Source organism: Centropristis striata, chromosome 20 (genome assembly GCF_030273125.1).
Source record: "Centropristis striata isolate RG_2023a ecotype Rhode Island chromosome 20, C.striata_1.0, whole genome shotgun sequence".
In the NCBI taxonomy this organism is placed as follows: Eukaryota; Metazoa; Chordata; class Actinopteri; order Perciformes; family Serranidae; genus Centropristis; species Centropristis striata.
In genome coordinates, this window is record NC_081536.1 from 3,024,284 (window position 1) to 3,146,179 (window position 121,896).

At 36.4% G+C, this 121,896-nt stretch overlaps 4 protein-coding genes across 4 annotated transcripts in view; 3 read left to right on the forward strand and 1 right to left on the reverse strand.

The window, feature by feature from the left end:
* The window catches only part of tmem254 (transmembrane protein 254), a 13,328-nt gene extending 246 nt beyond the window's left edge, over positions 1 to 13,082 (reverse strand). The window contains exons 1-4 of the mRNA XM_059323891.1: positions 12,936 to 13,082; positions 5,735 to 5,838; positions 3,927 to 3,986; positions 1 to 536 (exon numbers count right to left, since the gene is read on the reverse strand). The exon at positions 1 to 536 is cut by the window's left edge and continues 246 nt beyond it. Of these exons, the coding sequence (XP_059179874.1) occupies positions 416 to 536; positions 3,927 to 3,986; positions 5,735 to 5,838; positions 12,936 to 13,022 (372 nt within the window). The 5' untranslated portion in view covers positions 13,023 to 13,082 and the 3' untranslated portion in view covers positions 1 to 415. The remainder of the gene's footprint in view (positions 537 to 3,926; positions 3,987 to 5,734; positions 5,839 to 12,935) is intronic.
* Positions 13,083 to 21,401: 8,319 nt separating this feature from the next.
* mxtx1 (mix-type homeobox gene 1) lies at positions 21,402 to 25,036 on the forward strand. Its single transcript, XM_059359931.1, has 3 exons — positions 21,402 to 21,423; positions 23,046 to 23,230; positions 24,123 to 25,036. Exons 1-3 carry the CDS (start codon positions 21,402 to 21,404, stop codon positions 24,807 to 24,809), a joined length of 894 nt encoding a protein of 297 aa, XP_059215914.1. The 3' UTR covers positions 24,810 to 25,036.
* A 24,835-nt stretch (positions 25,037 to 49,871) lies between these two features.
* On the forward strand, positions 49,872 to 89,346 carry LOC131958640 (rho-related GTP-binding protein RhoQ). The gene is made up of 5 exons (XM_059323778.1): positions 49,872 to 50,480; positions 50,802 to 50,860; positions 77,515 to 77,679; positions 82,466 to 82,561; positions 86,714 to 89,346. The coding sequence occupies exons 1-5, from the start codon at positions 50,339 to 50,341 to the stop codon at positions 86,873 to 86,875; spliced, it is 624 nt and encodes a 207-aa protein (XP_059179761.1). The 5' UTR covers positions 49,872 to 50,338; the 3' UTR covers positions 86,876 to 89,346.
* Positions 89,347 to 102,557: 13,211 nt separating this feature from the next.
* socs5b (suppressor of cytokine signaling 5b) lies at positions 102,558 to 115,880 on the forward strand. Its single transcript, XM_059323777.1, has 2 exons — positions 102,558 to 102,843; positions 112,723 to 115,880. Exon 2 carries the CDS (start codon positions 112,742 to 112,744, stop codon positions 114,431 to 114,433), a length of 1,692 nt encoding a protein of 563 aa, XP_059179760.1. The 5' UTR covers positions 102,558 to 102,843; positions 112,723 to 112,741; the 3' UTR covers positions 114,434 to 115,880.
* The last annotated feature ends 6,016 nt before the right edge of the window (positions 115,881 to 121,896 follow it).

The following is a 121,896-nucleotide window of genomic DNA, read 5'->3' on the forward strand; positions in this document are numbered from 1 at the left end:
TACAAAAATTATTTCATAAAAAGGTTCCCATTGTATATTGCACTGCATATTCAGCTCGGGAGCAGATTCATTAAGCGAAGTCTGGTGCTGAATTAATCTCTGTTTATATTGCTGTGAGTAAAAACCTCTATAGTTTATTAATAGAACATTAAATTTAGATGAAAGTAGGATAAACTAGGGATGAAAAAGTAGTGTCTATATCAAAGATGTGTCTTCACTTCAATACTTTCAGTTAAAAGAAACATTATAAAAGGCTCAGGTAGCTTCCTCCACTTTCCCTCAGCAGGATTTCCTATCAAAGAGAAAGACAGAAGAAGAAGAAGAAGAAGAAGAAGAAGAGGCACAAGGAAGCGATTGATTTTTTCCTCCGGATTCAGCTTATGCTGTGTTGTTCTGTGGGCTTCTCCTGCTGCAGTCAGTGCTGTTTGGGGCGCTCGGGGTCGTACTTGACGAGCAGGCCGAGGGAGGCGAAGCCAAACAGAAAGGTCTGGAAGACCCAGAGGCAGCGAGTGGCCGTGTTGTGGATACCTTTGTTACTGCAGAGAAGAAAGAAAGAAAGAAAGAAGAACGAAAAGTCAAGACAGCAGCTGCATCACTGTGTCCTAATTCAAACAGCCGGCACTTCATTTATTGTATGAGACCTTTAAACCTCAATTCCAATAGAGAAATGGGCGAATAAGCAACAAAAATAATGCGTAAATGCACATAATGTAATTTTCTGCCACTAAGGGGTCTCTCAATCAAAAATAATAATTGGAAAAAATGGAGTTTGCATGTGAAAAGGCTGCCTTTCCCCCCTTTTCACCTGGTTCTATTCTCATCACTGTTTTGGTATCTTTTTAATCCTTAGTTCAGTACAATGTTTAACTTTATTTGAAAATGATTAATTGATTTGTACTTTACTGAAGCCAAATTATGTTCAGAGGTCTCCTCCTCTCCAAAATAAAACTGACTTAGTGATCAAAACCAGTAAAAACATTGAAAATAGCAGTTTCACGTCAATAATCTGTGTTTTTTCGATGCTGTTTGGTGGACAGAGAAAGTTGGGTGAACTCAAAATCTCAAGGCAACAAACTTAGATAAAATTTTAAGTTGGATAATTAAACTAAATATTTTAAGTTTTGTTTTTGAGTTTGCTCAACTCTGAATTCAGATTTTTGTCAACTCAACTGTAAGTTGTACTAACTTATAATTTTACATTGTAATAACTTTTAATCCTTACTTCTGCTAACTTCTGCAATGTGCTGAATTGGCACGATTGTAACGCCGCTATGAAATGTCAGCTAATGTTGCGACCACAATTTTGAGTTAGCATTGATACGCTAATGGCTACTCTTGTAGCTGTAACAAGCAGCGCCGCTAGCATCAGTTAGCCGCTAGCGTCAGTTAGCCGCTAGCATCAGTTAGTCTCTAGCATCAGTTAGCAGCTAGCATCAGTTAGCCGCTAGCTTTCGCTAATGACCGAATTTCACCGCTTTCCCGCATTTCCCAACAAAGAAATAAGAGTTATCAGAACTATTGTCCCTTGTTGTGAACCCCAACTTAAAGATATAAGTAACAACAACTCACCAACTTGTTTTTGAGCAGACAACTGGCTTCCTTTGTTGTGCTAACTTACATTATTGCCCTAAATGTCAGTAATTTATATTTCCAAGTTTTACCAACTTAAATCACTGTTTTAGCCCAAAAAAATACAAGTTGGCTTTTTTTGCAGTGTGGTGGGGCTGCGAGCCAAGCTGTCGCTAAAAATGACCAAAATCTTAAAAACTGTATCATTAAAATGTGGCTGTTATGGCCACTGACTTCCTCTGGCTTCTTTCTGGAGGAAAGGTGTTTTTTCCTTATCAACCTTCCAGACCCAGTCAGTTCGTTTACATGCACAGTTTAATTGAGGTATGCTTAAAAATCGATTTTGGCGTCTAATCAGACTTCTGTCCTGGTCCCAGTTTATATGCAAAAATGTAATAACTGAGGGGAACGTGTCCTCCTCCTCAACACTGGGTGGTGATATGCGACAAAAATCAAATATGCACATAATGTAATTTTCTGCCACTAAAGGGTCTCTCAATCAAAAATAATAATTGGAAAAAATGGAGTTTGGTGACATTGTGCATGTGAAAAGGCCTTTCCCCCCTTTCACCTGGTTCTATTCTCATCATTGTTTTGGTCTTTTTAATCCTTAGTTCAGTACAATGTTTAACTTTATTTGAAAATGATTAACTGATTTGTATAAATGACACATGCCTGTAGTTATTTATGGGTTTATAGAAGTGGTGGGACAGTCTGTGCCGACGCTTTGGAGCGTGTCGAGAAATCCAGGAAGTCTTTTATGAAACGCGTATCGAGGCTTGTTTCTTTATTTTCTTTTTAACGTCACTAATGAGGTTTGAAGCCTCGCTGGTTCAGAGAATGGTTTGAGTGTTGGCGTGATATATAAACCTATATAAAGCTCAATGGACCCCTGCAAAATTGAGTCCAATCACAGTTGCAAAAATATTCTTTCTTAATAAAAGTGAAGTCATCATCATCACCCCAGTATTCATCAGCACAATCACGGTCTAATCTTTGGAAAACACTGCAACAGTTTTAACATAAACATCTCATGTCCTATTGGATTTATTCAAACATTGATTGAAATCATACTGACACGTTGTTGTTTTTTTTACATTAATAGACTTTTACCATTACCCATAAATTAATCAAAAACAGATTAAATGAATGAATGAATGAATGAACCAAATGAAATCTTGGGCTATTATGTCCTTTAAAAATCTGTTAAAAATCTTCACCATGCCATATTGGTATCAGTTTTTTCAGCGTTACCTCACCTATATGGCCTTATAATTAATTTCAATAATTGATTTGAGTAGGAATCTGATTTGAACCAGATTCGCCTGCAGTCTGAACGTGTCCTATAGTTTAGTGTTTTGCTGCTGACTGTGATTATGGAGTTAATTCAGCTGCTCATCAGCTTCATCAGGTTGATTGTATGCAGGTCTGTCTGATTAGTTCCTGCTGGGCACTTCCAATGTGAAGGACAACAGGTAAGATCGTTCTGACGTAGATGACATTTGTGTTATATTTGAGCTGCTGATAGAACTAGATGGAACCCTCTTATATGTTGGATTTGACACCTTTGTTCACATTTGAAACATTTAAAATTCTTTATTGAGCATGATAGTGTTTTGAAAGTAAAAAAAGATTCAAAATCATATTTTCTGTTGGACTAAAGGACTAAAAAAAGACACAAAATGACTAAAAAAGACACAAAATGATTAAAAAAAAGACACAAAATTAAAAAAAAAAGACACCAAAAGACACAAAATGACAAAAAAATACAAAATAACCAAAAAAAAAGACACAAAACGACCAAAAAGACACAAAATTACCCAAAAAAAGACACAAAAGGACTAAAAAATAAACAAAATGACTAAAAAAAAAAAGACACAAAATGACCAAAAAAGACACAAAATGACAAAAAAACACACCAAAAGACACAAAATGACAAAAAAAGACAAAATTACCCCGAAAAAAGACACAAAAGGACTAAAAAAATAAACAAAATGACTAAAAAATAGACACAATGATTGAAAAGACACAAAATGACAAAAAAGACACCAAAAGACACAAAAAGACACAAAATGACCAAAAAAAGACAAAATAACCCCCAAAAAAAGACACAAAACGACCAAAAAAAGACACAAAATTACCCCCCAAAGAACACACAAAATGACAAAAAAAAAGACACAAAATGACTAAAAAAAGACACAAAATTACAACAGACACGAAAAGACATGAAAATGATTCAAAAATGGACAAAATAGCCCTATAAGACTCCATAGAGTTCAGGTGAACATGCTTGTAAAAATGGGATTCCATCTCCATCTAGTGGACAGTCACGTTTCTTAATTTTTAATCATTCTTACCCACACATCCTCCAGGCCAGATAGGCCTCATAGACATGGATGGCCCAGGCAGCCCACCACCTGGAACACAACACACATATTATTCTACCTGTGTTGTCTTATTAGATAATGACAGTCTAGTTCTAAATCCACTAGTTTAGTCTGAGAACATGATGAAACAACACACCCAGCTGTCATCACATCAAAGAGTCACATGACAAGCTCAGAACAGATTAAACATCCAGCCACAAAACACTGAATGATGTCACATGACGACAGCAAAACATCATGTTGTGATTGGTGTGTTAATACGCTAATTAGCCGTTAAAGTCACATGAGTCTTGTAGCAGTGGGAGTGTTGGTAACGATGTGTGAATGAGGGAAAAACATGAAGGCTGATTGTTGATGAAATAGTGTATTTCAGCCCTGTGAAGGTACTTTACACATTATTAGTCACTGATGCTTCTCTGCTGAAAAGGAAATCATGTGATTGCTGTTTATTCTAATGAGGCTAATTCTCAATAGTTTTATTGGAGCGTGTGACAACTGTCAAAACTGCAGGAACAGTCCTCACAATTTAGTGTATGTCTATTTAATCTAAAGCAGTTATTTTTATCATTTTGGAAGTCAGCTCTGTCTCCACTGTGTTAAAGTGTTCATGTGTTAATGTGTTTTAATCTTTTTTGGTAATTCTGTGTCTTTTTTGGTAATTTTGTGTCCTTTTTTTGGTAATTTTGTGTCTTTTTTTGGTCATTTTGTTTCCTTTTTTGGTCATTTTTGGTCATTTTGTGTCTTTTTTGGGTCATTTTGTGTTTTTTTTTTTGTCATTTTGTGTCTTTTTTTTTTGGTCATTTTGTGTCTTTTTTTGGTCATTTTGTTTCCTTTTTTGGTCATTTTGTGTCTTTTTTTGGTCATTTTGTTTCCTTTTTTGGTCATTTTGTGTCTTTTTTTGGTCATTTTGTTTCCTTTTTTGGTCATTTTGTTTCCTTTTTTGTCATTTTGTGTCTTTTTTTGGTCATTTTGTGCCTTTTTTTTGGTCATTTTGTGTCTTTTTTGGTCATTTTGTTTCCTTTTTTGGTCATTTTGTGTCTTTTTTGGTCATTTTGTGTCTTTTTTTGGGTCATTTTGTTTCCTTTTTTGGTCATTTTGTGTCTTTTTCTGGTAATTTAGTGCCTTTTTTGGTAATTTAGTGCCTTTTTGGTCATTTAGTGTCTTTTTGGTCATTTTCTGTCCTTTTTTGGTCATTTTGTGTCTTTTTTGGTCATTTTGTTTCCTTTTTTTGGTCATTTTGTGTCTTCTTTTTTGGTCATTTTGTGTCTTCTTTTTTGGTCATTTTGTTTCCTTTTTTGGTCATTTTGTGTCTTTTTTTGGTCATTTTGTGTCTTTTTGTGGTCATTTTGTGTCTTTTTTGGTAATTTAGTGTTTTTTTGGTCATTTTGTGTCTTTTTTTGGTCATTTTGTGTCTTTTTTGGGTCATTTTGTGTCTTTTTTTGGTGATTTTGTGTCTTTTTTTGGTCATTTTGTGTCTTTTTTGGTCATTTTGTGTCTTTTTTTGGTAATTTTGTGTCTTTTTTTGGTCATTTAGTGCCTTATTTGTAATTTTGTGTCTTTTTTTGGTCATTTTGTGTGTTTTTTGGGTCAGTTTGTTTCTTTTTTGGGTGATCTGAACTGTGCGTGTGAGATTCTGTTCAGTGAGTGGGGGTCGCGGACAACATGCATGTTAAATTGGGGGTCACGACTCAAAAAGGTTGAGAACTACTGATCTAAAGAAGTAATTAACAATATAATAACACGTCTTGTACCTACTGTGTTCACTTCTAACCACTTACCCTTTGTACATGATGCCATCATAGTTATCCAGAAGGTGGTTGCAGAAAGTGCCGAACAGACCGAGATGCTCCAACGGGAGAAGTTCTGGTGCAAACACCATGCACTGCAAAACACAAATGGAGCAATTCAGCAATTACCCATACACACTATGGACACATAAATAGTCATTAAAAATATATTAATGAAATGTATCTTGACCTAAAGATTGAGTTTCAGTGTATTTTTGTTTTTGCAGAAACATAATCTCACAAAGCTAACATTTTATTCTAATGATTGGGTTGATATACAGTCATGGAAAAAAATATAAGACCATTGTTGTAATGCCTGGTACTAATAAAGGTTCTTTTTTTTTTTTAAACAACAAAAATAGCTGATAAGATTTTAATTTAAGAGCTGATATCTAGACATTTTTTCTAGCCATGACTTTATTGATAATAACCAAAATCATTACCAAGAAAATCATGGAAAATGTCTAGATATCAGCTCTGTAATTAAACTCTTATGAGCTATTTTTGTTGTTATCATTATATTTGTCCAAACAAATGTACCTTTAGTTAATTGGGTGTAATACAGTTTAAATGCTGCTTACATAAATGCATCATATTAATCCAATAATATGGTTGGAATATATTATATATAGAGTAGATATAGATAATAATCTGAGTGGGTCCATTCTGCATAACAAGATATTTTTTGATACTTTAAGTACTTTATGATGCTGATACTTTTGTATTTTTACTTATGCAGGAATTTTACTTGTAGTGGAGTAATTCTACAGTGTGGTATTAGTACTTTTACTTAAGTAAAGGATCAGAATACTTCTTCCATCACTGATATATACATACTTTATGTTTTTAAAAAGGAATAATTTCAAAGCATTCCATGTCACGTCACAAAGAGGTTTTTGTTTACATTTTAGTTTTTAATTCAAATTTTATAGATATGTTTTATATATATATTTGACACTAATAAATGAGTTCTGTGTACTTTTTGGCTGAATTGCACTATTCAGCGTTATGCAAATTGTTGTTTTTGCCACTGGGAATGTTGTTATCTTCACCTCCTACAAATAGGTTTTTATTAAAGTTCAATATCTTCGGACATATAACTCCAGACAGAACACAGAACTGTGTGAAACAGAGCTAAATGACTGAAAGGCACAAACTGATGCTGAAAAATTAGGTGTAAAATTAATGGTTTTAGCGCCCCAGGCAGTACACTCCACGTTATAAACACGCCATTTTCCATATTTGTTAAATGTGAAGAACTTTATACACAAAATGCCCACATCTAGGCCTATTTTAACACACATTTTCATGGTCCTATTAGGGGTGTGCCATATCGTATCGTTCACGATAATATTGTTATTTTTTTTTATGGTTAAAAAAAAAATGCATATCATGATATTGGCAACGTTCCTACTTCTTGATGTAGTGGTTAAAGTTGTTTTAATCACAAAAAAAAACTACTTCCTGCCTGTCGCTAAACACATGCAGCTTTCAAAATAAGAGCACAGTGTGTTAACAGAATCCACCACAGAACTTACAAGAAGACTGTCAAAATAAGATGCCTTAAATAAAACATACAAGAACTTTTATTCTTCTTTACAAAATGTCATTAAAATATGCCCCCGGAACCCCTAAATGGTTATTTTTATTATTTGCTCATACTCAAGAGTTAATTTTTTTTGTATTTGGCAACTGTTGAGATTTGCACTTCAAACTACATTTTAGAGTTTTATTTATTTATACAGATTTTTAAAAAAATCATATTTTCTATATATTTTTAAGTACTTGGTAATATCGTCAAGAATATCGTTATCGCAAAAATAGCTTGAAATATCGTGATATTCTTTTAGGGCCATATCGCCCAGCCCTAGGTCCTATATCACCATTTTTGGCATCTCAATATTGCAGCAAATTGCAACCTCGGCTTGCCATACTTACCATATATTTTATTTATTTATTTATTTATTACCATATTTCTATAGCACCTTTCAAAACCAGGGTTACAAGGTGCTTTACAAAGTACATTATCATGGAGGCAATACAACAGTTAAAACAAAAATAACAGAACGTCATAAAAAAAAAAAACAGTGAACAAGCAAAAATAATACGACACAAAATTAAAACATGTGTAAGAACGTTAGAAATCATTGCACAAATGCCAGTCTGTACAAGTGGGTTTTTAAAAGTTTTTTAAAATGATACACAGACTCAGCTGCTCTGATATATATTCTGAAAATGTTCGAGCTCCTGAAATTTGGTGCAAAATCCATCAAATTCTGTATTTGTAACTTAGGTTGACCCTCTATTTTGCACTTGTTCCATTTTCAAGAGCCAGTTATGAAATATATGACTTCTTATTGCTTCTTTCATGGCTCCTCAGGAGTTAAATGCCTCGAGATATTAAACCCTAAAAATTGCTTCCTGTCTAAGAGTTTTGATTTTATTTTTTGGATGTGGAAATTACAAAATCCTCTGGGGGAAAATGTATTTCTCAAAATTCAGAAAGAATATTATACAGGTTGTATTTTTTGGTGTCTAATAGCATATACACCATGTTTAATTCAATCTAAGTCTTGGGCTATTTTGTCCATTTTTGAATCATTTTCATGTATTTTCGTGTCTGTTGTAATTTTGTGTCTTTCTTTAGTCATTTTGTGGCTTTTTTAAAATCATTTTGTGGCTTTTTTTTAGTCATTTTGTTTATTTTTTAGTCCTTTTGTTTATTTTTTAGTCCTTTTCTTTATTTTTTAGTCCTTTTCTTTATTTTTTAGTCCTTTTGTGTCATGTTTTTTGGGGTAATTGTCTTTTTTGTCAATTTGTGTCTTTTGGTGTCCTTTTCTGGTCATTTTGTGTCTTTTGTCATTTTGTGTCTTTTTTTGGTAATTTTGTCTTTATTACGTCATTTTCAAAATTCAGAAAGAATATTATACAGGTTGTATTTTTTGGTGTCTAATAGCATATACATCATGTTTAATTCAACCTAAAAAATTAAATAAAGAGACAGAATGACCCTGTTTTAGCATATTTAGAACTCTCACATATTACATTTTCCACACTGATTTAGCCTAAAGACACATTGCTCTAAATTCCAAGGAGCCTAACATTAAGTCAGAAGACTATTTGTGTTGATTATGAATGAATAGAGTTAACCAAAAAAAGCATGATTGGTTCTTAGTTTAAAAGTTGACTCTTTATGCTGCTAAAATTAAATTTGATCTGGAGGAGAATCAGTTCTGCCGTGTCTGGTTTTATGCTGGATCTGTATCTAAGTTTTGTCATGTGAATTTGAATGAGTCGGGTTGTTGTTTGACTAAATATGACTCCATATCTTTATGTTGCTATCAGAATCAAGATCTTTTTAATGTGCTTCAGCTTACAAGCTGATAACAGAAAAACCCTTTTTTCAACAGATGATAAGGAGAAGTTATCTTTCAAACATTTTGATCAGTTATTCATTTGAAAAGGAGCAATTTTCCACAATATAATAATTGACCCAAACTACTGTAGATCAATGAATATAACAATATAATCAAATCTAAGGTATTTCAAAGAAGTAAAAAAAATAACCTTGTTAGTTATACAGTCATGGAATAAATTATTAGACCACCCTTGTTTTCTTCAATTTCTTGTTAATTTTAATGCCTGGTACAACTAAAGGTACATTTGTTTGGACAAATATTATGAAAACAACAAAAATAGATCATAAGAGTTTAATTTTAGAGCTGATATCTAACCATTTTGCATGATTTTCTTGATAATAACCAAAATCATTATCAATAAACCATGGAAAAATAAATATTCAACTATTTATTTTTATTTATTTACAAGATTAACACTAACTTTATAACTATGTTATGTCAGAACTACTTATTTCTGTATTTAATTTATTTATTGTAATGTCTTAACACTTTTTTCTTGTATGATGCTCAGGATGTATATTGTGATGTCTCTTGCTTCAAATTCTGTCAGGAAATGTTGTGTAAAATTATTAAAATGGTTAAATAAAAAGTTTAAAAAAAATAAAAATAAACCATGGAAAATGGCTAGACATCAGCTCTAAAATTAAACTCTTATCAGCTATTTTTGTTGTTATCATTATATTTGTCCAAACAAATATACCTGTAGTTGTACCAGGCATTAAAATGAACACGAAATTGAAGAAAACTATTTTATTTTAATCATTTTTCCATGACTTTACATTCGTACATTTGGCCAATAGTATGTATTCTTTCTGTAAAGTGTATTGCCTTGAAGTGCAACATTTAAAACTGGATTTTGCCAAATGACACACTTGTAGCCACTCACATGGACTCACACAACAGACTACAAATCAAATACAAATGACTAAAAACAGACAAAATGGCCAAAAAGACACAAAAGGACCAGAAAAAGACACAAAATGACAAAAAAAAGACAATTACCCCCAAAAATGACACAAAAGGACAAAAAAAGAAACAAAAGGACTAAAAAAAGACACAAAATGACCAAAAAAGACACAAAATGACTAAAAAAAAGACACAAAATGACTAAAAAATAAACAAAATGACTAAAAAAAGCCACAAAATGGCCAAAAAAAGACACAAAATTACAACAGACACGAAAAAAATTGAAGAAAACAACTGTGGTCTAATAATTTTCCCATGACTTTACATTAGTACATTTGTCCAATAGTATGTCTTCTTTCTGTGAAGTGTATTGGCTTGAAGTGCGACATTTAAAACTGGATTTTGCCAAATTAAACACCTGTATCCACCAAGGTTATAATAGTTTTGGATTTTTCATCAGTTTTAGTTTTAATTTCGTTGTCAATTTTTGTTTTCAAATTCAGTTAGTTTTAATTAGTTTTTAGAGTGAGTTTTCTAGTTTTGATTAGTTTTATTTTTTGGAAAATGCTTAGTTTTAGTTTAGTTTTTATTAGTTTTAGTTTTTTGTAATGGGGTATTTTTTGGGTGCCAGATTCAATAAGGTCACAATAAATGTTTCCTTTATTTCCTTTGTCTGATCCATCTCAGCCCCAATAAATTTACTAAGTCATAAAACCAGATAGATGAAATAGATTTCATATCAACCAAAAAGGTTTACGTATGAAAAAAGTTGTCAAAGACGAAAACTAAGGACATTTTCACTATAATTTTAGTTAGTTTTGTAACCACAAAATACAGTTTCAGTTAGTTACCGTTTTTTTAAAAACTTGTTTTTATTTTTATTTCAGTTAACGAAAATGTTTTTTCAATTCTAGTTTTCGTTATTTCGTTATTTCGTTAGTTTTCGTTAACTATAATAACCTTGGTATCCACTCACATGGACTCACACAACAGACTACAAATCCCAGTGAGATCTGAATGACATGTGACATAGTGTAGCATTGTGTCATGCTGCTATTGTCCTCTTATGTCCACCTGTTAACTACAGGTATGTGTGTGACTGGTGCATGGGAACACAAAGAGATATTGTTGGATGGGCCCCTCTGCCCACAGGCTGCAGGTTATTTCGGTTTTGGATGTCAGACACACACCTAAAGGCATGATATTTAACTATAAATGATGATTGCATAACTCATTTTCTGTTTATAATCTTGTATATGTGTCATTTTTTACGACAGTAAGGTCCATTTCTGTATACTGCCCTACAAAGTCTAACTGCAGTAACTACACAAAGGGTAAAACTGAGAAAAACTGCTTTTCTACGTGTATTGATGTCATTTTTTGACCCCAAAAACGCAGTTACTGCACTCTGGTTTTGCTATAAAAGGTTCTAATAGTAATGCAAAGCGTTTAACAACTCTATTTAAAGATTTGTGTATTTTAGACTTAATATTATAAAGTAATGTTATATTTTAGTCTTAATATAATTGTATCTCACTTTTTTACTTCACCACTGTCTAGATGATAATTTCCATTTCAAATAAACTTATAATTTCTATTATCTTTATGTTTAAATTAGTATATATATCCAAAGCAGGCCGTGTTAAGTGCAATTACTGCTTGGTTTTGAGTTGGATTTTGTGGTTTTTAGATCATTATTTCTCTGAAATTAAGCAACATTCAAATCTAAATCTTTGTCACAAGATAAAAAAGACATCAAGGGGTTTATTTTTAGTTATAACTCAACCAAAAATGTAGTTACTGCAGTTAGGCTTTGTAGGGCAGTATACGTGACACTACTGTGTACGTGGCAAGCGATTTGCAACCATTTCTATGTAGATTTGCACCATCTCCATTCAAAATGTTACTTATTGACGCAAGTTACGCTCCTACCGAGCACAGCGGATAACAATACCTAAAAAAAAGTTACATTTCACAAATATTATTAGTCTATTTGTCACTTCGGCATACATGTTTTAGACCCAGCATTATATAAGCTGCAGTGAAATCCAAATATCTACTGACTGCCAGACAGCTGGAGGTGTTAAAGTCAGGAAGTTTTTACCATGTAAACTGTGAGCGCTTGCCAGAAAAAAAATGAATAATTAACCATCGTTATCTGTAATTTGAACAGAGTTTGGCGTGTTGCTGTGTGTTTATAACGTTAATGGATAAGAGATTAGAGCAAACATTAGAGTGGACAACTAACTAAACTCGGACTTCGAGCTTTTTTTTTTTTTTTCGACCTGTGCTGTTACAGAGGATTGAATGATTCCCGATAAGATAAGTTATCAATACAACGATTACTTGACAATGACCAAGAAATCTACTTTACCAACATAACATTTTAATATTAAAAAAAAATTAAAAAATATTAGACCATTTTTTTCTTCAATTTCTTGTTCATTTAATGCCATTTGCATGGTTTTCTTATTACTGATTTTGGTTATTATCAAGTAAATCATGGGAAAACGTCCAGATATCAGCTCTTAAATTAAACTTTTTGGACCTATTTTTGTTGTTATCATTATGTTTGTACCTTTTAGTTATACCAGGCATTAAAATGAACAAGGAATTGAAGAAAACAATGGTCTAATAATTTTTCCATGGCTGTATTGTATAAAAAAAAACCCAGTGTTAAATTGGAATATGATAAACTATTGCGTGGTAAATTCTGTTTATTAGATTTCTTTCTTTTATTTTGAAAATATTAAACGACCCGGAGGACTTTTTACGCAACACAACACGGTGGCAGTTAGTGAGAAATGACGTTAAAAAACGTCTTTATTCTATCAAACTTCGATTGTAACTGATTTTATTGGACTTACAGTGTAAAATCCCATCGCCAGTGTCACGGCGACGATCCAAAATGTGCTGGTTCTTTTAAAATAATCGCATCCATCACTTTTAGCCATAGCTGCTGCTGTCGCTCTGCGCTGGTCCCGCTGTCAAATACGACCGTGTAGCAACAGAGGAGAGAGGAGAAGTGACGGCTGGCCGGGCTGGCGGATTTTTTATTTTCATGGGGGAGTACAACATAAATGGAAATGTATGATTAAAAAAAATACAATAAATTACCCTTTGTGTGAAACTATCAGATATTCTTGACATTGAATTATATTACTGCTATATATACATTTAAAACGTATAGCCTATAAATGTGTAACTTAATATCTATTCACTACAATGTTGCCCCCTTGTGGCTTCTTTGTTATTCTTCTACCCTCTGTGTCTATCTGTGTGGACAAGAAGGAAAATAGGTTTAACTCTATGGAGTCTTATAGGGCTATTTTGTCCATTTTTGAATCCTTTTAATGTCTTTTCGTGTCTTTGTAAGTCATGTTTGTGTCTTTTTTGGTCATTTGTGTCTTTTTTGTGTCTTTTAGTTATTTTGTGTCTTTTTTAGTCATTTTGTGTCTTCTACTGTGTTTTTTTTTGTCATTTTGTCTTCTCATTTTGTGTCTTTTTGGTCATTGTGTGTCTTTTTTTGGTAATTTTGTGTCTTTTTTGGTAATTTTGTGTCTTTTTTAGTTATTTTGTGTCTTCTACTGTGTGTTTTTTGGTCATTTTGTCTTCTCATTTTGTGTCTTTTTAGTCATTTTGTGTCTTTTTTCAGTCATTTTGTGTCTTTTTTTGGTCATTTTGTGTCTTTTTTAGTTCTTTTGTGTCTTTTTTAGTCATTTTGTGTCTTCTACTGTGGTTTTTTTTGGTAATTTTGTCTTCTCATTTTGTGTCTTTTTGGTCATTTTGTGTCTTTTTTTAGTCATTTTGTGTCTTTTTTTGTAATTTTGTCCTTTTTTTGGGCCATTTTGTGTCTTTTTTAGTCCTTTAGTCCAACATAAAATGTGATTTTGAATCTATCTTTTACTTTCAAAACACTATCATGCTCAATAAAGAGTTTCAAATGTTGCAAATGTAAACAAAAGTTGCAAACATAACATATAATAACATATAAGAGGGTTATATCCAGTTCTATCATTTTATACAAAATATATTTGATTATTATTTTTACCTATTTATTTGCAAATGCATTTCTTATATTTATAGTTTACTCTGCTGTTTATAATTTATTGTTATTTTGTTATCCACTTTGCTGCTGTAACTCTGGAAATCTCCCCGTTGTGGGACTATGAAAGGAAATCTTAATCTTAAAGTGAGCTATACAGCAAATTAACTTTTTCATACTTTATGAAATAATACGTCATTTACAAAAGGTGATTATTGCATAAATACTTCTGCATATGCTTCATTTTGTCCCCTTTTAGCCTCCCAAAGCTGTTAATTGTCAGATATCTTATGATTTAAAGCAGAAATTATATCGGGGCAATGTATGTCCAATGATTTATTCATCCATTTATTAGAAATATAATAATGACAGCAGACTTTAAACTCCTGGGCTGGTTTTCAGTGTTTTGACTACTTCCAAACAAATAATGACTATAATGGTATTTTGAAGAATATATTGGATTTGGAGAAGATTCACATAATAAAGTTATGAAATTTATAATAATGTGCATTTTTTTTTACTGTCAGAAGCCTGTTTACTAAGTTTATACCTTTTTTTACAGATTTATTTTCTAATATTTGATCATGTTTTACCTCCTGCTATACATAATCCAACTATAATTCACCAAATGGCATGAATAATGGAAGAATAACAACATTTGTAGTAAATAGTAGTAGTAAAAATGATTTAAAGGGACTCTCCCACCTTGTAATTATGAGCCAGAACTGACAAATTAGCTAAATTATTTCATAACTTGTATTTTTAAATGCATGCATTTTAAGTGCACCTCAGTCAAACTGCAGGACTACTTATAAATTGTGATAAAAGTTGTTTTATTTATTTATTTATTTATTTACTTATTTATTTATCCCCATGACTTACAGCCATATACCTGCAGCCGGCAATTTTCCTGTTTTGAGGGATTATGCTTTGCAATTAACATGAAGAGATAAGATGATGAGATGATGGTTTGCTTATTTCAAATATGCAGATCTCTGAAGTGAACAAAGCTCTCACTAGTGATTTTGCATTAGCTGAATGGCCTATATTGTTAACCAGGGCTTAGTTATCATTAATCATCTGATCATTGTATGTAAACTCAAATAGGCCAAGTAGTTATCCTGCTGAGACGCTTTATTGATCAGATTCTTCCGCATATAATCTAATTTATTAATATCTAATACATAATAAAATGTATAATAGACGTTTTATTAAGTGAACATCATATGACAATTCATTCTAAATGAGTTTTTGCAGCTTCTACAGTTGGCAATGTGTTGCATATATAAGGTCTGATAGGATTTAGATAAAGCACAGAGAGAGTTGCTGGGACTTTCAGGAGCCGTCTCCACACATGGAGACATTGATTCTGCAGGTTTTTCAGATAAAGATGAAAAGAAAAGCTTGTTTTGTTGCATTAGATAACTTCTGTAGACTTCAAGCAGCATTGTTTTCTAATGCACGCACAAATACTGAAAATCTGTTGCTGCACTTTGTACTATTTGACCTTAAAGATTCAGTACGTCAGTGTTTACATTTTCTTTTGACGTGCAGCTCATTACATGTAACCGACAGGAAAGGGGTCAAAGGTCAAGACTATGTGAATAAGCAGATGCACTGCAAAAAAAAGCCAACTTGTATTTTTTGGCCTAAAACAGTGATTTAAGTTGGTAAAACTTGGAAATATAAATTATTGACATTTAGGGCAATAATGTAAGTTAGCACAACAAAGGAAGCCAGTTGTCTGCTCAAAAACAAGTTGCTGAGTTGTTGTTATTTATATATTTAAGTTGGGGTTCACAACAAGGGACAATAGTTCTGATAACTCTTATTTCTTTGTTGTGAAATTCGGTCATTAGCGAAAGCTAGCGGCTAACTGATGCTAGCGGCCAACCGATGCTAGTGGCCAACTGATGCTAGCGGCTAACTGATGCTATCAGCTAACTGATGCTGGCGGCTAACTGATGCTAGCGGCGCTGCTTGTTGCAGCTACAAGAGTAGCCATTAGCGTATCAATGCTAACTCAAAATTGTGGTCACAACATTAGCTGACATTCATAGCGGCGTTACAATCGTGCCAGAGAAATTCAGAGTTGAGCAAACTCAAAAACAAAACTTAAAATATTTTTGTTTAATTGTCCAACTTAAAATTTTATCGAAGTTTGTTGCCTTGAAATATTGAGTTCACCCAACTTTTCTTTATTGCAGTTTAATGTATTTATTCATTTTTGTTCATACCACTACATGCAACAACTTATTTAACCTTATTTAACCTATTTAACATGCTAAAATATATTTTCTCCAATGTGCAATATCTGTAGAATGCAAAGTACTTATACTTGCAAAGTACTTAAATGCCAAATAGCAGGACTGTATATATATATATAATGTGTATAGAATGTATGTACAGTCATGGTAAAAATTATTAGACCATTTTTTTCTTCAATTTCTTGTTCATTTTAATGCCTGGTACAACTAATGATAACAACAAAATAGGTCCTAAAAGTTGAATTAAAGAGCTGATATCTAGCCATTTTTTAATAGGTTTTCTTATTACTGATTTTGGTTATTATCAAAAAAAAAAACATGGGAAAACGTCCAGATATCAACTCTTAAATTAAACTTTTAGGACCTATTTTTGTTGTTATCATTATATTTGTACCTTTAGTTATACCAGGCGTTAAAATGAACAAGAAATTGAAGAAAACAATGGTCTAATAATTTTTTCCATGGCTGTATTTAAACATTACATGCAACAACTAATTTAACCTATTTAACATTCAAAACAATATTTTCTTCAATGTGCAATATCTATAAAATGCAAAGTACTTTCAGGAAAACAAACTCAAAAATATAGATATTAATAATAAATGCCAAATAGCAGAAATGTATGTGTATAATGTGCATAGAATGTATGTTTATGTCTTATTTTATATTCTTTTTTTTTGTTTTTTATATCTATGTGTCTATATCTTGAGCTGCTGTGATGACTAAATTTCCCCACTGCGGGATAAATTAAGTCATATCTTATCTAATCTTATCTTACATGGCAAGTGTACATATATTTAGTTTTAACCCTCTGGAGTCTCCAAAAGCTCCAAATCCAGACTTCTTCATGACATCCAGACTAGAAAACAAAGCAGCGTGGAGCCCTACTGTAAATTTACCTCTAAAGTTCTGGCTGTAAACTCCATGAGGCCAGTTTCAGTTTGATGATGATATACCAAGTAAAACTGGAGACAAGCTCAAATAGATTTAGTATCAAATGATAGAACTGGATGGAACCCTCTTATATGTTAGATTTGACTCCTTTGTTCACATTTGCAACATTTCAAATTCTTTATTCAGCATGATAATGTTTTGAAAGTAAAAAATAGATTCAAAATCACATTTTATTTTGGACTAAAAAAGACACAAAAAGACACAAAATGACAAAAAAAAAGACAAAATGACCAAAATGAGACACAAAATGACAAAAAAAGACATAAAATGACTTTAAAAAAAAGACACAAAATTAGCAAAAAAAGACAAAATGACTGAAAAAAAAGACACAAAATTACCAAAAAGACACAAAATGAGAAGACAAAATTACCAAAAAAAAAACCCACAGAAGAAGACACAAAATGACTAAAAAAAAGACACAAAATAACTAAAAAAGACACAAAACTACCAAAAAAAGACACAAAATGACCAAAAAAAAGACACAAAATGAGAAGACAAAATGACCCAAAAAAAACACAGAAGACACAAAAAGACCAAAAAAAGACACAAAATAACTAAAAAAAGACACAAAATGACAAAAAAGACGCAAAAAGACAAAATGACTAAAAAGACACAAAATGACCAAAAAAGACACAAAATAACTAAAAAAAAAGACACAAAATAACTAAAAAAGACACAAAATGACAAAAAAAGACATAAAAAGACAAAATGTTTAAAAAAGACACAAAATAACTAAAAAAGACACAAAATGACAAAGACACAAAATGACTAAAAAAAAGACACAAAATGTCTAAAAAAAAAGTCACAAAATAACTAAAAGACACAAAATGACTTACAAAGACACCAAAAGACATGAAATAAATAAAAAAAAGGATAAAAAAATGGACAAAATAGCCCTATAAGACTCCATAGAGCAAAAAAAACAAAAAACTTCACTTAATAACGTTGTTTTCCAGCAGCATGACAGCACCGAAGACAGACTTGACATCCTAGAGGTTAAAGGTCACGGCATGGACAGGGCAGGACATGTTAGCCCGTTTGACACGCTGCCACTCAGTGTGACGCCTCGACTATTCACTGCTGGGGAACTGTCCACTTCATCACTGAATAATTAGCCTCTAGTGATAACAGAGCTGCTCCGCATATGAAAAGACAGCAGGAGCCGCTGATAGGCTTCAGCTCTGCTTCACTAAGGCTGAGAGATAATATTTCTGAGACTGTTGGTGATTGATCAGTGTGAACAGTTTGTAAAGCTGCCAGTGTTTGTGATCAGATGACTGCTGCCGGGGGGTTGAAGCTCAACGACCGTGTTGGTTTAACTTGTGTACATTAACCCTTTATCAGGCAGAGAACTATATTTGGTAACTTCAGGTAATATTTAGAGAAAAAAAGTAGCAAATTTACTAGATTAAAGTGGCAAATCTACAAGAAAAAAAGTCGCAGATTTAAGAGATTTAAAGTGGCAAATCTGCGCGAAAAAAGTCGCAGATTTACGAGAAAAAAGCAACTTTTTTCTTGCAGATTCACCACTTTAAATCTCATAAATCTGCAAATTTTTTCTCATAGATTTGCCACTTCAATCTCCTAAACTTTTTCTCAAAATATTATTTCCGTATGTTTTTTTTTTTTTACACATTCTGGCTGTATGTAATATCCTCCAATATCGCACTTTTACTTCAGAAAGTTTTGAATGCAGGACTTTTACTTGTAGTGGAGTAATTTCACAGTGTGGAATTAGTACTTTTACTGAAACGCCTAAAACGCCTGTAAAACCTCTGGGCGATTTTAAAATAAGCTCATAAAACATGTTTAGTTTTTCTGGAAATTCAACAGAAGTGTCAACTCTTCTACTAAATAATAGATTTATTAGCCTCTGTAGCAGATAGAAATGAAATTCAAAAAGTATTTGAGAGCTTATACAAATACTACAAAACAACGTATCCGCTTTCCAGCTTTTTTTTTTATGGATGAGAAAGACACACAAAAAAGGCTTGTTTGGGTTCAGTGGTGGTTCTTCACAGGGGCCAAACTAATAAAATGATCAATTTATAACGATGAACGACTGAACCTTACCTTACCTATTTTTTGTTCAAACAATATCTCATTGTAAACAAAAGGAACCCAGAATGTTACATTGAATAATAGTTTAATTGTGCAATAAAAGCTTGTGTATATTTAAAAAAAAAAAAAAAAGATAATTCTCACTGTACTGCACTTTCAAAATAAAAAAACTAATTGTGCAGAAAAATGAGAAATGTCATTGTTGTACAAAAACAATTGTTATTGTTAGTAAGTCTCATTATTACAATCAATGTTTTTGTATCTTCCAAATATACTTCAATGAGATTTTAAAATAAGCTAAAATAAAGGTTTTGAATGCTTTAATATCATCTTTTCTGTTTTTTAATGTGTCACTGTTTGGGTTCTATATTACTGGAACAGTTAGATTGTATAAATTATATATTGATTGTAATTCAATGATTGTAAATATTGCTTTCTTTTATTGTTATTTGTTTTTCTTCTCTTTTAAAATGAATAACAGAATTATAATCATTTATTGTAAATATTGCTTTCTTTTATTATTTTTTATTTTATTTTATTTTATTATTATTAGTTTTTCTTTTCTTTTAAAATGAATAACAGAATTATAATAATTTATTGTAAATATTGCTTTCTTTTGTTATTAGTTTTTCTTTTCTTTTAAAATGAATAACAGTATTATAATCATTTATTGTAAATATTGCTTTCTTTTATTGTTATTAGTTTTTCTTTTCTTTTAAAATGAATAACAGAATCATAATAATTTATTGTAAATATTGCTTTCCTTATCTTATCTTTTTTTCTGGTGCTTGCTTTGGCAATATATACATTGTTACGTCAATAAAGCCAATTGAATTGAATTGAATTGAACTGAATATTATTATTTGAAATGTCACAAAGACATAAAGAGTCCCATGTGACAGTAATCTCTGGTTAAGTGGTTTCGATGAGGCTGAGAATCATAAAGACTAATTGTGCAATAAAAGCTTGTGTATATTTAAAAAAAAAAAAAAAAAAAAGATAATTCTCACTGTACTGCACTTTTAAAATAAAAAAAAGTAATTGTGCATAAAAATGAGAAATGTCATTGTTGTACAAAAACAATTGTTATTGTTAGTAAGTCTCATTATTACAATCACTGTTTTTGTATCTTCCAAATATACAGTACAGGCCAAAAGTTTGGACACACCTTCTCATTCAATGCGTTTCCTTTATTTTCATGACTATTTACATTGTAGATTCATCAAAATGTGGAATTATGTACTTAACAAAAAAGTGTGAAATAACTGAAAACATGTCTTATATTCTAGTAAGCAAAGGGTGGTTACTTTGAGGAATCTAAAATACAAGACATGTTTTCAGTTATTTCACACTTTTTTGTTAAGTACATAATTCCATATGTGTTCATTCATAGTTTTGATGCCTTCAGTGAGAATCTACAATGTAAATAGTCATGAAAATAAAGAAAAACGCATTGAATGAGAAGGTGTGTCCAAACTTTTGGCCTGTACTGTATACTTCAATGAGATTTTAAAATAAGCTAAAATAAAGGTTTTGAATGCTTTAATATCATCTTTGCTGTTTTTTAATGTGCCCCTCTGATTAAACAGTGAGATTGGTCTAGAACCGCCACTGTTTGGATTTTATATTATTAATTGAAATGTCACATAAACATAAAGAGTCCCATGTGACAGTAATCTCTGGTTAAGTGGTATCGATGAGGCTGAGAATCACAAAGACTTGTTCTTTTGTCTCCCTGAGCTCCTTTTTTTGGCCATTTTTGCCATTGACCTTGCCACCACTTTGATAGGGACGAGGTGATAACGGGCTCTCAGTCCTTCTGTTCAGTCAAATGACACCCACCCACCCAGCCAGCACCCCCAGGTGATCAATATAAAAGGTGCCCTGACACACCAGGAGGCAGTCAGAGACTCAGTGAAGGAACACAGTGACACAGTGAACTCTGTCACAGCAGAAGTCCATTTACAATCCATCTGATTCCTGATTTCATTCATTGAACTGCAGCCATGTGGAAAGACTCCAGCAATGGTAAGAAATAATGCTTTGTGAGCTATGAATTGAGGACATATACACTGTAATAAATGATTCTATAGTCATTTCATTTTACTTAATATATTTGATAAAATGTATTAAATATAAATGAGTCCTTGATTTTGAGGCAGTTGTTTAAGTAACTTTAATATAAAAATGTTTGAGATAGAATCTACTTATTTTAATCACATTAAATATAATCTTTATGTGTATGTAATTCTAAAGAGAATTTTGAATGAATCCAACACAATAGAATTAAAACACTAAATTACTTAAAAAAGACACAAAATGACACAAAAATACACAAAATTACTATAAAAAAGACACAAAATGATTAGAAAAAGACATAAAATTACCAAAAAAAGACACAAAATTACCAAAAAAGACACAAAATTACCAAAAAAGACACAAAATTACCAAAAAAAGACACAAAATTATTTTTAAAAAAAAGACACAAAATTACCCCAAAAATGTATGTAATTCTAAATCAAGAGAATTTTGAATGAATCCAACACAATAGAATTAGTCTGTTTTTAATTGACAGACACTTCCTGTTAAGTTATTAACTCAACTTGTAACGTAGTTAGATTTGATTAATAATATTGCAATCTGTTGCCTCAATTTTATTGAGTAGCTATTGTTTATCTTTTTTTTAGGTTTCTTAAGTTTAAGTTTTCCCAGTTTTTTTAGCTTTGGTCATTTTAAATAGTATTATAATCAATTATTTTTCTTGTCTATTATCTGTATTTGGAATTTCTATTTCTGTACTGTTTGTAAATGTACTCATCGTTAATGTAAATGAGGGAAACCTCAGTGCCTTAGGAGTTTAAATAAAGTGTTATAACTATTATTATTAATAATTTTTTTCACTGTATCCCAACTTTTTTTGGGCTGTTTTCTGCACAGGGATAGCTAGTAATGCCATAGGAGCTTCAAATTCATTTCAGGTTGTGCAAACTTTTGCACTCATTGCACTCAGTAATAATAGATAACCATCAATGATAATGATCTGTGTAGGATTGAGTACAGCATCAATGTAGAAAGAAATACTAAGCTCTTTATTCCTACATACAACACAATCCTTGTTTTGCTTTATTTACAAACTCGAATTTTACTATATATATATATATTGGTTTATATAATACAGTGCAGGACCATACAAGCAGAAAATAAAATAAAAGCCAGTTAATTATATATATAAATGCACATTAAACATTCTGCATCCATGCATTGATATAGTGTTGACTATTGTTTAGTTACAGCTTTAGGAAGCCAGTATAGTCACTAAACTGTATTCAGAGCACAACAATAAGAGAATATAATAGAATAGAATAGAACTTTATTGTCAATGTACAAGACAACAAAATTTTGTTTGGAGCAGTCCTCCTCCAGTTGCACAGTACAAAATATTGATATTTATATCAATATAGAAAAATACTTAAAACAAAACACAACATTATCAACGCTGTCAGCAATATGTGTATAAATAAAATATATATCTAAGTGACAATGTTTTAAAAAGTCCAAGTCCTTAAGTGCAATAGTGCAATAGTGCAATTAGAAATAAAAACTACTATGAATCCTGTCTGATGTGGAACCTCCTCCCTCCTCTTCCTCAGACGATGCCCGGCCCGGCGCCTCCAGCGGCGGCTCCTCTCGCAGCGCCAGCCGCAGGAAGAGAACCAGCTTCTCCAAAGAGCACGTGGAGCTCCTGAGGGCCACCTTCGAGACGGACCCGTACCCCGGCATCAGCCTCCGGGAGTCCCTGTCCCAGTCCACCGGCCTACCAGAGTCACGCATCCAGGTACTAGATCCAACTGGGCCTGTTTAGAGTCAGTGAAATTGTGACGTCAGATAGGAATTATCTCCACTTGAGGGATTGGAAACTGGTGTTATTCCCAGATTAAAAGCACACATAAACACACAAAAAAAAGAGCTGTATAGCTGTGCTGCACTGTTTCTTTCTTATCATAAAAAGCCTTTGTTTTCAAATGCATCCTGCATAGAATTGCAGATTCCGCTATCACTCTATCACTTTATTTCTTTATCTTTAAAGACGACACAAGCTGTTTTTATCAGGATCTTGTTTGAGCTGACTGATACACTGTACAACATGGCTCTGGCAGCTGACTGCTGCTAGATCTGGTGCCTGTTGGCCCAGAAAATGATTAACCAGGGCCGGTTCTAGCCCATTGGCTGCCCTAGGCGATATTGAGATTTTGCGCCCCCACCTTGATATGAAAGTTTAATGTGAGTTTTAAATGAATGGCACTTTACCGTGTTGGTAATTTTGTGTCTTTTTTTAATAAGTTTGTGTCTTTTTTTAAATAATTTTGTGTCTTTTTTTGGTCATTTTGTGTCTTTTTTTGGTAATTTTGTATCTCTTTTAAAATAATGTGTCTTTTTTAGTAATTTTGTGTATTTTTTGGTCATTTTGTGTCTTTTTTAAAATAATTTTGTGTCTTTTTTTTGTAATTTTGTGTCTTTTTTGGTCATTTTGTGTCTTTTTTTTAGTAATTTTGTGTCTTTTTTTGGTCATTTTGATACTGCCTCCAGCGGCCCCCAGGTAATTTGACTTTGAGACCCCTGCTTTAGACCCATGTTGTGCATCAAAGGGTTAACAGAGCAGATTGTGTTGTTAATCTCTCCTGATTTTAATATAAACTGTTTTTTTTTTCTCTCTCTTTCCTGTCCAGGTGTGGTTTCAGAACAGAAGAGCTCGCACCCTGAAGTGCAAAGGAGCCAAGAAAGCGTTGTGGCAGTCTGACAGCCCGGTCCACGATGCTCTACCTGCATCTCATGGGGGGGCCAGCAGGGGCCCCCAGGGGCCTCCACCGGCCTACCCAACCCAGGTGAAGCAGGAGATGGAGGAAGCCTGCTACTACGGACAGCATCCTCCAGCTTACTCCTCCATGGAGGAGCACGGACACTATGGCTCCATGTACGGCAGGCCGCTGGGGGGCAGCTCCAGCCCCCCCTTGAGGGGCTTCTGGCCCCAGCAGAGCAGCCAGACCTCCTCCGCCCCGGCCCAGTGGTGCCACTCCCCCATGGAGATGAGCAACTACGGCTCAAGCTTTTTCTACCCGGGCTCAGCGGAGCAGCAGATGTACCTGCCCTGCTCCACCTCCTCCACCCCAGACACCCCTGACTCGGGTTACTGGGACGCCGGCGTGGAGAACAGCCCCCCGGTGGAGGGTCACAGCTCGCAGCTGGAGGATTCGTGGAGCGGTGCAGCAGTGGAGGACTGCAGGGAGTCGCTGGTCCAGCACGCCCCCCTGCCGGAGCTGTCCCTGCAGGAGATCCTGGGGGAGCTGGATGAGGACTGGTTGGGAGGAGACGGACTGGACAGCCATGGTGCAGGAGAGAAAAGAGCCTTCTGCTAGTGGCCGCCATGAGGATTTACAATGGACGATTAGAAATAATACACTGTAGATTGCTGCAAGAAAACTGCCAAATTGTGACAGTAACATACTGTTTTCCATTAATAGTAATAGTAATTTACTGTAGAAAACAATGCATTCTGGGCAATATTTGTAGGTAGCTTGCCGTTTCCCATAAAATATATCATATATATATATCTATATACACTGTAAAAAATGTTTGTATAAATAACAGTAAAATTCAAAGTCAAATACATCACATATAGGGCATAAAATCAAAAATTGTGTATCACACTTTTAATTGCCGTAAATCAAATAATAGCACAAAACTTTTCCTTTTTTCTGTCATAAACTGTAGGAAACACACAGTTTTGCTGTAAAAATATAACATTTTCATGCAAAATTGAATTGAATGAATGACACAATTAACCTAAAAATAAAGGGACTACTCAGTCTAAATTACAGTTTTTGCTACTCACTGTATTTTTTACGGTGAAGTTCTGGCAACCAAAGCTGCCGGTATTTTACCGTAAATTAAACAGATTCTTTTTTACAGTGTATATATATATATATGCAACAATGCAACAATATTGCAGCTAGCTTCAGCACTATACTGTGTTTTAGTCTACTGTAAAAAACAATGAAATGCAGGATTTTACTGTAATTCAGTATGTGGTTTTATCACAATAACATACTATAAAGTAGATAACAGTAGAGGAACTTTAAAATTAACAGTAGAATGCTGTTTACAGTGTATGTATTACTTTGATTCTTGTGTATTGCTTCTATGATGTGTACATATAAGAAGTCCAAAAACTCTCTCGCCGAACTATTTGAAATGAGATCCACATTTTCAAAACCCTGCACGATTTTTTATTTATTGCAAACTGACAGTTTCTGTATTTATTCAGCTTTATTTATAACCTGTATTTATGATTTTCTGCACTTTTATACAAATAAATCAGTCGTAATAAATCATGAAATCATGAAATAGTTTTCCTTTGTGTGTTTTTATCTGGGAATTGGCTTCGGGTTCATTTACAACCAATAAAATTTGACTCTGTTAATGTCAAGAGAGCCAAATCAATACCATGCATTCCTCTGGTGTCCAGATGTGACAGACAGCTGGAGACTCATGCACACAACCAGCAGGTGGCGCCTGTGAGTTAGGAAAAGGAGAAGGAGAAGGATTTATTTCTAAACTCAACTTCTTCTCTGGGAATACAAGACTCAAATTAACCCATAAGAACCCAGACCCAGTTATCCTGAAAGGAAAATTATGGGGGATATACAACAGAACAAGTGGACCACATAGAACACATTTATATACTACTCCTAAATGTCAAAGATCTGTGATGTTTTTCATTTTCTGGTTACAGAAACACAAATTTGCCTTTTTCTTTGCATCTCCACATTTATCAAAATTGTGACATTAGTGCTGTTTAATAACAAATTATCTTTCAGATTTGTTTTTGAGTTAAAAAAAGAAATAATACATCAATATATCATAATATATAATATAATATATGATAATATAATCATATATCAAAATTGTGACTTTAATTTGTTCAGGAAATATGGTCAGAACAAGTTAAATGTAAAACAGGACACCCTGTTAACGGATTAGAATTGTTTAAATTTAGCCTGAAATTAGCAACTTTGTCACAGACACATTTTGGAGAAGTCACTTCTTGTCAAAGTCACATGACCACCTCACCAGGGTGTTGAGTATGTGTCTCTTAGGGATTTAATGAGTTAAAGTGAAGCATAAAGCTGAATTTGTGAGATTATAGAAGATTAAAGTGTTTTGGGTGTCACCATGGGTTCTTATGGGTTACGGTTTTGGTTCCAAATTACAGCATTCTCATTAGAAAATTAAAGATCAAAAGGTGTGTGTTGTGCTGTGGTTTACTCTGGCATCACTGAAAAAACTTTGGCGTAGCAATTCAATTTCACTTTTATTTGTTTTCATATAAAATAAGAACAAGAACATCCACAGAACACCATTAAATCTGAACAGAACACTTGAGGACTTCCATATGCTGAGATTTTGACCTTTATACTTAAAAAGTCTAAAGTTAGTACAAAAAACTTCAGGTGGAGCATAACTATGTTCTCTGACTCCTATTTTTTTTTTTTTTTACCAGTTTAATATCCTGTTTACATACATTAACACTCCTATTGTGTATGAGTTCATTCAATTTGACCCATTTCAAGTTAAAATATTTCATATTATTATATTATCCATGTAACCCAAACTTCTTTCCTAACTGTAACCTGTTTGGTTGTTGGAGCTTACCCTTATCTGACCTTTGACCTTTCTCCTAATCGAAACCTGGTGAAGATGCCAATAATTAAGGCTGTTTCCCTTAATCTGGCCCCCACTTTAATTTTTTTTATTTATTTTTTTATCACAACTTGTGAGCAAAATAGCACTAGCCAACTATTATTGTTTCGATAAACCTAATAATAATAACAATTAGACTTAGATCTAGACAGACTTTACTCTATTGGCTCACAGTACTCTGGGATGTAAGATAAATGAAGTATAAATATAAAAATAAATATTTAATTAAAAATAAAAACATGCTATGGTCAATAATTAATGTTCCCCTTCTTCATCTTTGGTTTTCCTTTTCCCTCTTAGGTCTGAAATATGTTTGTTAATTTTTCTCCATGAAAAAAAAATACAACTTTTATCAGACTGAGACCTGTGCAAGTGTGATTATTATCTCTGACCCTAACTGGAGCTCATATCATATTAGGCAGATACAGAGATGGGGAACACCTTTATCAGGTTTATCCAGGGCTACGTGCTGACCTACACCAGCTGTTCTCAACCTTGGGGTCGGGACCCCAATTGGGGTCGCGAGATGATTTCTGGGGGTCACCAAATCATTTTGGATGTCAGCTCTGTCTCCACTGTGTTAAAGTGTTAATGTGTTTTAGTCTTTTTGGTCACTTAATGATTCTTTTTTTGGTCATTTTGTGGGTTTTTTTGTTTATTTTGTTTCCTTTTTTTAGTCATTTTGTATCTTTTTTTAGTCATTTTGTGTCTTTTCTGGTCAATTTGTGTCTTTTTTGGTCATTTTGTTTCCCTTTTTTTGGTCTTTTTTTTTTGGTCATTTTGTGTCTTTTTTGGTCATTTTGTTTACGTTTTTTGGTCATTTTGTTTACTTTTTTTGGTCCTTTTGTTTGTTTTTTGGGTGATCTGAACTGTGCGTGTGAGATTCTGTTCAGTGAGCGGGGATCGCGGACAACATGCATGTTAAATTGGGGGTCGCGACTCAAAAATGTTGAGAACTACTGACCTACACAGACCTCAGGAACACGAGAGCCCGGGAGAGCACATATCTAAAATTGGGTATTTAGGACCCTGGGAACAAATGCTGCCTTCAAATGGATCTTGTGAACTTGTGGTTACCATGGGATGATGCTAACAATTTACCAAGGAAGCAAGAGGGTAAAAAAATAACTTACCGTCCACTGAAAAAGTGGCTGCTGTGGCTGCATTGATGTATTTCTGAAAACCTCCGCAAACACACCACAACTTGTGAATTCAGAGATTTCAGCATTTTCACTTAAGGTCATGTTTATCACAAGAGGGGCTCATATGGACTTTTAACAAAACCCCATTCAAGGACATGACCCCTCGAGGACTCAAAGCTAGCTAACCTCTTTGGCGTTAGCTCGGTAAAGTAACAAGTATGTATGCAAAAAGTCAACTTGTATTTTTTGGCCGAAAACAGTGATTTAAGTTGGTAAAACTTGGAAATATAAGTTATTGATATTTAGGGCAATAACGTAAGTTAGCACAACAAAACAAGTTTGTGAGTTGTTGTTTCTTATATGTTTAAGTTGGGGTTCACAACAAGGGACAATAGTTCTGCTAACTCTTATTTCTTTATTGTGAAATGCGGGAAAGCGGTGAAATTCAGTCATTAGCGAAAGCTAGCGGCTAACTGATGCTAGCGGCTAACTGATGCTAGCGGTGCTGCTTGTTACAGCTACAAGAGTAGCCATTAGCGTATCAATGCTAACTCAAAATTGTGGTCGCAACATTAGCTGACATTTGATAGCGGCGTTACAATCGTGCCAATTCAGCACATTGCAGAAGTTAGCAGAAGTAAGGATTAAAAGTTATTACAATGTAAAATTATAAGTTAGTACAATTTACAGTTGAGTTGACAAAAATCTGAATTCAGAGTTGAGCAAACTCAAAAACCAAACTTAAAATATTTAGTTTAATTGTCCCACTTAAAATTTTATCGAAGTTTGTTGCCTTGAAATTTTGAGTTCACTCAACTTTTCTTTTTTTGCAGTGTTGATGTATTCAGTCATATTTTTGACTTGTCTGGTACTTCTTCTTTTTTACCACATTTTGCCAGCTGAATCGAGCTGCATAAACATATCCTGTGGTGCTTGATTTCAATAACCTAGTTTTAGTTCAATAGGCAGGGACACTTGGTCATTTCTCCCTTTTTACTCCTCCTTACTAACCCCCACTCCCCTCCATCCGGCGCTGGGGGTTAAAATGTTGGGTCAAGATGAAAGAAATCTCATCTTTTACTATCTGCCAACAGCCCGGTGTGCATCAGCCCTGTGTTTTCCTATAGCCTGACACCTACAACATATTTCTTTATTAAACATGCAATGGAAAAGCCCAAGACAGTACACAGGATGTTAGGCTTCAGGCTTGACTCTGTTTCCCGACAACAGTGAAATAAGCTTACGTTGTTTAGACTGTTTTGGCCTCCTGCCTTCATCCTCAATATGAGAGGAAGGGTGTTGTCCTTTTGTTAGTGTCTGGCGTGGGTTCCTGTTCCCAGAGAAAACACACAACGGGCCAGGACTCATGAGGGACGTGGATCCTTAGCCTCCTGTACTCACTAAAGATAGATCAGCAGAGGAAATGTTGCAGACTGGCGTCGTCGGACGTGTGTCAGGCAGGTGTTCACCAGGACATGATGCTCAGTAAACAAGATGCAGACAGCTGGGTGTAGAGAATGGTGTCAAACTCAAATACACAGTGGGCCAAAATTTAAAACTTGGACAAAGTGGCGGGCCAACATTGATATTTATTGAAAAAATTGACCTAAACAAGTTCAAACGAAATGGAACAAGCAAAGCTTGATATAACTTAATATTACAAACATGCAAAATCGAATATCAAATAAAACAAACAAACACATCAATGGCATTCATTTCTTAAATAAAATTTAAATAAAAATCGAAAGGTCCCTTTATTTTATATGCGGCCTTCTTTAAATTTCAATTTAACAGTAATCTTTTTCCACAGGCTAAATATGAATGTGAGAATAAAAATAACAATAATAAACCAAATGACTAATAATAATATCCTGCAACCATTCAAGCCTTGGACTATAGCAAGAAAAAGTGCATAAAGACAACTTTAATTGTTGCTCAGTTTTCTGTACATTGATCTACTCTGTGTTCAAGCCAAAACACGAGCAGAGCATTCTGGGATTTGTAGTATTATTTGCGCTGTATAATACCGGCGGGCCAGCTCTGGTTGTCATTTGGTATTTCCTCGCGGGCCAAATATAATTATACTGCGGGCCAAATTTGGCCCGCGGGCCAGAGTTTGACACCTCTGGTGTAGAGAATGGCGTCAGTAAACCTGACAAGAATTTAATTAATTTAGAATATCTTTGGACTAACACTGATATCAGACATTTTGGACTAACGCTGCTTGTGGCTGATATGTAGTTCCTTTTTGAGCAGGTGGCCATTTGTCTTAAAAACATACAATGTGGGAATACTCTAAATTATACTGTAGGCCTATTTGTCTCTGTCAACAAGATAGTACTCACTGTTCAATCCAAAATGTTATTGGAGAATGGAAAACTCTGTCAATTTAGGCCGTACACTGTCAGAAATAATGGGTTGAATTTGTACCTTAAGGGGTACAACGGCTTCTTACTGGAGCAGTACAATCAAAAAACGTACAGCTGTTGTGCCCTTGACATTGGCTTGGCAACAAATGTGCCTATTTGGCCCTCAAAAAGTTATATAACTTAACTTCAATAATTAGCCCTACACTGCAAAAAAGCCAACTTGTATTTTTTGGCCTAAAACAGTGATTTAAGTTGTTAAAACTTGTAAATCCCTCGAGGACTCAAAGCTAGCTAACCTCTTTGCCGTTAGCTCGCTAAAGTAACAAGAGTGTATACAGTGATGGTAAAGCAGTATGCAGTGCCGTATACGGATGATTACCATTAGGTACATTAGCTGTAACTTAATGACAAAAATTAGCTCCAGCTAGGTGCTCATGTTTAGCCACCGGGATGTTGAGTTTACATTTAAGCTAGCTATTTGTAGCAGATTCTCTTCGATTTGCTCCACTGATGAGAACTGGGAAACTGGTGAGAAAAATAAAATGTTTCATGGGGGAAAAGGAGAATAGATTGATAAAAGTGTTCTGTTTTAGTCATTATTAGCTAATTTCATTAGTTATTCACTGCAAAAAAGCCATCTTGTAATGTTTGGCCTAAACAGTGATTTAAATTGGTAAAACTTATCACTATAAATTATTGACATTTAGGGCAATAATGTAAGTTAGCACAACAAAGGAAGCCAGTTGTCTGCTCAAAAACAAGTTTGTGAGTTGTTGTTACTTATATCTTTAAGTTGGGGTTCACAACAAGGGACAATAGTTCTGATAACTCTTATTTCTTTGTTGTGAAATTAGGTCATTAGCGAAAGCTAGAGGCTAACTGATGCTAGCGGCTAACTGATGCTAGCGGCTAACTGATGCTAGCGGCGCTACTTGTTACAGCTACAAGAGTAGCCATTAGAATATCAATGCTAACTCAAAATTGTGGTCACAACATTAGCTGACATTCATAGCGGCGTTACAATCGTGCCAGAGAAATTCAGAGTTGAGCAAACTCAAAAACAAAACTTAAAATATTTAGTTTAATTGTCCAACTTAAAATTTTATCGAAGTTTTTTGCCTTGAAATTTTGAGTTCACCCAACTTTTCTTTTTTTGCAGTGTATAAGGAACATGGGTACAATGGGAGTCCATTTCTGTCCCCGAAGATACAATCTACATTAATGTACCCCAACTTATTACGTGTACTTTTTTGAGAGCCAAAGAGGTACATACAGGCTATGTTCCCAAGCCAAAGGTAAGGGTACAACAGCTGTAGCTTACAGGGTACTGCCCCAGCGACAAGCTGTTATACCCCTAAAGGTATAAATTCAGCCTCTTGTTTCTGACAGTGTAGATAACAATCAATGGATTAAGTATGAGCAATGCTCAATTGTAAAAGAATATCTGTAGTAGTAAGTGATCAGTGATGGCAAAATGTATTCATCATTTATCAGTAGATCCATTTACAGGAAACAATCTCAACTCAAGTCCCTTCATCCATTATCCTCAACCGCTTATCTGAACTCCGGTTGTGGAGGGCTGGATTCATTCACTTTAGAGTTAAACCTAAGCTGCATGTCTTTGGTTTGAACTGTGGCAGAATGAATCACATGACTACTTGTATGTGAACATTATTTGCCCAGCAACAAAATGCAAACTGAGACAAAGTTAGCTACTAGTGAGCAAGGATTTATCAGCAAAACCAAATATTTCCCTCAAAAATCGATGAAGACCACAGCAGAATTAAAGAGAGTTAATATTGGACTTACAATAATCAACTACAGGCCAGTTACTGGTTATTGTAGGCATAAACAAGCTAGTTGCTCTGTGAGCTAATGCATGCTAAAGTGCTGTTAATAACAATGTAAACATGCTGATGTTTTGTAGATATACTGCTAACCAGAAACAGAGTTTTACCAGAAAACCTGCAAAAGCTATTTGTGTTTACTTCAGAAGATGAAAATCATAGAAGAAGATTTGATTTTAAGCACCAAGTTGCTCGGACTACTTTAAAACAAATGTGTGTTTCGGTTGTCGGTGTAAAAATATGGAATTCCCAACTACAGGATTTAAAAGGTTGTACAGATATTAATACATTTTAATAAATGTACAAACGCAGAAAAAAATTGTCAATATGTACTTGAAACTTAAACTGATTGTTTATGATCAGTTGTTTTTTGGTCTTTTGTTTTTGAGATGATAACATGTACTTGTATGAGTTTTTGTTTGTTTTTTGTCTTGTTTGTTTTTGTTGTTTTAAGTGTTTTGTGATAATCAAAGTTTTGTTGGTGTAGGCTACTGAAAATCAATTGTATGTGATGTCAGACCATCTTTTTTTATTATTATTGTTCAAGTAGGAGGCAGACAAATACAAGAAATGTTTTCTTCTTGCTGCTCCTTTCCAATCATGAAGGACATTTTGTTGTCCACCTTCATGAAAGGAACAAAATAAATAAAGAAATAAATAAAAATAAAACCATCTGGGTTAGCATGTTAGCATGCTAACAATAGCTAATTCATCATCATCACAATCCGTAGCCAAGTGGCCGTAGGAGCACTATGATGTTTTTCACCAGTTCTTTCCATTTTGATCGATCTTCTGCAGTTCTTGTTGCATTATATGGTGTCATATTCGTCCAACTTGCAATATTCAAGATTCCATCCTGCAACGCAATGGAGAGCGTGGCCGTTGTTAACCCGGGCCACGACTGATCCGGTATGTTGTTGTCTGGTGCAATCATCATAAGTGTTTCAATAGACGAGATAATCTGGTGGTGTCCACCTCCTCTCCAAATGCAGATGGCCGTTGACTCTTGATGAGCTCATCCGCCCTTTGACAGGTCTTATTTTCTCATCCTGCTGGGTGTCCAGCAGCTAATTAACCTTTCTAATAAACCCTCTTTTCTCCTCAATCGTTCCAACCTAACCATAAAATGCATGGTGGCTTTGCAATTCACTTGCACATAAAACTGTATAGAGTTATCCAAAATGTCGCAAACCTTAATTTAGAGGACTAGCTCAGGCTAATTTTGTTTACACCGCCATGTCAACAGGAAAAGCATGAGTAAATAAAGAATAGTGTCAGAATCGATTTCAAACGGTCAGAGTTCACACTAATGCCAAAGACGTTGAATGCTCTATAGATTAAACATTACTGACCCTCATAATACCCCTGGGGTGATGCATTAGTGAATGTCTTTACCAAATGTCATCGCAATCCATGCCACAGATTGTGTTTAATGGAAAATTACAATTATGTAAGAGTTCTTGTGAGCATTTCTAATCCTGATATGTTTTTCAAATGCAGGAACTTTGAAGTAAATCAAACACAGTGAAAGACAGGTTTCAATTAATATGATAAAAGCCACACACACACACACACACACACACACACACACACACACACACATACACATACACATACACAATTGATTAAATCTGAAGCACGACTTGGAGTCAACCGGGCAACAATCATCCGTTTCATAATTCCTCTCCAGACTGTCAATAACTCTTGAAATGTTGTCTGTGAACAATCTGTCCCAGAATTGGAAATATGTAATGACTGCCATTATGTTCATTTTGAACAAGTGGGATGATTGTTGATATTTGTTTACCTTTACCAAAAAAACCCAGCCAAGCATGCAGCGATCTTTTGACAGCTCCCACGCTAAACAAGTGAGTCAGCCATGAAAAATATTATTACCCATCAGTCCTTTAGATGTTGGTGTGAATGGGACCTTTCCCATTATGCACACTTGAAAGAAATATTTATGGTGCTAATCAGCTGTCTCTGTTTACTGTAAACGTCTCCACATCTTGACCTTGTTACGGTCAGCAGCGATTGTGTAACAGAAACATTTCCTCTAAAACAAGACTCATTTACAGCCAATCCAGCATCCAGCACGTCGTGTGTAACATCATGTGGTTTATCATGTGTTTTCAGGGGTTACTAAATAATACAAAGGTCAATCCTCCTCACCCGTTAGCCTTGTCCAGACATGTTGTCGTCCACTTGTAATCAGCTGAGTATTTCATGTGATGGTTGGAGGTGTCTGGTGACGTTTTGGCATGACCCACATGTCTGATACGACCTACACTGCAAAAAAGCCAACTTGTATTTTTTGGCCTAAAACAGTGATTTAATTTGGTAAAACTTGGAAATATAAATTACTGACATTTAGGGCAATAATGTAAGTTAGCACAACAAAGGAAGCCAGTTGTCTGCTCAAAAACAAGTTGGTGAGTTGTTGTTACTTATATCTTTAAGTTGGGGTTCAAAACAAGGGACAATAGTTCTGATAACTCTTATTTCTTTCTTGTGAAATTTGGTCATTAGCGAAAGCTAGCGGCTAACTGATGCTAGCGTCTAACCGATGCTAGCGGCTAACTGATGCTAGTGGCTAACTGATGCTAGCAGTGCTGCTCGTTACAGCTACAAGAGTAGCCATTAGCGTATCAATGCTAACTCAACATTGTGGTCACAACATTAGCTGACATTCATAGCAGCGTTACAATCGTGCCAGAGAAATTCAGAGTTGAGCAAACTCAAAAACAAAACTTAAAATGTTAAGTTTAATTGTCCAACTTAAAATTTTATCGAAGTTTGTTGCCTTGAAATTTTGAGTTCACCCAACTTTTCTTTTTTTGCAGTGTACCGACAATGTCTCAGCTTGTCTGTGTCTCTCTCACGCACCCACATGATCCAAAGAAAGATTACACTTCAGTAGCAGTACTACTACCACTCTGCAAAATTACTCCACTACAAGTAAAAATCCGGCATTCAAAACTTACTGAAGTAAAAGTACAAAAGTATCAGTATAAAAATGTACTTAAAGTATCACAAGCAAAAGTATTCGTTATGCAGAATGGACCCACTCAGATTGTTTTTTTTATTCTAAATATATTATTAGATAATTTGTATTGACACATGTATATGAGCAGCATTTTAATTTCCTTGAGACAAGGGCTCATTTTAACTACTTAATGTACTGTTGTGAGGTTTAATAAATTAAAAAAAAAACATCTTTTCACTTTAAAGTTATCATGATTTTAATGTCACAAGTAACTAAAGCTGTCAGCTAAATGTAGTGGTGTAAACGTACAAGATTGACCACAAAATGTAGTGAAGTAGAAGTATAAAGTTACATAAAAAGCAACTTTGAGTACCTTTTAAAAGCGCTATAAAAATCCAATTAATTATTATTATTATTAATATTATTATTATTAAAATGGAAACACTCAAGTAAAGTACAAGTACCTCAAATTTTTACAAGCACACATACACTGCAAAAAAAGAAAAGTTGGGTGAACTCAAAATTTGCGGCTAGCATCAGTTAGCCGCTAGCATCAGTTAGCCGCTAGCTTTCGCTAATGAATTTCACCGCTTTCCTGCATTTCACAACAAAGAAATAAGAGTTATCAGAACTATTGTCCCTTGTTGTGAACCCCAACTTAAAGATATAATTAACAACAACTCACCAACTTGTTTTTGAGCAGACAACTGGCTTCCTTTGTTGTGCTAACTGACATTATTGCGCTAAATGTCAATAATTTATATTTCCAAGTTTTACCAACTTAAATCACTGTTTTAGGCCCAAAAATACAAGTTGGCTTTTTTGCAGTGTACTGAAAAACACACAAAACCATAAAACAGTGACCAGTTTCTAATTAATGGCCTTATTTTCCTCCTGCTCACCAAACAGACACGTGTATACACAAGTGTTAACAGCTCTAGTGTTGAACAAACTGGGGGCAGGCAGGCGTGTGAGTGATGGTCTTCAGCTGCTGGCAGTTCCAGGGATGAAGCCTATAGCCTTCACTAAAAATATGGCCTGTAATTTAACCAAACCCTCCCAGGGAGTCCACGCTGGCCACACGCTCTAATTTAGGAGCTCATTTGAGCGCTTTGTGATTGCACTGCGCCACTCTCACCCGTCCACAGCTTCATCCACAGTTTGCACGTCCAGACTGTGATTGATGTTGGTAAGTGACAGGGAGGAAGTGTGTGTGTGTGTGTGTGTGTGTGTTTGTCTTCATATAGTTGTGAGGACCAACCCATGGCAGAATACCAACATTGTGAGCACATTTGTAGTTGTAAGGACATTTTTCCCAGTCCTCACAAAGAAAATGCTAGGATAGCCTCTAAAGGCCTTAATTAATCATCTGTATGAATTTCAGGGAAGGTCCTAACAGAGATGGTAAACCCTGAAATGTGTGTGTTGGGCTAGGGGAAGTGGTGGTCCTCACAACTATTAAAGACATGTATGTATGTGTATGTGTGTGTTTGTCTTCATATAGTTGTGAGGACCAACCCATGGCAGAATACCAACATTGTGAGCACATTTGTAGTTGTGAGGACATTTTTCCCAGTCCTCACAAAGAAAATGCTAGGATAGCCTCTAAAGGCCTTAATTAATCATCTGTATGAATTTCAGGGAAGGTCCTAACAGAGATGGTAAACCCTGAAATGTGTGTGTTGGGCTAGGGGAAGGGGGTCCTCACAACTACACAAAGACATGTATGTGTGTGTGTGTGTGTGTGTGTGTGTGTGTGGGGCGCTGCATACGTGCGTACTTTATGATCCAGAAGATAGTATCTGGAAACTGGAGAGGAGACATGGGAGTGAAGAGCTCTTGCATTTGTTTGCCTTTCCTAAAATAGAACTGCAGACCACTTGCTGGCCAGACTGCAGTCCTCTGCAAATAGACTGATGTAATACTATACTATTGAATATGTTTATTTTCACTCATATTCATTGAAAAAGCATTAAAAACACGTAAACACAGTTAAATCACCATTTAAATATCACCGACTCTGTTGAGAATAGACACACGAGGAGAGCAGGTGTGACTCGTGTTTACGTTTGTTTACAGGTGAATATGCTGAGATGCAGAATGCTGCACAGCAATATATTTTATTGAAGCCTCCACCTTTAAACTTAGCCCCATACGGAAATAGACAGTTGATATTAAATATCATCCACATGGGAAATAAGGTCAGCAGCTCGCTAATGAACTCCTGGGCAGAAACATCTTCTGGTTCCTGGCAGTGCTAACCTACGCTATAACAGCCTAATAAACTGGATACACTGCATGAACACAATATGTGCCCTTCAAAAAATGTCCTTAAAAGTAATTGAAGTTCTACATGGATAACTCACTACAGCAATATAATAGCAATGTTGCTGTGATTGGCAACATGTGAATGGGTAAGGTGACATTAGAAACCTACTGTTAAGGACCACAGATAGAAGAAAGTTATAGTATTAACACCATATTGTGTAATTAAAATCAGCTACTCTGTAGGGCTCATTGTGGTGCAAAATTAACCAACAGTAAAAAAAAAAGAGGCAGCATAGTTACACTGCCACTAGAAACAGATAGGCTTAATGGTCTCCCCGAGGAAAAAAAGGCTTTGTTTGTTATGTGATTTCAGTGGGACTGAAGACAATCCATTTCATGGTTTATTGCTCATTATTTAATGATTTAAGGGCTGTACTTTTTCTTCTTAATAAGGGTCTACAGCCCTGAAAGCAGATCTGTTTGGCTGTTATGAAAGACACTAGGATGACATTGACAAAAACTATGAATGTCTGCACCAAACGGACGGATCCAAAGACCCATTAGTAACTCAGTATGTTTACATGACATCTGAAAAAAACTAATTATTGCCTTAATCCGACTACAACCGGACAACTGATCAGTTGGAGTTCTCCAACTCTGATTAAGACACCCAGATAGTTGGCTGAACTCAAAATTTCAAGGCAACAAACTTCGATAAAATTTTAAGTTGGACAATTAACCTAAATATTTTAAGTTTTGTTTTTGAGTTTGCTCAACTCTGAATTCAGATTTTTGTCAACTCAACTGTAAGTTGTACTAACTTATAATTTTACATTGTAATAACTTTTAATCCTTACTTCTGCTAACTTCTGCAATGTGCTGAATTGGCACAATTGTAACGGCGCTATGAAATGTCAGCTAATGTTGTGACCACAATGTTGAGTTAGCATTGATACGCTAATGGCTACTCTTGTAGCTGTAACAAGCAGCGCCGCTAGCATCAGTTAGCCGCTAGCATCAGTTAGCCGCTAGCTTTCGCTAATGACCGAATTTCACAACAAAGAAATAAGAGTTAGCAGAACTATTGTCCCTTGTTTTGAGCCCCAACTTAAAGATATAAGTAACAACAACTCACCAACTTGTTTTTGAGCAGACAACTGGCTTGCTTTGTTGTGCTAACTTACATTATTGCGCTAAATGTCAATAACTTATATTTCCAAGCTTTACCAACAATTTGAAATAATGTGTCAATCCTGGACAATATATTGTGGTGCAAAGTTTTTTGAAAAAGATGTAAACAAAGACAACCCGCCAAATATTAAATATCTTGCACAATTTACCCAACTTTTAAAACCCAATATTCCATCGAGGAATAACCTTAAGTCGCTCCAGATATATGTTTCTATCTTGTTTGTCAAACACATATATTCTGTTTCTGCTTCAGCAACATTTTATCACAGCAAGTGAAATATTCAGCTCCTAAATAAAAAATTTTTATGGATGCATCCTCACATAGCACATAATTCCCCATGGGATATTAAATGTCTCTATGGAGTTATGTAACTTTCAGACGTAGACAATAATTTAAAACAAATCTCTTTAGACTTGCACAATGAATTTTTACACAGCATGCAGCACAGTGATGGACATATGTCAAACACCATATCAGCATTTATACAGATTCATAGTACAATTCAGAGTAAATAGCATAAAACTTATGTAACGATAGACAGTAAATGCTGTTTTTGTTAGCATATACTGCAGGCTGGTAGTTATTTCCCACAGGATCGATCCAACCAACCTTTTTTTTTTTAATTAATATTTTTATTAGGAGGTAAGGCACATTAGAACAGGAACCAATATAATAATTACATTGAGTATCACATCACATCCACATCACAATTGAGAATGTAAACATATCGATACAATAGAAATAATGTGCATCATGATGAATGAAGAGCAAGACATACATTTCTTATCTTATATTTGTGGCCCAATAGGCCACACAAACAAACACTGTGCATGTCCAAAAAATAAAATAAAAAAGTAAATAAATAAGTAACTGAGGATTCTTGTATGTAATAAGTAAATAAGTGTTTTAGCTCCAGGACAGGAGAAGAGAGAAAAATAAACAAATAAATATTAACAACGATAAGAAGAAAAAGAAAGAGAGGAGGTGGGGGTCCATCAATCAGAAGGCATAGAGCAGGGATGGGCAACTTAAATGCTGCAGGGGGCCACAATTTTTCATGTTCACTACCACAGGGCCACATATAGGAGCGTGCACTTAACCAGATATGATGAAACTGTAATTTTAAATATGTTTACAGTGCAGTAACTTAACATATTTCATGCTCAAATGCATGTATAACAGCATAAATAGGAATACAAAAGGTTTGAAGCAAATCAAAAATAACCACTTACTGTGATTTCTTTTTTTTTAGTGCAAGAACAGCAGACCAACATTAATTACAAGAAGTCATTTTGTGCATTTTTACACAGCACTTTAAAGATTTCTTTCTTTTCAAAATTATTTTTATTAGATTTTCCTTGGATGCATAATCATATCAGTTGTCAGAGCACACATCAGTTTATCCAATACATCCATAGACTAGGCAAGTACAAAATAAATGAAAACACCAAAGTTATAGTCAAAAAATACAAAAACAAAACAAATAGAAAAAAACAAAAACAAATAAATTAATGAAGATAAACATTTCGTTAGCCTCATAGCATATTTGCCTAAGTCATATTTGAACGTTTTCGGGAAAAAAGAAAATACACAATTTTTAGTAAGCCCATTGGTATTTTTAATTGATATTGTAACAGTAAGTTCAAATAGAAGTGTGAACAAGTTTGCATAAAAAATTAAACACAACGATTTCATAACAGATAAAAGTGACTTAGGCAGAATATGCCCTGACTAAGGCAATTTTTCTCTTACATATAAATAATGTAGTTTGGTTTGTATGTAGCGGCAAAAATACCTAAGTCAAAGAGATGACTAAGGCAGAAAGTGATTTTGGACTCTAACAAGTGTTCTGATAGGGAGAACATTATAAGGCAATAAGGCAGAAAGATGCAGCAGTAGTAGGAGAGTAAAGTTAGGCAGATATCACAATTTGGCCAAAATATGACTTAGGCAATTATGCTATAAGGCTAACGATATATAAGCACTTTAAAGATTTCATGCTCAAACGCATGTAGTTGTACTGAGGGCCACTTCAAGTGAGGGTGCGGGCCGTATGTGGCCCCCGGGCCTCCAGTTGCCCATCCCTGGCATATAGTGAGAGTGAAAAGGGAAGCCAACCTTTTTATTTAACGGCACAGCACCAGCTTTGGGACTGAAGTACAATCCCAGTGATTGATGTGAGGAGTGTTAAAGTGGGCTATCATTGTGAGCTTCATCCATCAGTGATCATCCCAGCAGGCTGACTTCTGGTCATTTCAGCTGAAAGGCCCCTTGTTGCTGCCTGCTGGCCAGCCCAGCCCATAACCAGCGCTGGGAGCTGTGTCTCCAATGCAACACCTCCAGCAGGAGTACTACATGTATGAGGTAATTGTTGTTTGGTCATGTGAGCCGCTGCAGCAGCTGTCAAATGTGATGATAGCAGGAGAATCCTCGGCCCCGCCCCCTGCAGCTGATTGGACGGCTCTCAGCCGTCTAGGGATCATCAACCAACAGAGCAGCCTATAGACGGACACAGAGTCCAGTTTCAACCAGGAAACAGAGAAAAAGGGTGAAAAAGAGAAGCAGAATATTAATGTTGTGACTGTGCTGAAATTTTGCAGAAGATTGGTATCTTAAAAAAGCCCCTAGTGCTCTTAGATACAGTCATGATTAAAAAAAAAAAAAAAAAAAGAGCAGACAACCCTTGTTTTCTCTCATTTCTTGTTCATTTTAATGCCTGGTACAACTAAATGCACATTTGTTTGGACAACTATAATGATAACAACAAAAATAGCTGATAAGAGTTTAATTTAAGAGCCATATTTTGCCATTTTGCATATTTTTTAAATAATGATTTTGATTATTATCAAGTAAACCATGGAAAATAGCTAGATATCAGCTCTAAAATTAAACTTTTGAGGTATTTGTTTGACATTTATGCTGTTATCATCATATTTGTTCAAAAAAATACAAGGCATAAATTGAAGAAAACAATGGTCTAATGATTTTTAATAGCTAGATATCAGCTCATATATTAAACTCTTATGAGCTATTTTTGTTGTTGTCATTATATTTGTCCAAACAAATGTACCTTTAGTTGTACCAGGCATTAAAATGAATAAGAAATTGAAGAAAACAATGGTCTAATATAATATATATAATTTTTCCATGACTGTAGTGCCTAAACTTATTCGTTTTTGTTTAAGGTTCAATTGACAACTGTTTTTATGAGCTTCTTTGCTGTCACTGTTTCCTTTTATTTCACAGAATCAGTAATCAGATGAAGCCTGATTTCCTGTCAACAGTGACTCACTTGATTATCAAGTAGTTCATGTTTCAGTGATTGTGTAAGATTATACAAGTTTGCATTTATATATCTTGCTGATTCAGCCAGCTGTATTATTACTAAAAACACTATGATTCCATAGTGGAAAAGGCAAACAGGATAGAAATGATCTAAGGTATTTGTGATGCTAAAAAGACAAAGCTAAAAAGATAGTTGCACTGGCTGAGATAGCAAAAGGCCAATCATTTCTGACCTCAACTTTAGTGATAACAACACTGCAAAACAAGAAAAGTTGGGTGAACTCAAAATTTCAAGGCAACAAACTTCGATAAAATTTTAAGTTGGACAATTAAACTAAATATTTTAAGTTTTGTTTTTGAGTTTGCTCAACTCTGAATTCAGATTTTTGTCAACTCAACTGTAAATTGTACTAACTTATAATTTTACATTGTAATAACTTTTAATCCTTACTTCTGCTAACTTCTGCAATGTGCTGAATTGGCACGATTGTAACGGCGCTATGAAATGTCAGCTAATGTTGCGACCACAATTTTGAGTTAGCATTGATACGCTAATGGCTACTCTTGTAGCTGTAATGAGCAGCACCGCTAGCATCAGTTAGCCACCAGCATCAGTTAGCCGCTAGCATCAGTTAGCTGCTAGCTTTCGCTAATGACCGAATTTCACCGATTTCCCGCATTTCACAACAAAGAAATAAGAGTTATCAGAACTATTGTCCCTTGTTGTGAACCCCAACTTAAAGATATAAGTAACAACAACTCACCAACTTGTTTTTGAGCAGACAACTGGCTTCCTTTGTTGTGCTAACTTACATTATTGCCCTAAATGTCAATAATTTATATTTCCAAGTTTTACCAACTTAAATCACTGTTTTAGGCCAAAAAATACAAGTTGGCTTTTTTGCAGTGAAGCCAAAATCCCGATCAGAGTCTGGCAGATATCTGTAGAAATTATGCAAACAGGCATATTAAGTTACTATCTTCAGACAAGTGATTTTGAATAATGCATGTTACTCAGATGTGAAATATGACTTTATTTTAAACAGGCTGTGAATAACTATAAAAACTGATATTGATGTGCAGTAAGAAGCTGACTCATTCCTGTTAAATGTTATTTTACTTTGCTCTTTTCTGAGGACCTCCTGGAGTTTAAGGTCCTCATTTTAGGAACATTTGGCCCTAGAGAGTAGAGAGATTATGTGAAAATGATGTATGCATACTCATTGTACGGAGAGACACACGCTTTATGAAGATGTTATGAGTGCACTAATTCAAGGAGACAGCACACACCTGGTCAACTCCACCACAGAGGTCAAATCTCTGAACCTTCCCTCCTTCTTTCACAAACACGCACCTCCTCCTGTGGTGTCTCCATCTGCAGCTCCCCGGTCCCACACACACACACACACACACACACACATTCTTGTACTTCTATCTTTGTGAAGACTCTCATTGGAATTGTGAATGAATAGTTGAATAGAATTTCATTAGTTTTAGTTTTAATTGGGTTGTGAATTTTTCTTTTCAAATTCACTTAGTTTTAGTTTAGTTTTTAGAGTGAGTTTGCTAGTTTGAGATAAGTATTTTTTTTTTTTAAATGCTTAAGTTATGGTTTAGTTTTTATTAGTTTTGGTGTTAGTTTTAGTTTAATTTTGTTGTGAATTTTTGTTTTCAAATTCACTTGGTTTTAGCTTAGTTTTTAGAGTGAGTTTGCTAGTTTTAGTTTAGTATTCATTTTTTTTAAATGCTTGAGTTTTAGTTTTTTGTAATGGGGTATTTGTTGGGTGGGAGATTAAAAGAGGTCACAGTAAATTTTGCCTTTATTTCCTTTGCCTTATCCATCTTCATTATGTATGAAGAATGTTGACAAAGATGAAAACGAAGGACATTGTCACTATAATTTTAGTTAGTTTTGTAACCACACAATACAATTTCAGTTAATTATCATTTTTTTAAAAACAACTCTCATTTTTAATTTTTATTTCAGTTAACGAAAATGTTTTTTCAATTCTAGTTTTCGTTATTTCGTTTCGTTTTAATTAACTATAACAACCTTGTTCCAGAACCCCTAACCCTAACCCAACCCTAGCCCCAACATAAACCTGATTGTAACATTTAACCCTTAAAACAAAGTCTGAGATCTCAAACGCGCCTTTAAAGAAGTGAGGACCGGCTGAAATGTCCTCACTTTACAAAAATGTCCTCACTCTGTTGGTAAAAAACGTGTTCTGGTCCTCACTATGTAGGAAGTACAAGAATACACACACACATACATTCTTGTACTTCTTTCTTTGTGAATCAGTTTTAGTTTTAATTTAGTTGTGAATTTTAGTTTTAGTTAGTTTTGTAACCTCAAAATACATTTTCAGTTAATTATCTTTTTTTTAAACTCTCATTTTTATTTCAGTTAAATTTTTTTTTTCAGTTAAAATGTTTTTCAATTCTAGTTTTTGTTATTTCGTTTCCTTTTCGTTAACTATAACAATCTTGTTCCCGAGCCCCTTATGTTAACCCTAACTCTAATACATAAACCTGATTGTAACCTTTAACCCTAAAATAAAGTCTGAAATCTCAAAAAAAGCCTTTAAAGAAGTGAGGACTGGCCGTAATGTCCTCACTTTACAAAAATGTCCTCACTCTGTTGGTTAAAAACATGTTCCGGTCCTCACTATGTAGGAAGTACAAGAACAGACACACACACACACACACACACACACACACACACACACACACACACACACACACACACATTCTTGTACTTCTTTCTTTGTGAATCAGTTCTAGTTTTAATTTAGTTGTGAATTTGACTTTTAGTTAGTTTTGTAACCTCAAAATACATTTTCAGTTAATTATCTACCAACTCTGTTGGTTAAAAACGTGTTCCGGTCCTCACTATGTAGGAAGTACAAGAACACACACACACACACACACACACACGATACCACACTATGTAGGCCCATGTATCTATTTCTATTTATTAATCCTTCTATCTCTTCTTAACCACAAAGTCATGTGAATAGCACACAGAGACTCAGAGACTTCCCTAAATTTAGAATTGTTTAAGAGTTAGACTTGAGTTACAACATCTCAGTATCTGTAACAACACATGGGGGGTTATATATATATATATATATATATATACATATATATTCTTACATGTTATGTTGGACTGTCTGCGGGACAGATGCACGTCTCGCCATAGTGAAATCAATATACCGTCACTGTTGTCTTTATTTAGGGAGTGACAGACACTTAAAGTGGGTGTAGGGTTTGGAATGAGACACCCTTATAATGCAGACATGGGGACTCGAGTCATTGTGACTTGGACTCCAGTCAAATCAAGTCACTGTTTTGATGACTTGACAGAAAATAAATGACTTGAGACTTGGTTACTTACATTTCTTGTCTGTGTACATTTAACATTTTAAGTTTAAATATGGAATATAAAATATTTCAGCCATATTAAATATTAGATTAGATATGGAAAAATCATTAGACCACCCTTGTTTTCTCTAATTTCTTGTTCATTTTAATGCCTGGTACAACTAAAGGGGCATTTGTTTGGACAAATATAATGATAACAACAAAAAATAGCTCATAAGAGTTTAATTTAAGAGCTGATATCTATTAGGCCTATATTTATATATTTCCCATGATAATAATTTTGGTTAATATCAAGAAAAACATGGAAAATGTCTAGATATCAGCTCTTAAATTAAACTCTTATGAGCTATTTTTTGTTGTTATCATTATATTTGTCCATACAAATGAACCTTTATTAGTACCAGGCATTACAACAATGGTCTTATATTTTTTTCCATGACTGTATATCAACCCAATCATTAGAATAAAATGTTAGCTTTGTGAGGTTATGTTTCTGAAAAACAAAAATACACTTAAACTCAATCTTTAGGTCAAGATACATTTCAGTGTAAATCATATTTTAAGATGTTTTTGTGTCTTTTTAAGGCTGTTATCAGATATTTTGTGACTTGATTTGAGACTTGACTTGCCTTAATTAAAGACTTGGATGGATTTGCCTTGACTTGCCCAAACAAAATGACTTCTGACTTATTTAAGTTGGACCAAAGGACTTGAGTCCCTTGTCTGATATAGGCTAGTGTTCCTAGTATATTCCTGTATGGACGAGGCCGACTTCTATCCAGTTTAAACTGTTGAATATTGCACCAGTATCAGTAGCCATGAGTATTAGTCCCACAGAGCACAATGGTTGCACTGCAAAAAAGCCAACTTGTATTTTTTGGCCTAAAACAGTGATTTAATTTGGTAAAACTTGGAAATATAAATTATTGACATTTAGGGCAATAATGTTAGTTAGCACAACAAAGGAAGCCAGTTGTCTGCTCAAAAACAAGTTGGTGAGTTGTTGTTACTTATATCTTTAAGTTGGGGTTCACAACAAGGGACAATAGTTCTGATAACTCTTATTTCTTTGTTGTGAAATGCGGGAAAGCGCTGAAATTCGGTCATTAGCGAAAGCTAGCAGCTAACTGATGCTAGCGGCTAACTGATGCTAGCGGCGCTTCTTATTACAGCTACAAGAGTAGCCATTAGCGTATCAATGCTAACTCAAAATTGTGGTGGAAAGTAAGTAAGTACATTTACTCAAGTACTGTACTTAAGTACAATTTTGAGATAATTGTACTTTACTTGAGTATTTCCATTTTATGTAACTTTGTACTTCTACTCCACTACATTTTGAGGCAAATATTGTACTTTTTACTCCACTACATTTAGCTGACAGCTTTTAGTTTGTTTAGTTTTCAGGTTGAGATTTAACATAAAAAATATGATCAATTTAAAGTGATTAGACTTTTAAAAAAATGTTTTATTAAACCTCCTTACAGTATATTAAGTAGATAAAATGAGCCCTGTCTTTACAAAATTAAAGCCCTTAAATAAATGCATCACTACAAATAATCTAATAATATATTTGGATTGTATAAAACAATCTGAGTGGGTTCATTCTGCAGAACGAGTACTTTTACTTTTGATACTTTAAGTACTTTATGATGCTGATACTTTTGTACTTTTACTTCAGTTAGTTTTGAATGAAGGACTTTTACTTGTAGTGGAGTAATTTCACTTACTTACTTAAGTAAAGGATCTGAACACTTCTTCCACCACTGATTTATGCATACTTTATGTTTTTTTTTTTTTTTTTTAAGATTCATTTCAAAGCATTCCATGTCACATCACAAAGAGGTTTTTGTTTACATTTTAGTTTTTAATTCAAACTTTATGGGTATGTTATTTGACACTAATAAATGAGTTCTGTGTACTTTTTGGCTGAATTGCACAATTCAGCATTATGCAAATAGTTGTTTTTGCCACTGGGAATGTTGTTATTTTCACCTCCTACAAAAAGTTATTTATTAAAGTTCAATATCTTTGGAGATATAACTCCTGGAGCATCACAGTTGGCAGAGGCACAGACAGAACTGTGTGAAACAGAGCTAAATGACTGAAAGGCACTCTTTTTTACTTGTAGTGGAGTCATTTCACAGTGTGGTATTTGTACTTTTACTTATGTAAGAAATCTGAATACTTCTTCCACCACTGATAGTATGCAGGGTTGGTACGGGTGCTTGAAATCCTTGAAAATGCTTGAATTCTAATGTTGAATTTCAAGGTTTGAAAAGTGCTTTGATTTTGGATAACGTGCTTGTAAATGCTTGAAATTCTTACTGTATTTCTCTTGCAATCTGACTATAGATAACAGCATTTTCAATGGAAAAAAACTATATAAACTGAATAGCCTATAGCCTATAATCTGAAATGAAGAGCGCTCCACCTCGCCTGCGTCTTGTTTCTGAGATGTTTCTTGTTGCTCTCCCATGTATCTTCTTACTGAAGGGAGTTTTTATAATTCCTAGTGGATGTGAGGGCTCCTGAAGTAGCCTATTTGTGGGTCTTTCCTCCTAGTTTGGGTCGTGTTTAGTTCCACCAGCTGCCGGTTGATGATTTTTGTGAGCTTACTTTTACTCCTAGCCCCTAGACAGCAAAAACTTAAGAGTTGAATTAACTCCAAAAGAGTTGATTTTAACACTTTTTCAAGGTTTATATAGCTCCACACTCTACAGAGTTAAATTAACATTTTCAAAATAGTTAGTAATTATTTAACACTGTGTCAAGATGTCCTTTTTAACTCACTAAACTAGGTTAAATTACCACTACATATTTTGAAAATAGTAACTTTATAATACAACAATAATTAAAATGACAAAATAATTAATTCCAAGAAAAATACATTTTCAAAAACACCATTTATTTTAAGGATTTTTTTTCCCATGCAGTCAATTAAACTCTTATTGGTAAAAAAGTCCATTACATTATTGGGAAATGCACTTTATTACATTATCGGGAAGTTATCACATTATCAGGTTTTATTACATTTTCAATGTACTCAAGTGCAGATTTTTATTACATTATCTGGAATTTATTACATTATCAGGTTTTATTACATTTTCAATGGACTCAAGTGCAGATTTTTATTACATTATCCGGAAGTTATTACATTATCGGGTTTTATTACCTTTTCAAAGGACTCAAGTGCAGATTTTTATTACATTATCAGGAATTTATTACATTATCAGGTTTTATTACATTTTCATGATTCAAGTGCAGATTTTTATTACATTATCGGGAAGTTATTACATTATCAGTTTTTATTACATTTTCAATGGACTCAAGTGCAGATTTTTATTACATTATCGGGAAGTTATTACATTATCAGGTTTTATTACATTTTCAATGGACTCAAGTGCAGATTTTTATTACATTATCGGGAAGTTATTACATTATCAGGTTTTAATACATTTTCAATGGCCTCAAGTGCAGATTTTTATTACATTATCGGGAATTGATTACATTATCAGGTTTTATTACATTTTCGATGGACTCAAGTGCAGATTTTTATTACATTATCGGGAAGTTATTACATTATCAGGTTTTATTAAATTTTCAATGTACTCAAGTGCAGATTTTTATTACATTATTGGGAATTTATTACATTATCAGGTTTTATTACATTTTCAATGGACTCAAGTGCAGATTTTTATTACATTATCGGGAAGTTATTACATTATCAGGTTTTATTACATTTTCAATGGACTCAAGTGCAGATTTGTATTACATTATCGGGAAGTTATTTCATTATCAGGTTTTATTACATTTTCAATGGACTCAAGTGCAGATTTTTATTACATTATCGGGAAGTTATTACATGATCAGGTTTTATTACATTTTCAATGGACTCAAGTGCAGATTTTTATTACATTATCGGGAATTTATTACATTTTCAATGGACTCAAGTGCAGATTTTTATTACATTATCGCAAAGTTATTACATTATCAGGTTTTATTACATTTTCAATGGCCTCAAGTGCAGATTTTTATTACATTATCGGGAATTTATTACATTATCAGGTTCTACAAGGCTTCCCATCTAATATTCATGCAAAACGTAGCCTAGATGTTTGTGCAACATCTTGCTGACATTTATGATGTAATTTCTTTCAGTCCTTGGTCCACACATCCCCACCAGGCGGAGTGTACTTTATCCGGAGCCCCTTGGTTTCAAACCCAAGCTCCGCCTCTCCAGCAAGCGCACCCACCTTGTCCACCAGCAGCAGCACAGTGCGCCAGCAGCCAGAGAGCAGGCGTGGGGCTCACCGGGGAGCAGGCACGACGGAGCGGCAGCAGCACGGGGAGGCAGCCGGGGTACTTCTCACAGAAAGCTCGGTCGGTTCATGGTTCGAGGGAAGCCGCAGTAAGACCTCCAAGGACCGGGGAGGTTAATTTTGTCAGCCGCGTAAAGGGGAACTCCTACACGGGCAAATTTTGGGAGTACCGTAACCGGTGGTGGTGGTGGTAGGAGGGGGGAAAGATGCAGTTCCAGTCCGACTCTGGGCGCCGCGCAGTCCGCCTCCGACGCTGGTGATGCCCGGCGTGCGGGGATCACCGCCCAGCAGCAGCAGCAGCAGGAGCAGGAGGAGCAGCAGGAGCAGGAGGAGGAGGGGGTCGGGACAACAGTGCGTCGGGGGGCCGATGACGATGGTGGTAAGGTCGGGATCATGGCTAACGGAACCGGCACCATCATGTTAAAATGCGTCGTGGTTGGAGACGGTGCAGTGGGGAAGACGTGTCTCCTGATGAGCTATGCCAATGACGCCTTTCCAGAGGAGTATGTGCCCACAGTCTTTGATCATTATGCAGGTAGGATTATTACCATTCTAATATAAATTATTCTGTCATTAATATATATATACATCATGACATGTTGAGCTGCTGCTGTGTGTTGTTTAACTGTGTTATCAGATTGAAATCTAATAAATAATGCTGAGTGGATTCCCTGTTTCCTCTGCCACTCTTTTCTCCAACTGCATTGGCTTGCATCTGTTGCTATAATCAAAACCACTTGTTTGCCTTCTTCATAGCAGAGAGGGGTTGGGGACCCTGAGCCCCCTCCCTCCTTTTCTGCTCCCCCCTCCCTCACCTCCTTCCTCCTCTCAACTGCTCTTTGTCATTTCCTTGCAGTGAGTGTCAACGTCGGTGGAAAGCAGTACTTGCTGGGACTCTATGACACAGCTGGTCAGGTACGGTTTATTTTTTCCTCTGGCCGGGTGCCAAGCATGTCAAGGACACACTCTTTCACATATGCTCCCTCCTCTGTCTCTCTATCTCGGCCTCCCCATGTGCTCCTGGGACCAATAAGTATCCGACGGCCCACAGGCTTCATATTCAGGCCAGGCACTAAGCTGCAACAGGTGATGGTTTTCGCACATGGGTTTGCTGGCGGTCTGGTGTGCCATGGACAGTGATGGTAGTGAAGCGGTTTCAATAGTTCTATTATGTGGAGAACAGGGCTCCTATGTCCAGTAGTGATGTCACAGGTTTGTTAATAGGGCTGCCTAATGCCTGGGCTTTTTCCTTTACAATGTGCCATTCAGCGGGCAAGAGTTAAAAAACTGTACTGCAAAGCCAATGGCCTACACACACACACACACACACACACAAAATAATGTTTCCACTCAGCAGAAGAGCCAGTGTAAACACACAAAGACAGAGGAAACCATGTGAACACACGCTAGACACAGGCTCATAGACGGGAGATTAACCGAGATATGGTGCATTATTTGCTACCACAAATTGAAGATAGCAGACTGAAGTTTTAGGGCAAAAATGATGAATCATTTCAGATAACTTATATCAGTAGTTCTCAATCTTTTTTGAGTCACATGCAATTTAACATGTATGTTGTCCGCAACCCCCGCTCACTGAGCAGAGTCACGCACAGTTCAAATTTCTCAAAAAAGAAACAAAATGACCAAAAAAAGGAAACAAAATGATCAAAAAAGACACAAAATGACCAGAAAAGACACAAATTGACCAGAAATAGACACAAAATGACCAAAAAACACACAAATTGACCGCAAAAGGATCCAAAAAGACACAAAATGACCAAAAATAAGACAGAAAATGACCAAAAAACACACAAAATGACCAAAAATAAGACAGAAAATGACCAAAAAAACCCCACAAAATGGCCAAAAAAAGACATGAAATGACCAAAAAGACTAAAACACATGAACACTTTAACACAGTGGAGACAGAGCTGACTTCCAAAATGATTTGGCGACCCCCAGAAATCATCTCGCGACCCCAATTGGGGTCCCGACCCCAAGGTTGAGAATAGCTGACGATGACGATGATGCAGTTGAAATAATTAGTCAACTAATCGATTAGTTGATGAGCACAAATTAGTTGATAACAGTTTTGATTATCAATTTTTGGAAAAAAAATGTTTAGTATTAATTAAAATATTTGTTTTGTGGCCATAACTTATTAATGCACTCATTTTAAAGGGCCCAATAGTCCTCAAGGTGTAAGAAAATATCAATAATACTTTATTATTATTATATTGGTTTTCAAAAAAAAACAGAAACCAGAAAAAATGCAGATTGTTTTGTGATGGCATTACAAAAAGATTTTATGCATATCATGGTATATTCTTAATAATAATAACAATAATAATAATACATTTTGTTTATAGGCGCCTTTCTTATCACTCAAGGTCACCATACAGTGAAAACAACAAAAAACAACAACTAATAAATAACAAATAATAAGTAAACAATTTAGTAAACAGAACGGGGATGTAATATGAGATTTTTAGGTACAATATCCCAGTTTAAACAGATGGGTTTCTTTATACTATACGACAGTTTTCCTATATAATCGCAATCGAATAGAATCTTGAGACCAGTGAAGATGCACAGCCCTACTTGTTGCTGTGATGCACATGCTCAGCTCCAATGCTGGTTTTGAGATGATTCGACTCATCCACATTAACACGGTGCATTTTGATGAGAAACTGAATAAAAACACAACTTTTGTTCATTTACAACAGTGATTCCAAAGATCCACGGGGGGTCCCGAAGCCCTCTTGATTTTAAGGGATGTAGTAAATCTATCATCTGTTAAATATAGATGAGTCAGCATTTAATTCATTAGTGGGACAAAAACAACTAAATAAGAGCTACATTTGTATTTATTTAAATTTAAAAAATCAAGTTTAAAGTTTAAAAAATCGCGAGAATAAGGACACGTGTAACATCCCTCCTGCCGTATACACAGGTAACCTGACCTAGCGGTAACCTCGCCTAGCGGTAACCTCACCTGGCGGTAACCTCACCTGGCGGTAACCTCACCTAGCGGTAACCTCACCTGGCGGTAACCTCACCTAGCGGTAACCTCACCAAGCGGTAACCTCACCAAGCGGTAACCTCACCTAGCGGTAACCTCGCCTAGCGGTAACCTCACCTGGCGGTAACCTCACCTGGCGGTAACCTCACCTAGCGGTAACCTCACCTGGCAGTAACCTCACCTAGCGGTAACCTCACCAAGCGGTAACCTCACCAAGCGGTAACCTCACCTAGCGGTAACCTCACCTGGCGGTAACCTCACCTAGTGGTAACCTCACCTAGCGGTAAACTCACCTAGCGGTAACCTCACCTAGCGGTAACCTCGCCTAGCGGTGACCTCACCTAGAGGTAACCTCACCTAGTGGTGACCTCACCTAGTGGTGACCTAAACCTAGAGGTAACCTCATCTAGCGGTAATCTCGCCTGGCGGTAACCTCACCTAGTGGTGACCTCACCTAGTGGTAACCTCGCCTAGCGGTAATCTCACCTAGCGGTAACCTCGCCTAGGGGTAACCTCGCCTAGCAACAGAAACACAGAGCTAATGGAAAAATGGCGAAGCATCAGGGAGACGAAAATGCTGAATATCTCAAAAAGTCACATTGAGTTCGGCTTCATAGAAGCAATGGACAATGGGGGGGGTCTCCAAATTTTACAAAGCTAAAAATGTGGGTCCCTCAAGAAAAAGGTTGGGACCCACTGGTCTACAAGAAACTGCATAGTGCACCTTTAAGTCTGGACTCGCTTCAGCTACGCTGCAGGATGTGTAGGAGCCATATATTGCTTTATTGATTGATTAATTTGTGTTTAATTTGTTTTCCTGTTGCCATGGTTTCGGGTCATGTGAGCACCGTAGTTGACAGCTCAGGTGGGTTAAATCAGGGTGTGCTTCACCTGCACGGGTGAAAGGAGCGGCGAGTGTAGGAAGCCGTAATTTTTGTTGACCGCTTTTGTTATCATTTTGTAATCTGCTTCAATACACAATTAACATCTACAAGTGCGTGTAAAGCCGCTGAGAATCATTAAAACAACTTCAAACTTCTTTGGACTCGGTGTGCTTCCTTGGAGCAGCAGCAGCGCGTCATATAAATCTACAGGACCTATTCTCTGCCTCACAAGCGGCTTTAAGGAACAGGAAAGCCGCAATATTTTGTCAACAAAAAAGGCAACAATTAATGAAAGCGATCGCTTGCAGCGCAAAGGAATCTGCAGGACGCCAGCGCGGCAGTCCCGAAATAAAGTAAGACAAAGCGCCACATCATCTGTCATGGAGGACAGGTAAGCTCACCTGTGCATGTATGTGTGTGGAAAACGGATCCGGATTGCATCAACTTTGAAGTGCCTCTGTTTCGAGAAGTCAAGTAAATGAATGCTGGTCGGATATGCAATGTCTGTGCATTATGTTTGCCCTGCGCTCTGAATGGCCGTCTGCACTTTAATGCTGATATGCGAAGCTTTTTGATGTTACGTGGAGGAACGCTGATGCTGCCTTGTTGAAATGAAATGTCGTGATTTGTTGTGCATTGTGGATGGATTTAAATGTCACGGTTCATTGAAAACTGAATGAAACGTTAAAAAAAATGAGTCAAATACATGACGCAGCGTTGGGCCCTGACATGGAGTCTGTGAAACAAAGGGAGAGGAAACTCACTGAAAAAGGTTTGCTTAATAAAATGGAAAACCTGCAAAATGAACGCAAACGTGTTGTTGATAAAATCAAAGGTTTAATACCAAAAATGAAAGAGCTCATGAAACAAAGAGAAAATGTGTCTGATGTGAAACAATGTTTTGGGAATTTAAACACACTGTGGGAAAATGCCACAACTTTACACAATGAGCTGTTGCCTCTACTCCCTGAGGATGAACAAATCAAACAAAAGGAATGGTTTTCAAGCATTGTGAATTACAGCAATACATTTCAAAAGGACACTCAAAAATGGATTGTTGAAACTGGAAGGAAAATCTCTCTGGAGCAACAGGATTCAGCAGAAATCCCATTAAACCAAATGCATGAAACAAGTCAAATTGAGGATGAAATCAATCCAAATGATAGTGTTTCAAATGTTGGAAGTGACAAATCATCTCAGTCACAATGCTCTTCATCTGCACGTTTAAAGGCCGAAGCCGAGCTGGCAGCCTTAACCATGAGGCACAAATTATTAAAGGAAAAACATGCTCTGGAAGAAGAGGAACAACGCCTGCGTAAAAGGAGAGAAGAGCTCCAACTAAACACCGAAATTGCTGAAAAAATGGCAAAACTTGAAGTTCTTAAAATACGAAGCACAACAAGTGGAAAACGGACATCAAAGGTCTCAGATGGAATGAAATCATACTTTGAGAAGGCAAAATCTCAGAAGTTACTTAATGTTCAAGCAGATGAATTTATTCCAAAACAAACTGAAATGAACACAAATCCAAATATAACTTCATATGAACAAAACCAAATGCAATTCCACATGGACCCCCTTTTCAGCACACATGACCCATACAATGGACAAATAGAAGGTAATACAGTGGCTATGGAAACCAAAGATGAAGTTCTTGGCATCATGAGGAAACAAAATGAAATCACAACGTTGCTAATTCAACAGCAAAACCTCTCGGCTCTACCCAAGAGAGAGATCCCTATCTATGACGGTGATCCATTAAAATATCACACGTTCATCAGAGCCTTTGAGAACGGAGTCGAGAGGAACACAAATAACAGCTGTGATCGTTTGTATTTTTTGGAACAACACACAAGGGGACATGCTAAGGAGCTTGTGAGAAGCTGTCAACACATCCATCCAGACCGAGGATATTCAAAGGCCAAAGCTTTATTAAAGGAGCAGTTTGGTAATGAACAAAAGGTCGCCTCCGCTTACATGGATAAGGCACTGTCATGGCCTCCGATTAAAGCAGAGGATGTGAGGGTTCTGCAGGACTACAGTCTGTTCCTTAGAGGCTGCTGTAACGCCATGGAGGATGTGCAGTATCTTTCAGACATGGATATGCCTTCTAACATGTTGAGCATCATTAAAAAGCTGCCTTACAAACTTAGAGACAAATGGAGGAACCATGCCTGTGAGCTACAGGAACGGCATAAGCGGAGAGCTAAGTTCACAGACATTGCTAACTTCATTGAAAGGCAAGTGAGAATTTTGACAGATCCTGTGTTTGGCAATATACAAGACTCTCAATCAACAAGCATTAATAAAGGAACAAACAAACCCAAGTCACAGCTTCGTCCTGGACACAAGGGGAGCAGCTTTGCTACCACTGTAGGCCCTGTGGAGAACCAATATTACTCTGTAAGGAAAGAAAAGGAAATCAAACAAATGGGAAGGAAAGCATGCATCTGCTGTGGTGGAGGACACACATTAGATGTATGTGTACAGCTGGGAAAATTGGCTCATGAGAAGAAGATAGGCTTCTTAAAGGAAAATGGCATCTGTTTTGGCTGTTTGTGCACAGGGCACATCAGTAAAGATTGCAGAAAAAGGATTTCCTGCTCAAAGTGTAGCCTTAAACATCCCACTGTACTTCATAAGGAACCCATTAAAATTTCTGAGCAGATGGAAAGGAACCCAGAGCTGCATGTTAACAACACAATGGTGTCAAGTGGTCTTACAGGGGCTGGAGATCTGGACTGCAAACTACCCATAGTTCCGGTTCAGGTTAAATCCAACAAAGGAACCAAAACTGTCATTACTTATGCTTTCTTGGACCAGGGGAGTACTGCAGTGTTTTGCACTGAAAGCTTAATGCACAAGCTACACCTCACAGGGAGGAAGGGACGTATTCTCCTTCGTACCATGGGCCAAGAGAGAGTAGTAGGAAGTAATGTCGTGTCAGGGCTGGAGGTTGCAGCACTGGAGGGGGACAATTTTCTCGAGCTTCCAAGAGTTTACACACAAGATTCCATGCCTGTCAACAGAGGAAATATTCCCACTGAAAAGGACATTGAACGATGGTCACACCTAAAACACATTCGTCTACCTCAGATTGATGCAGGAATTGAGCTACTCATAGGAACCAATGTTCCCAAAGCACTGGAACCACTGGAAGTGGTATGTAGTGTGAATGATGGACCATATGCTATCCGAACCTTGCTAGGCTGGACTGTCAATGGTCCACTGACGGGAAGCAGTGGAGAGACTGTTAATTGGGACCATCCTCAAATAACTGTCAATAGAGTTTCAGTCGTGAACCTGGATGACCTTTGGCAACAACAATTTAAGAATGATTTCCCTGAAAGCAGTATTGAGGAGCAACAAGGTATGTCAAGGGAGGATCAAAGGTTCTTGGAGTTTGTTAACAACTCAGTGAAACAGGTGGAGGGGCATTACCAGATTGCGTTGCCTTTAAGAAATGGTGACATCAGCATGCCGAACAACAGGAGAGTTGTTGAACAGCGCCTTTGTTATTTGAAGAGGAGGTTTCTGAAGGACTCAGTATTTCATACTGAGTATAAGACCTTTATAAATGACCTCCTGGTTAAAGGCTATGCTGAGAAAGTGCCCGAAGAGGAGCTGGACCGTGGTGATGGTAAAGTATGGTACATACCACATCACGGAGTCTACCATCCCACTAAAAAGAAGATCAGAGTCGTGTTTGATTGTGGAGCAAGATATCAGGGAACATCGCTAAATGCTCAGCTTCTACAGGGCCCTGATCTTACCAGCTCTCTGATTGGAGTGGTGACTCGATTTAGGAAGGAACCAGTTGTCATCATGGCTGACATAGAATCTATGTTCCACCAGGTCCAAGTCCTTCCTGAAGACAGAGACCTCCTCAGGTTCCTCTGGTGGCCAAAGGGAGATATGCAGCTACCACCTGCTGAATATAGGATGAAGGTGCACTTGTTTGGAGCGACATCATCTCCCAGTTGTGCTAACTTTGCCCTCAGAAAGTGTGCAGAGGACCATGGGCATCACTACAGTAAGGAGACAGTGGATAAACTACTGCACTGTTTTTATGTGGATGATTGCCTCGTGTCTGTGGCCACGGAGAAGGAAGCAGTGATGCTTTACAGGAACTTGGTGTCTTTGTGTTCTAAGGGTGGATTTTCTCTCACAAAGTGGTTGACTAACAGGACCGGAGTGCTGGAAGTCATCCCAGAGAATAACAGAGCAAAAGGAATCGAAGGATTGGACATGGAGCTGGACTCACTACCAGTGGAGAGAGTGCTGGGTGTGGAATGGAGCATTAAATCAGACTCCTTCAAATTCAAGATAGTACTTAAGGACAGACCACTTACCAGAAGAGGCATCCTCTCGACTGTCAGCTCCATCTATGATCCCCTTGGAATGCTGAGCCCTGTTGTTCTAACAGCAAAAAGGATCCTGAGAGACCTGTGCAGGAGAGGGATAGGCTGGGATGATACTGTGCCTGACTCAGTGTCTAAAGAATGGTTGGGGTGGCTGCAGCAGCTGCATCTGTTGGAAAGGTTTGAGGTCAGCAGATGTATGAAGCCACCAGGCTTTGGACAAGTTACTTCGGCCCAGTTGCATCACTTCTGCGATGCCAGTGAACATGGATATGGAACAGTGACTTACCTGTTGTTAAAGGCCAAGAGTTCAGAAGTTCACAGTGCCTTTGTAATGGGAAAAGCTCGAGTAGCTCCATTGAAATGTGTAACAATCCCCAGGATGGAGCTTATCGCCGCAACTATGGCCAGCCGCATCGACACGCTGTGGAGGAAAGAGTTACAGATGGATCTTTTGGACTCTGTATTCTGGACAGATAGCACATCAGTGCTGAAATACATTAGGAATGAGACTTCACGTTTCAAAGTATTTGTTGCAAACCGGGTGTCACAAATCTTCCAGGTTTCCTGTCCTGCTCAATGGAGGTATGTGGACACCAGCAGCAATCCAGCAGACATAGCCTCCAGAGGCGTGAAAGTTGATGTATTCATTGCTGATGCTACATGGGTGTCAGGGCCCCACTTTCTCTTGCATTCTGAGGAGGAATGGCCTGTTGCACCTGATGACCTCTGTCACCTTTCACTTGGTGACCCTGAAGTCAAAGGAGTGGTTGCAGTGAATGTTGTGCAGGCCAGGGAAGAACCTGTGACTCACCTAATTGAGTACTTTTCCTCTTGGATGAGGCTAAAGAAATCAGTGGCGTGGTTCTTGAAGATTAAAAGTTGGCTCATGTCCTGTGTAAAGAAAAGAAGACAGTTATATCTGACCTTTGCACAGTCTGACATCAACAAGGAACAACAGGCATCATCTGTGGAACAGGAAATTAAAGATTTTAAGAGGACAGCGGTGCACTGTAGTCTCACTGTGAAAGATCTGGAACAAGCTGAGCTAGCCATCATCAAGTTCTGTCAGGGAAAGAGATTTCCTGAAGAACTAGCTAGTCTGGCAAAAGGGCAGTCGGTTAAGAGGTCCAGTCACCTTCATAAGCTCTGCCCACAGCTGCAAGATGGAGTCCTGAGAGTTGGAGGAAGGCTCAGTAGATTGTCTATGCCTGTGGAAGAGAAACATCCGATAATCCTGGCAAAAGATCTCCATATCTCAGAGCTCTTACTTGGACATGTACATCAGGAAGTGGGACATGGTGGCCGTAACCATATGCTGTCTAAGCTAAAAGAGAGATACTGGATAGCTGGTGTGAGCTCAGCCGTTAGGAAGGTGTTATCCAAGTGCATCACCTGTCGCCGCCTGAATGCTCTGCCAGTTCACCAGCAGATGGCAGATTTGCCTCCTGAAAGAATCATCCCAGATGAACCACCATTCACCCGAGTGGGAGTTGACTGCTTTGGCCCATTTGAGGTTAAGAGTAGAAGGAGCATGGTAAAGAGGTACGGTGTTATATTTACTTGCCTCGCTATCAGAGCAGTACATATTGAGGTTGCATCATCATTGGACACCGACTCCTTTATTAATGCACTCAGGCGTTTCATCGCCAGGAGAGGACAAGTTCGGGAGCTACGCTCTGACAATGGAACGAACTTTGTAGGTGCAGAGCGGGAGCTGAAGAAGGCTATGGAACAGTGGAATCAGGTGCAGATCCATGATGTCATGCTGCAAAAGGGAATACAATGGAGCTTTAACCCACCTGCTGGCTCGCATCATGGGGGAGCTTGGGAACGGCTGATCCGGTCTGTGCGAAAGGTTCTCAATTCAACTTTGAGGGTTCAAAGCTTGGATGAAGAAAGCCTTCACACAGTGTTTTGTGAGATCGAAGCCATAATAAACAGCAGACCAATCACCAAAGCCTCCTCAGATCCGAATGATCTGGAAGCATTAACGCCCAACCACCTGCTACTGTTGAAGACCTCTCCAACATTGCCACCAGGAGTGTTCCAACCCACAGATGTTTATGCACATAGGAGGTGGAAACAGGTGCAATACATGTCTGATCTGTTTTGGAGGAGATGGATAAAAGAGTATCTTCCTCAACTGCAGGAGCGTCAGAGATGGACAGGAGTGAAGAGGAATCTTGTCGTGGGAGACCTGGTCATCATAATGGACAGCACAGCACCTCGAAATTCTTGGCCTGTGGGACGAGTGATACAGACCTTCCCGGACCGAAGAGGATTAGTTCGTCAGGTGCGGATTAAAACCCGGAGCAGCTGCTTGGACCGGCCCATCACAAAGCTTTGCCTGTTGCAGGAAGCTGAAGCCATTTGAGGTCACTCTGGCTTCAGTTGTGGGTTTTTTTTGTGGGTTTTGGACTGTTACTATACCCTTCACTGGATTTTGACTGTTTGACTTTGACCAGTGAGACTATGGACTATGGACATATGATTCAAGAAGAAAGAAGATTCATGTGTGGATTAATTAATGGACATTCATTTTTTGAAACTTTATTGTTGAATCTTTTCCTTATGTTTATGTCTCCTATGTGATGTAATTATTTACATTAATTCAATAATTAGGGGCTGGTGTGTAGGAGCCATATATTGCTTTATTGATTGATTAATTTGTGTTTAATTTGTTTTCCTGTTGCCATGGTTTCGGGTCATGTGAGCACCGTAGTTGACAGCTCAGGTGGGTTAAATCAGGGTGTGCTTCACCTGCACGGGTGAAAGGAGCGGCGAGTGTAGGAAGCCGTAATTTTTGTTGACCGCTTTTGTTATCATTTTGTAATCTGCTTCAATACACAATTAACATCTACAAGTGCGTGTAAAGCCGCTGAGAATCATTAAAACAACTTCAAACTTCTTTGGACTCGGTGTGCTTCCTTGGAGCAGCAGCAGCGCGTCATATAAATCTACAGGACCTATTCTCTGCCTCACAAGCGGCTTTAAGGAACAGGAAAGCCGCAATAGGATGTGTCGACCAACAGTGGTGCATCCATTCTCTGGCCCACGACCTTTAACCTCTCGTCTCTCCAGCAACCTAAAACTGTACACATGTCAAATGTTGGATAGTTAACGCTTTCCTCAGGGCCGGATTTAACTGTGTGAAGTCAGAATGAGTCACATTCTGAAATCTGAGCCGTTGATCGGAAAGACAAAAAGCACCAAAGCGCTGAAAGGTCATCCGGGGAAGATTCAGCCGCTCCTCTGTTCTGTTCTGTTCTGTTCTGTTCATTCATGAATGCTAAATGCAAAACTCTGTGAATATCAAATCACAGAAACACTCCTTCGCTCCTTCTTCGCAGCCAAGCAGTTACCTGTGGCTGTGCTACATTTCTGTTCTGGAGAAAGAAACCGATGCTAGAGGTGTTACTACTCGGTTGTAAAAGGAGGAAAACAACCTTATTGTCTATTCTAGCGTGTTTGATATGGTGTGTATGTGTGTGTGTCAGAGGTTGTTTTTAGCTGATTCAGAGTGTCTCTGAAATGGAGAAGTCCTCCCAGATGTCTGCCGTGGGTGCTGCTGCCGGCCGCCGAGAGTAGAGTTACCGCTCTTGAAAAAAACTCAGCCCTCGTCCGCCCCCGACTCTGCTGACCTCTTTATGCGGAGCACAAGGCCAGCTGGTAATGTTTATAGCTTCAGCATCTGATCAAAGACCCGGCGCCCCAAAGAGAGAGCGAGAGAGCGAGTGAAACGAAGACAGAAAGAGGAAGAGAGAGACAGATGGGGGGGGGGGGGCGAGGAAGGCGGACGAGGGCGGAGGAGGGGGTGGAATTGCCCAGAAAGTGGATAAATTCAGCCCTCTCAGTTTCATTTTCCTTTCCCGTTCGTTCATTTAAAACTCCCTTTATTACTCCACTTCTGGCCTGTGCTGCACAAGTTCAATTAGCTCCCTTATTATATTCATATTCCTGACATGGCTCCCACAATGCTTTGCTGTTCTACAAGGGTATCAGCAACATTGCAGCCGCCGCCGCCGTGCCCTCATCGGATGCGACTCCATGCTGTCACGTCTGTGTCACATGTCAGGGTCACACAATCACGGCTCGCCGTAGAGCCGAGCGTCTCTGTGATCTGTCTGCTGTTGATCCTGCCGCCCTGCTATTGTCTGCTGCGCTGCCACGTCGCTCGCTCTGCACGCTGCCTATTGAATTATTCCATATGGAAGCTCTGCGATGTCTGTTTTGCTGAATGTAACGAGGGAACAGAGGGGAAAGCCTTTATTTATTCATTCATTCTCCTGCTGCTGCTGCTGCTGCTGCTGCACTCAAGAAAATCTAGCATCGCTGCCCGAGGAGGAGTATCGGGAAACAGGAAGTGGATGTTAAGTGCTGTGGTACCCATGGAAACATTTTTAGGGAGAGAAAGCGAGAGTTTTGACCCTGTGGGATCTGTGCCCCGCTCCCCTAATAACCCCCGCTTTGTTGTCTGAACTGTTCCTCATTTGCTCAGCCCTCCAACTGCTCTCACACTCAACTGCACATCCTGTGATCACTTTTACCACTTCACTTCACCCATTAGCCCCTCCCTCCTCGGTGTTTGGTACAGTCTGATGAGTCCTCTTTGACTCAGCAGCCTCATAGTGGCCCAGTGACCCCCAGACGTCCCAGTGGGGATGGCAGGGTGGCAGGTGGGGATGGGGGTGAGGGTTGGAAAGGGAGGGGGGCTCGAAATGGTTTTACCCAGCTGGGAGCCTGTCACCATTTAGCAGAGACATGCCTCAGCTCACATTTTTAACACTTCAGGCTCCATCGGACGTTGCAGCGATGAGCGTCGGGTTGTGTGGCGGAATGGGAGAGTCACTTAAATGGCTCATTTGTGTGACATCATGCTGTGTTCTCATGGCAGTTAAACAGCTCTGGAAAGGTCCTATAGTACACTGTACCATTTCATTTTATTTAATATATTTAATAAAAATGTATTAAATATAAATGCGTCCTTGATTTTGAGGCAGTTGTTTAAGTCAGTAGTTCTCAACCTTTTTGAGTCGTGACCCCCAATTTAACATCCGTGTTGTCCACGACCCCCGCTCACTGAACACAATCTCACACGCACAGTTCGGATCACCCAAAAAAAGAAACAAAATGACCAAAAAAGACACAAAATGATGAAAAAAAGACACAAAATGATGAAAAAAAGACACAAAATGACCAAAAAAGACACAAAATGACCAAAAAAGACAAAATGACAAAAAAAGACACAAAATGACCAAAAAAAAGGAAACAAAATTACCAAAAAAAGACAAATTGACCAGAAAATTATCAAAAAAGACACAAAATGACCAAAAAGACACAAAATGACAAAAAAAACAAAAACACAAAATGACCAAAAAAAGACATGAAATGACCAAAAAGACAAAAACACATTAACACATTAGAGACATTTAATGGTGAAACATTCAGGTTCTCTCTCCTGAGGTAAACTGTGCAACACACAAGCAGGAGCAAATAAGTGGTCCATTATCATTTCTTAATATTGTTAACAAAGTGACTTTCATGCACCTCTCCTACCACCTGTGCATCTTTTGTTTTTTTGAGATATTATAAATCCTCGATAATGTAAAATTGCACATCATCAAAACAATGTTAACAATATTATTGTAGATTATTTATATCGCCCACTTTTAGGTAGAGCTCGTTACTGTCATCACCCCCCACCCCCCTTGGATATAGGAGAGCATATGGTGTACAATCTGAAAAGTAAACTCAATATAAACACAATGATCTTCAGGAGAAATGTGTCAGTTGCTCTTGGAAGCGAGGAGAGGCGAGGGGTGGGCTAGATCTCGGATAGAACCTCGGATAAAGCAATTCCAATAAATTCCAATAAGGTTGTGACGAAAAAGAAACAAAATGTATTATTTACCTAATTTATGTGCTCTCGTTTCATTTCAGTTTGCACGTTTTGCTGTCATTTACAGACGAGCTAGTATCTCTCCTCCACCTTGATCTCTGTGTTTCGCTGTGGGCGGGGCTTTGCACACACTTGGTGTGGAGCAGAGAGGCAGCATTTAAACTACCAATATCGGCTACTCTGTTCAAACAATGTTAGGGTGAAAAAAAACTTGCATGCAGGCTAAAAAATACCCCCATCTGAGGTCCATAAAATCAGTTTTTCAAATATTTGTTTAACTTCATCACCTAAACCATGTCTGAGTCTCTGAGACCAGAGCAATTATTCTCACCGAAAACTTAAACTCGAAGAAGAGGCCACAAATACTTGATCTCGTCCGATTCTTAAAGAGGCCATTTCCCAAAACAGCTGGGTTTTTTTTTTAAGGAAATGTCACTTAAACAGAAGTAAATGGTGCACACGTTGGCTGTGAACATTTGGTCTTTTGAGTCAAAACAAACTGCACTTTGTTTGGTCATGGTTAGGGCTGGGCGATATGGCCCTAAAAGAATATCACGATATTGCAGGCTATTTTGCGATAACGATATTCTTGACGATATTAGAAAATACTTAAAAAGATATAGAAAATATGATTTTTTTTTTAGTCTGTTTAAATAATTAAAAATCTAAAATCTAGTGCAAACAGTTGCCAAATACAACATTTTTTACTCTTGACTCTTGAGTATGAGCAAATAATAAAAATAACCATTTAGGGGTTCCGGGGGCATATTTTAATGACATTTTGTAAAGGAGAATAAAGGTTATTGTATGTTTTATTTAAGGCATCTTATTTTGACAGTCTTCTTGTAAATTCTGTGGTGGATTCTCTTAACACACCGTGCTCTTATTTTGAAAGCTGCATGTGTTTAGCGACAGGGAGTAAGTAATTTTTTGTGATTAAAACAACTTTAACCACTACATCAAGAAGTAAGAACGTTGCCAATATCATGATATGCATTTTTTTGAACCATAAAAAAAATATACCAATATTATTGTGAACGATGCGATATGGCACACCCCTAGTCATGGTAATGAAGGGATACTCGGTTCAACAGTGTGGCTCAATTATGTATTTTCAATAGTCTTCGGACAACAAGGAAGAGGATATATCAGATTTTAGATAAACATGCAATAGAGAGCAATTAAATGATGTAAATCTGTCGGCCAACCCTGAAGTAGCATCTCCATGAGAGAAGATTGTGTTAACCACAGACGTTATTTCACACATCTAACCTAAAACCCATTAAAAACCCTCATTGAGTTTGAGAAGTTAGCCCCCAGGGCGCTAAAATGCTAATCCTGTGGCGCCCTATACATGTTAGGAAGAACTGAGTCATTGTTTGTTCAGGGCATGTCATATGAAAAATACAGTATATTATCAGCTTTACCAATTAATTTAACAATTTTGTAGTCTCCATGCTGAAGATAAGATCAGCCCTGATGACATCATAAGGGACAAACAGAAGACATTACACAGCTGTTTCCACAGACGGAGCAGTACTTCACCCGTTACAGGCAAATCAGTGGAGTTTAAATATTTTTTTCCAAAATTGTTGGCCATTTATTTTCTGTTGATCAACCAATCAAATCATCATTTAATTTTTGGAGATTTTCTTTATACCCGGGGCATGCCATATCGTGTTGTTCACAATAATAACGGTATATTTTTAATATGATTTTTAAAAAATGCATATCGTGGAAATGGCAACATTCAAAACTTACTGAAGTTAAAATACAAAAGTACCAGCAAGTTGTCATTGTAGGGCTCATTTTAATTACTTTATATACTTTCATGTATTTTAATTTATAATAATGTTTAATCATGTTTTTTATGGTAAATCTTGATACGTAACTAAAGCTGTCAGCTAAATGTAGTGGAGTAAAAAAAATACAACATTGGCCTTTAAAATGTAGTGAAGTAGAAGTATAAAAAAACATAAATGGAAACATGCAGGTTAAGTAAACATACCTCAAAATTGAAGTACAGTACTTGAGTAAATGTACTTAATTACATTCCACCACTGACATTTGCAGTATTATTTTACTTCTATTTTGCACTGAAGAGTACATTTTCTGTATTTTGCAACGGTTGAGATTTGCACTTTACACTGCAATTTAAATGTATGGTAGATTTTTATTTTTTTGTATAATTTTTATTCATACAGACTTGAAACATACACTACTGGTCAAAAGTTTTAGAACACACCAACTTTTCCAGAATTTAATTGAAAATGATGCAGTTTAATGTCTCAGTGTACTCTGAAATTAATGCACATTTGCAACATTTAAAATTCTTTATTGAGCATGATAGTGTTTTGAAAGTAAAAAAAAGATTCAAAATCACATTTTATGTTGGACTAAAGGACTAAAAAAAGACACAAAATGACCAAAAAAAGACACCAAAAGACACAAAATGACTTAAAAAAGACACAAAATGACAAAAAAAGACACAAAATGACTTACAAAGACATGAAAAAAATTAAAAAATGGACAATATAGCCCAAGACTCCATAGAGTTAAGTTGTTAACCCATTTCTTGTTCCCTGAAAAAGGCCTACTTGTATAATTCTGAAATGTACGTTATATTTTACCTTTTTTTATTTACCTCAGTTCACCACTTACCTTTGTACCCTTTCAAGCTGTTCATTTGGCTTGAACTGCTTGAATTTCAATAGAAAACTGGAAAAATTGGGGTTTTCTAAAACTTTTGACCGGTAGTGTATATATTTTCTGTATATTTTTCAGTATTTTGTCACATCGTTATTGCAAAAATACCCTGAAAAAAAATATTGTGATATTATTTTAGGGCCATATCGCCCACCCCTACTTTAAACCCTTTTCCACCAAAAGTACTAGCATGTTTTGTAACATTTTTAGGGAAGTGGATGTAAACAAAAGTAGTTCCTCAAATGTAAAATGTCTTAATTTTCTGTTGTAACATGCACAGTTTATATGCTGGATATTAAAGGCATTAACATTAAAGCGTCAGATGTTTGTAGGGCAGGATGTTCTCACCATGCAGGAATGAATAGACGTTATATCTCTGCAACTCTGATTAATGATCATCAATCACCATTAAAGAGCCAGTGAAATATGAATGAGCATAAATATTCTTTTTAACTCTTGAGGTTAAATCCAGTTCAGCAAAATGTGCAGATTTGCACATCAGAGGCAGAACTTTGTGAAGAGAAGCGTCTTGTGTCTGGGCTCGCATTTTCCCCCCGGCCGCCATGTTGGAGCAGGCGTCTATGACTCTGTTGACATTGCCAGTTTATAGAGCCCCGAGGAGGCGATAGGAGCAGGAAAAAAAGGAGGAATATAGAAAAGAGGAGGTGGTAGGAGGAGGGATGACTCACTGATATCATTGCACTCATATGTCACAGAGCACAGTCACACAGTGGAGCTCACAGGCTGGAAACATGAAGACACACAGCCTGATGAAAACGTATTGACATGTATGGACAGAATTTAACAGATATAGGGCTGGGCGATATGGCCCAAAAAAATTATAATAAAATAATTATAAAACCTGATTTTTTTTTTTTTTTTGCCAACATTATCTTTATTGAGTTTTCAAAATGTTTCCAAAATACATAAATATACAGAAATAAGAGTGCTCTCACAACAAAGGAGACATCAGGGGCATCTCTGAAGAATCTCATCATAGTGTACACCAGGCTTGGAATTTCGTCATTTTAGGGACAAGGCCATTTGGCCTTCCTGTTCACACTTATTTTAAGGGCACAAAGGCCACATGACAGGGCATAAAGGCCGTTTGGTTAAATTACGCTGGTTTTACCTTTCAGATTAATACCTTAACATTCTCATTCACCAAGAAACATTAATACACAATATATTAAATATATTAAAAAGGACCTTTTTGGAAAATGACAAATGAACCTGTTTTGAAAAGATGGCAAAGTGAATCTCCTGCCTGAGTTCATCTCAGAGTAAGGAAAGAGAAATGTCTCCTCCTGCCATAAAAAGGAACCTGCTGAGGTGAAATTTACATCAGCTAAATGTGTAGCCCTTGTCCCTGAGGTAGGGAGACGTTAGCGATATCCCAACTAGCTAGCTATCGCTAGTTTTCATGATGCAAAAATGTAACATTAACGAGTCGACTTTAAATAGACAAATACAATGGTAATTACCTATCAATAGTACTTTCTGTAAAAACGTAAATGTTAAGTTCTGTCAAATACTACCACATACTTCAGTCACAACATATCAAAACAGCTTGTCCCGCTAGCTTACCTGTGCTGCCCGTCAACACATGGCTCATTTGAATATTCTAATGAGCCATGTGTTGATGCGCACACGTCTAGAAGGATGGGGAGTGGGTCGGGTTAGTGTTGTGTTTACTGGAACTTTGACAGGGGCGCAAAGGCCACCTTGGCCGTAAATTGAACATTTTTTCACAGGGCATCAAGGCCAGAGTGTGGGGCAACGACGGCCATGGCCGTCGTGAAATTCCCACCCTGGTGTACACACACCGGCAGTAGCCCCTGTGGCCCTTTCAAAATTTCCCCAGAGGAAATTTTCTAGTTATTATTTACCGTTTTTTTTTAATTTTTACCGCTCTACCAGTTATTTCCTGTCACTACCTTTCAAAATAAACGCACCCGTTTCACACTTGATGGCACCTTTTCAAAATAAGTAGCAGCTCAAAACCAGATAATTTACTGTATTTTATAAAGCGATTAAATTAATATTGAGCAGAATTTAGTTCAGAGTTTTGGTCCGGCCCCTGCAACCTTCGTGGTATTGGTCATGTGGCCCCTTGGGAAAATTAATTGCCCACCCCTGATATATGCACTGTGAGTGGCCAGCGGGCATGCTGTCTTTGGTAGTGTGTGTGTGTGTGTGTGTGTGTGTGTGTGTGTGTGTGTGTGTGTGTGTGTGTGTCAGGGGTGTAGTGAGGAAGCGGTGTGAGAGGCAGTGATGGGTCTCAGAGAAGCTCCGGGCCTGTTTACAGTAAACTGCTGAGTGGCTGACACTGTGTTCCTTTATGTCTGTGGCTCATAGGGGCATCGGAGGCAAAGGTCACACACACACACACACACACACACACACACATTCTTGTACTTCTGTCTTTGTGGGGGCCGTCATTGGAATAGTAAATTCCCTAGCACACTGTAGTAATTTCATTTTACTTAATATATTTGATTAAATGTATTAAATATAAATGCGTCCTTGATTTTGAGGCAGTTGTTCAAGTACCTTTAATATAAAAATGTTTGAGATAGAATCTACTTATTTTGATCACATTAAATATAATCTTTATGTGTATGTAATTCTAAATCAAGAGAATTTTGAATGAATCCAACACAATACAATTAAAACACTAAATTACTTAAAAAATGACACCAAATGACCCAAAAAAGACACAAAATGGTTAGAAAAAGACATCAAATTACCAAAAAAAGACAAAATTATTTTAAAAAGACATAAAATTACCAAAGAAAGACACAAAATTATTTTAAATAGACACAAAATTACCATAAAAGACACAAAATTACCAAAAAAAAGACACAAAATTATTTTAAAAAGACACAAAATTACCAAAAGACACAAAATTACCCCAAAAATGTATGTAATTCTAAATCAAGAGAATTTTGAATGAATCCAACACAATAGAATTAGTCCGTTTTTAATTGACAGGCACTTCCTGTTAAGTTGTTATTAACTCAACTTGTAACGTAGTTAGATTTAACTAATAATATTGCATGCAATCTGTTGCCTCAATTTTATTGAGTAGCTATTGTTTATAGTTTTTGTTTTTATTAGTTTTAGTGTTTTGTAATGGGGTATTTGTTGGCCTGGAGATTAAAAGAGGTCACAGTAAATTTTGCCTTTACTTCCTTTGTCTGATCCATCTTCATTATGTATGAAAAAAGTTGACAAAGACAAAAACGAAGGACATTTTCACTATAATTTTAGTTAGTTTTAGTTAATTTTGTAACCACACAATACAGTTTCAGTTAGTTAATTAATTATATTTTTTTTTTAACATAAATTGTAACCTAAACCCTTAAAACAAAGTCTGAAATCTCAAAAAAAGCCTTTAAAGAAGTGAGGACAGGCCGGAATGTCCTCACTTTGCAAAAATGTCCTCACTCTGTTGGTTAAAAACGTGTTCTGGTCCTCACTATGTGGGTAGTACAAGAACACACACACACACACACACACACACACACACATACTGTACTTGATCCCTTGTGACATAAATCTTTGTGAGCAGAGGAAAGCACATACATGAATGTAAAAACAGTGTGTTCTGTTTCGTGTTGTCCCAAATAGGATTAAGTGAACTATATAACATGAGTATCACATCACTATGTTATTATATAAGCATGTTGACTGTTGCTATATTACTCCACTCTACCTATTCCTTTAATAGTTCTGATTGTTTTAGGCCATTATGGAAAATATTGAGCTAGACTGCTTTATGGCAATATTGTATTTACGGGATTGTTGCACCAATGTGATACAGTGTTTATTTTATCAAGAAAAACTTTAAATTTAAAAGGTAATTTCGTTCTTGAGCTTGGAAACAGTATGACAGAGACGCTGCAGGCAAATATATGAAAAAATATGTATGGGTTAAAATATTTTAGCCTATTTGCCTGTAGTGTAAGTACGAAATGTAACACATAATGTAATTTTCTCAAAACAAATTTGAACGAATATTCCAGCCAGAAATCTCCACTTTATTAGCACTTTATTAACACTAGAGGTTGATAAAAAATCAATACACCATATTTTGCGTGGCATTATTATATCGATTCACGGCCACATTTAGTGTTCTGGCCGTCAGTATTTTTGCTGTTTTTTGTTTTTTTTCTGGAGGCTGTAGCAGGCTCACTTTTATGAATATTCTGCAGAGATATCATATGAAACTAGAAGATCTAAAGGAATCTATAGACACCATGTGTGTCAGGATATCGTGTTGGGAAGTTGTTGAAATAACGCTGCAAAGTTTGGCTTTTTTTAAATGTTTCATTTCAAGAAATTCAGAGCAGTGAAGCTTAAAGTTTGATAAAATGCTGCAGTTGTTGTCGTTCATACATGTTTGATATCAGTTCAGTTTGACTGAATACTTTGTTGGTCAGTCTGTGGGTTTGACTCATTGTGGAGAAATAAAAAGACTGAAGTGAGATAAATAGACTGAGAATTTTCTCTTATTTCCATGCCGAAAGCCGAAAGTATGCACCAAATTTAGGCTATTTAGAGATTTATGACCAGAACGTGTTGACACACAGCGCTGAAATTAATCTTCAGGTTTCACTTCTCCACTTCTATGTGGCAGTTATTGTTGACCTGCTATCACCCCCTAAAAATCCACTGCTCCCTTCCCCCAATTCTCAACAAAAGGGACTTGAATAATAGTCGAGGACAGCCCGAGTCTTTCACCAAATTTCAAACTTGTCAGATCGTTCTTATAAATCATCCTTATCCTTTAAACCTCTGAAGTCCAGGAGATTTTGGTTCAAATTTGTCAACTTCCTCTGCATTAATTTCTGTCTCTGTTTAGCATCTTTCAGTCTGTCCTTACATCACATACATGGCTCCTTTTTCCCCACACAAACTTGACTATCTGCAGATTTTTCATTTTATTTTAATTCACAAAGTATAAAGTTGCCAGGAACCCAAGATACAAACAAAAGACACAGGTGTCTTTGGAAATGTACGATTTTTTTATTTTTTTTTACCATTTATACACACAAAAACGGCAGAAAAAATAATAAATAACAAAACTGCAAAGCAATCTATTTGCATATAAATTAAAAAATAGTAATAGTTTTCATTGTAGAAAGAAAATCCACATTTAAAAATGGTCTAGAAACATAAATGTCACACTGTGAAAGCTGCTATGATTGAACTTTGAACTGGCTTTCTCAGCTTGTCTACATATCATATATACATAAAGTTATTACCGTAAATAAAACGTGTATTTTCAATAAATAGATGGACTCCAGAGCAAGGTTATAATAGTTTTGGATTTTTCATTAGTTTTAGTTTTAATTTCGTTGTGAATTTTTGCTTTCAAATTCAGTTAGTTTTAATTAGTTTTTAGAGTGAGTTTTCTAGTTTTAGTTTAGTTTTTATTTTTTGAAAATGCTTAGTTTTAGTTTAGTTTTTATTAGTTTTAGTGTTAGTTTTTATTAGTTTTAGTGTTAGTTTTAGTTTTTTTTGTAATGGGCTATGTGTTGGGTGCGAGATTCAAAGAGGTCATAATAAATTTTGCCTTTATTTCCTTTGGTTTATCATCTCAGCCCCAATAAGGTTATTAACTCTTACAGTTCTGGGTGTTTTGTATTTTGGTTCTAGTGTAAACATCCCAGTCTCAGTAAACATATTCACCATGTGTTGCATGTTCAAATAGAAACACTGAATTATGAATGAAAAAAGTTGACAAAAACGAAAACTAAGGACATTTTCACTTTAATTTTAGTTAGTTTTAGTTAGTTTTGTAACCACACAATACAGTTTCAGTTAGTTATCGTTTTTTTAAAAACTCTAGTTTTTATTTTTATTTCAGTTAACGAAAATGTTTTTCCAATTCTAGTTTTCGTTATTTCGTTAGTTTTCGTTAACTATAATAACCTTGCTCCAGAGGGTTAACTAACTTTAAGCCTGCATGGAACACCAGATGGTTTAATAACTGATTTATCACATAAAGACATTCAGATAGCGTCTGGTGAGATATCAGTGACACTTAAGTTACTTGAATGGTCGTGATCATATCATGTGACAATCACCAACCTGCTGGCACTCCAAGTTAAAAAAAAAAAAGATTTAAAAACGATTTAAAAAGCCCTGCATGAGCAGAAAAAACCTGTGAAATACTGTATTCATTTGGAAGGAGTCAGATGAACAACTCATACATTTTTGAATCATATCCACTTGACCCACACTAGTGGTTGAGTCATGTACAATACGAGTCAGTGCAGGCGTGAAGATTTGTACGCCGTTTCCGTCCTCCACTTCAATTGAATACAAAGTCAGTATATTTTAAATTCATTACAGAGGCAACAAAAGACTGCATGCCCTCCTGGCTGATCTACACTGCAAAAAAAGAAAAGTTGGCTGAACTCAAAATTTCAAGGCAACAAACGTCGATAAAATTTTAAGTTGGACAATTAAACTAAATATTTTAAGTTTTGTTTTTGACTTTGCTCAACTCTTATAATCTTAACTTATAATTTTACATTGTAATAACTTTTAATCCTTACTTCTGCTAACTTCTGCAATGTGCTGAAGAGGCATGATTGTAACGCTGCTATGAAATGTCAGCTAATGTTGCGACCACAATTTTGAGTTAGCATTGATACGCTAATGGCTACTCTTGTAGCTGTAACAAGCAGCGCTGCTAGCATCAGTTAGCCGCTAGCATCAATTAGCCGCTAGCATCAGTTATTCGCTAGCATCAGTTTATTGTTGTTTATTGTTAAAAAGATCACCATTAGCTGTCACCAAAAGTGGGAGGAGCTAGTCTTCCTGGGGTCCACAAGACAAAACAAAAATCACTTAACAATTAAACATTGTAGACATTATTATATACGTCATCAGAAATCATTCAGAATAAGTTATTACATTCATATCTATTACATTAATTCTCACTTTCATACAGTAAATATGTTAATTCACTACTCACAAATTTAAATAGTGCATTCTCAAGTAATAATTAAAAGATACTTTACTATTCAGTTCACGTATATTCAGTGGGCAATTATTCCAATAACTGATAGCACGATAAATAACTGTTCTCTTTAAGGCATTTGATTTTGGACACGGTAACATCATCTGACCACCATTAGCTGACCTTGTCACATAAGAATGAATCAGTTAGCCGCTAGCATCAGTTATTCGCTAGCATCAGTTATTCGCTAGCATCAGTTATTTGCTAGCATCAGTTATTTGCTAGCATCAGTTAGCCGCTAGCATCAGTTAGCCGCTAGCTTTCGCTAATGACCGAATTTCCCAACAAAGAAATAAGAGTTATCAGAACTATTGTCCCTTGTTGTGAACCCCAACTTAAAGATATAAGTAACAACAACTCACCAACTTGTTTTTGAGCAGACAACTGGCTTCCTTTGTTGTGCTAACTTACATTATTGCCCTAAATGTCAGTAATTTATGTTTCCAAGTTTTACCAACTTAAATCACTGTTTTAGGCCAAAAAATACAAGTTGGCTTTTTTGCAGTGTACTGCTGTTGGAGAGTCTTTTTTGCAGAACCATTCCCTTTAATGCATCTGCGTGAGAAAGACTTATTTCTGCTGTTATAGCCGTGTGATCGAATTGGACGGTGCCGTGTGTTTTTGGCAGAGAATGAAACTCGCTGAAGGCGTCGGCGTGAAGGACGTGTCACGCCATCGCTCCGGCAACCATCGCTGGCCTCCCATTTGCTTTGATCTCAAGGATGTGGACGATATGTATCCGAGACAAGAGAGTGAGATAGATTCTCTTGGTCTGGTTGAGTCATATCTAATTACTGGAGATTCATTGATCGCAAGTGTCTTCAAGCCAGCAGCAGGGAAGCTTCCCGATGTGTGTCATCAGAAGAAGAAGAAGTCATGAATATTCACGTGTGTGTGCAAGTCGGACACTCTGTCAAAAGGGTTTATCTTTGGCGTAGACAAGAGGGCGCTTGATCCGACGCACAAAGGACAGTCTTGCGTCTGTGAATTAGTCATTTTACACCACAAAAACTATGGGAGATGGCAGTGTGTCTGGTTTTTTACTGTCTTGTGGCAATGCCTTGTGTTCAGCTCGCATTAAAGACTGCAAATGTACAATAATCCCTTAATGTCTCTGTCATCCATCACATTCTTTTCTCCTCATAACTCCAACTTCCAAGTGCGGTTCTTTATGTGCATCATAATATTTCACATCAGTTTGCTGCAGACAGCATTTCAACATAATACAGCACTGTTTGTTCCACCAGGTCACTTTACTGGTTTATTATTATTATTTTATCTCTGTTACATCCCACCACATTAGGCCTATATACTGCAATTTTTCTATATTATTATATATGTCTTAGACCACTTATACTGTGTATATCTCTGCATATACATTACTGGTCAAAAGTTTTAGAACACACCAACTTTTCCAGAATTTAATTGAAAATGATGCAGTTTAATGTCTCAGTGTACTCTGAAATTAATGCACATTTGCAACATTTAAAATTCTTTATTGAGCATGATAGTGTTTTGAAAGTAAAAAAAAGATTCAAAATCACATTTTATGTTGGACTAAAGGACTAAAAAAAGACACAAAATGACCAAAAAATGACACAAAATGACACAAAAAGACACCAAAAGACACAAAATGACTAAAAAAGACACAAAATGACCAAAAAAAAGACACAAAATGACTTACAAAGACATGAAAAGAATTCAAAAATCGACAAAATAGCCCAAGACTTTTTTTGAGCAAAATGACCAAAAAAAAGACACAAAATGACCAAAAAATGACACAAAATGACAAAAAAAGACACCAAAAGACACAAAATGACTAAAAAAGACACAAAATGACCAAAAAAAGACACAAAATGACTTACAAAGACATGAAAAGAATTCAAAAATCGACAAAATAGCCCAAGACTTTTTTTGAGCAAATGACCAAAAAAAAGACACAAAATGACCAAAAAATGACACAAAATGACAAAAAAAGACACCAAAAGACACAAAATGACTAAAAAAGACACAAAGTGACCAAAAAAAAGACACAAAATGACTAAAAAAGACACAAAATGACAAAAAAAAAGACACAAAATGACTTACAAAGACATGAAAAGAATTCAAAAATGGACAAAATAGCCCAAGACTCCATAGAGTTAAGTTGTTAACCCATTTCTTGTTCCCTGAAAAAGGCCTACTTGTATAATTCTGAAATGTACATTATTTTCCAGTTTTGGTTAAGCTTACCTTTTTTTATTTACCTCTGGCAGTTCACCACTTACCTTTGTACCCTTTCAAGCTGTTCATTTGACTTGAACTGCTTGAATTTCAATAAAAAACTGGGAAAATTGGGGTTTTGACCGGTAGTGTATTTAAATATGTTTATTCATTGATGTTCATACTACTACATGCAACAACCTAAAGTCATGGGGAAAAATATTGGACCACCCTTGTTTTCTTAAATTCCTTAAGGTTTATCTGTTTGGACAAATATAATGATAACAACAAAAATACACTTAAATACACTGTAGGTGGCTAAAGTATTTAATATTTTTCATTATTTTGTGGTTACACCATTTGACATCTTGCCAACCCTAATTTGTCACTGACCCATATATTAAAAATAAATGCAGAATAGCAGAAGTGTATGTATATAATGTGTATAGAATGTATGTATAAGTCTTATTTTATTATTCTTTATTGTGTCTTCTATCTTATCTTATCATTCCTCTAAAACAGCTGTTCTCAACCTTGGGGTCCCGACCTAATTGGGGTCGCGAGATGATTTCTGGGGGTCGCCAAATCATTTTGGAAGTCAGCTCTGTCTCCACTGTGTTAAAGTGTTCATGTGTAAATGTGTTTTAGTCTTTTTGGTCATTTAATGTCTTTTTTTTTGGTCATTTTGTGTCTATTTAGGTCATTTTGTGTCTTTTTTTAGTCATTTTGTGTCTTTTTTGGGTAATTTTGTTTCTTTTTTTGGGTCATTTTGTGTCTTTTTATGTCATTTTGTGTCTTTTTTTAGTCATTTTGTGTCTTTTTTTGGTAATTTTGTTTCTTTTTCTGGTCAATTTGTGTCTTTTTTGGTCATTTTGTATCTTTTTCTGGTCAATTTGTTTCCATTTTTGGTCATTTTGTTTCTTTTTTGGTCATTTTGTGTCTTTTTCTGGTCAATTTGTGTCTTTTTTGGTCATTTTGTTTCCTTTTTTGGTCATTTAGTGCCTTTTTTTGGTCATTTAGTGCCTTTTTTGTCATTTTGTGTCTGTTTTTGCTAATTTTGTGTCTTTTTTTGGTCATTTTGTGTCCTTTTTTTGTCATTTTGTTTCTTTTTTGTATGATCTGAACTGTCCGTGTGAGATTGTGTTCAGTGAGCGGGGGTCACAGACAACATGCATGTTAAATTGGGGGTCGCGACTCAAAAAAGGTTGAGAACTACTGCTCTAAAAGAGCCAAAGAGCTGGCTAAGCACAGTCTAAAGTTAGCTCTCGTGGCTCCAGTCAGGAGTAAAGGTCCGTCTGTCTTCGGAGCTCATTTTTCACACGCTTTAATAATTCACGAGGAACAATTCCTCAGATGTTAAGAAACGGAAATGAATCACGTCTGCTCACTATCCTGACCTCTCGTCCTCCTCCGACCCCGAATGTTAACTCTTCCTGTCCCCGTCTGCTTCCAGGAGGACTACGACCGCCTGAGGCCGCTGTCCTACCCCATGACCGATGTCTTCCTCATCTGCTTCTCCGTGGTAAACCCCGCCAGTTTCCAGAACGTGCGTGAGGAATGGGTGCCGGAGCTGCAGGAGTACGCACCCAGTGTCCCATACCTGCTCATTGGCACCCAGGTCAGTCTGTAATCCAGGGGTGGGCAATTTATTTATTTTTTTCAATTTATTGTTGTTTGCACTTAACCCCTTAACGCCTGAATTTATATAGCTGTATATAAAAAAATGTTTTATGTGTGTTTTTGCCTTTAAGTAGATGGTAAATAATGTTGAGATTATTCATTTCACTTTTGCACAAAAAATAAATAGAAATTTTGGTATGTTGCAAATTTGCTACAGCAGGCATAATGGTCAATAATAGGATAACAATAACACAGTAATATAACAGTGAAAAAACAATGTTTTATTTATTCACCCTTGTTTATTTATGTAAACCTGCAACAGCAGGTATTCAACCGGCATTGGGGGAATGCAGACGCTATCTCGGCTGGACAGCAGGCGTTAAGGGTTCAAAAACATACAATCGTTAGGAAATAACAGTACAAGAAACAGTAAAAGAAAATGCAGGAAAGATCAAAAAGCCCAAAGGGCTTATATACGCGACCCTCCCTCTTAAACCTATAAGTAACTATACTTTACTTAAATTACATAGCTAGATGAAAATAAAAAAATACAAACAAAATTTAAACAAAACAAATACAAAGGTGTATAACATCTATAGGGTTTTTTTGAGCTTGGTCTTAAAAGTATTTAAAGAGGAACATGATTCTGTTAGATGTTTTATGTCATTCCACTGCACCTTGATAAACAAATGAGAATTTGGCAACAGAGGTCCTACAGAAAGGAATATGTAAATCATTCTTTCTTCTTGTAAGATGTGCATGATAATGAGAATTAAACTCAAAGTAACTATGAAAAAAGTTAGGTAAAGATGCAGGAAGGCAAATTACTTTATACATAAGAACCCCTGTTTGATACTTATTGACCTCATAAATTGTAAGTAGTTGCAATTGTTTAAATAATGGTTTGGTTGGGGCTAAATAAATTAAATTATTAATTATAAATTCATTTTCTGACCAATACCACGAAGGTTGCAGGGGCCGGACCAAAACTCTGAACTAAATTCTGCTCAATATTAATGTAATCGCTTTATAAAATACAGTAAATTATCTGGTTTTGAGCTGCTACTGATAGGAATACATGTTATGATGAGACTGTTAATGTGGAGTAAATCAAATATAGCAGTAAAAAGTAGTGAATACTCCAATCACTATATCACTATTCCATTTATTTTAAACACAACTGTAAATGGCAATTAGCAAGGTTCCTGTTGTTGTTTTTGTATTATATTATATAGCTTGTTTTTCATGTTTGTACGTTTTCAAGGTGTTTTGCAATGTTGTGATGCTTTTATTTTGAAAAGGTGCCGTCCAGTGTGAAACGGGTGCTTTAATTTTGAAAGGTAGTGACAGAAAAATAACAGGTGGAATGGTTAAATGAAAAAACGAACGGTAAATAATAACGAGTGCGTAAAAATAATAATACATTTTATTTGTAAAGCACTTTTCATACAGAAATCTCAAAGTGCTATAGTGCGTAGTAATTCATATAAAGTTGATATAAAGTATTTAAAAGGCTTCTATAGTGGCTGACTGACAGGACACAAGGTTTGTTAAAGTTTATTTTATTCTGTCATATATATTAGTGGCTATATTTATTGTCTTAACTATAGTAAAAGTGCTTGTTAGCTCTAGTGCTAATGCTAATGTTTGCTTTTTTTTTTTTTTCAAAATAAAAGCACTGCGGTTGTATTGATTTTCTGGGTAACCTCCAATGCCCAGGTCTGCTGTAATCCATCATTTGGGCCAGAGACCTTCATGCTCAGCTACAAATTACTGCTGATATGTGATTTCTATTCATATAGTATATGCCTGGATACTCTAGGATACATTAATAATATCTGTCATATAGTTTCCTACAGTGCATTAACATGATGTGATATGAACTCTATGGTTTTAAGCCAAATTTTACATCCAAGTTTGTCAAAGAAAAATAGACTGCTGCTGTTACTGTTGGCACACACTCTCAGCTACAATGTGAATTTAACCTCACGAGGCAACCAAGGCCAAGGGCAGGTTTTTGAATTCAGAGGCAAATACGTATGCATTAAATCAACCTTGGTTGTGTTGCATATTTCTAGACCCTGAAGGTGTTTGCATAATGCACAGAGTAAATACATAGTGTATCACAATACCTGGCAACAGAAGATTCTGGGAGCATTTTTTATACTGTACGGCAGCAGAGAGACTGTTGGATGGAGTCAGAGCTTTTAAAAGTCATTTTTCAAGCAAAATGTGAGGATTCTTCATAATAATTCATTATAACGGAAATATCTTTGGACTGTTGGTCAGACAAACAAACAAAACAAGACATTTGAAAATGTCACCTAGAGCTCTGGGAAAACATAATGGGCTGTTATTTATTACTATTTTAATTGCAGTCTGAATGGTGACATCACACAAACACAAAATACATTGCAGAGACTAGGGATGAGCGTTTGGAAGAAACCTGCCAACTCGAGCATCTATAACGTTAACGATCGATTAGTTGATTAATCGCTGCATGCATACATGGGCAAACTAAAATATACATATATATATACAGTACTATGCAAAAGCCTGTTTTGATAATGGACGCTTTTATTTTGAAAGGACGGAAAGAGACTTGATCCTGTCAATCGTAAAACTAAATCAAGTGAGATTATACTGTAAAGATAACATAAAGGAGTTCAATGTTTTATGTTTTAGCCCCCGAAGAGGCATAAGGTTAGTATTAACAGTAATCTTGCACATTTAAATTTGTTTTGAGTTTAAATAAGTTTTGGATAAAATTAGTAATTCATGCTAGCAAGGTTTGATACAGTAAGCTAGTTTTGCTCAAATTAATACTTTTGTATTTCTGTTTGTTTTATAATTTTTATTGCAACTTTCAGTTTGAAAACTGCAGCTTTATCCAACTTAATTCTCAGCTCATTGGTTTATTGACGTACGGCCACAGAACTGAGCGATCCGCCGTGTTTCAGTTCGGTGATACTGATTCGCAGTCAGAGATCAATTTAAAATTAAAAAATACACAGATCGATTAAAAGTTCCATGTGATCGACCAAATTCATAAGGACCATTAATCGATCATTGATTAATTATTCTCATTCCTAGCAGAGACAGATTCAGCCTTCATCCAGCAAACATGTGCATGCAGAGATGTGTGATAAGTTCCTGAGGATTCATGACTTTTCCTAGTATATTGTCATGTTTTCCATTGTTAATATAAAAAGGTCAATTCATGCAGCTTGAAGTAGATTAGCTGATTAGCTTCTTAGCTTGAGAGCCCTTTACCTGTTTTTTTGGCTAATTTATTCAATCAAATGGGTTTAAAAGGCCTGTGGCTTGGTACCTTAAAGGTCATCATTAAATCAGAAGTGTTAAAACCAGCCATTTACTGGTGCAAAGATGCTAAAGCTGGGCTTATGTTGTGATCTTCAATAGAAGCATCACTAAACCTATGAAGATGTTAAATTATGACACTAATCCTAAGTATGCGCTTATTTCTTAAGCCTTAAAACCCACTGCCAATACCAATATGTCCAAAAATGGCGCTGACTTGTGGGCGATTTTTTTTTTGGTGTTTCCTGGCAACCAGATGCCAGAGCAGCCAAGGCCCAGCGGTGATGAGGAGGATGGAGTGGGTGTCTGAGTTATCTGGTGTCAGCTGATGTTTACGGCCCTTTTATCAGTTCCTGTCATAACTCACTCGCTGCTCGGCGGCCGGATGCCGATATGTGCGCGGGGGCTTCATAACAGCGAGGCACGCTGCAGCAAATCACACCAATCAGGAGAAGGGTTAATGAAGGTTGCTCCCAGTGAGAGTGTGCAGGTGGATGCATTTATCATAATTGGTTATTACTGAGACGGGGATGAGTTGAGTGTGCCGAGCATTGCAATGAATAAAAGAGGAGTGAGGAACCTTTGTGGTTGGCTGTGAAATCGCTTTGCACAAGAGCAGGAAGTGTGGGCCAACACAGCTTTGTTTCAAAATGAAAAAAAAACACACTGTCAGTTATACGGTCCAGCTCTCGTGGCTATGTTTAGAAGTGTGAAGAAAAGTGTTGTAAAGTGTTGTAATAACGAAAATAGATCGAGTAGCACAACACAAACTACTTTGATTAATTGATTATAAATAAAATATTCACAGCATGTAGCTAACTGAACCAACCGACAACCTTAGCTTGAAGAACACAACTTGTCTTAAATGAAGAGTAAAAGATGAAATAATGTACCATCTTCCACACATCTGACCTGACACTTAAAATATGTTGAATACTGATCCATTAAAGTGCCCATTAAAAAGTCTATTTTACTAAAACAACACATTATAGGCACTTCAAATTACAACAGGTTATGCCAATAACGCTAAACTAAATGACATAGCATTATTGGCTATGTAAAATTACATTGGTTAGGTTAGCATAATCTAATATTTCTCTCTCTTCTCTCTGAATTTTACGAATACTATAACTAGAGAGGGGTGATAAATTAAAATGTTCTGATCGGCCACCGGCAGCCCAACAAACCGTGAAATATACAATGTTTCTGTGTTTCCGAGCACATAGTTTGCTACGTTCCAGTAGCTCTCTTGGCTTGTTTGGCTTGAAAAAAAACACACTGTCAGTTATACGGTCCAGCTCTCGTGGCTATGTTTAGACGTGTGAAGAAAAGTGTTGTAATAACTGATTCGATCTTGTCAAATCAGACGGAAACTCGACAAGAAACTGTTACCAAAGTGCTTGATTGATATCCATATTGTAAGGGCGGCTTGACTCACAGGAAGTGTCTCCAATCTCTTTCAGATTGACCTTCGTGATGACCCCAAGACCATTGCCAAACTAAATGACATGAAGGAGAAGCCCATACCCACTGAGCAAGGACAGAAGCTAGCAAAGGAGGTTTGTATTTTTCAGACTTTCAGAAACTCCAAATACTTACTGTTCATGGCATCAATATTTCTCAAATATGTGTTTTTATTTTGAAGGTATATTCAGATCATGAAAACTTTCCAAAGCACTTTAAGACTTATTTTAAATTTAATTCTCAGATTCACTCTTATTCAACATGTCAATCTTTAGATCTTCATCCTCCAAGATTTCTGACATGCAGAGGTCAATTTATTGTTCAATTTAGGGAATAAATTGTGGAAAGACACAAATCAACCACAAAATGACCAAAAAAAAGACACAAAATGACCAGAAAAGACACAAAATGACCAGAAAAGACACAAAATTACTATAAAAAAGATACAAAATGACAAAAAAAACCCACAAAATGACCAAAAAACCCCACAAAATGACCAAAAAAAATCATTAAGTGACCAAAAAGACTAAAACACATTAAAACATGAACACTTTAACACAGTAGAGACAGAGCTGAACTCCATCTCTGTAAAATGCTTCAAAAGATGTCTGAAAGCTCATTTAACTGCTGTTTTGAAATTCTAGTTCACACACAAATATACTTTTTTAACATGTTCATTTTTGTTTTTAATTGTTTTTGTTATTGTCATTATAACTTGTTGATGTTATACATTTGTTTTTTCTATTATCAGTTTATTACTTTCTAATGAAATTTTAGGTGGAGGCTTTAAATAAATAAGCCCATCTGGGTTTTCTGCCTCTCCCTGCACTTTACATTATATGTTATCTTTGTCATTTTTATGTAATTCTAACTGTGCAAATAAAATAAAACCTAAAAACCTAAACCTAATCCTACTGAAGAAGAGAAGTATCTTACATTCTCACTTTGGGTGTTGTATAAGTTAGCTGTCAGGTCCACTTAGATTCCTGTGTGTTGATCTGACCCGTGAATGTCTCTGTAGGAATGTAATTTCCTCAGTGAAACGCCTGGAATCAGATCTCTGTGCATTCTTCGTCTCAAAATGAATCCAGGAATAAATTCTGGGTCATCACGTATGTCCAGAGGAGTTCCAGGCTGTAGGACGCAGATACCAAATGTGGTCTGTGATTAATGGCTTCTGTCAGGGCAGAAACCGAGAATAAAAGTTAAAAAATGACAATGTAGACTCATTTAAAAGTTAATATCCATGCAAATTGACAGCGTAAGATAGGATTTAGGTTGGGAGTCGTGGAGTTTTCTGAGGCCACAAGGGTCCAAGTAAGATAATATTTCGCCCAAATTAGAGCTATTTCCTTCAACCCTCTGTTGTCATTGTAGATGACCTGTACTCTAGATTAGAAATCCATGCTCCAGATGGATAGAACAGGTTTATTATAGATTTTCAAGATTGGAGTTGGAGCTAAACATCTGTTTTTATGAAACATAAATACCTGGCAATCTTTGAGAAACCCAGAAGGTTTGTTTAACAGCACTTACTGTACTGCAATTCTGACAGTATCTGCAGAAGCCTTGAACCCATTCGAGGCCTAAAGCGCCTGGGAAAAAATGCCTGGAAAACCTCTGGGCGATTTTCAAATGACCCCCTAAAACCTGAAGTTTTTCTGGAAATTCAACAATAGATTTTTCAGCCTGTGTAGCAGATAAAAATGAAATTCAAAAAGTATTTGAGAGCTTATACCCGTGGCTTTCATACGAAGTTGAGTTTATTTGTCCAAACCTTCAATAAAGTTTTTTTTTAAATCAACAAACTCAGCAAATGTTACATTTGACTGAATAAAAAATCCTATGCATAATACTAATACATGCCCATTAGCAAGATGCTAACATGATATGACCATTGGAAGAACAAGACATAGTTCTCATTGTCCTACTGTAATAAAAAAAATAATAATTATCATAATAATAATAATAAATAATAATAATACATTTTATATATTGCACTTTTCAGGGTACTCAACGACGCATAAAGTAATATAAGACATAAACAGTCATGATTTCACAATCAATTAGCCTATTATTATTATTAATATTAATATATTATTAATAATATTATTATTATCTCCAGATGGCCACAAATCTGTCTGTTCTTCGGTGAAAATATGCCGTCTAAAACATATTCCTCATCCATAAATCTGGTCGATTGGTTCCGAGGGTTCAAAGTCCAGATCAGCAATTAAATCATCGGCGCTGTTTTCATCAGATCGCTTCCGTCACTTTCTGATGAGCTCCTCCGCTATAGTCGTCTTCCTCCATGATTTCAAAGTTCTGGAAAAGTCCAATGTTGCATTGTGACACTCCCACATGTATTCTGATCATGTTCTGATGCATTTCATTGGCCAAGAGACCGAAAATAGGTGGAAAAAAATACAAATACTACAAAATGACATATCCGCTGTCCCGGCCTTAATGGTAGAATAATGCAACAACGCTCCCGGTTTCAATGGTAGAAATGCGGCAATGCTTTCCCGGCGTCAATGGGTTAACATAGTTCCACCAGTCTTTTTTGCTTTCTTGGCTCCATCCAAAGGAAATGAAATTGTCACCTGCAACTCTTCAGCTCACAAATTAATACATTATATCTAAATTGTAAAAAAAGAAGAAAAAAAGTTCTTGCCCTTGGTCAAGAAATGGAAACTGTTTCCAGTCTTTATTCAGGGAGATTGATAATTATTGTTATACAAGGGTTTCTCAACAGGCACTTCATTCATTTCTGCATAATGGAGTGAAAAGCAAGTGTGAAAGAAATATTACGAGGTCAGAGCCAGTTAGATTACTATTCTGACTTCTACACAAAAGGAACTCAGGTGCTCATTCAGACATGAGATCCCTTGAGGTAAATTTGTGATTTGTGATATTGAGCTTTATCAGTGAAATTGGCTAGGCTTGACATGAGCTCACCATGTAAAATTGCCATTATGTAATAAAGTGTATGTCTGAAAAGCTATAAAGGCATACATAAGGACATTTCATACAGGCTTCAGATCCACAAGAGGCGTTTCAGGTGCAATTTAAAGGGCCATTGTGTAGGATTTAGATAGATAGATAGATATACTTTATTTATCCCAAGCTGGGAAATTACAGTGTAGCAGCAGCATTACACACAGAGACAATAACAACACAATTAAATAAAAAGAACAACCTAGGCATACTTCAAGCAATAAAATATAAAAATACAATAAAATGTAATGTAAAAATAAAAATAAAGTGTCTAAAGGAGTATGTATTAAGGAGTAAATTCCAGTGCAGAATAGATATGAATATGCAGTATAAAAATAAAAATGTTGGTGCTATGAAACAAATAAGGTGCAATGAACACCCCCCCCCCAACATAATTATGAACATTATATTCAGTGTTGATATGTCAGCAAGTCAGGTGTTGTCAGCATAATGATTGAATGTTTTCTAATGATATTACCTAAAGGTAACTGAAACTTAATGGGTCCAAGCACAGAACCCTGTGGAACACCGTGGCCAACATTAGTGTGCACGGGGGTTCATTGTTCACATGAACAAACTGGGATTGGTCTGAATAATACCATTTAGCTAGGCTGCTAAATAGAGGACATTGGCAAGTCGTATTCCATATAAAGCCTGTTTCATCTTTACAAAGTGTAAAAAACGCTTGTTTGCTGGTTTACCAGGGGTTATGTGCCGGACTATTCTGGCAGTTAGCAGTCATTTCTTGGAGTTTCTTTTGGTTGGGCTCATATAATCCCCCTAAAACAACAAGAAGCTGTTTTTACATTACACTACTACGTACAGATTTATAAGTGAGCTCCACTAATGCTAGTAGGCAATACTGTTATCTTCGGACAGATCCTTGCTAGCTGTTTCCCCTTTATGCTAAGCTAAGATAGCCAGCTGATGGCTCTAGCTTCATATTTACTGTACAAATCAAAATCTCATAAAATGTCTTAAATACGATTTAGAAAAGGTCTTAAAAATGTATTACCATTTTCCTTCATGTCTTTTGTACTTTTTTGCCAGTATGGATGTGATTTGGGTCTTAAATTGTATTCATTATGGTCTTATAAAAGTCTTAAAAAGTCATACATTTTGACTTTGACCTGCAGAGACCCTGTATATAACTCTAGGCAGGAAAGACAATCTATTTCTTTAACTATACCGATAAGATTTGCTAGTTGACCATGGTATTGTACTGTAATAATATCTTTGTTTCTCATCAGATTGGTGCATGTTGCTATGTGGAATGTTCAGCTTTGACCCAGAAGGGTCTGAAGACGGTGTTTGACGAGGCCATCATCGCAATCCTGACTCCTAAGAAAAAGAAGGGAGCTCTGAAAAGAAGACTGGGACCCCGCTGCATCAACTGCTGTCTGATCACGTGATACATAAACCCGGAGATCATTCAGCAAACCAACCATAAACCAAACCTGGACTGGAGGCAAAAGACAGACAAAAGAAAAATGCACAGACAGCAGAGTGAGACAAAAGAGAGGACTGAAAAGGACAAAACAAGAGCTACTTTTAAGCTGCAGGGCTCTTGAAAGGCCATAACTCTCTCCTGCTGTCCAACACAGGTTGAGGATGCAGTTTACTACCAAAGGAGCACAAAACTCAAGTCAGTCTCTTCTTCTAAAAGACTTTTCGCCTCAAAAGTACCTTCTTTTATAACCATTTGTAACCATTTTTCCTGTATAAAATTGTTGTAAGCCGTCATGCGAAAAAACAAGAAATGGCATTTCAATTTTACAAGAAATGTGCATTTTAAGGAGTTCATTTCAGTTAATTTCTATTGTTTTGAAAGCTAGAGTCTTGGTTTGTGCATTTCTCGACAGAAGAATAGATCAGAGAATGCCGATAGATAATGAGAGGTTGACTTACTGTGAGTTACACTGTGACAGTGACCAGGATACATTTCTGGACATAAGGGCCCAGAGTTTTGTGGTTTTGACTTAATACTTGTGCTACAAAGGCTCTGTTGGCCCACAAAGTCTGTCTCCAATTATTTGTCGGTTACACCACACAAGGTGCTTAACGTTGTGTGGGAGATAAAACAAATCAACAGTGAGTGTAATGCTGTCCAGACAACAAATCTTGGACCTTGAACTGTATTATTTTAAGTCATGTTTTCAACTTATGAAAATCCTATTATTTTATAGTGTGGCATGCCAAAACATCCTGTAAGTTTGGGGCTGAGGTCTTCATCAGGAACTGAAGAGGTCTATTATCCATTTTTTAAATATATATTATCCAGAGTTTATGATTCTATATCTCAAAAACAGAGATGATCTAGTCTGTGCAAATATTATACTGTCAGCTGGCTTACTTTTTTCTTTCAAGTTTTGCTATCCTGCAATAATGTGTTATCATTTTAAGGTTTAGAAGAAGAAGAAGAAGAGGGATCTCATTTTAGAAATGAAACTCTGATTCATATCCAACGTCCAAAGAATCAAATGCACATTTTCATCCAAATCAGGTGGCTAAGGTGACCCAATACTGTATATCTACTGCACAACATGAAGCACAGTCAGCGCCACTTCATTTCCCAGCACAACAAAGCACATTCCTCTGCTTTTGAACACTCCTCTCCCAGAAAAGGCTGTTTGAAGCACAGAAGATGTGCACTGTCACACCAGGCACACATATGAGCATAGCACACTATCTTACCATGCACAATAATCGTCCCTAAAATACTACAGATACCATTTTCTAGTTAAAACTGGAAAGACACTGGCTCAAGAAGGGGTTGCAGCACCTGCACTTATAAATTTAAATTGAATGAAAATGTTTCCCAGTGGAGATTTACACATACCGAAAATAGATCGAGTAGCACAACACAAACTACTTTGATGAATTGATTATAAATAAACTATTCACAGCATGTAGCTAACTGAACCAACCGACAACCTTAGCTTGAAGAACACAACTTGTCTTAAATGAAGAGTAAAAGATGAAATAATGTACCATCTTCCACACATCTGACCTGATCCATTAAAGTGCCCATTAAAAAGTCTATTTTACTAAAACAACACATTATAGGCACTTCAAATTACAACAGGTTATGCCAATAACGCTAGACTAAACGACATAGCATTATTGGCTATGTAAAATTACATTGGTTAGGTTAGCATAATCTAATATTTCTCTCTCTTCTCTCTGAATTTTATGAATACTATAACTAGAGAGTGATAAATTAAAATGTTCTGATCGGCCACTGGCAGCCCAACAAACCGGGAAATATACGATGTTTCTGTGTTTCTGAGCACGTAGTTTGCTACGTTCCAGTAGCTCTCTTGGGTTGTTTAGTCTAATAAATAAACAAAACTAGCTCATTAAATGTTTAGAAATTAACTATTCTAAACCTATTTCCTTAAACTCCTAAAGGTCATCCATTAAACTTCTGATTTCAAGTTCCCTCTTTAAACGAACTAAGACTAGCTTAATTGCCATGGTAACTTCGTCCTCAAACAAACTTAATCCAAACATGACAGAAACAAATTAAAACACACCAAAACTGCCTTGGTTAGTCTTTTAACTGTTTCAACAATCGCCAAATCTAGTTTGGTTGAAACAAGCCGTTAATTCACTGTGTTAGATATGAAAATATGCTGTTGCTAGCCTCTTCGTGCTACTGGGGTTAGCCACCTAGCACAACAAGCTAGCTAGCTTGCTATCTAGCTATCTACTTATGTGGTAGATAGCTAGCTAGTTGGCTAGTTGGTAACTTTCTTAGATTTTTAAAGTATTAACTTGAAACTAAGAACTTAAAACAGACTTTACAAACATATTACGTGATGGATTTACAAATGGCTGGTGCAACCCTGTCTGAGATTCAATTCTTCAAGAGTTTGAATTTTTTTTTAAATATAAAATAAATATAAACTACTTATAAATAAATTATAAAGTCCTCAAATGTGAGGAATTTTATCTAATCCATGGAAACATTAGTTTTACCACCACCCATGTAGCAACCCCATTGTTCTAGCAACAGGTTATCCAATAAGAATGTATTGATCCCTGCCATAAGTCACTTTCTGCAACACGGAAATTGAGATAATATGTGAAGTGAACCAGGATAAGAGATTAGTTTAAATATATACAAGCTCCCAAAACAATTGTATGCAACAAAGGTTTCAAACCTACATGTCTATAATAATGTAGGTAAATATTTGAGATTGTGACTGATCTTTTCTTGTATGCCAAACATCGTAAATATCAGCTCTTTTTATTTTTATGCATTTGTTAATGGCTTTTTCTAACTTTTTTTTTTTTTAAAAGATATTAATCAAAGGTGCCAACTCTTGCTAAATGACTTCTGTCATTCATATTTGTGTTGAGAGTCATTTATGATGATTGATTAAAGCTTTAATGTAAATGGTGCTCCTCCCAGCCTGCGTTGTATAACTGTGTTTTTGAGCAGCAGAGTGGATCGCAGGGTGAACAGCCTTCTCACTCGGACAGTTTTCGCTTTGCTTGCGTCGTGTGAAGGTCCACCCTCAGGATCCAGGACCTAAAGTGCCGCAGCCACCAATGCATTCTCCCGTTGATGCTCCTCTCTTCTCAATAAATGTGTTTACTGTGTTAATAAGCCGGCTTGGAGGGTTTAACTTGGCCAGCGTCTGATGTGCTCTGGAACCCATTTACGAAATTAACTTTGGCAGTGTTTATTCCTGGAAAAGGGCATTCATGTTTATTATGGGTCAGACATCACTGGGTTGACTTGATAAGCAGGTCAACTGAATTAAAATCTGAGGCTTGTCTGAGTGAATATGCACCGATCTTTTATGTTCATACATTTATGGTTTGATATGCTTTGTTGCAAAAGGTTCCTTTTTCTTCATAACCTCTTGTAGCTTGTGACATTTTATCAATTTTATCTCTATGCCACTGCTCAATATATACATGGATGAGTTGTGCTGATAGCTGGAGCATGAGCGCCCCCTGCTGGACATCTTTTTGTATTGTAATGTCTCATATTTCTGCTTTTCACTCTGATAGTAGAGGGCATACACTTTTAAAGTTTCCCTTCTGAGAGGCACAACAACCATGGCCCTTGTTCCACGGTTTAATTGAGCATTTCTGAGGCAGTTATGCCTTTTTGTTATGCCTTTATGTTATACTTCAGAAGTTAAAGCATACAAAAAGGCATATTCAGTATCTAATCAGCATTGATGATAGGCAAAACCATTGAAAATTGCTTTCAATCTGATGCCAAGAGATACCGGAGTCAGTGACCATGCCAATGCTTTTTTTTTATTAGTGAAGGTGGTCAATGTACTACTGTGTATGGAAGAGAAGTGTGTCATGAATCCTTAATAGATTCTAAATGCATTCACAGTTCCACTAAACCAAACATTAAGTTATGTTTTTACTACTTTTATGCAGGTATAATCTAATCAGATACATTTAAGATATACCAGCAATCAATAAGATGGCATATTCTAGAAGAAAGGTGTGTTTAAATGAAGAAAAAAAATACCCCAAATGGAAATTATAACAGATGGTATGTGTTGATTGTAACAAATCATATGTGATCATTTTAACACACCACACACTGCAAAAAAATGAAAAGTTGTGTGAACTCAAAATTTCAAGGCAACAAACTTTGATAAAATTTTAAGCTGAACAATTAAACTAAATATTTTACGTTTTGTTTTTGAGTTTGCTCAACTCTGAATTCAGATTTTTGAATTTATAATTGTACATTGTAATAACTTTTAATCCTTACTTCTGCTAACTTCTGCAATGTGCTGAATTGGCACGATTGTAACGCCGCTATGAAATGTCAGCTAATGTTGCGACCACAATTTTGAGTTAGCATTGATACGCTAATGGCTACTCTTGTAGCTGTAACAAGCAGCGCCGATAGCATCAGTTAGCTGGTAGCGTCAGTTAGCCGATAGCATCAGTTAGCTGCTAGCATCAGTTAGCTGCTAGCTTTCGCTAATGACTGAATTTCAGCACTTTCCCGCATTTCACAACAAAGAAATAAGAGTTATCAGAACTATTGTCCCTTGTTGTGAACCCCAACTTAAAGATATACGTAACAACAACTCACCAACTTGTTTTTGAGCAGACAACTGGCTTCCTTTGTTGTGCTAACTTACATTATTGTCCTAAATGTCAATAATTTATATTTCCAAGTTTTACTAACTTAAATCACTGTTTTAGGCCAAAAAATACAAGTTGGCTTTTTTTTTTGCAGTGTATGAGATCATTTGGTCATGGTAGAGAGTCTTTGGTGCTTTAGCTCTACTGGTAGATTTGTAATTGAGGGGCATCTCCCCCTGTGGTGTCAAGACACTGGTGGTGGTGGTGGCAGAAGATCCTGCGGGCCTGTAGGCTGATGAATATGGAAGACTCGATGGTGACTGGGAGGCTGTTGTTGTTACCCACAGGTCAGAATACCCACAACATTGTTAATAAAAGTACGTATGTAAAGCTGAGAACACTGATACCAACATGGTAAAGATTTTTTTTAAAGATTTTTTAAAGGACATAATAGCCCAGGATTTCAAAGGGTTAAATTATCTTTAAAATGGGAAGTGTCAAAAAAGCATTTCTTATCCACTGGGGTGCCTCAAGGGTCAGTGCTAGGTCCCCTTCTCTTTTCAATTTACACCCCTTCACTTGGCGCAATCATCCCCAATAATGTTTTTTCATACCATTGTTACACTGATGATAACCAGCTGCTCCTGAACTTCCCGCCAAATGACCTCATTGTCTCAGCTTGTATCTCTGCTTGCCTTGCTGATATCAGACAGAGCACCACCTTCAGCTCAACCTCTCCAAGACTGAGCTTATTCATTCCGGCCCGCCCTATATATAATCATAATTAATATTTAGCTCGGATCTATGCAACAAGTTCTCCACAGAACTTGGGTGTCATGGCAACGCTTTATAATAAGGTCCTTAACAACCATTAATTAACCAGTAATAAGGCATTGTTCTCGCTTTAGATCCTGTAGTTGCAAAAAGCATAGTTAACTTATAGTTAACTTATAATAGATGAGCAATAAAGTATATTTTAATATCAATAAGCAAACAAAATAAGATTAATAAAGGCATGGCAAAGACATAATGGGTGGGTGATGGGTGTTTGTAATGCCATTATTAACACCTATATAAGCTTATAAACACACAATAATGTTAATAAGCATATTGTAAGGACTTACAAGGGCCTTATTACTTGTTAATTAATGGTTATTACAAGGACCTTAATATAAAGCGTTACCGGTGTCATGATTGATGACCAACTGACCTTTAAGGTTCATGTGGCCACAATTCCCCGACTGTGTCGATTCAAATAAAAAATCAAATCAATCAAAATCAACATTTCATTGATTCAACCTATACAACAGCTATACCGAGCAATCAACACAACTTTAGGTACAGGACCTTGTGATATCACATTAAGACTATTGCAACTGTCTACTGGCAGGTCTTCCTACTGCACCGCCAAGCCAACTTGTATTTTTTGGCCTAAAACAGTGATTTAATTTGGTAAAACTTGGAAATATAAATTACTGACATTTAGGGCAATAATGTAAGTTAGCACAACAAAGGAAGCCAGTTGTCTGCTCAAAAACAAGTTGGTGAGTTGTTGTTACTTATATCTTTAAGTTGGGGTTCACAACAAGGGACAATAGTTCTGATAACTCTTATTTCTTTGTTGTGAAATTCGGTCATTAGCGAAAGCTAGCGGCTAACTGATCTAGCGGCTAACTGATGCTAGCGGCTAACTGATCTAGCGGCTAACTGATGCTAGCGGCGCTGCTTGTTACAGCTACAAGAGTAGCCATTAGCATATCAATGCTAACTCAAAATTGTGGTCACAACATTAGCTGACATTTCATAGCGGCGTTACAATCGTGCCAGAGAAATTCAGAGTTGAGCAAACTCAAAAACAAAACTTAAAATATTTCGTTTAATTGTCCAACTTAAAATTTTATCGAAGTTTGTTGCCTTGAAATTTTGAGTTCACCCAACTTTTCTTTTTTTTGTAGTGTAATAAAGTTTATATATATATACCTCTGTCCTAATGGAATCAGACTTGGCACTAACTCATGTGTTGTCTTTTCACTTCATCTTTGCTTGTGTTGCATTAACTCTCAAATCTACATCGTTTTGGATAACAGCGTCTGCTAAATGACATTGTAGAATTGTAGAATGGTACTTGGCTTTTCGTCTGTAGCCTCAGGCAATAAAAACCAGTGCATCAAATTTAGATTATGCATCCTATTCAACACGAGATCAAAACTCACTCTGCTGACTGTCTTGTGACTGTCTGGGGACATATTGTGTTCATATTTGTATTCTGGGTTTCTACTAAAACATATTAACATAAGTATACATGTATTTGCCCTTTGTCTAAAACGCTCACTTTCTCCTGATTGAAGTTCATTTATTAAGGTATCGCAAAAGATCAGGTTGAGAGAAGGTCACAAAATAATTATTTAACATCTCTAAAAAAAACAAAGTGTCGTTTAACTGGAGATGAATGCTGACAAAGTTTTCAAGAAGCCTGATATGATGTACTAAAATCGAGTTTTCATGTCCCCTTTAAAGTACTCTTTTGATGACTGGGCTAATCATTAAATGAATAAATATGAGTCCTTAATCAATATTGCATTGTATTATTATATTATTGATATTAATATTGTTGATACCTGATTATCAAATGGTAGTCTAAAATAATTAAGATAATCGTAATAAAACAGCATATTTCAGACACAAAAGTCAAAAGTAATAAATGTTATTGTCAACCAAACAACGCAACAAATAGTTACACAGAGGATTGAAATTGTGTTTCCCCATACTCCAATGTGTGAGTAAAATTTCGAGTGTTTCGAGTGGTAAATTCCTGTTTGTATTCAAAAATTTTTTAAATGAAGGCAGGGGATTTATAACTTAAGGGGGTTATTGCTAATGTTTGAAACTCACAAAGTCAGAACTAATCTCAAGTACAGATGTGTGTCAGTTTTGGGTGTAAAATTATGGAATTATGGACTAAATGATGAAATAAAGATGTATAACTCTATGTTAGTTTTCAAGAAGACTTTAAAGTCTAAAATTATCAAGGGTTACAATGAAATTTGATTGAATTTGATTTTTCAGTTTAAGGCAGTTTTGTGTCTTTTCTGGTCATTTTGTGTCTTTTTTGGTCATTTTGTTTACCTTTTTTGGTCATTTTGTGTCTTTTTTGTGTCTTTTTTTTCTTTTTTGGGTTATTTTTTTTCTTTCTTTTGTCATTTTGTGTCTTTTGTGGTCATTTTGTGTCTTTTTTGGTCATTTTGTATCTTTTTTTTTGTCTTTTGTGTCTTTTCTGGTCATTTTGTGTCTTTTTTGGTCATTTTGTTTACCTTTTTTGGTCATTTTGTGTCTTTTTTGTGTCTTTTTTTTCTTTTTTGGGTTATTTTATTTCTTTTTTTGGTCATTTTGTGTCTTTTTTTGGTCATTTTGTGTCTTTTGTGGTCATTTTGTGTCTTTTTTGGTCATTTTGTTTGTTTTTAGGGTGATCTGAACTGTGCGTGTGAGATTGTGTTCAGTGAGCGGGGGTCGCGGACAACATGCATGTTAAATTGGGGGTCGCGACTCAAAAAGGTTGAGAACTACTGATTTAAGGTATCATGTGTTTTGTAACAATGTGAATTATTCAGTTAATGTAATGTATATAATGTATACATGTAGATGGTACAGGAGTGGCAAAAATAAGCCTTTAGTGGGGCTTCAGCCTATTCCTTTTTTCGGTTGCTGTCTGGTGGATAATTTTGTAAAAACATGATTTTTCTTTGTTTTTTTGTAACCGAAATAAAGCAGTCATTCAAAATATAACAAACAACATATAACATACACCACAAATAGTGCAAATGGATAGCAACAATGGACCTATAACTTACAAGGAATCTGTAAATGGGATCTGGATGTTGATGCAATTTTGTTTGCACATTACTGCCACAAGATGGCGTCCTTACCTTTGTTGCCACTTCAGTCACGCCTGCCTCAGCAACTACATGCTGTCTAGAATCAATATCAATTCAAATCTTTTTTTTAACTCCTAAATTATATCACCAATATTATTGGCATGGAACTGTGCATCAGTTTTGTCCTGAATTTGTTGAATGTACATTTTTTTAGAGACACAAATCTACTTCTCTACGAGAAAAGGAAGGAAAACTGTCCAGGAAGACGTCTTAGAATAATTCAAGATTACCATCTGGTTCAATAAACATGTTCAATTGATTATTTTATACCTTTAATTTCAGTTAAAAAGACAGATGTTGGACAAAACCTCCATCAAACTTTATTCCAACACTATTTTTTATTTCTAAAGGGTTTGATGTTACATTGTTACTTTTGACATACAAAACATTTATTGTAGGGCTGTCTGCATATGACAAAAATCTTAATCACAATTATTTTGGCCAATATGAAATAATTAATATTGATTTAGGAAACATCATGCATTTATTGTATTGCATTTATTTTAAAGCTTTTTTTTTTTTTTTAACAGTGGCTTTTTTTGGGAATTTGATATAATTCAGTTGTAAAACATTGAAAAAGAAAATTTAAATGAAGGAGAAATAGAATAAATAAATAATATATGAATATATACATTTAAATATATAATAAAGACATAATAACTAAAAAAAATAAGATAAATAAAATAAATAATATCAAAATAAATATGATGAACTATGTTCCACGACCTACTAAAAACACATAAATATCCAATATATAATTAATTCATAAAAATAAATCTACAAAAATAATATAATAATAATAAAATTACAAAAAAAAGTTCATTAGCAAATATGTTGTTGTGCACAACCTACACAACCCAAAAAACAAACAAAAAAACTAAATATATTCAATTTATTTATGATAAGCTATATTCATCATATTCCAATGAGTAACTAAAGAAATTGTAGACATTAGTTTTCTCTTAATTATCTTGTATTTAAAATAATTTGATGCCAAAATAATATACATATACATACATAAAATACATTTTATTATTATTATTATTATTATTATTATTATTATTATTATTACTATTATTATTATTATTATTATTATTATTATTATTATTATTATTATATCAAATGTAATAATTTGTAATAATTAAGTACTCTTTTGATGTATAAATACTACAGTTAAATAATTGGAATTAAAATAATTTGATGCCAAAATAATTGAAAATACATTTTATTTTTATTATTATAATAATAATAATAATAATAATAATTATTATTATTATTATTATTATTATTATTATTATTATTATTATATTATTATCATCATTAATATTATTATTATTATTATTATTATTATTATTATATTAAATGTAATAATTTGTAATAATTAAGTACACTTTTGATGTATAAATACTACAGTAAAATAATTGGAATTTGAAATGTAATCTGCACACCAAGCATAGCAACCTATCAATCCACCCAAGCGTCTTCATCGATCCATCTATTTAATATCACGACTGATCCGGATCCAAATCTATTTGTGCACTGAGTGACTGCCTGCCCACATATTATCTGTCAGCACTTATATGATTTGTTTCAGCTTCTCGGGTGTCATCCTAGCACCTTGCTGCAATAAATTAAAGGTTACTACACTTTAAACATTTCCTTCTCTGTGATTGGCACCTCACTTAAAACTTTTCAAACTGATCCTGGTAGAATGAACTCCACCACTGGCTGCAGTCCTTCTTATAAACCAGGGGCGTCAATCTCTGGCCCGCGGGCCAAATTTGGCCCGCAGTGTAATTTTATTTGGCCCGCGAGGCAATACCAAATTATTATATTATTATTGTACTATAAAAGCTGACCCGCCGGTATTATACGGCGCATTTACCGCTAATACTACAAATCCCACAATGCCCTGCTGTTGTTTTGGCGCGTCAATCAGGACAGGACCCAGAAACACTCCTCTGTGACAGTCGTCATAGCAACCTCAAGCTAGAGCTTTTGTGTCTTTTTTTTAGTAATTTTGTATCTTTTTTGGTCATTTTGTGTCTTTTTTGCTCATTTTATGTCTGTTTTGGTCATTTTATGTCTGTTTTGGTCATTTTCTGTCTTTTTTGGTCATTTAGTGTCTTTTTTTTTGTCATTTTATGTCTTTTTTGGTCATTTTGTATCTTTTTTGGTCATTTTGTGTCTTTTTTTTTGTAATTTTGTATCTTTTTTGGTCATTTTATGTCTGTTTTGGTCATTTTATGTCTTTTTTGGGCCATTGTGTATTTGAGTTTAACACCCCTGTTATAAACAGGGGTGACTCGCTTCACTTCAAATGTGTTTGTCATTATTGGCAGAACTAATGTGATACTGTGGTTTTGTGATGAACCTTTTGTCTTCCTGATCCGAGTGAATCACTCTCAGTCATCCTGGACACAGTAGTAAGTTATCATATCCTCAGTGTGGATTGTTTGCAGATGACTGGACCTTGTAGGAGAGGTCCATGTTGACTAAAATAGTGTGAATCACTCCTGGCAGAAAGATCAACGCTAATGCAATTCTCTTTCATTTCCTCTCATAAGCACAAATTAGATCAGCGGCTCAGAGATGTAAAAGCTAATGTGTTCGGACTGCTGGTGATTTCCCCCTGAACTCACCCTCCGCTCCGGCTAACTACTACATTACTCACACCACTTCCACTTCCCATTACGCCTCGTGTCATGTGCTCGTGAATGATCCGTCTCCAGGAGATGACCTCATGAGTGGGTGCGAGTGACTGTGAATGCTCCTGTGAGATGTTTTAATTGTTCAAAGATTTACTTTGGTACGAGCTATGACACATATTCGCTGCTCTTGGCTGTTTAATGCCACATGGAATCCTGCAGCACATGAAGCCTTTAGAGCATGGGTCTCAAACTCGCGGCCCGCGGGCCAATTGCGGCCCTCGTGACGATATTTTGTGGCCACCACCTTGATATTAAAAGTTTAATGTGAGTTTTATATGAATGGCACTTTACCGTCTTTTTTAAAATAATTTTGTCTTTTTTTTAATAATTGTGTGTCTTTTTTAATAATCTTGTGTCTTTTTTAAATAATTTTGTGCCTTTTTTTGTAATTTTGTGTCTTTTTTGGTCATTTATTGTCTTTTTTTGGTAATTTTGTGTCTTTTTTGGTAATTTTGTGTCTTTTTTTGTAATTTTGTATCTTTTTTGGTAATTTTGTGTCTTTTTGGTAATTTTGTGTCTTTTTTTTAGTAATTTTGTATCTTTTTTGTGTCTTTTTTTAAATTATTTTTTGTATCTTTTTTGTGTCTTTTTTTAAATGATTTTGTGGCCTTTTTGAATAATTTTGTGTCTTTTTAAAATAATGTCCATTTTGTGTCTTTTTGGGTCATTTGTGTCTTGTTTGGTAATTGTGTGTATTTTTTGGTCATTTTGTGTATATTTTAGTCATTTTGTGTATTTTTTAAAGTAATTTTGTGTATATTTTTGGTCATTTTGTGTCTTTTTTGGGTCATTTTGTGTCTTTTTTAAGTAATTTAAAAAATTTTCTGTCATTTTGTGTCTTTTTTCTGTCATTTTGTGTCTTTTTTTAGTCATTTTGATTCTGCCTCCAGCGGCCCACAGGTAATTTGAGTTCGAGACCCCTGCTTTGTGTTTTGTGTTCTTTAGAGGTCCACTAGTTTTAACCAAGCTGCCATTTCCACAAATTACCACAAATTTTTATGCATAGTTAAACGACTTTGTTCTGTACTTTAAAGTGATATTTAATAAATTATTAGTGATATTTACAGGTTTAGTCATGGCCTAATGGACCTGCTAAAGGGGTCCTTGGGCAAAAAATAGCTACACGGGTTCCACTAAACCCCCACGATCTATGCAGGGTGTACAGTTTTTCTATGTGGGAATAATATGTGGCCTAGAGGAAGATGGGAGCAACCCCCTTTGAAATATGATTGCTCAAACCCCCCACCAATTGGCTACTGGGCAGGAATACCAGGGGTGATCCCAGGTCCTGTGCAGTATCTACAACTGTGTCCAATGTCAATGCTGTATTTATTCCTGATATCATTTTTTAAATTTCCGCTAAATTAAATCTTATAATTGCCCCTGCCTGGCCCCAGGTGTGTTATGTGGTCATTTGATTACATTCTAATTATGTTATTATAATATAAGATGAGATAAGATATTCCTTTATTTATCCCCCATGGGGGAAATTCAGCTGTTGCAGCAGCACAAGTACAGAGTAAAGACACATTAAGGTAATAAAGATTAAGTAGAATAAAAATAGAATATTAAGAAATTAAACACAATAAATACGAGAATATATAAATAGTATACAATTAACATACATACAAACAAACAACCAAGACCAAACTAAAAAACAAGTAGTGCATATGAAACTCTGAGCAGAAATAATAAAGGGTTTAAAACTAGTTTTTGACACAATGGAGCTTTTTCAAGATGGGGCCTCTATCTAAGGGCCCTTACCTTGTGGTTTTAAAACATTTTTTCAATTAAATATACAAGACATAAGCTCAGAGGTATTTCCTGTCTTGCCCAATTGGTGAACCAGCTAATAGGTTTGGAATATAACAGGAGGATGGGTTGCATTTGGTGAGATTTATGTGATTATTGTAATTATTCTTATACACTTATACAGGTGCATCTCAATGAATTGGAATATCCTAGAAAAGTTTATTTATGTCAGTAATTCAATTCAAAAAAGTGGAAATAACACATTATATAGATCCATTACACACAGAATGAAACATTTCATGTCTTAATTTATTTAATTTCTTCTAATTATAGAGAGTACTTACCACAATTATTAGATCCTTCTTAATAATTAAGATAATTCTGATAAAAAGGGACAGTAAAATATTGCTGTTTTGATTGCTTCCTTTGTCAGTGGTCACCTAAATACACACACACACACACACACACACACACACACAAGATGTAAAATGACCAAAAAAAGACACAAAATGACAAAAAATAAAATAAAATTACCCCCCAAAAAGACGTAAAATGACAAAAAAAAATACACAAAATTACAAAAAATAAAATAAAATAACCCCCCAAATAGACATAAAATGACAAAAAAAAGACACAAAATGACAACAAAAAGACATACCTTCAGTTTCACTCATCAAGAGAGATGTTGGACAAAACCTTTATCAAACTTTAGTCCAACACCATTTTTTATTTTGTTTTTTTATTTCTAAAGGGTTTGATGTTACATTGTTTCTTTTGACATACAAAAAAGATGTAAAATGACCAAAAAAAATACACAAAATGACAAAAAAAAAACTTTAAATTACCCCCCCCCCCCCAAAAAAAAAAAAAAAGATATAAAATGACACAAAATTACAAAAAAGACATAAGATGACCAAAAAAAGACATAAAATGACAAAAAAAGACACAAAATGACAACATAAAAGACATACATTCAGTTTCAGTCAAAAAGAGAGATGTTGGACAAACTTTAGTCCAACACCATTTTTTATTTTTTTTTATTTCTAAAGGGTTTGATGTTGCATTGTATCTATTGACATACGAAAAAAAGATGTAAAATTACCAAAAAAAGACATAAAATGACAAAAAAAGACACACAATGACAACAAAAAGACATACATTCAGTTTCAGTCAAAAAGAGAGATGTTGGACAAACTTTAGTCCAACACCATTTTTTAAATTTTTTTTTATTTCTAAAGGGTTTGATGTTACATTGTTTTGTTTGACATACAAAAAAGATGTAAAATTACCAAAAAAAAGACGTGAAATGACACAAAAAGACATAAAAAGACATACCTTCAGTTTCAGTCGACAAGAGAGATGTTGGACAAAACCTTTATCAAACTTTAGTCCAACACCATTTTTTATTTTGTTTTTTATTTCTAAAGGGTTTGATGTTACATTATTTCTTTTGACATACAAAAAACATGTAAAATGACCAAAAAAAGACACAAAATGACAAAAAAGCCACAAAATTACCCAAAAAAAAGACATACCTTCAGTTTCAGTCAACAAGAGCTATGTTGGACAAAACCTTTATCAAACTTTAGTCCAACACCATTTTTTTTATTTTTTTTTTATTTCTAAAGGGTTTGATGTTACATTGTTTCTTTTGACATACGAAAAGATGTAAAATGACCAAAAAAAGACGTGAAATGACACAAAATAGACACAAAATGACACAAAACGCCACAAAATTACAAAAAAAGACATAAGATGACCAAAAAAAGACACAAAATGACAAAAAAAAAGACACAAAATTACCAAAAAAAGACATAAAATGACACAAAATGACAACAAAAAGACATACCTTCAGTTTCAGTCAACAAGAGAGATGTTGGACAAAACCTTTATCAAACTTTATTTAATTCATTTTAAATTTTTTTTCATTTGTAAAGGGTTTGATGATACATTGTTTCATTTGACATACAAAAAAAGATGTAAAATGACCAAAAAAAGACGTGAAATGACACAAAAAAGACACAAAATGATTTTTTTTAAAAGGACACAAAATGACCAAAAAAGACATAAAATTACCCTAAAATAAAATAAGATGACCAAAAAAAGACATAAAATTACCCTAAAATAAAATAAGATGACCAAAAAAAGACATAAAATGACAAAAAAGACACAAAATGACAACAAAAAGACATACCTTCAGTTTCAGTCAAAAAGACATAAGATGACCAAAAAGACAATAAATGATTTTTTTTTAAAAGGACACAAAATGACCAAAAAAGACATAAAATGATTTTTTTTTTAAAGCCATAAAATGACCCAGCCCCTCGCCGTGGCCTGGCTCTCTCTACCTGGATGACGTCAGTGCTCGGCCGGCCGGAGCCCCTCCAGCATCCTTCACCTCTCCACGTTTCCAGCTCGCTGCCAGCGGAGCGGCTCCTCCTCCTCCTCCTCCTCCTCCTCCCGCGCTCATTGGTGCCACCAGCCGCCCGTCACGCAGCGCCAGCTCCGGGGCATTCCCTATCCGCATGCTCCGTCGGAAGCGGGCCGCCTGCTCCCTCCCCTCCATTGGACCGGCTCGCTGTCAGTCGGGTCCCCTCTCCGGCTCCCTGTCCGCTCACTCCGCCGTCATATTGGCTGCTAGAAGCGGCAGAAAAGAAGACCCCCACCATGGTGAAGAACGGGATTCCGCGGCGCCTAAAGAACAACCTAGCCTTTTAAATCATTTCGGTTACTATTTAAGGGAATAATTGTTTAAATATTCGGGATGATACCATCAAGTATCCGCGTACCTTTAGTGCTCTCATCCGACACCGCGGACCGCCAGGGGGATGTATGCCTGACTTCTCTTAATAGCCATTTTCTGCAGACAAAGAGAGCTGTTGAATAGGGCTTTCTAAAGGAACAAGGGTAAGATATGACTTCCACAAACAGCCCGCTAATATCACCGGGCAAGCATGTCACATTTGTCTATTCAGCATCTCTGAGCAACGCTGCAAAACTTTGATGTGTTTGTTTGGATTTTTGTGTCGCTTTTTGTGTCTCAAGCTAGCAAGCTAGCAAGCTAACCCCGCTAGCTAGCTAGCTGGCTGGCTGGTTAGCCGCAGCTAACTAAAACCGCTACCATCTCCCGTTCTAGGAAATGCTAACTTGCTAGCATTTTTTGACAGCTCGTAAGCCTTGAACCGCAAGGTAGCAACCGTTGAAATAGCTTAATATCTCTCGCTATGTCATTTTATGAATAATATGTTTTATATGTGACTGGAGCCGACACCAAGCCGACTTGGTTTATTAATGTGAGCCCGGTTCACGTTATGCTACATTTAGCGGACTGTGGCTGTGGAGGGCTAACGTGTTAGCATGTCTGCTAACTTGGCTAACCTGAGACCAGAGAAAAGTGGGGCCTCCAGAAACGTAAAGGCCTACCAACCATTTCTATATCGTCACACTGTTAAAATAAAAGCCTAACTAATTTTTTCAAGTTTTACAGGAAACACTAAAAACTTTACCAAAAGTGTAACATATGACATTTATTGATCATTTCACTCAAAAAGGATGTAACAAAGGATGGCTACTGGCATAGTAATAACACTGTGTGTAAATTATGTAACTTAAGAGAAATAAATTTCTTGGGCAATTCTTTGAACATGCCTTTGTGACTTAAGCAAGATATGGTAACACTTTATATGGTAGCAGAATATGTACAGTAAAACTTATTCCTGCAAATGAATATTGCATAGTTACTCTGTGGTGCATTAAAATGTATTATTGGGTATATAACAATTGTTCTTCCCTTTGTTAGTAGTTTATGCTCAGATATTACTCAAAACATTCAAGTTATACAGAAAACTTTCAAATTAGTGCAATTAACTGGGGAAAAAACACTTCAACTTGAATTTTTAGATAAAAAACTCTCTAGTATTAATGTTAGCTATGTTAAGTTATCCCAAGTTTCATTATATTAATGTTTACCACCTTGACAGATTATGTTTAGTTTCCCAGTAAGATAATATCAATAGAAGACGCACAACTATCGAGATGTAACGCTTTTATAGCTGGTATATTGTCACCCTGTTAAAATAATCGCCTAACTCATTTTCCAAGTTTTGCAGGAAACACAAAAAACTTCACCAAAAGTGTAACATATGACATTTATTGATCATTTCACTCAAAAAGGATGTAACAAAGGATGGCTACTGGCATAGTAATAACACTGTGTGTAAATTATGTAACTTAAGAGAAATAAATGACTTGGGCAATTTTTTGAACATGCCTTTGTGACTTAAGCAAGATATGGTAACACTTTATTTTGAAGGTGTCTACATAAGAGTGACACAAGCCTGTCAGAAACATGACATGACAAGTATCATGAGCATTAATGTTACTTCAAAGTGTCATTAATGTTCATGACAGATCCCATCCCATCCTTAAACATAGCTAACATTAATACTAGAGAGCTTTTTATCTAAAAAATCAAGTTGAAGTGTCTTTTTTTCACAGTTAACTGCACTAATTTGAAAGTTTTCTGTGTAACTTGAAGGTTTTTTTTAGTAATATCTGAGCATAAACTACTAACAAAGGGAAGAACAATTATTGTATCGTCACACTGTTAAAATAATCGCCTAAGTCATTTTTTGTCAGAATTGTTGTTTTTTTGCCTGAATCATCTCCTCATAGCCACCTATGGTAAAATCTCCTACATCCTCAGTTGATCAGATCATGTGATTTTACCCCTTTAAGATAATGGCCTATGTCAAGTGTGTGACTTAAGCAGATTTTCTATGCCTAAGTCAAAATAAAATGTGACTTAGGCAATTTTTTGAACATGCCTTTGTGACTTAAGCAAGATATGGTAGCACTTTATTTTGAAGGTGTCTACATAAAAGTGACATGAGCGTGTCATAAACATGACATGGGATGTGCCATGAACATTAATGACACTTTGAAGTAACATTAATGCTCATGATACTTGTCATGTCATGTTTCTGACAGGCTTGTGTGACTCTTATGTAGACACCTTCAAAATAAAGTGTTACCATATCTTGCTTAAGTCACAAAGGCATGTTCAAAAAATTGCCCAAGTCATTTATTTCTCTAAAGTTACATAATTTACACACAGTGTTATTACTATGCCAATAGCCATCCTTTGTTACATCCTTTTTGAGTGAAATGATCAATAAATGTCATATGTTACATTTATGGTGAAGTTTTTTGTGTTTCCTGCAAAACTTGGAAAAATGAGTTAGGCGATTATTTTAACAGGGTGACGATATACCAGTTATAAAATCGTTACAGCTCGATAGTTGTGCGTCTTCTATTGATATTATCTTTCTGGGAAACTAAACATAATCTGTCAAGGTGGTAAATGTTAGTATAATGAAACTTGGGATAACTTAACATAGCTAACATTAATACTAGAGAGTTTTTTATCTAAAAATTCAATTTGAAGTGTTTTTTCCCCAGTTAATTGCACTAATTTGAAAGTTTTCTGTGTAACCTGAATGTTTTTTTGAGTAATATCTGAGCATAAACTACTAACAAAGGGAAGAACAATTGTTATATACCCAATAATACATTTTAATGCACCGCCGAGTAACTATGCAATATTGATTTGCAGGAATAAGTTCTACTGTACATATTCTGCCTCTATTTTAAAGGCTTATTTTCTTAACCAAAATGACTTTGTGGGTTAAAAAACTGGATAGTTGCCGTAAAACATATCTAGTTAAAGTTTTAATATTTGCAGAGATTTTATTGATTCCAAGAATCAGTGCAATTTATCAGTCATTTACAGACCCTGTGTGGCTCTTTGCCATCCCACATATCTTTCAGAATGCAAAATGCTGCAAATATCTCATTAACTCTGGTCTGGTCCGAGCAGAGAAGGCGTCCTCCCTTAATCTTGTCTTCTCTACAGCCCTCTCTTAGATCAGTCTGATCCCAGGAGGATGGGTGTGTTGGGCTGCCGGAGAGCAGAAGTAGCCTAGTTCTGTTTCAGGGCGGCTTTAAATGGTTGTGGACTGGATCACTCTATTGGTGTGGCCATTGTTATCAATGGCAGCAGTCGTGGGGAATATAGGACGACTATAGTTTTTAAGTAATCAATCTTGAATTAGCTCAGCAGAGTTCATTCTAGGTGGAAATTTGCAATACGAGATGCCCTAGCATTGTGTTTGTTCTGTCGACACAAAACTGAATTAGGTTCATGTTTCATACATTGTTAGAGCAGTAATTAAACTTGATTGTAACTTAAACTTTTTACAGCAAAACACACAACTCCATAGTGACAAATCTGTTGCCCTCACAATTCATTCAGTCATTCATTCACAGCTGTTTTTATGGTACAACTCTGAGCATTCTGTCTCTTTGCTTGTCAGTTTAATCTTCTCAATACTTGCCATTTATTATCAGTGTACAGTGAAGCCATCTCAATACACTACTGGTCAAAAGTTTTAGAACACACCAACTTTTCCAGAATTTAATTGAAAATGATGCAGTTTAATGTCTCAGTGTACTCTGAAATGAATGCACATTTGCAACATTTAAAATTCTTTATTGAGCATGATAGTGTTTTGAAAGTAAAAAAAAGATTCAAAATCACATTTTATGTTGGACTAAAGGACTAAAAAAAGACACAAAATGACCAAAAAAAGACACAAAATGAAAAAAAAACACCAAAAGACACAAAATGACTTACAAAGACATGAAAATAATTCAGAAATGGACAAAATAGCCCAAGACTCCATAGAGTTAAGTTGTTAACCCATTTCTTGTTCCCTGAAAAAGGCCTACTTGAAATGTACATTATTTTTCAGTTTTGGTTAAGCTTACCTTTTTTTTATTTACCTCTGGCAGTTCACCACTTACCTTTGTACCCTTTCAAGCTGTTCATTTGACTTGAACTGCTTGGATTTCAATAAAAAACTGGAAAAATTGGGGTGTTCTAAAACTTTTGACCGGTAGTGTATGTTAAAGTGGATTCGGCTAAAACTGCGTAACAAATACAGGATTGTTTCCTCAAGTGCTAGTACAACCCTGATTCAAAAATAGTTGCTACGCCGTGTAAAACGGCATCTATATTTACAGTTTATTACATTTTTCAGCATCCTACCTTTTTTATATTGGAGTTGTAATTCTAGTATGATCCATCATGTATAACGGCATGTTAGCTAGCATGTTTTTTCTCTTTAGGGACCTCTGTTAATGCCTGTATGAATATAAATATATACAGTACAGGCCAAAAGTTTGTCAGTTTCTCATTCAATGCGTTTTTCTTTATTTTCATGACTATTTACATTGTAGATTCTCACTGAAGGCATCAAAACTATGAATGAACACAAGTGGAATTATGTACTTAACAAAAAAAGTGTGAAATAACTGAAAACATGTCTTGTATTTTAGATTCCTCAAAGTAGCCACCCTTTGCTTACTAGAATATAAGACATGTTTTCAGTTATTTCACACTTTTTTGTTAAGTACATAATTCCACATGTGTTCATTAATAGTTTTTGATGAATCTACAATGTAAATAGTCATGAAAATAAAGGAAACGCATTGAATGAGAAGGTGTGTCCAAACTTTTGGCCTGTACTGTATATATATTTTTTGTTATATTAAATATTAATCCTACTTTGGCTTAAATAGAGTTTATAGACAGTGGCCTCTTTGAGTCGGGTGTCTTGGTCACTGGAACTTGTGAATGTTTGTATTTTTGAGGTGATTAGCATGCTGAGGGATAAAACACACCAACCCTGATGGAAAATGCAGCCAGTCAAGATGTAGCTGATATAACATTAGCCTCACAGTTCCAGTTCATCTTGGAGGGAAGACAACAGGGTATAAACATTCAGTTCTAGTTCATAGATCAGTGTTTTCCTGTTGGCAGTACAAATGACAGAATCAAGACAAATGTTGGCAAATTTAGGTTGTGGCTGGTAAGACTTAGTGCTCCAACAATAACTTTGACAAACGAAAGACAGTTGTTTGCATGTTTTGCTTTCTAAACTTGAATTGGCTGGACAAATAGTTCGAGTACACTTTGAGCCATGTTGCTCCAGTGGTGAAACCTTTGATTGCCTGTCTAAGTTGGGCATTTTTAGCCCAAAGGATTTTTATAAGAAATTGTAAAGACTATTAATATGCCATTGAGCCACCATACTGAAATCAAACTATATAGTAACTATGCAAGGCAAGGTTATTTGTATAGCACAATTCAACACAAGGTAATTCAAAGTGCTTTACATACACTTTAAAAACAGCAAGACACAATTGAAAACAGTAAAAACAGTCAATTAAAACAGGGAAATAGAAATAAAAATATAAATAGGATAAAATAAGATACAGCAGGATAAAAAAAGAAATAAAATAATAAAAAGCACAAGTCAAACATTGTGTAGTTAAAATGCATAGTTTTAGTTATTCATTTGAGTTATATTGTTGTAGATTATTTATAAAAATAGTATTGTTATACACTTATAATGGGAGTAACTAAGAAGTATATTAGACTTAAAGGACTTATTTAAAATATATTCTTATGAGAAATTGAAACCATCACTGTCTCCTGGCTGTAGTAAGAACATTTGGACCAAACCCATATTATAATTTGTAACTTTAGGATTGGTAATCATTTATCAGCAATCACTGTTAAGTGAGTTGCAACAAATTATTATTTAATTATTGATGAAATTGTGAGTTGTTTTAATTTTGGTGATTTATAAAACAATGAAAAGTCCTCAGCAGCCTCCAGCACATAAGCCATGATATATTATAATATAATCATAACGAGTGCATTATAATGTAAGACCAAGAAGAGCAAAAATTCCCTAATAACCTTTCACTATATAGTCATTCAAGTGGTTGGAGAGAAAACAAGACTTCTGCACCTCCTCTTGTCTCTGTTTTAGGTTTTTTTTTTAAAAAGCTGGCCCGATTGAATGCTTCAGACAATCACCATTGATTTCAGAGAAAGGCCAGTTTTATAATGGGCTATTCTTCTTCATGCACGACCCTTCAAATAGTGAAAGCCTGCTTTAATTTATGGAAAATTCTGTTAACAAAGTTGCTATTTCAACATTGGTAACAACTGCCTGCAAACACTGCAAAGAAACCAAAAAAACGTGTTAAAAAAGACTTATTAAAAATTGTCAAAATAAGAGCCTGACAATAAATGCAATAAAACATTCATCAATGTCAGCTAAGCGTTTTAGAGATGGGCAGAAAGTCTTGCTAATAGTTTATGCAAATTGTAGCCAAAGGCTCATGCCGGCATTTAAGTTCATGTTTAAGAAGCAAGCAGGAGCCTTGAATCAGTCTTTCATCTCCAAGGGCTTTAGGCTCACAAGTTTTGCAAAGAAACCAGGACGGGAATTCTCATAAAATGCATACAATTGCAATAGGGTTGATTGATATGAATGACTAGTATTTGTATTTGTACTGGTTACTGTATGAAGCACGTAAATATGTCCATCCTCCTCTAGTGATAGGCTCTTTGAACAGAGAGGGGAAATATGCAGGACTGTATTTCAATCAAGGTTATAATAGTTTTGGATTTTTCATTCGTTTTAGTTTTAATTTCGTTGTCAATTTTTGTTTTCAAATTCAGCTAGTTTTAGTTAGTTTTTAGAGTGAGTTTGCTAGTTTTGATTAGTTTTATTTTTTGGAAAATGCTTAGTTTTAGTTTAGTTTTTATTAGTTTTAGTGTTAGTTTTAGTTTTTTTGTAATGGGCTATTTGTTGGGTGCCAGATTCAATAAGGTCACAATAAGTTTATTAAGTCATGAAACCAGATAGATGAAATAGATTTCATATCAACCAAAAAGGTTTACGTATGAAAAAAGTTGACAAAGACGAAAACTAAGGACATTTTCACTATAATTTTAGTTAGTTTTAGTTAGTTTTGTAACCACAAAATACAGTTTCAGTTAGTTATTGTTTTTTAAAAACTTTCGTTTTTATTTTTATTTCAGTTAACGAAAATGTTTTTTCAACTCTAGTTTTGTTATTTCGTTAGTTTTCGTTAACTATAATAACCTTGATTTCAATATGTTGTTTTTTTTTTCGTCTTGCAAAAAACTTTAGTACCTATTTAAGTTGCATCTTAAATAACATTAGCTTATTCAAGATTAACTCAATTGGCACAACATTATTTGTGCCTCCCTAGGACAGCTGAAGGTCCATACAGTGTGGATAGTTGCCATAAAATGAGTAGGTATGATGTGGTACTGTGCTGTGGGCACAGTGCCAGTTGTTTCCATACAACAGGAATGGCACAATAAAAGGTGTTGTTTACCTCAGTGATGTGTTGCAGGTTTGAGTTCACCGAAAGTGGTGTCAGCTCCTCTTACCTGCAGGGCTTTGTCTGAACACACACGGTGACTGCTGCTTTTATTGTTGCTGCTCAGTATCCCACTTTTTTTTTTATTCCATAGGGGTAATTCTGTACCATAATATACACTTCACAATGTAAATATTTTCACATTGTTTAATTAGGAAAAAAGCCTGTCAGTACATCAGGGAATTTTTTTAGTCATTTTTAAATGCATTAGTGCAGCAATGACCTATTAACAATGATCATATTTAAAAAATGGGATAATAAAAAGAAAAATCTTTGGAATTGTTAAGGCCACATGTAAAAGGATTTGCAGGAGTAGTAATCTTGAGATATCATTGAAAAAAATTGCTTAATGTTTTTATATATTTAATGAGAAATTATGTATGGTGCCAATAATACCTCATGTTGTTGTTTTAATTAATGCTTTAATAATGAAAACATAAATGTTATGCTTTATAAGCGTAGAAAGATTGAGGATGAATATGACCAACAATTGATTAAGTCTTTGCAGGTTATATTACAAAAGCTGCTGGTCAGCACACCATTATTGCAAAACGTGAATTTTTCTGTTATCTTGCAGCCATTGGATTCAGCATGGCATCACTATTATATCTTTAATGAAGATTTAAAATATAAGGGAATTCATCTGACATTTAGTCATGTGGGAGATGAAAATCAAAGTAAGACCTGCAACACACATGCATTAAATAGGATGCATGTGTGTTACACTGAGGACATTGGCTGCATTGTTAATAGCAGATACGTTTTAAACAAACTTTAAAAGACTCATTTCAAAGCAGGCTCAGTGATTATAATTTGTACAGAATATATTATGAATGTAATTCACTTTAAATTGAAGCATACGGGTGTTACTATGATGAAAACCGTCAGGGAAATCATTCTTATGAGTTTGGTGACTTGGCATTTGGTGTTAAAGCATTTGGGTGCATTTACTTTGGATGTTTGTCGGAAGTCTAGTTTATCACTTGAGCTCCATCTCAAGCCAGCGATGATCAGATTGGGAGTACAGTCAGTTCATTCCCTTTTTTGATAGAATAAAAAGAAAGACGTCCTACGGACAAGACGATGCACAACTCTTACTCAGACTCATTGTGCAGATGCACATGGAGCACAGAACAGAAGAGAAACCGCAGAGAATGAGTCATGTCACATTCTGGGATGCAGCTTAACTGCGTGAAAAAGATCACATTTTTTCATAGCAACAAAATTATTGCAGGCTGTTTTGTAGGCGTTTATATCACAAACATTGAATGACTGTAAAGTGCCGAGACGTCATCTTTTGTGAGCACAAAGCAAGTCAATACGGGGGACGACACTGACGTCATGAGTTTGTTAGTGATAGCCTTGATACTGCCCTCAGGAAATCAACTTAATCAGTCATGTGCTAAAGAGCAGACTGGCTTCCTGTGCATCCCTTGTCTATCACAGCTGACTGTGCAAAGCTGTAATGTCTTTAGCAATGTTACGAGGCAAACTTCGTTTTGTAGGCAGGTCAACATGATGCCTGGTAGTTGGATTGCTGCTTTTAGCCCAGAGGCGGATGGAAAAGAAAAGAAGTGGGAGGGAGTGAGGGAGACAAGCTACAGAGGGACCAACATCCTTTGTTGTGTGCCTTTAGCCTAGTAAGTAGCACATGCAATTAATGCTAACAGGGTTAGGGATTAAAATTTACAACAAGAACACCCATAATTGGATTGCATGTTCTTATACACTGTATAATGTGCTGCTTACAGCTTGTACTAATGGATAATGTCAATGTTGGATAATGTTGAACAACAATATACTTGATAAATGTCCAGACCAGCTATTGTAATTTACTTGTAGGCACCACAAACTGAAACATGAGTGCAAAACTTGCAATCTGTACCAAATGAATCCAGAAACAGTGTTTGAAATTTGTAAAGAAATGCTGCATATTGAAATTTGTGTTTGCAGACCACCTCGCTGTAGTGATTTTGCTCGCTGTAAAATGTGCACTATTCAAATGCAGTTTGGTGCTAAATCCTTCTTCTAAATCCCTGTCAAATTCTAGTGCAGTGATAAATCAATGGCATATGTGATTGTGTATGTGCATGTTCTTGTGCCCTATCCGCTGCTGTTACAGGGAAAGTTTTTGGTCAGGTCTAGACTGGCTCTGTAATACAGTACATACCAGCAGATCAGCTGTGAGCAGATCCTGGGTTCATTTATAGCTGTGGCCTTGTGTCCCTGCACGTCTGCCTGGCAACTCCTAACTCTGCTGTTCCAACTACTCAAGCTCACCCACCTCTCAGACTCTTTGGCCCCGTTATACTCTCACCATGTCAAATTACTAGATACACAGTAGTCTGGGGAATTTAAATGTAGGACATTCTTTATGTAGCCTGTGCCTCAGTGTTAAATGTAGGCACCATTGCTGCCACCTGCGACTTAATCAGTTTTGTCTCCCGTTATCTTCAGGTCCCAAGGGCTCCTTTTGATGAAGAAAGTGGGCAACATGTGGAGCAACCTGAAGAGCAAATGCCAGACACTCTTCCACAACAACAGTTCAGGACCCAGTGACAGCAGGGTTGAGGCTGATGCCGTCCACTGCGTGGTGGATCTCGGCCAAGGAGGCAGCTCAGGTGAGGCTACGGCATCAGGATCCTCCAGCCCGTCACGGAGCCTCCTGCCCGTGCCAATGGTGACAGCAGGACGCCGACACCATAACTGCGTGTCGGACATCCCTCAGATAGTAGAGATTACAATTGACAAGGACACTGAGGATGTGCGGGGAGGATCAGGGGGTGTCCCCATGGCCCGGAGAGACTCCTATTCCCGTCATGCTCCATGGGGGGGCAAGAAAAAACACTCGTGTTCCACCAAAACCCAGAGTTCTCTTGAGGCGGATAGGCGGTCTGGACGCATACGGGGGAGTGGGAACCGTAGGGACAGGCGTTATGGAGTCAGCTCCATCCAGGAGATGAGCGACTCTGTATCTGGAGGACGCAGTCTGAACGCTCGGTCTTTGCGCCAGCGGTTAAGTGATACAGTCGGGCTGTGCTTACCTCTGCCCGCTCGCAGACGCTCCCGCTCATCGAAGAACCCCGTTGCCTCCAAACGTAAGATCCACCTGACGGAGCTCATGCTAGAGACCTGTCCCTTCCCCCCAGGCTCAGACCTCGCTCACAAGTGGCACTTGATCAAGCAACACACAGCACCAGTCAGCCCGCATTCCTCCACTGCCCTGCTGGATGCCTTCGACCCGGCCCACCCCTCTCCCGAGGATGAGGAAGAGCGTCTGCGTGAGCGCCGCAGACTCAGCATCGAGGAAGGTGTGGACCCGCCACCTAACGCACAGATCCACACCCTGGAGGCCTCAGTGCCGGGCTCCTCTCTCTACAAACTGGGACCAAAGATGGCTCCTTGCATGGGAGAGGCCTCTGGGGAAGGCCGGTCCTCAGGGGCCGGCAGCTCTGCGGGTGCTGGATCATCAGGGGCCTGTGGGCAGGTGTTGGGGGCTTCGGCGTCGGCCCAGGACTGTGACTCCGAGGAGGATTCCACCACCCTCTGTCTGCAGGCCCGGAGGCCCAAACAGAGGCACGCCTCAGGGGAAGGCCACCTGAGCCGGCAGCAACCCGGGCCCTGGAAGGTTCACACTCAGATAGACTATATCCACTGCCTGGTGCCGGACCTATTGCAGATCACAGCTCTGCCCTGTTACTGGGGCGTGATGGACCGCTACGAGGCCGAGGCGCTGCTGGACGGACGGCCAGAGGGCACCTTCCTGCTGCGTGACTCCGCCCAGGAGGACTACCTCTTCTCCGTCAGCTTCCGCCGTTACAACCGCTCGCTGCACGCCCGCATCGAGCAGTGGAACCACAACTTCAGCTTCGACGCCCACGACCCGTGTGTTTTCCACTCTTCCACCGTCACAGGACTGCTGGAGCACTACAAGGATCCCAGCGCCTGCATGTTTTTCGAACCGCTGCTTACAGCGCCTCTCCATCGGACCTTTCCTTTCGGCCTGCAGCACCTGGCACGAGCCGCCATCTGCCGCTGGACCACTTACGATGGTATAGGCTCTCTGCCGCTGCCCCCTGCCCTGCAGGACTTCCTCAAGGAGTATCACTATAAACAGAAAGTACGAGTTCGCTGGCTGGAGAGGGAACCGCCACTCAAGGTCAAATAGGGTGGGCTTCTCCATTGCCTGTACACACACTGCAGGAGGATTACAGAACTTAAGAAATTCCTCATTAGCCAATTAGAGGCTATTCTGACATGGCTCTCTTTCTGGTCGGGGATGGCATTTAAATGTAACAAGCTATACAAGATTCATTCTAATCTTCGTTTTAGTTATTACTTACATCACAGAAAATACATATGATTATATTCAGTATAACGCTGTCTGGCAAGCACATGTTTTTGTGTTGAACAGGTTGTTATGACAGGGAGGGAAGGCACAATTATCACTGCTTTGTGTCTTTTCTCTCCTGCTTTGTGCTAAATGTCTGCCTGATCCCACAACATCACCCTGCCTGTAGACCTGCCTGCATGCCTCCCTTATTCATCCCAAATTGCTATTTAGGCCCACATGGCTACATTGTACAGTTCACTTTGTGCTTTCTCTATTTTTTTTTTTCTTCCTTAGCTTGTCAAAGCACCTAGTGGAGCACCTTCCCAAGAGGGTTTTAAGGTGTGTGTGGGTTGAGAGGGCATCTGGAGATGCTTTTGTTATATTGCAGTCAGAGCTTGTCCCATGGATAGAGCTACATAAGGCACATTCTTTGCCATCTCTTTGCACGCATGAGCATCAGCTAAGCCAGGGACAGATTCCGAGAGGGTCCATAGAGTTCAGGACGGCACATCAGGGAAATGAAGTGCTTTCTAGGGACTATAGATTAGTCCTTTAAAAAAACAGTAGTTCCTCTTTTAAGCAGTAATGGTGAATGATGAATCCGTCTACTGTGTCCTATTAAGCGAGCAAGCTGACCTTGTCAACTTTATTCCCACTGTGCGGCATTGCTTTCAAAAACAGAATATTTTCTTACATTCTGTCCCAACCTCATTCATTTTCATTATTACACTTTATAGTCCCAGCAGTTTGTTTATTGGCCACAGACACTTCTCTTCTCTGAGCACACCATTTTTGCATATGCACACGGTTAATTTAACCCGAATGAAACTTAGCTCCTAGGTTAACATTTGAGCAGTCTGGTGTCTTTATGGAGTTGTGTTGTGGAGTGTTTAGTGTTACACCAAGCTTCCTTCGGTTTGTATCTTTTGGTGGCATCTGACGTACAGTTAGCTCTGACCCTGTGTTTCCCACTTGGTTATTTTTCTTCGACAGACACTAGTGGAGATGGCTTTACTCTAAAACTCTAAAAAATTCTGAAAGCCAGCCTTTTAAATTTGACCATGAATTAATCTGCTACAGTCAACGATCAGAAACGGGGAGAACATCTAACTTGATGATGATTTTAAACACTTTAAAAACTACAACTTCCATGATTTTTGTTGCAGTACCCCTTTCCTTATTAAATTATATTTCCTTTATGAAACCATGTTAAAATGTGTTGCACTGTGTCACAGACAGGAAAGAGGTGATGTAGCTTTTTTCTTGGGAGTTGATGCCCCCCCCCCCCCCCCCCCCCCCCCGCTTAAACTTGTAACTATAAGGTCTCAACCCCAACAAATCCCTCCGTTGCTCGGTTGCATTTCTAGTCCTAGCTATAGCACTGAGTGCAGGCAACACTCAACTCTTGAGTGGTTGGCATATCTTTGAGAGCTTTAGTTATGTAATCTGAGTGATTTTAGTCGGGACAAAACACTGCTGGCTAGCCACTCATTTCTGTTTCGTTCTCATTGTGAAGAGAAAATAAGCGTAACCTACGTGCCTTTCAGAGAACCATTTATCTCGTTCCATAATCAGTTGCTTTGTGCTCCAAACTTGCAACAGGAGGTGCTTCAACACGGTCCACTCGGATGCCATCAAATGAGACTGAAGAGAGAATAATAATGAAGAGGTGCATGAGCTGTGAGCTCATTTACTTATGGTGCACGTCAAAGTTTTTATAACGGATAAAATTTCAGTGGTGCTATGTTGGTTAAGCTACGACAGATTATTGAACTAAGTCCAGTTACATCTGTTCTTACTAATGCATGCATTAGTCTCTTCTCACCATTATCGCCTGTGTGGCAGTATTAGGTTGTTAGTGGGTCCAATGCCAGCCCTACTGTAGCATATTTCAGTGCAAGATATCAATGTCCAGCCCTCTCATGTGCAGGCTGTAGGTCACGACTTGACATACAGACCTTATGACAGGGCACGAAGGTTCACTCTTGACATTGAGACTTTTGTACAACCTCTGATGGCGTTGCCCATGTTAGCCATCAGCAACAGTGTTTGACATAATTCTTAGTAGTAATAATACACATTACCTGGCTTTTTAAGAAATTTAACTTTTAATAAAACAAGTAGAGCCCGACCGATATGGCAGCCGACATAATTTCACTCAGAAGACTACTTTCTAAATCAAAAAACTGTTTAACTTTATTATACATTTGTCAACCAATTGTAGAAAAGAATACTCAGAAAATAAACGATAAATAAAAGGACAAATTCACTGCTGTGTGTAAAACTGAATCTTAACAGTAAGATTAAATTTACTGTGTTCAGCATCAGTCAGTGGCTGACCATTTGATAATTAATAATATAAATAAAATAAATAACAGTGTGAAACCATTTTTAAATCACACCCCAATCGCTTTCTGCATTAAACAGGTGCATGTCAGTAAATTACAATATCATTTATTATTATTATGACATTATTTATGTCGGTAATTCAATTAAAAAAGTGAAATAACACATTATATATATATCCATTACACACAGAATGAAACATTTCATGTCTTAATTTATTTAATTTCTTCTAATTATCATGATTATGGCTTACATTTAATGAAGACCTAAAATTCAGTGTCTTCAGAAAATGAGACCAATTTTAAAAAAGTATGTTTAATATGGAAATGTTGGCCTCTGAAAAGTATGTCCATCTATATGACTCAATATTTGGTTGGGGCTATTTGACTTTTCCATCATATTCTAATTTATTGAGATGCACCTGTGTGTTCTATAAAGAAAATATAAGTTTTTATATCAGCTGACATATATCGGTCGGGCTCTGTTTTCTAACAAATATAATTAAGTGGAAAGTACATAGATGGAAACCTAGCAGGTAATGTGTAAAAGAAGACATTTTAAAGCTGAAACACACACGACTGGAGAGCTTTAGTTCTCAAACTGGTTCATATTTTAGTTTGTGTGTATTTTTAAAGGTTATTGTAGTTCTCATCAGCGAGGATGAATCATGAACAAATGTCCGTGTGTTTCTTTGCCCATGAATGAATATCTGAGCCTGTGACCAAAGCTCTCGCACACAAACATGTAATAACTAATAAACTATAGCTTATCAGTGTGCTTAATGGTATTAGAATGACGCTTAATTATGCTTCAGATTTATAAACCAGTGAAAGTTTCATGCCACAGTATACTATGACTACTCTTTGCTAATATATTCATCGGGGAGAAAAACTGGCTCTGTCAAACTCACACCTCCACCCAGAAAACCTCTCTAAAATCATTGTTTTCACTTATTTATCTGGCAGGAAACGAGACGTTTTGAACACAGGATGAACATTTCTCACATCTCACTAATTTACCAAACATTTCTTCACATAAAAGGCCCACACATGTCCCATTGCCCTGCACTTTTGTCCTCATGAAGCTTGAATACGGCATGTTTGATCACCTATATGTGTTATAAGAGAGGCAGCAGTGAGTGAGTGTGAAGCGGAATAAGGGGAATAAGGTTGACATTTGAGTTGCTTGTATGTGCACTTTCATGTTTCAGGATTTTTTAGCAATCACACTGTCAAATAGAGGAAATATATATCTATTTGAAACCCCACACATCATACTATGTTGCTCACTGTCACCTGTCTTATCATGCTGCTGCACAGCAATAGCATACAACTCTTTACAGTGCCCCGCCCCGCTCACAGGCACTAATCACAGGCTAATTTTACCATGTTGGGATATAAATTTACTGGGTACTAAAAGGGCCACTCTGTTGCCTTATGGCTGCTGTGTGGCTGAGGGAGGGAGGCCTTTTTTTTTATTATTATTATATCCAACTGCTCTCTCTCCATCTGGCCACATGCCCCTAACATCACTGTGCTGATGTGGAGGTGACTGTGGCGGGGAGCGAACTAACTAAGGCCTGTTTGTTTGTCCGACCCCTCCGCTCTCTATCCAGCCCTGTTAGGAGCCACGTTAGGCTGAAGTTGACATTAAGGAGGCAGGAGGAGAGCCGGAGGAGGCTCGCCATGAGGAGCCGTGGCTTCCTGTTGTGGCAACGGATCGCTCACAGAGAGGGGCGAGGGATTTGTTGAAGTAAATAGCACTTTAATTGTGTATTTGTGTTCTACGGTGCAGTCTGCAAGTATCGGGACAGTGACCTGTTTTTCGTTGTGTTTGGCTCTTTTCTCCAGCATATTGGATTTGTACGGAAGCCCTGAACCGCAAGTGAAGAAATTTTTTTTTGAGATGTTATCTTGTTATTTCGAGATCATATCTCGTTATTTCATGATAATATCTCATTATTTCGAGATAATACACATATGTAAAAAAAAAAAAAGAATTAAAAAAAAAACAATCTTCCAAAATTTCTTTTTTCTTCAGATATTATCTCATTATTTCGAGATAATATCTCATAATTACGAGATAACACACCTATGTAAAAAAAAAAAAAAAAAATTAAAATTTTTTTTTTTTTTTTTTTTTTTTACATAGGTGTGCATTTTTTACATAACACACCTATGTAAAAAAAAAAATTTTTTTTTTTTTTTTTTTTTTTTTTTTTTTTACATAGGTGTGTTATCTCAAAATAACGAGATATGATCTCGAAATAACAAGATAACATCTAAAAAAAAAATGTTCTTCACTTGCGGTTCAGGGCTTCCGTAGATTTGAAATGACAGTTGGGTTTAAATTTGCATTTATACTCTGTGAACATGGTATTAATTCACCACTTTCTGTACAGAGGCCCCCACTTTTTTCCCCCCATTTATTCCAATTTTTAAAAAGAAGTGCATAACCTGGAGTTTATGCACACCTCGGTGCAAGAAAGGCTAGAATGGATTATTTCATATTCCATAGCTTGGACTTAATCTTAAATCTAACTGACATCACTGTTGTTAGCGCAAAAAAACACAAACTGACTGTTTGAATTGTTATTTAGTTAGCTAAGTACATCAAAAAACCTCATCTTGGCAGTTTGCTTAAAAGTTTATGCTAAATGCTTTGACATAATCTGTATTTTAGGGCTGTGATTGGTCCTACAGAGCCTTGTGGGCCGCAAGTTAAATTTCACTGCTATAAATTATTAGACATTTTACATATAATGTATTGTGTCAGCCAATTCTAGCAATGAAAAGTACTGTATGTTCAGTATCAGTCAGTTGCTGACCATTTAAACAAAGAATAAATCAATATAAAATGCATAACATACTTTCTAAATCACCCAAGCATAATTGTCTCCATTATATGTTGTGTATAAAACATATCGGCCACATATAAATGCCAAATCCAATATGCCTTTGATAGGCAAAAACCGGTCAGCGTTCAGTGTGACTGAGTGTTCAAAAATAGGCCTAACCGTGTGTTCAGACCGGACGCGTAGCGAATTTTCGCGTCGCGTTACTCGCGCGAGTAGTTGCATTTACTCCCGTATTTTCGCCCAAGAGACTATTTAGCGCCAAATAATTCCCTCCATTTCATTCTGTCATCAACCATGACACAACAGATAGCTGAAATCACATTGTCACAACTTACCAGGCAGACCGGTGACCTCACTCACCCTCCTCCAGGCAAGATCTTTATGGTTCCGGTTGCGGTAGGAGGGTGATGATGTGTCAAAAAGCTCGGGAAGCCCACAGACCGCAACAATAAGTTTCTCCTCCATTTTTCCGGAATAGGCGGGTTCCCGGGATGCATGACGTCACTGTCGTCCAGAATCTCAACGCTGATAGGCTGTCCCGACACAGCGTCACGCGAATATTTCGCCAAAGTTGAATTTATTGAACTCACGCAAATTCGCGTTGTTTCATTCGCGCCGTGCGAAACCCGCGATTCGCGCCGCCGGCAAAAATTTGCGTCTATTCGCGTGTTTGCATTGACTTTGTATGTAATCTTGTCGCGCGAAATATTCGCTACGCGTCCGGTCTGAACACACCGTAAGAGTTGCTACTTTAACTTTTTTATATCTGTTGTTTCATTACCAATGCTGCACTACAGAGCCCAAACTGAAAACGTCCTCCTGTCCAAATATTTCCGGACGTCACCGTTTGTGTTTTAGCTCTAAACGGCGAGACTTGTGTGAGTGTTAAGAAAGAGCCAGCGGTCCTGAAACATTTCACTTCTCTTCAGGCATTGTAAGCCGTGTCGATGGAGGCGCGTCCTCCGCCATGCTGCAGACTCGGTGTGTGTGTGTGTGTGTGTGTGTGTGTGTTGTGTGGGAGTATATTAGTGTATGGACAGAGCCACACGGAGGGTTCCAGCGGCGGGGGGACGCAGAGGGGACTGTGAGGGGTGACGGCAGTGACTCCTATGAACGACGCCTCTCTGCCCCCCCTCCCCCAGTCCCACCCCCATTATTCTCAGGCAGGCCCATTGCAAAGGAGAGTCCCAGGACCCTCTCAACCCAGTTTTCCCCATGGGAAATATCTGACATTAACCGTAGCACATGTTTGCCATATAACCCGTAGTTTTAGGAGGAAAAAAAAAAAAAACATGTATGTATGATGAATGATGGAGTTAAGTAATAGGATGAAAAAGATGTTTTATTCTTCTGTGGTGCATTAACTGTCTGGAACACATACATTTTGCACACACTTGCTTTTTATCACACTTCTTCTAACACCTGCACTACCCCAGGTAATTACACACACACACACACACACACACACACACACACCAACCCCAACCCCTAAAGCCAGGGATGTGTGAACATGGACCACATTTAGCCAGCACCACCTTTCTGCGTCACTCCCTTTTTTTAAAAAAAAGCTAAAAAAAAAAACGGGGATGGCAAAGATCGGTGTTTACGTGTATATTCTATGTTCTTAAGAAAAAGACAAAAAATGCCGTGAATTGAACTATTTTGACCTTATATTGTCATTAGTATGACACTATTTAGCTGCACTATGAGAGCCTCGTTTGTGGCAAGAAACCACTGGGTCTGGATGAGAGACAGGCTGGTTGTGTCGCTAGCTGTCCCACTAAACTACAGCAACACCCCCGCATGAAGGACTCCTACCCCCCCACCCTCCCCCCCACCATCCCACCCTCCCCCCCACGCACCCCCCCACCTCGGTACTCATGGTTTCAGCTCTTAGAGGACAAAAAAAAAAAAGATATTTTAAACATTTTTTCATGTTCCCATATATATTTTAGAAAGCTGGGTTAAGTGCTATATGCAAACAGGAAAAAAAAGATGTATGAAAGAATTATTATTTTTCATTATTACTTCTCCCTAATATGCAATGGAGTGTAGTGTAACAATGGTTGCAATCCTCTGTCACTTTAATGCTGTA

What these genes read in the sequence shown, in the direction of transcription:
- LOC131958640 (XM_059323778.1), top strand. Translation starts at nt 50,339, where the DNA reads ATGGCTAACGGAACCGGCACCATCATGTTAAAATGCGTCGTGGTTGGA. An exon ending in AGTCTTTGATCATTATGCAG is followed by an intron (nt 50,481 to 50,801) that starts GTAGGATTATTA and finishes ATTTCCTTGCAG; the next exon opens with TGAGTGTCAACGTCGGTGGA. An exon ending in ACCTGCTCATTGGCACCCAG is followed by an intron (nt 77,680 to 82,465) that starts GTCAGTCTGTAA and finishes AATCTCTTTCAG; the next exon opens with ATTGACCTTCGTGATGACCC.
- socs5b (XM_059323777.1), top strand. Translation starts at nt 112,742, where the DNA reads ATGAAGAAAGTGGGCAACATGTGGAGCAACCTGAAGAGCAAATGCCAG.
- mxtx1 (XM_059359931.1), top strand. Translation starts at nt 21,402, where the DNA reads ATGTGGAAAGACTCCAGCAATG. An exon ending in GTGGAAAGACTCCAGCAATG is followed by an intron (nt 21,424 to 23,045) that starts GTAAGAAATAAT and finishes CCTCTTCCTCAG; the next exon opens with ACGATGCCCGGCCCGGCGCC. An exon ending in TACCAGAGTCACGCATCCAG is followed by an intron (nt 23,231 to 24,122) that starts GTACTAGATCCA and finishes TTTCCTGTCCAG; the next exon opens with GTGTGGTTTCAGAACAGAAG.